This window comes from Clytia hemisphaerica, unplaced genomic scaffold, assembly GCF_902728285.1.
Source record: "Clytia hemisphaerica strain Z4C2 unplaced genomic scaffold, Clytia hemisphaerica genome assembly, whole genome shotgun sequence".
Lineage (NCBI taxonomy): Eukaryota > Metazoa > Cnidaria > Hydrozoa > Leptothecata > Clytiidae > Clytia > Clytia hemisphaerica.
The window spans coordinates 64,985-209,163 of record NW_027103388.1 but is presented as its reverse complement, the minus strand read 5'-3'; the positions used below and the strand labels follow the sequence as shown (position 1 = coordinate 209,163).

At 35.0% G+C, this 144,179-nt stretch overlaps 10 protein-coding genes and 2 long non-coding RNA genes across 12 annotated transcripts in view; 5 read left to right on the top strand and 7 right to left on the bottom strand.

Moving 5' to 3' along the window:
• LOC136824827 (SH3 domain-binding protein 5-like) overlaps positions 1-5,947 on the bottom strand; it is a 10,336-nt gene extending 4,389 nt beyond the window's left edge. The window contains exons 1-2 of the mRNA XM_067080799.1: positions 5,886-5,947; positions 1-47 (exon numbers count right to left, since the gene is read on the bottom strand). The exon at positions 1-47 is cut by the window's left edge and continues 35 nt beyond it. Of these exons, the coding sequence (XP_066936900.1) occupies positions 1-10 (10 nt within the window). The 5' untranslated portion in view covers positions 11-47; positions 5,886-5,947. The remainder of the gene's footprint in view (positions 48-5,885) is intronic.
• A 171-nt stretch (positions 5,948-6,118) lies between these two features.
• Positions 6,119-11,715, top strand: LOC136824828 (synaptosomal-associated protein 47-like). The gene is made up of 3 exons (XM_067080800.1): positions 6,119-6,543; positions 10,362-10,969; positions 11,378-11,715. Exons 1-3 carry the CDS (start codon positions 6,209-6,211, stop codon positions 11,626-11,628), a joined length of 1,194 nt encoding a protein of 397 aa, XP_066936901.1. The 5' UTR covers positions 6,119-6,208; the 3' UTR covers positions 11,629-11,715.
• Positions 11,716-30,204: 18,489 nt separating this feature from the next.
• LOC136824826 (uncharacterized) lies at positions 30,205-32,174 on the bottom strand. Its single transcript, XM_067080798.1, has one exon. The coding sequence runs from the start codon at positions 32,047-32,049 to the stop codon at positions 30,664-30,666; it is 1,386 nt and encodes a 461-aa protein (XP_066936899.1). The 5' UTR covers positions 32,050-32,174; the 3' UTR covers positions 30,205-30,663.
• Positions 32,175-38,306: 6,132 nt separating this feature from the next.
• LOC136824820 (integrin alpha-5-like) lies at positions 38,307-64,221 on the bottom strand. The gene is made up of 31 exons (XM_067080792.1): positions 63,984-64,221; positions 57,444-57,598; positions 57,077-57,141; positions 55,131-55,260; positions 54,798-54,938; positions 53,844-53,924; positions 53,283-53,327; positions 52,568-52,611; positions 52,354-52,425; positions 52,100-52,152; positions 51,533-51,620; positions 51,178-51,283; positions 50,653-50,753; positions 49,887-50,013; positions 48,689-48,734; positions 47,894-48,010; positions 47,434-47,483; positions 46,605-46,774; positions 46,006-46,131; positions 45,627-45,712; positions 44,995-45,142; positions 44,453-44,628; positions 43,901-43,984; positions 43,513-43,597; positions 43,278-43,379; positions 43,027-43,107; positions 42,628-42,684; positions 41,848-41,961; positions 41,443-41,535; positions 40,663-40,794; positions 38,307-40,271 (listed from the first exon to the last, which is right to left on the bottom strand). Exons 1-31 carry the CDS (start codon positions 64,169-64,171, stop codon positions 40,191-40,193), a joined length of 3,144 nt encoding a protein of 1,047 aa, XP_066936893.1. The 5' UTR covers positions 64,172-64,221; the 3' UTR covers positions 38,307-40,190.
• Positions 64,222-67,405: 3,184 nt separating this feature from the next.
• Positions 67,406-92,457, bottom strand: LOC136824821 (integrin alpha-5-like). Its single transcript, XM_067080794.1, has 31 exons — positions 92,201-92,457; positions 84,989-85,143; positions 84,729-84,799; positions 84,281-84,410; positions 84,003-84,119; positions 83,650-83,730; positions 83,483-83,527; positions 83,285-83,328; positions 83,029-83,100; positions 82,884-82,936; positions 82,664-82,751; positions 82,109-82,214; positions 81,849-81,943; positions 81,582-81,708; positions 79,637-79,682; positions 79,339-79,455; positions 79,163-79,209; positions 78,869-79,029; positions 78,596-78,724; positions 78,162-78,247; positions 77,800-77,947; positions 77,314-77,489; positions 76,119-76,202; positions 75,493-75,577; positions 75,178-75,279; positions 74,927-75,007; positions 73,179-73,235; positions 71,234-71,347; positions 70,966-71,058; positions 70,076-70,207; positions 67,406-67,733 (listed from the first exon to the last, which is right to left on the bottom strand). Exons 1-31 carry the CDS (start codon positions 92,374-92,376, stop codon positions 67,653-67,655), a joined length of 3,099 nt encoding a protein of 1,032 aa, XP_066936895.1. The 5' UTR covers positions 92,377-92,457; the 3' UTR covers positions 67,406-67,652.
• A 2,151-nt stretch (positions 92,458-94,608) lies between these two features.
• LOC136824825 (uncharacterized) lies at positions 94,609-101,216 on the bottom strand. The gene is made up of 4 exons (XR_010849175.1): positions 101,148-101,216; positions 100,574-100,688; positions 98,949-99,052; positions 94,609-95,323 (listed from the first exon to the last, which is right to left on the bottom strand). It is a non-coding gene; the product is annotated as an uncharacterized lncRNA (long non-coding RNA).
• LOC136824822 (polypeptide N-acetylgalactosaminyltransferase 1-like) lies at positions 95,258-108,167 on the top strand. Its single transcript, XM_067080795.1, has 10 exons — positions 95,258-95,346; positions 97,167-97,339; positions 97,660-97,910; positions 98,439-98,587; positions 98,969-99,086; positions 100,601-100,773; positions 101,035-101,191; positions 106,163-106,270; positions 107,328-107,474; positions 107,736-108,167. Exons 1-10 carry the CDS (start codon positions 95,258-95,260, stop codon positions 107,886-107,888), a joined length of 1,518 nt encoding a protein of 505 aa, XP_066936896.1. The 3' UTR covers positions 107,889-108,167.
• LOC136824823 (xaa-Pro aminopeptidase 3-like) lies at positions 102,678-104,315 on the bottom strand. The gene has a single exon (XM_067080796.1). It carries the CDS (start codon positions 104,290-104,292, stop codon positions 102,793-102,795), a length of 1,500 nt encoding a protein of 499 aa, XP_066936897.1. The 5' UTR covers positions 104,293-104,315; the 3' UTR covers positions 102,678-102,792.
• LOC136824824 (protein Abitram-like) lies at positions 105,900-111,162 on the bottom strand. The gene is made up of 6 exons (XM_067080797.1): positions 111,076-111,162; positions 110,802-110,844; positions 109,577-109,783; positions 109,019-109,088; positions 108,422-108,715; positions 105,900-106,298 (listed from the first exon to the last, which is right to left on the bottom strand). Exons 1-5 carry the CDS (start codon positions 111,140-111,142, stop codon positions 108,452-108,454), a joined length of 651 nt encoding a protein of 216 aa, XP_066936898.1. The 5' UTR covers positions 111,143-111,162; the 3' UTR covers positions 105,900-106,298; positions 108,422-108,451.
• Positions 111,163-115,932: 4,770 nt separating this feature from the next.
• LOC136824810 (uncharacterized) lies at positions 115,933-116,069 on the top strand. Its single transcript, XR_010849172.1, has 2 exons — positions 115,933-115,968; positions 116,008-116,069. It is a non-coding gene; the product is annotated as an uncharacterized lncRNA (long non-coding RNA).
• A 6,431-nt stretch (positions 116,070-122,500) lies between these two features.
• LOC136824819 (dickkopf-related protein 3-like) lies at positions 122,501-126,911 on the top strand. The gene is made up of 3 exons (XM_067080791.1): positions 122,501-122,934; positions 123,242-123,609; positions 125,961-126,911. Exons 1-3 carry the CDS (start codon positions 122,713-122,715, stop codon positions 126,031-126,033), a joined length of 663 nt encoding a protein of 220 aa, XP_066936892.1. The 5' UTR covers positions 122,501-122,712; the 3' UTR covers positions 126,034-126,911.
• Positions 126,912-129,033: 2,122 nt separating this feature from the next.
• Positions 129,034-143,128, top strand: LOC136824817 (serine-rich adhesin for platelets-like). The gene is made up of 12 exons (XM_067080790.1): positions 129,034-129,157; positions 133,676-133,756; positions 135,090-135,182; positions 135,434-135,466; positions 137,157-137,276; positions 137,537-137,583; positions 137,788-137,987; positions 138,133-138,383; positions 138,580-139,185; positions 139,375-139,630; positions 139,806-142,219; positions 142,605-143,128. The coding sequence occupies exons 2-12, from the start codon at positions 133,733-133,735 to the stop codon at positions 142,644-142,646; spliced, it is 4,086 nt and encodes a 1,361-aa protein (XP_066936891.1). The 5' UTR covers positions 129,034-129,157; positions 133,676-133,732; the 3' UTR covers positions 142,647-143,128.
• The last annotated feature ends 1,051 nt before the right edge of the window (positions 143,129-144,179 follow it).

The following is a 144,179-nucleotide window of genomic DNA, read 5'->3' as shown; positions in this document are numbered from 1 at the left end:
CATTTTCCATCTTTCAAATTATAAATATTTTCTTTTATCTTTTCACTCTGGAATATTGAAATAGAACCATTTCTTTGTCAGAAGCACAATTTATTGTACATGTTACAACCGAGCCAGGTAACCGTTTGCTGTGCCAAATAGTTTCCTTTATTAAAGTACTTGAAAGTTTGGCTCTGCCCCCAAATAATCCAGCTCAATTTTGCCCTTGCTTCGCTCGCATCTTATTGTGACTGTTATGACACAGAAAGTATGATTGATAAACTTGGTGGAGTTATCAAAACAAATTTGTTGTCAAAGAGATTAAACAGTAAGTGAAAATATAGGCCAGATATCTACAAGTCCCATGTTGCGACCACTCGTCCCAAGTTGGAGCAGTTGACGGTAGTGCCTAAGAAGGTGCAACCATCAGTCCGTCACAAAGAGCGATATTTTGATTGCACGAAAGCGCTTCAAAACACCAGCTTTTTTCAAGTTTTGTCTCGTTTACCAAACGCCTCAATCTCGCTTAGGCTTAGGAGTCAAGACTAGAACCCCCAATACGAGACATTTGCCTGACCGAAAAAAAATCACCATCATCAATTTCGTTAATTGTCAGAAAACCCTTACTCACTGGAACTACGCAACTTTTTGAAGCTTCGTTTTTTTTCGGTTGTGCTTCATTTTAAAAATAATGAAGATGAAAAGTTACCATCAATCCTGCGAGTAAAAGAAGGTATTCCGACTAGTCTACAAAAAGTGCACTCGCGCGGCGAATAGAATCTTGCAAATTAATATATGCATAAGACGAAATCCTTTCTTTTTTATGCTTAGGTGACGTCACCATCGATCCTGACTTGACAATGAAGAACCAAATTTGGCAATGCATAATTATTACGAGTGGCCGAGAAAGTTGGTGTGACACAAAATTGCGCAATACAACGAAGCGCTAGAAAAACGCCCGCTGAAAATAACTAGAAATTTATTGAATATTTCACTGATGAAACAGGATGAAGTGTCGAACTTTTTGTTTTTTGTAATTATTATAAATTCATATTTTTTAAATAATATTTTTTGAAAGTCAAAGCACAATTAAAGTGAATGATTGGGTGGATATTGGGTGGACCGGCGTTTTGCACGTCCCGAGATCGGAAATTAGACGTGAGTAAAAGACTGGGGCGCTTTATTATGTAATATTAATTCATTTTTTTATTTTTTTGCAATTGCAAAGTGAATTTTTGATTTTTGAATTAAGGAAATATAATGTAATCTATATATTAATAGCGGTGCTTTGTGTGTCTGTGTGTCACCGCTTTTGTTTTCGCTTTGTTTGTGTTTTAAAATTATGACTTTTAGTCTCTTGTTCCACAAATTTGTTTTATTGGATTTGCGCCATTTGCAAAAGACGGGGCACATTAGACTTTATTCAGCCTTTGTTTTGAAATTTGAAGGCCCATCTACATTTAGTAATTTTAATTTCTGCCCAGCTTTGCCCGATCCAGTTTTTCTCTTTTCTTTTGTTTGAAATGTTTTTGAATGTATTTAACGATCATATATCATATATATCATATATAATCAATATTTCTAGGAGATGACATAATAAATTGGGAAACAGATATCTGTTTCCAAAAAAGATGATATTGCATTGGAAACAGATTGAACTTTCTGGGGGGAAAACAGATATCAATCACAAAAAGCAAGGGAAACAGATGAAAATTTCCAGGAGAGGGAAACAGATATCCTATTCCTTATAAGCTTGGGAGAACATATATCAAAATTTTAATTCTGAAAATTGTGAAAACAGATCAAATTTTTTAGGGAAGATACTACTTTGAGACTAAAAATTTAGGTTTTGAGGAGAAACAGATCTTCATTTCTAGGAATAAGATTTTTGAAACTTTTGGCCAACAGATCAAATTTTCCAGGGAGGCTATGCCTGGGAAACTGATGTTTAAAAAAGGACCTCTCTGGATGCTATCGAGGGATTGTTTTTTTAAGCCAGCTTCAACATCCAAAGGACTTTTAGTGTGTTCAGCTACAGCTTAACCGGCGTGCAATGCCGCGTACCGGCTAGTATATTATATTTGATTGTCAATACAAAAAGATATTTCTTTACTTTACGAATAATCTGCTATGTTGGTTTGCCACTTACCCCTAGATTGTTTTAGTACTTTGTGACGGACTGACCATGGATTGCGCCGACGACAGAACTTTTCAATACACCTTTCCCGTTATTCAAATTTCTCAGAAATGGCCCGGGAAAATGTGCGCTCCACCGTTGTGTATAAAATTGTTTGGGAGGTAAAAAACGCATTTTTGCCTGCGAGGGGTTAGGGAAAGTGGGATTTATTTATTTATTTATTAAAGGATTGAGGTTCAAGGCACGCCGTGGGCCTCTAAGAACCTGTCTTTTTACAACCTCTTGTTGTTACAATTTTCTTTAGGTAAAGTTTTGTTCTGGGGCTTCCCCTGACTTTAAATTGAATGTTTTTGTCTTTCATTTGAGCATTGAGCTCATGTGCTCTCTTGCACAATTCTTTGATTGCCAATCGTTCAATAATTGTGAGGTCTTCTGTTGCTCGATAGGATGAAGGAGGGCCTTTTGTATTTTCGAATACTACCTTGATTGGTCGATACCTCCCTTCCTCCTCTCTCTCTTCCGTGAATACTCCAATCCTCTGTGTGTTTATAATTTTTATATCCTTGATACCCAGTTGTAATGCAAGGATTCTGTACTTGATAAATTTCTCGTCGTAGATTTTCGTTGTATTCTCGGGATCCTCCAGATGTTCTTTGATTCCATGGAAAATTAGGTTACATGCTGTGGATCGTTGTTTTCCGACTGTTTCACATCCTGTCATATCGAGTTATTTTCTCCACCTTATTTGATTTTTGATTCATCTGTTTGGATACAGCTTCAGCATAACTAACATCTTTCGCCTCTTGTTCTTGCTTCTTTTCGATTAAGATGTTCTCGATCTTTGTTTCTATCTTTTTCTCGAGTATGCTCATCTTTGTTTCCAGGCTTTCTTTGATTTCTTTTGTAAGAAAGTTCACATCATTGATCGTGTTCAAAAAAGAATGACATAATTCAACTTTTTTAGTGATGGTTTTAAAAAGCCTATAAAATGTGATATTTTGTGGCTACAGTTTAAAAGATTAATTCCTACGTCCCAAAATGACAAAAATTTCTTTTGCATTTGAAACGAAATTTCTAGGTGATCTTCAGTGGCTAATAATTAGCCTTTAAAGTGTGTGAAAGATTGTGGCTAATTTTTTGAGTGGCTAATTCGACCAACTAATTTCAAAAAGGTGTAGCAACTTCAATTTAAAAGATCAGTCACCCAAATTTTGCACAGGTTATATTGAATAATAAAGTTTTGAGATTATGTGAAAAAATGAGGGCTATTTACCCTTGAAAGTGAAATAATGTGGTTAATAGACTTAAAATGCACCCAGAGACAAAAGTATTGAATAAAAAAGTATAATCGTGGAATTTGAAAGTTTTTTGCTTGAGATGATACTTATTGAATGGTTTTGTTTTCATTTTTCAAGGTTACAGCATCAGAAATGTGAATTTAAAGTGGCTAAATACTCCTTGCCATTGTGATGTTTGACTTGAGAAAAAACGTTTCAACAGGCATTTTACGTACTTACTTACTGACTTTATTCACCATGTAAAAAAGCTGTAGTTATGAAATTTTGGGATATTGTGCTAAATATGTGGCTAATTCCATAGAAACACTTTTTGTAATACTTCCTGTATGATTTTGTGTTAAAATGTGTGGTTATTTGCATACTTAGTAACTAGTAGTTTTTCTTCATTTTAAGCCTAATTTATAGATTTTCCCTGTCATTTATTGCCACAATTAATCACATATCAATTTTAAAGAAAGGCATGCAAGGTATCAAAAGAAAGCCAATGAAATTTTCGAAAGTTTCAACAAGGTTAATTTTTTCACTCATGATGTGAAAAAATGTGGGTAGCACTTTTAACAATCCGGAAATTTTAGTAAGTCTTTTTAGCCACGTAGAATCACATGGCAACTATTAGTTGATACTTTTGAATTCAGAAAGTGAAAATTTGATCATCAAGCTATAATCTCATACAATTCAGGTCTTTGGAATTCTTTTGTGAATGGGTGTGGCTACCATTTAAAATGAGGACCTTTTTTCAAAAAAGTGTGAATATTAGCCGCATGATTTCACAGATTAGTAAGTAAATAGTTCAAATATGTTCTATTTTTTACTAATTTTTCAAGAACACCAGATTCATTATTTTCATCACTAGTATTTATTTGCTATTTTGTTGTTTTTAATTATTGAAAAAATATTAATACAGCGAGTTCGAGCCACAATTTTTCACATTTATCACTTGAAATTCTTTCACATGAGTATATCTTAGAAAAATTCAATCTGTGATCTTCAACTTTGAACCAGTTCTAAATTTGGATATTTAATATGTGCTTAATTGAGGCTATTTCAAAAAATGATAGAAAAAGGGTAATATTAGCCTCAAAACTACACGTTTTGATAAAAAAGAAATTCCAGTGAATTCCTAGAGTCCTAATCCACAATCCTGTATTTTCCCCTCTCTCATGAAACATTTGCTAAGAAGTTACAAGACATTATCCAAAATCAACAAAAATTGCATTTTTCCAATGTGTCATTCTTTTTTGAACAGAATCCATTTGATTTCAGTTGGGAAATTTCTTCATTTTGTACTTTCATGATGTTTTCACATGCTTTAATTTCCTTTTGAAGACCTTTGATTTTGGTGTTTTTGCATGTTTCAACTCGTTCAATCAGCTCTGGCGAGATCTTAACGCAACTTTGGCATTGAAAACTCCGAGATTTAAACGTTAAGCAAATCTGTATTTGGTAGATTGGTAGCTCAGAACAATCATAATGAACATCTCGGTGGCACTTCCTACAGGTCAGAGTGTCTTTTGGTGTTGTTCCTTCTCTAATAATGCATTTTTCTGGGGTGCAAACCTCATTTTAAGCGGCAATTCTTGGTCATTTTTATCGATTTTTTCCTCCATTTTCCTTGCGAGATTCGCCAGCTTAAAAAAGACGTCTTGATGCGAAAAAGTATTTGACGTAATGATATGATTTGAGCCTCTAACTTTTGACAGCAACCTTCTTTTGGCAAAATATTTTCAGGGTGGTATAATATCATGAATAGATTGAACATACTAAAATTTGAGGGGATTTTGTTCGACAGAACTTAAGAAAAGCTCAAAAAACCAACTTTCCCTAAGGGAACGCGGGCAAAAACGGGTTTGTTTACTTCCAGAGACCAAACGGTGGAGAGCATCAAAATAATGCGCGCGCATTAGTTTTACGAATTACGGGAAAGGTGTATTTTGGCCCTCTCATTTGCTTTTAAAAACAGTGTCCTATTTCAGACTGAATTGCCCAAAGAATTGAGACACTTGAAAGTTAGAATCATGAGAATTAAAAATTCCTTTCTCTTTCCAAAGAAATGGAGGATGCCATGTCCCCATGCCCCCTACCCAAGCTGATAGCGTTCAGCCTGGGACCAGTCTACACAGTGCACATTCCTGTGGCTGTGCTGTCCAAGAGAAGGAAAATTTTGAAATCTAAGTCTTGCTGGACTAAAAGTTGCTTGATTCTTCGTGCACTTGCTGCTGCACTTTGTACTCAATGAATTTTGTCTTTGTGTGCACCTAGGGTCTAAAACTGGCTGCACCTGACACTTGGCGAAGGAAGGGACTTTTTGCACTTGCACTTGATTTTCGATGAGTGATGCACTCGTGAGCTTTAGAGAGCCTTCTGCAACTCAACCGGATGATGATAGAAATAGAAAGACTAAAATTTAAAGGTCCAATATCAAATAGTGCAATCAAAGCCAACAAAAAACTAAAAAGTTTAAAAGTTTATACCTTTTCCATTCAATGTGAAGCCATCAGCTCTGACATATCATCAAACAAAACTGGCACTGGAATTGAGTGGCACCGGTGCCGCCGGAGGGGAACTGGGCTTATGTCCGCGACCTTTGGAATTTCCGCGAAAAACATGTAAATAAACATCGTGGTCAAACTCACATAGAAACTTCACATTTATTTCGGTCAAATCTTACTCTAGTACGTGTAACCAAGTATAGTAAAACTGCTTTCGATTTCGCTCGACGTGCAAAAAAACAAAAAACAACAACAAAAAAGGAAAAAAGTCAAGAAGAGCTACTACCTACATAGTACAAGGTACAATGACTTCACTTGAAATACCAATTCTTCAATGGACTTGTACCTTTTATGATGAAAAAGAGCGACGTTGGAAGGAGGGAGAATTACAGCTCAATCAAACTCAAGTTGTCATCGTTTTTGAAGACAAGAGAGACAAAACAAAGAAGGCAAAAGTGATTAAATTTCAAAACATTTCAAAGATTACAAAAGAAAAAAGTTCATACATTTATCCAAGCATTGTTGTGAACCTTTCAAATTGCGTGGTGTGGTTATCATCTTTTAAAATTAGAGATGAAGTATTCAACAATATTGAACATTTTTGGCGTATTTCACTCCTTGATTCAAGAGCAAGCAAAAGGTATATATATCACCAGACGATCTCAATCGAACGGAATCGACGATCGAACCAATCGAACCAAATCGAACGCAATCGACCGATTGAAATTCGATTGTCGAACGCAATCGAATCTCAATCGAATATTACCGCAATTTTCAGATTCGATTGATATTCGATTGCGTTCGATTGATGTTCGATTGCGTTCGATTGTCGATTCATTGACCCCCGGATTGTTCATCGCATAATTTCTACGGGAAATCAAAAGTAATTTCATTTGGCTTGTGATGTTTGAGAGCTTGGATGTTGGAAAGCTGCAAGAATAAAGCCAGACGATCTCAACCGAACTGAATCGACGATCGAACCAGTCGAACAACAATCGAACCAATGGAATATTACCCAGAATTTTGACGTTCGATTGAGATTCGATTGCGTTCGACAATCGAATTTCAATCGGTCGATTTGGTTACTTACTTTACTTTTGGTTACTTTTGGTTGTCTTCGAGCTTCATGCTCTGGCAAGAAACTTTCTGCTTCACACCACAATGCTGCATCCATCAAACCTGAATAAAGGAAGGATGTCGGCAGCTAAACAGTTTTCATGTCAAGAATGGAGTTAGAGTCGGCTCTCCTGCACCCTGTGTAACCATGAATCTGTGGCTCGTCTGGGATCGAACTGAGGTGCCTGTCTAGAGAGTTTTTGAACTTTTCGACTGTAACATTCTTCATATCTCTAATACTCTTGGGCATTGAATTGAATAACTTAGCACCTTGCACAACAAGCGTGCTATCATGTAGTTTTGAACTATGGGTGCGAACACACATCCTTCCCAATCTTGGGAGTTCCTTGAATTGAAATTTATTGTTGATGTTTGGAACCAGATTTTCAGCTATTTTCCATGTATACAGGATCCGATATCTCTCCCTTCTTCTTTGAAGTGAGTAAAGTTTTAGCTTTTTCAGACAATCCCAATAGTTTTTTGGAGTGCCAGTTATTCTTTTGAGAAATGATTTTTGGATTTCTTCTAATCTTTGGGTAGAACTGACAGCACTTGGACTCCATAGGACTGAGCAATATTCAATGACTGGAATAACCAATGATTTGTAAAGAGTAATCATTAGTTGGGGTAAACGCGAAGAGAAAGTCCGCAGAATCCAGGAAATCAAGTTTTTTGCTTTCTCAATGACTGAATTTATTTGATGTGTAAAGACAGCATCATCTGACATTAGTACTCCCAGGTCCTTCACAAATTTCTTCCTTTCGATATTTTCTCCTGAAGGGGATTTGTAGTGAGTTTGGTTTTTTATTTCTTCATCTGGACCATAGCGTAGAAGTTCAAACTTTGTGTCATTTAGTTTCATGTTGTTTTCTTCAGTCCAGTCATAGACTTTTTCTAGTTCTTTTTGAAGAATTTCAACATCCTTTGTGTTTTTGATTGATTTGGTGGCACGTGTATCATCAGCAAATGATTTCATATACAGTACAGTACTTTTTCATCAATGTCACCAATCAATATTAGAAATATAAGAGGTCCCAATACACTGCCTTGAGGGACTCCTGAAATTACTTTCTGGGCTTTGGACTTGACACCATTTACTATTACTGTTTGATATCTTTCAGTAAGGAATGATTCAATCCATCTGTGGATTGGTCCGGATATACCCAATTGCTTTAATTTCCCAAGTACAACTGCATGATCGACTTTGTCGAAAGCCTTTGAGAAATCAAGGTAAACAACATCTGCATTCGACTGGTTCGACTGGTTCGATCGTCGATTCCGTGCGATTGAGATCGTCTGGATATCATTATGATTTTTTTTAAAGTTCACGACCGACGGTACGGCCCGCAAACAAATAGCAAAATATTCTTTTGACCCAAAAATAGTTTCAGGCCAATCTTGGGCCATAAAGTCTTGGATTTTTCCTTTCCTCCCCTTGGAAAACTTGGCCCGAACCATGCCAGTTTACCGTCCTTTTGTATAAGTTTCCCATTTCTGCACTAAGATTCTTGTCACTTTTCTGAAATCCTTTTGCTATTTTTCCCGGGCTAACATAGCTGTCAACTCTCCCGCATTGGACGGGAGACTCCCGCATGCCAACGTCTTCTCACGCAGGAAAAAAATTCAGCCAAATCTCTCGCATTTTTAACATTTTCTCCCGCTTCTCCCGCAAATTCTACGATTTTCTCGATTTCCCCAAAAAAACTTCCAATAAAATTGGACTTCGCAGGAAAATTCCCTCGATTTCCTGATTTTTCGATTCAGAAAAATTGGATTATCAGGGAAAATTTTTCCGACTTAAAGCTCTCCCACATTTTTGCGAGGCAAAGTTGACAGCTATGGCTAACCGGCAGGAGATTGAAATGGGTTTGTCTCTAAAGGTACGGGAAAATCTTGTTCTTACTCATTCAAAATGGCCTAACTTTCCAATTCCGAGGCTTATTTTTCAACTACCCAAAGTTCTGGTCTTTTTCCGCTAGAAAACTGGCAAAATAATTTTAGTGCGGAAATGGGAAACTTATACAAAAGGTCATGTTTGGGACTTATTCAAGCTCAAAATTGACAAGTGTCCTGAAAAAGTTCAGGCCATACTGTTGGTCCCAAAAATTCAGACAAAAACAACGAATAATTAGTGTTACACATAATTACTCCAAAAACATTACACAATCCTATCGTCTTACACGCTTTTTAATAAGGAACACCTTTATAAGGAGCTTGAGGCAGAAAAATAAGGAATTGCTAACTGAGATAGTTATGGCATGTCTCAAAAACTGAAAATTAATGTAATTTTTAGATCGCATTAGTTGACAGAAATAACCAAAAAAATGACTGAACATGAAGTTTTAATGACGTCATCAATTATGACATCATAATCAGTTTTTCCAGGTTTTTCATGTTCCTTATTTGAAAAAACGTGTTTATGTTTTTGGAATCATTACATAATATTTTCACTGCTAGTTTTTGGAGTCAAATGGTATGAAGTCTTACAAAATTGCTTTAATCAATTCTAACTATTAATATATCGGAAGTACTGTTATTGTCTCTCGCCTATTATAGACCTTTTCCTAATGGCGATAGCATGTTGAATTAGTTAATAAGAACTCCATCCCAACTTTACCTTGAATTATAGGTTTGTTACTTAAAACAGTTTTACAATTCTGCAGGCCACCTTGCGATTATTCTATGAAATTATTAATATTAGAAAAATTTATGCTAGAGGAATTATTTATTGTTGTTTGAGTTATTTTTGTTGTTTTGTGTTTCCCTCAAATCCATTCAAACTTGAGTTCTATTGCAAATTACAGTATGTTGAAATTTTTTAATTGTTCAATAGGGCATTGTGACAAGAGTAGATATACACTGAGCATAAGCTTGATCTTTTTTGTTATTTTGTAATATATTTTCTGCTAGCTCATAAGCTCAATGTCTATAAAAAATTGATATTAAAGATAGCTCTTAAACTTTCAAAATAAAAGATTTTAGGTTGTTAAAATATCATTTATCAATAGCAAATTTACTGAAGACTTGCATAATTTTTAATCAATGTTGGTCTCGGAACCAAATCCAGGGGCAGGATTCTGGAGTGGGCAAATTTCCCGAGGTTACTTATAAAACTTCATGAGTGAAACGAGGGAAGTTGCACAAGTTAGAGAAGGATGATCACGTCTGAGGCATTTCTCACTCAACTTATTCTATTCTGGGATATATACTTTACAAATCTAAGCTGGAGCTAGATCCATCACCTTCAAGTGTACGTCAAAATTGATGAACGTGAAAGGCTATAAAATATCAAATATTTTCAATTAAAATTTTCACTTCATTTGAATTACTTCTTATTCTTAGTGAACAGAAGGATAGAGAATTGTTGAGAATCGCTTATGAGACTCAAGAGGTTCTTATTGGTGCGTCCAATCAACTTCAGCAGCAAGGAAGACAACTGAACTCAGCTGCACGCACTATGGAAAACATGCATAATGATATTACTGTAGCAGAACGAATCACAGGTGATATTGAATCTTGGTTTGGTGCTTGGAGAGTTAAAGGAAGATTTGAAAATGAAAATACAATGAATGAAAGAATGGACAGTCCTCTTGGGAGTCAATCAATTGACTACCCAGTATTATACGGCAAGGTTATACAGGAGAGTCACAAATCTGGACAGGTTGTTTTCAAAGATAATAATTTTGAGCTACTCGATGAAAAGCTTGCAGTGGTTTATTCGATACCATTACAACAGATCTCTGAGATTGATGTACATTCACCTTGGGACATAACGATCTTGAAAAGATCCCTTGGTAAACCTTTGATTCGTATTCACCTGACATCTGCAAGAATGCCTTTGATTTTGAAAAATCTTCAACAATCACAAGGGCCAGAACTGGATCTTGAAACGCTTCCTCAAGAAACAAAAGAAGTAGATTTTATTGAAGAGCTTGGAGAAAATAAGAACGGTAAGAATAGACAATTCTCAGTTCGATTTTTTTTCCCGTGGGACAATGGAGGGCTTTTCAAATGGTAGGGAAATCAGATAGCTTAAAAGTATACATTTCTTTTTACTTATTTAAATGTAAATGTTGAGTCTCTTAGGACGTCCATTGTTGTATATATGGACCGTAGTCGTTTCACTTAGAATCAACTTAATGTCTTTAGCAAACTTGAGGGAATACTTAGGAATCAAGGAATGTATTATAAAACAGAAAAATGAAGCGACTGCTTATGTTGAAATTTTCGTCGTGAACGCACAAAAGACGACGAAAATTTCAACATAGCAGTCGCTTTATTTTTCTGTTTTATAAATTTGCTGCTTTCGAATTTTATGTCTTCTAAGAAATGTAATGATGTTATGTTCAACATTTCAGACCATGCAACAACATCATCTTCATCATCGCCTACCTCAACCACATCTGTTTTAACCAAACAAAAGGAACTCGCAATGGATGATGCTGCAGAACTAAGCAAAGTATTAAACAAAATGAAATTTCTTGCTTCAGATATCAATGTAGAGCAAGACGCTCAACTGAAACAACTGGACGATTTAACAGAAGGTGTTGATAGAGCAACATCGCGTTTTAATGCTACGAATCGAAGGATTGAGGATACAATGCGTTAAATAGTCCAATACACGCTTTTTTTTATAAGAATATCTTCTATAAAAATATCAGAATGAAAATTGACCAAATCGTAAGAATACCCTAAGAATACCCTCTAGGGTGAATTTCACAGAATTTGATAAGAATACAGACATTTTGTATTTGGTTAACAGAAAAATACTGCTTCCTTTGTTAGAGATAAATTGAAGCTTTGAGGAAGAAATGTAATTTTAACCCAAATGTTCACTCAAAAGTCCAAAACTCTCAAATCGATCATTTCTCATGTTTGTAAAAAAGTCAAGTCTAAAAAGGTAAGAATACGTTAAGAATATTTCATCCTCAATTTTGGCACTTTCTTAAGAACACTTGACCCTCATCCAAAGTACACTATTCTTATAAAAAAAAGCGTGTATCTTTTATGGGTTTGTTTTGTGATGAAGATGTGGTCATTTGATATTTCTGTTTTCTCCCAAGAGCAAAACTTTAAATAGTGCTACACTATCGATATCAGATGGAAATATGCCTCTGTTTTCAACTATGTTCTGGTATTTCACCGGGTAAAGTCAACAATGTTTGACTTTTATTTTTAAGACTGAATTTTTCAATATTTATATGTCGATATCATTGTGAATATAAGTTTTTAGAATTTGTTAGTATGCATTAGAAAAATATAGACAAGTTTAAGTTTAATAGCGTTAAAATTTTATACAAAGCTAATGTCTATTCTAATCTTCTAACACTTCGAAGCCAACCCTTATCAAAGCCAAAAACCAAATTATCTCCATCTTTCTCAAATTTATTTCAAGTAACCCTACATGACCATGGTTGTTATATAAACAAGCAAAATCATGATGTCATACTTGTAGGAGAGCAAAAATTGTTTTGATTGTGGATTATATCAAGTTATTTTCCTTCTTAACTGTTCCAATGAGATTGCTGACCCAAAAAAAAGTATTAGATCTAGATATTAGAAGACGCCTCATTAATAAGAATATGAGAATTTCCAAGTCTTTCATTGTACCAGTAAGTCACGGTTAAACTTCCAGTATCTCGAAACAAAATCTTCCTTTGAGCAAAAGAAACCAGAAACCTGGGTACAATTATGAAATCTGAAAAGACTTGAAAATATACAAGCGTTACCTACTTCAAAATGTATAACATTTAACTAGCCGACGAGACATCAATCCTTGTCAAAGTTCTCCCACATAACAAACTTTATGATCATTAAAACTGGACTAAGAACTGTTAAATGCAAATATTTAGACTACAAACGACGTAATTTTTTCTTTAAGAAAAGTGAGCATACGTGATAGTAGGTTATGTAACTAGATACATGAAAAATAAATTTTTATGCTTATGGGCTTTTTAACACGTTCACTCTGGAGCATTTTTCAATATTCTTCAAGGCCTAAAGATTACTACATGCAGACTTAAAAAATGCAATTCCCGAATAAAAAAGCAAAATTTTCATGTCACACGCCTCGTAATCTTCCATTTCTCGTCTATGAGTAGTCCCATTTCCTTTAAAACCTTGCAATGAGTTTCAAAATAGGTTCGTGACAACTTTTGGAATAGATTAGATAATTTCGGGGGGCTTGGCTAGGGAAAATAGAAATAAATTATCCGGAAGGTTTCATTTTTGACTTGAAGCAATCACATACATGGTCATCTGAGCAATTCAGGGGGTATAATGGCCCAACTTTGGAGATCTTTATAATATTATAAGCCTTTTCGGTCCTTAAGAGTTGCGATGCATAAAATCTAATTTTAAATCATTGAAATGCTAAAATATTTTGATAATCATAATTGAAAGTCAATTAATCAATTTGATTGTCAGTAAATTGGGATTCACAGGCGAAATAAATCAGGGGTTAATGGCTCTGGTTTTAAGTAAATGCTAACTATATTTTAATCAATTTTAGCCCTTTTGTCGACAGAAATGATTATAAGTGGGTAGGCCGCACAAAGCCATGATTTAGCCCCCCCCCCCAATTAAGCTTATGTTTAACGCCATATCGTGACTAAAAAACTAAAAAATGATAAAAGATATCATATTTTATTATTCCATTCGTCGATGATAATATATCCGATGATCACATTTCCCTGCAAACCTCAAACTTCCGGATCACAGATGTGAAGTTTCGCACCTAAAAGCATGGTTGAAATATATTGAGAATTTTGGTTATTTTAACTTTTTTCAAGATTTAAAGTTCCGGCAAGAAAGTCCATTTTGGGCTATCTCTTTAATTTAATCGAATATTTCAATTTGGGAGGGGTTGGCAGACTTCCAAGCTATATTATGAGCCTTATTGGACTATTTTTGAGTTCCTAAGTGTTAAGTCTCATGTTAAAACTCTACCCTTCCAACTTACTTTAGAGCACTTACAAATCGATTTTGGTTTCCAAACTTTTGAAAATATTGAGTTATTGATTGCTTTAGGAAAACAAACAAACTAAATAACTAAAACCTAAAAACTCAGACTATTAATTTTCCATTTTATAAATCAATTATCTGCTATTCTTGCCTTTTTTTACCTCAAAATACTGTGATATCTTCTGCTTGCCAGGTAAAAAAAACTCCAGGTTTAATGAGGCTCCCCAGCGGACCTTCAATTCACGCAATCACGCAATTTTCTTTCGCAAATTTCACGCAAAGCTTTCCGATTCACGCATTCACGCAATTTTTTTAATTTTCATGTATTCACGCAAGTGAAAAAGCTCATTTACGCATTCACGCAAACCGCTAGGGGTCCCTTGAATGAAGTTGTCATCTGTTCTTCTTTATCATGTTTATAGCCATGTTTTCACAGTGGTAGGCTTGTGTTCAAGAGCTTTTTTGTTTTAGTCCTGATTACCCAATCAACATAATCAAAAAAGATACAGACGTCATTAAACCTCCTATGTTTTGAAAGCCCATATAAAGAAGCGATTTCAAAGCTTGGCTAATTATAGATTTTGTACGAGTTATTTTGAGCATACAGTACTTTTTCTGAAGGATGACTTTGGAGTTTATTTGAACAGTCTTTCAGATAGGAAATTGTAACTTCTCATAGAATGCTGAGAAGGAAGTCAAATGAATATGTTTATGATGAGCAGTCAAAGACGAGTTTGTTTCGAAAGCTAACGAATCTACTTAAACTGAGCTTTGAATTTAATCAACAGATCATTCGACTACTCATGTCATTCTCATCGAACCTTTGCCAAATAATATGGACCCGGATCTTTTGGTTTCGGAAGCCGGACCAAAAAATCTTTAGACAAAGGTGAAACCCTACCGGTGTGTCCCTAAAACACCCCCTTCTCATAAAGAGCCGGTAGGATTTTTTCAGCCAGTAATAATAATAATAATAATAATAATAATAATAATAACATATGTTTTAAGTGGCATGCTCCGAAAAATTCAAAAGCTTTTAGGCAGCTGGAGAATTGTTTCCACGAAGGGCCACTGTGAACAGAACAAGAACGAATACGGAAACTGAAACAAGAACGATAGGCAACAAAGAATGACTTCACGAATATTTAAAAAAAGAAAAAAAAGATATACGTATTATATATTAATCTCTGTATGATTATTGGAAAAAATATGATTTAGCTTTGGATTTGAAAGTGACCAAAGATTTAGTTTGGCGGAGGTCGGTAGGCAAACTATTCCAAATGTTTGTAGCATTGTATAAAAAGGTTTTAGAATCAAATTTATTTCTTGTTCTCTGTATCCGAATTTTCTTTTCTGATCCAGCTCTAGTATTTACACCTTGCGCATCGGGCTCACCACCATTTCCACAGAGAACGAAACGTTTGGATAGATAAGAGGGACATGTCTTTTGGACAGCCTTGAAAGTCATGAGAGCAGTACTGTAATCAGCAATTTTTCCAAAAGGCTTGTTCATTGGAGTGACCCGATCGATTTGTCTAGACAAAGAATCAAATCGCCTACGAACATGCGATAGAGTGTTGCTCCAGGTGTTAACGCAATATCCGAGATGTGGATATACCATTGCATTTACCAATAACCGTTTCGTGCTATCGTTCAATATCGAACTAACCCTTTTGATTTTATTTTATCCAAGATAGGCTCTTTGTCTAACAAGGCTCGCATGTTTTTCCCACGTTAAACTTTCGTCGAAAATTACACCGAGATATTTCACGTCGGATTTAGGTTCAATCGGGAAGTTTTGAAAGGATAGAGGTGGCATTTCCTTACATTCTTTAACCTTTTGTTTCCTACCAAAAAAGATAACTTCAGTCTTGGTTGTATTGACTGATAGTTTGTTGCAATAAAACCAGGCACTTAGATATTCAAGCTGCTTTTCTAAGCCTGATTTGAGAGTTTGTGGATCTTTTGCACTTTGTATAATGACAGTGTCATCAGCGTATAGATGGCAAAAAGTTTTTCGGTGGATGCAATCAAATATATCATTGATGTAAAGTAAAAACAAAAAAGGACCAAGTACAGAACCCTGGGGGACACCGTACTTACCCTCCCACATAAAAGAAGATTTTGAATCACCAACAACCGAACACTGTTCCCTTTCACTCAAATACGACTCAAACCAATCAAAGGGAACATCTCTAATACCGTAACAAAAAAGTTTCTTCATTAAAATAACATGATCTACCGTGTCAAAAGCCTTTTTCAAATCCACTAGAACCGCTCCAACATAATTTTTCTTAGCTACTTCTCCTAAGACAAAGTCAGCAACATAAGACACTGCCGTGTCTGTCGAATGTTTATTCCTGAAACCGGATTGAAACTCGCTGATGATGTTGTTCTTTTCAAGAAATTCAGAAACTTGGAAATGGACTATTTTTTCAAAAACTTTCATTGGGATTGGAAGGATTGAAATTGGTCTATAGTTGTTAACGTCATCAGCATCCCCCTTCTTGAAAAGGGGTGTGACTCGTTTTCTCTTCCAACATTTTGGAACAACGCCCGTTTTAAGAGAGAGATTATAAATGTGGGTTAAATAGTAAGCCAAGATTGGAGAACCTGCTTTGAGTGATTTTACACAGATATCGTCCAACCCCGTTGCTTTTCCATGATTTAACCCATTTATAATCTTAGAAACGGTTGAGAGTGAAACAGAGTGAAAGAAAAATTCATCCTGAATAGGTTTGAGAGAAATATGAGAAGTATCAGAAAAAGGAAAGGCAGCGGCTAGTTTAGAACCAACGGTTGAGAAGAATTTGTTAAAGGTTTCAGCGATTTGTTTTTTGTCACTGATCTCTTTTCCCTCATCAGTGAGAAAATGAGGAGCTGTGTTTGATTTTTTGTCATTGGGAATGAGTGAATTGAGAGTCTTCCAAAGCTTTTTGGAGTCGTCTTTATTCTCATCGATTACGTTCTGAAAATACTGTTTCTTTAACCTATTTTTCAGGTTAATCACAAAATTTCTTTGTTGCTTGAAATTTTGCCAATCATTTTCGCTTTTAGATCTCGAAGCAACTTTTTTTAGATAGTCTCTCCGCTTAATTGATGTAAGGAGCTCCTCGGTGACCCATTGAGGATTGGACTCCCGTATTCTCTTTTTGGTAACAGGCGCGAGAGTGTCCAAGATTTGAAGGACATTTTCATTGAATGCTTCAGCAGCAGCATCGACACTTGTTGCATTCACTACATTTGACCAATCAAGGTTTCCAAGCCTCTCTAAAAACACTTCTTGACTAAAGTTTTTGAAAGATCTACTCTTTATGAACTTAGGATGACGTTCAACTTTAAGTTCACCTCTTTTGATGCTAATGAAACAATGGTCACTGAGACCAATGTCATGAACTTGGCAGTCTAAAGCATGATCGCTATTTGACAGAATCAGATCAATCAAAGTGGATGATGTTTCAGTGATCCTAGTAGGAACTTCAACGAATTGGAAGAGACCCCTGGCTTTACATAGATCATTGATAATACCAGAGAGTCTATTTTTTTGTAACATATTACAATTGAAATCACCAAGGATGAAAATCTCAGAATCTTTTGGTAATTTGTCGATACATGACATTAAAAAAGATTTATATCGTTCAACGACATCAAGATTCTGTCCTCTGACAGGTGGACGATACACGGCACAAACATAAACAGACTTGGACTTTTTCCTTTTAATCTCCACCCAAAGAGTCTCGTTTGATTTCTTTGAGACATGCGAGAGTCTCTTCGTCTCTTCGTCGTAAGGTGGTTACCAGCAAAGATAAGGACCCCTCCGCCATGACTAGTTCGATCTTGCCTGTGGATGGCATATCCAGGTACAGAAATTTCTGAGTCCGGGACCGTGGAATCGATTTTGGTCTCATTAAGACACAGAATGTCAAATTTGTGTTGTCTCAAGAAAATTCTTAGGAAATCTATTTTAGAACGAAGGCCATTAATATTAAGATGACCAATGTTAAGACAAGATTTGTCTGTTAGTATAAGGTCTTCATTCAAATCAAGAGGGAGAACAACTTCTTCATCAAGAACTTCTAAGTTTTCTAGATCATAAAATGGTAACTGAGCGCTAACACAACCTTGGCACATAAAAGGGGGCCCTATGTTTTGATTAAAGCGATCGTATTGAGCTTTTGTAATGTCTGTGTGAATCATATGATATCTACACGAGCATTCAACACACGTTACGAAACGATGGTTTTTAGCTATCGTTCGCAAACATGATTCACAAACTGGTTTGCTAATTGGACCAGGGTTGGTTTCAATGTCACCAGATAATATTAGCAATAAGAAAAAATTCAAACGTAAAGGCTTTCCTTTGGAAGCGTTGTAGAGGGACGACATATTGTCGACAAGTTCAAAGGAATTCGCGGTAACTTCAGAGTGTTCATCATAAAGTGATGTGTCATTAGATCTAATTATGACAAAAATCATAAGGGTAATCAGAGTGTTAATCTTCGATTTATACTTTCGGAAACTCTTTCGCCTAACTAAGACCCTCCTGGGAGTCTCAATTATACGGTAATTGCATAGTTTCACACTTACACTATTGAAGGTGTTAATAAGCGTCGTAATTACACAAACAATCAGTGGGAAACAAGTCCTAATTCTTTCCCCTCTAGTATTTTTGTCGCAAATGACATGTTTCAGAAACTGACTGAATGTTACTATATCAGAGTTGTACCCTTTTGACGACTTCTCCCCATATAATGTTAAATTGCTTAAAAGCCTAGGGAAATTTTCAACACTGAAGTGATTAACATTTCCGCCATGAGATTCAGATTCAAAGGTCTCTCCTATCCTATCACACGCATTATCAACACTGAAGTGATTAACATACGGTGTTTGTTCAAAGTAAGAATATAGGACAGGATTTTCTACACTGAAGTGATTAACATCCTGGTACAGATACGTTTTTGTACAATCCAAAGACATGCTGTTTCGCATACCGAAATGATTAACAATAAAACAAATACAGACAAAACAACAATAACGTACACGGACATCGCATACAAAGGAATGTGCTGACACAAACAAACAACAGAAAAACAAAAAGAAAAGAAAAGAAAAGTAGTTTTGAAAAAAACTGTTGAGAAAAATAAGATCGTACATGATAGAGAAATAGTATTATCACTTTAGACTTCGTAACGAAATAATGAGTAATCACGACAACAAATCAGAGCTCAGAGCATGACCGTCCTCTCTGAAGTCTAAAGTGATAATGAAAGCTGATGCCAGTGGGGATAAAAATAACGGACTGAAACTTGATGGGGATTGATATTCCCATATTTTCTATGGCTGGGGATTTCATTTCTTTTGTTTTCAAGTCAGAAAATTCTGTGGGGATGGGAAAAATAGTAAATATTTTGTAGTGAAGATAGATATTGACTATTTTCAGTGGGGACAGAATTGGCGGATATTTTGGCCAAACTTTTCAGTGGGATAGGGTCCTAGTGGGTCTGTGAGAAGGGGGTGTTCTAAAATGATTCCTTTAGGATCCTAAGTTAAGTCACATGACACGAGTGCCTCTTTGTTCTATAATAAAAATTTTATTTTTAGAAATAAGAGGTTACAAAATAAAAATCATAACTCTCGCACGGATATGTGCAAATTTTATACACGTTGCGCATCGCCTTTATCAAAATAGACCAGAGGGATGTGTGCAGCCTTGTAAACTAAAGAAATTCATGAAATGCAAAATTTCATTTATTATGTTTTGGTCTGGTTCAAAAATGTTTTTAACTTATTCAAAATTTACGAAAAATATACACATTTAAGTTTTCTGTGTTTTTCAGTTTCTTGTCAGTGTTTTTTTGCCACATGTGGACAGAGCTTTCTTAAGGGTCTAGACACATTTTGGAAGTTTTCTTGCATGTCCACTTTGTTCTGGTCTTTGTCCTTTGTTTTGTTCAGCATTTTACACACAATTCAATTTTAAAATAATTTATATAATTTATGCACAAAAAATAATTTATTTATTCATAATTTATTACATATCAACTTTGTTTTTATAATTTTTGTCCACTTTGCTTTTTGATACAAAACCAGCATTTTTCTTTTTGTTATCAGTTGTCAACTAGCTTTTTAGGAATTAACATCTCTCAATTTTCAAATGAATTCAAGATGGCTACCATCATTCAAGTCAGTTAGCTCTTAAGCTAAGGTTGATAGCACTTCAAATCTAATCAATCAATACAATTTCTCAATTAACTTTATTCAACTTCAAGCTCAAGCTCTTTTGTGTTCAGGACCTCACAATATCAATTTCCTGGCATGCTGGTAAATAGAACTTATATATTTTTACATTTTTCTTTCAACTTATACTTTCAATTTATACTTCAACTTACATTTTCAACTTACATTTTCAGCTTAGGTTTTCACTTATACTTAAACTCAGGCATTCAATTTTCTTTCAACATGAGTTTTCTTTTGTATATACTATACATTATCGCTAGAACTTAGATTTTCCACAAATAGGCGTGTCAATTTCACACTTTTGTTTTTGTTCAAGTTAGTTATTTTTCTTTTGTATTTCTATTTTAGTTTTGAATCATTCTTTGAAAGATTACAAAGAGCTTGCCAAAATTGGCGAACACCCGTCTGTTACAAGCTTAGGTTTGCAAGCATTGATTTCAGAGCTCCATCCGAAGGGGCTAGATACAAACTCCTGGATGAGAAATGAAGCTAATTATTTCCCATTCAAAACACTGAAAACACGTGACCCGCACAATTTGTCTTAGTTCGAAAATCGACCCTTGGAAAGACTGGAATTTTGACGTTTTTGTAACCTGGCACGCATCCCCTCTTGATATGTTTTGATATAAAGGGGCTGTGGATGAGTAGTGACTGCTCATTCACTGATCACATCAATAAAATGATAGCAAAAGCTAAGGATATTTCTAGTTGGATTTTGAGAACATTCAACAACAGAAGCAGTGATGTTATGATAACGTTATGGAAATCCTTAGTTCTCCCTCACCTCGACTAATGTTCTCAGCTTTGGTCACCAAACAGCATCCACCAAATTGAACAGATTGAATCCGTACAAAAGAACTTCTTCAATAAAATTAAAGGCCTTAGTGCTTTCGATTATTGGGAACAATTGAAAATGTTGAAAATGTATTCTCTACAAAGGAGGAGGGAGAGATACAGAATTATTTATATTTGGTCGATACTAGAGGGTATAGTACCAAATTTCAGCCACACCGAAGGAGATGGCACTGTAAAAGGTGGTGTCTCGTCTTCAACTACAAGCCGTCATGGTCGAAAATGCCAACTACGAACAATCGAACGAAGTAGCTTTCGCAAATTTATTTGTGAGAGCTTAGCTGTACAGGATCCAAAACTCTTCAACAGTATTCCCTCTGACATACGAAATATCACTGGCTGTTCAAAAGATTCATTCAAGAAACGACTCGATAAATATCTGTGCTCTATACCCGACGAACCTCACACTACGTCACGACAAACATGATTGGTTGAATCAAATGCTCTTTTCGACCAAATTATACGTGTTGGGCTCAACGAGCTGGACAGATGAATATCATCAAATCAAACTGAAGTATACTGAAGTAAGTAAGTATCATGTCATGCATAGAATTCTCGTCCGAGAGCTATCTTGATTAGTTTTATATGAGTGAACCTTAAAAGTTTCATTTGATTTTAATTGAAAATTTTGAATGGTTAGAGGTTCATACAATTATTGGGTTTCTAAAGCTTCTTAAGAAAATTGAAACAGGCTACCCCTTTCTACTCTCGGACGGGCATTTTCGACCGGTTCTAAAACAGTGTAGATATATAAGTAAAATCTCGTTTTTAAATTGAAATAAAATTTTGACTCGCTTATCCAAGCTTATCTCTCTATGAACACATTACTTTCTTTACATTTTGTCTGAATATGAGGAGTATGAGAGTCGTATGAGAGCCTTTAATTCTTGTAATGTAGCCTAACGTCCCTTCCATCCTCTCTCAAAGGAAGAGTGGCATTAAAGACCCGAAAGACGTCCAACCATAGATATAGTCCAACTCTTTAAAGCAATTTTGGGACCCTTTCTTCAGAGGCTCAATTGCTGATTGTAATTTATCGTTTTTGGTGCACCTTTGAGAGACTTTCGGGCTTTGGGGGGGGGGCGTACTTCCCTTGCCGACCGACAGGGGGGTTTGCCACTAACGTCCGAAAAATGGATCCTGCGTGAGACTCGTATTTTTGAAAAAAGTGATCCTAAGGCCTAAATGGGACGGAAATTCCAAAATCCCATTGTATATATTGCCAATACCCGACACCATTGAGTTTTAAGCCTAAAGGGCTAGAGTAGAATCTCTAACCTTTTTCCCAGGCAAGAAAAAGTGAAGCTTTTTATTTTCCCACATCCAAAACGGGAAAACGTATGGGGCGCCAAAGCGGAAATAAATACTATCTCTCATTTCGCGACACTACCTTTCATTTCACGACACTATCTTTCACTTCGCGGCACTATCTTTCATTTCGCGACACTATCTTTCATTTCGCGACACTATCTTTTATTTTGCGATACTATCTTTCATTTCGCAACACTATCTTTTATTTCGCGACACTATCTTTATTAAAACGACACTTTCTTTTTTAAAACGATACTATCTTTCCAAAAAAACATTATCTTGATTGAAACAATACTATCTTTTTTACGGGATACTATCTTTTTTATGGAAGCCGAGAAGTGCCATCGACAAAAAAATATTTAATTTCAGAAAAAAATTATTAATTTTTAGAATAAAAGAATATTTAATTTTAGAAAAATAAATTTGAATTCAGAGAAAAATATTTGATTTTAGAAAAACGATTTAAATTTAGAAACAAAATATTTAATTTTAGAAAAATAAATTTAAATTGGGAAAAAAATATTCAATTTTATTTTAGTAAAAAAAAATAAAACTTACAAAAATTATCAATTTAGAGAGAAAAATTTAATTTTACTTTAGAAAAAAAAATTAAAACCTTAAAACATACCTTATTAATTGGAACTACTTCTCGCGGGTTTTAATTTTAGCGCTTTTCGCGGTTTGTTATGTACATTAATTTTTGTTACCGAAGTCTAACGCAACCGTTACCTACCTATTTATGATACTCTACTTTTATGCAAAAAATCAGAAAATCTTTTACCTACGTTGTTATTATGGGAAAAAATGTCAGCGGAAAGTGACGAAAATTTTGAAGGGGTGACGAAATTTTTCCCCAACAAAATTTATTCCCAACATTTCATCACCTGACCAAAACTTTTTTTAACCGATTTTTTTATTCCCTACCAAAAACTTTTACTCAATTTTCCCCCCAACCAAACTTCAAATCCAAATTTTTTACACCTTTATTAACCGAAACTAGTGTTTTATAAACGTCGAATTACAAGATCTATTTTCGAGCTAAGTGAAGAAAACCATTTCATTTGGACAGTTTAGTCATGTGACTAACTAAATTGTAAATTTGGTCGGGGAAAAGTGACGAATTTGAAATTTTGGTCGGGAGAAAGTGAAGAAAATACCTCTAGGTGACGATTTTTTCCCTGACGAAATAAAACTTCGACATTTTTTCCCCAATAAATAAAAGGTATTAAATATTGAGCATAATATCGGTTCTGTCAACTTGAATTGTTTGTGGATTGACATCTATGTGATGTGCAAAAAAATAATCTGGTCTGAACAAAAGTCAAATCCAAAAACAAATCCAGGAAGTATGAAAACGAAAGTTGTAAGTAAGTGTGTGGCCCGGGAGGAATCAGGCCAAAAAGTTTTTCTTTTTTCAATTTTTTTTCAGACGGTGGACTTTTGGTGTAAGCATGCACGGAATCAGGCTCTCCCAAAAAAAACTTTTTTTCTAAAAACAGTTTTTTCTGAAGTGAACTTAATTTTTTCTCTAAATTGATATTTTTTCTAAATTTAATTTTTCTTACTAAAATTAAATATTTTTTTTTCTAAAATTAAATATTTTTTTCTCGATGGCACTTTTCGGCTTCCATAATAAAGATAGTATTGTTTCAATTAAGATAATGTTTTTTTGGGAAAATAGTGTCGCGAACTGAAAGATAGTTTCGCGAAATGAAAGATAGTGTCGCGAAATGAAAGATAGTGCCGCGAAATGAAAGATAGTGCCGCGAAATGAAAGATAGTGCCGCGAAATGAAAGATAGTGCCGCGAAATGAAAGATAGTGTCGCGAAATGAAAGATAGTATTTATTTCCGCTTTGGCGCACCATAAAAACGTGCCGCCGATTTTCGTTAAAAGCCTATTTATATTTGAAAAATTTTGTTAGAATTGTATTAAAGCTATGTTTACATCTGGCTTACATTTTTTACTCTCAATAATATTTTGATTTTGAGGTCAAAGTCGAGCAGGCGGAGAAACTGAATAAACCAAACTCAACCAAATGCCAAACTGCCAAACTGAACTGCCAAGTCACCTCACAGCAGGAAGAAAGTGAGAAGAAAGAAGATAATAGTGAGGAGTATAGGTAATAGATCTTCAAATTTTTCTTTTATATGCCAAACTTATGTAAAATTTAAACTGTGAGTGTGTGATAAAACTTTCTCTCTATGCTCTGTCTCTGAAAAAAACTCTTGTCACTTGTCTATTTCCTCTCTTTCCAATATTTTAAACTTCTGTGGATTTGAACTTAGTTTATTTTAGTTATAGACCTTTTCGCCTTTCCATCCACCATATTGAATTGTATGCAAAAATTATGGTGGCCGAATTGCCGTGGTGAAATTCATCCCTTAGAAAGTATGCAAAACATATGCAAAAAGAAAGTATTAATATAAAACTTACATGCATAATTGGCATTATATTACCAGACGGTGTCAATCGAACAACTTCGAACAAAAATCGCAATCGAACCAATGGAACGTAATCGAATGCGATCGAATAATTGCGATTCGATTGTCGAACGTAATCGAATCTCAATCGAACGGCCGATTCCTGGGTAATATTCGATTGTGTTCGATTGCGTTCGAGAAAGGTTAGATTGGTTCGATTGATTGTTGACTATGTTCGATTGGTTCGATCGATTGTCAATTACATTGGATTAATCTTCGATTTCGTTCGATTACGATTATGTTCGATGAGTTTGATGATTGCGATTAAATTAAATTGGATCACTCTGTCAGAGCTTCTTAGCGTGGGCGGCCGAGCGCTTAAGTACCATACTAAAGCGAATAAAATCTAATACAATTGAATCAATCGAACGTAATCGAATACAATCGAACGTAATCGAATACAATCGACAGTTACATCAAAATGCCTCGAAAATGTCAATATGAAAATTGCGTAATCAGAGAACATATGTCTTGCTCATTATAAAGAGGCCGAGACAAACTTTCAATAATTGGATTGTAACATCGAGTTAAGTCTCTTTTGTTAAGTCACCAGGGGGTAAATAAAACAGACCTTGATACATTTATCGTTCGTTTCAACTTGACGATTCGTTTAAAACTCAGCCTCCTAAATATTTGAGGTAGGTAAAATATGTACAAAGAAATTCATACTTTTCCAACCCGGCGAATCTTTAAAAAAGAAGCGAACAATAAAATATAATTACCCTTTCCAAATAAACCTCTTCGGTGGCGAGCGTAGTCTACTCTGACGTAATTGTAAAATTTATGTGATGGGAGTTTGAGATAGTAATGTAATGTTGTTTGGGGAATTATGAAGTTCTCTGGAATTTCGATTGCATTTATTCAGGCTGACTTTTTATGACTTCTAATGGTACTTTTTCTAACGAGTTTGATTACTCTGTTCTCACACTTATGTCTTTTTTTTTTCGCGTCCTTTTCCGTAATTACTTTTATTTATATTTTTAAAGACAGGTAAGAAGGCATATTGATGTAACTGATCGAACGTAATCGAATACAATCGAACGTAATCGAAGCAATCGAACATCAAATCCTGGGTAATATTCGACAATCGAATTGCAATTATTCGATTGCGTTCAATTGCGTTCGTTTGATTCGGCGTTCGATTCGTTCGATTGACACCGTCTGGATATTAAAGTGTAATCTTGTAGAAGAAAGATTAAATTTGCTTCTCTTGAAAACTAAAAATAATTATATTCGCTCATCTCTTAGAACGTAAGCACTTCAAAAATCAATAACATTAGACATAACTTCAAACTGAAAAATCATCAGCGAAGGTAAAAACAATCCTTATTCGGCTGACGGTAAATTATTCTCCTGGGAATAGAGCCGCAAAATGATCAAATCAAAACATTGATAATCTGTGACGTCATAATTACTGCTTTTCAGTTTGCATGTTTTGAAAGTTTGATGTGTGTACTCCGTCTTCGTGGAATTTCTTAATGGTATGAAAACAGAATATGCTTTGTCTTTAAGAACAAATTTCTAAAAGGCTTTTGTTGTTCTGTGGATATTTCTTTTTGGATTAAGAAATTCCATCTTTTATTGTTCTAATGATTATAATATTTATTTATAAGATGCTTTGTTGTCTTTTTAATCTTTGTGTAAACTTGTATATGTTTTGCATACTTTCCAACTAAATCCAACCACAACTTTTTCGTTCCTCTATTTTTGCATACAATTCAAGATGGCGGATGGAAAGGCGAAAAGGTCTATTAGACAAGTCATGCAAGTGTGAGGTGAAATTTGGATGCTGGATGTCTTTTTCCCTTTTCTCAGAATACTCATACTCAGTGTCCAAGTGTGCTCATCAGTCAGTCAGTCTAAACTTAAACTCCTATATCAGGATTAGAAACTAGGCTAGTCTTACCTCTTTTATCTTTTCCTTTACAACAATACAATGCTGACAAGTTGACACAACACATGTGTACATGTATTGACATTGACCCCTGAGAGAAGTGGTCTCTTCTACTTATTGCTTCCCAGCGCTCTCCTTTGCAGCTTTTTATCAAATTTCCACCAATGAGGTTGCCGCATTTCAAATGGCCCCTCTTTTTGGCACCAGTGGCCTTTCAGTGCCTTGCACGACGGGCAGCTGTAAAATCCCACCCTCCATATATTTGTTTCAATCCGTGCTTAGGTTTTTTTCTCATATCTTTAATTTACTGAAGAAAGTGGGAATTCAATGCGAGAGTTAGATTTGTCTACAAAGTGCCATAAAAAATCATTGAATAAAAGAAGAACTTTAAATCTTAAATATTTTCATTTTGAAGAATAAAGTGCAAAAAAGTGAAACATAGAAAAGTTTTTGGAATTGCATTTCCACTTAAAACGCGATATTTAGAGTTAAAGTCTGATTTTCTCAGGCTTGTAGGGTCCTGAAATTTTTTGGTGTTGAAAGCATTCTGGATATACTCTAGGAGAACTAAAATGGTTTGGGTTTGAAATTTGCCTAAGTCTGCCAATGTGGTATTGCATTTCCTACTAAAATGTGATAATTAGAGTTTTAAAGTCTAATTTTCTCAGGCTAAATTCTCAAAAATGGTTTCAAATAGGGTCCTGAAATCTTTTGGTGTTGAAAGTATTCTGGGAACACTCAAGGAAAATCACAGTGGTTCACGATGGACCCAGGGGGGGGGGGCACTGGGTTTGCGGACTGACGGTATGTGCGGGCCAGAAATGGGCTTTTAAAATTGCACCCTTACAGTGCAGCAAAACTCAGTGAAAATCATACCCTTAGAGTGCATTTTCCCCCAAATTTTCGATCCCTTTCTGGCCAAAAATGGTCAAAATTCGGGTCAAAATTCTAAGCATTTTTGGTCAAAATATTTTTCAAGAATTTTCTGAAATTTCTACCCTTACAGTGCATCTCTAGTTTTTCCGACCCTTTCAGTGCATTTGAAACATATTGGAAAAGGTACCCTTAGGGCCCGCACATACCCGTCGGTCCTCTTGCCCAGCTGCCCCCCGGGCAATGGACATATGCCAAAGTCTGCTATTATGAATTTTATTTCTTTAGGAAGAAAACTCAAGCTTACTCGAAACATTGTGTTTTTAGAATGAAATACAATTCCATAATGGCAGACTCGAGTTTTTCAGAGAATGAGGAATTACTAGGACGATCATATACGATATCTCCATAATCTAAGTGTGGTCTATAGGTTTTGTATATAGTGACAAGAGAATCCCTGGGTAGAAGCTTGCGAAGTCTGCGAATAAGACCAATACCTTGATTAGCCTTTTTTATTTTTTCATCAAGGTGACGGTCAAAGGCCAGCTTTTGATCAAGTATGAGACCAAGATGTTTTTGATGATCCTGAACTACAATGGCTGCATTATTGAACGTAATTTCTGAGGGGTCAGGTGGATTTAGCCTCCTGGTAAAGTACACTTCAACTGCCTGTTTAAAAGGATCAGGGTTGAAGGACATTTTCCATTGATGAGCCCACTCATCTTCTGCATGTCACATGTCAATGATTTCCAAAACTTCAGATAATAACAGAAGAATGAAGAAACACTATAAAGATTCGAAATCATATGGTAAACATTCGAAAACAATAGAATGTCTTCATTTCTCTCAAAATTAAAGAGAGGGGAAAATGCGCGAAAACTTTTACCCCCCCCCCTTCATAATTTATTTACCAAGCATAGGTAGGGTCAAGCATAAGTCGAGGCTTTACTTAAGCATAGTGAGCTTCAGCCGAAATTTATCGTATGCTTATAAAAAAATGAGTGTATGATGATAGCTTTGCATTGATTGAGTTTTATTTTTTATTCCGAAACTCCATTTAAGGTAAAAGCCAAAGGATGTATTTTTTTCCAACGCCTACGTGACACCTCCGCTCACCTTTTCCGTTTGATACTTTTCCTGTGTGATATTGCTTCAGCCTGACTGGCCTGTTAGTCTAGACCAAAGGATAATTTTTTATCAGGTATTATGATGAGAGCAAAATTATTTGTTTACTGTGTACTTAAACAGCTAAATTGTTAAAAAGGAGGGAACTTTCTTTGATTAAAATCTTTCTTCTTTCCTTCTTGGTAGATTGTTTGGAGGATCATTCATCACGGATGGCCAAACCGAGATCAAGCTCACCAGTGAGCTATATTTCCAGTTCATCTGAGGATGATATTCAGCTCAACGATAAAAACACACCCACACAAGCACAGCAAACATTAAAAAGTCAAATCACCTCAGTAGATCCAATGGTACTGCCTGAGATCGAAGAGCAAGCGAAAATTGCTAGTAAAAGTATTGATAGACTGATGAAGTTTCTTTCTAAGGAACTGACTGAAGGAACGAAAGCTACAACTGATATTGTTTCTGTTTATGATGGAACTATAGACCATGTGCATTCAGAAGTGGAACAAAATATCAAAGCCATGTATGGACTGATTGCTAAGTGTGAAGAACTTGATCGAAAGATGAAGCCTATAAATGAATTAGCCTCGCAAGTGAGGAATATACGAGAAACGCTTGACCAATTAGAAAATATATGCAAATGATTCGGTTTGATTTCATCGTCTTTGGCACTGTTCATGCTTAGTCATCGAGTTTATGATTCAAAAGTCTACGTCATCGAAATTGTATTGAAAAACTTGCCTCAGACTTTTTGAGCTTTTTTAGAGAATGAATTCTAATTTCAACAGGGCGAGTCAAAGATCGTTAAACCAATTGCTAAAGTAGAACTGATCAAATATTATATGCTACTCAGGAATCACCCTAACATTAAAAACTTAACATTGGTCAAGCTTCGGAGACCATCATGCCCTTGGAATGATTTTGAATTATGAAAGGCGCTATTTCAATCATTTTTCAAATCTCTAAGATAAAATGATTCTCAGACCTTCACCAATGGCAATAGGGACTGCTTTAATTATCATTTACAAGGGGGGGCGGAGGTCATTGGACATTTTTGATATGGAAAGTATGATATTGTTTAGGCACACAGCTAACTGTTTGTTTATAAATGAATTTAGAATATAAATTAATAGAGGATTTAAAATAATTATTTTAAAGATTTTAATTTGGCGTTATTCAAGTCAAGAAAATTACTCGATTGATACATTTTAAATTAGTGAATCTATATTTTCATACCAATCAGCTGATTGATTCGAGGCTTGTAAAATCGCTCGAAAAGTAAGAAGGGTGTCCATAAAAAAAGGATATAGGATTTTTATAAAGAAAGATTCTCGAGACTGGCTACACGTTTTTTTTTATAAGGAGCCTTAACTTTGCTCTGAACCTGGAGTTCCTTATTTTTACAGAGAATTTTAGCCTCAAAGTTCCTTATCGAGTACCTTATTTAGATAGCTGCTAAGTTTGGATTCGCAAAAATTGGATTCCTTAAAACTTATTTCTTATTCTCAGCCTGAGCAGTTCCTTAACAATTCCTTAATTTTTGGACCATTTTCAGCCTTGAGTTCCTTACAAACGTGTTCCTTATAAAAAAAAACGTGTATTAGCATCTACATTAGGATCATTTTGATCATCTATTCAATGTTATTTTTAAGAAAATTGAGACCATATTGGTCGAAGAAAGGTATCCTAAATTATGAAAAATTCTTTACATCAAATTCGATCTCATTTTTTAACGACACCCTGTAGCTGAATTTTTTAACTCAATTTTTTTTCATTCATTTTCATCCACAATATTGAAAAATATGAAGTAAACTTTAATTAAGAGGTATGTAGATGTGTCCATGTGTGTGGTTGAATAACAGTCAACACCTTTACTTATTATTTGTCTCGCTTTCTCAGCAGGTTAAATAATAGCAATTCCACTGATGGCAAACCCACCCTTCATTGACAGAATATTCAAGTGATATTTGCCTGGTCTTAAATTGGTTGCAATAATGTCCATCTTAGTTCCCATGCTGTATTTCATTGTATCAACATCAACGGACGCATGCGCATCTATCCAACACTTGGCTGTTCCAGTACCACTATGACTCACTATTACAAGTCTACATATTGGTCTATCGATTGTCACTGCAAACTGAAGTAATTGTTCACTAAACTTGGTTTGTAGACCACCTAATTGATCACCTCTTAATTTGAATTTCTTATAAATATTGTAATGAAAATCACTTTTATCAATGATTTCTACAGGTAGTGTGTTATTTGGCTCCTTCCCATCGTTATAAAAATAAGTTTTGCATTGTGGAGATTTCGCTGATGTTTCGTGGTATATAATTCCTGGTATGGACATATCACCTCGACTCCACATCTCATCTTTGAATTCTGATAACGATGACATTCGAGCAGTGTTTTTAAGAACATTGAGGAATTCTAAACGCAGGTAATTTATAAGAAGGTAAGCCATTTGGGCGTGTCCTTTCAGGCTTGGGTGTAGGTTGTCATCTGCAAATAAGTCTTTCATACGGAACCCTTCTTGGCCAGCATTCAGATTATCACACACAAAATCACGCCAACTTATGGAGGTAAGATGATATATCTCTGCAATCTTTTGACCACCTTCGTCTTCAAAATTTAAACATTTCTTCTGGAGATAATCGTTACCTCTGAAAAAATTAGCAAACATTAAAAGTGGGTTACTTGGTCGCAGCAAAATGTTCCGTGTCAACTGTTCTAGTGGGTAAGCTCTTGGGAACTGTTTATCATCGTAACGCCCTCGATCGTTCGCTGCGAGTTCCCATAAGAAGATGGTTGGGCGTGTGTCTTCAGGTAAATGAGGTGTCAAACAGTAAGAGTAATAATCAGTCCCTATACCGCCTATCGAAATACTTTTCGCTTCTAATTTAGATCCAGAAATTTGACTGAATACACGATTCCACCAGTTGACAATGGCATGAAAATAAATCCGGAAATCAAGTCCTCGCTCAGAGAAAGGTGCACCTCTGGATATTGAACCGCCAAGGATGACCAGATCTAAGGCATCACCTTCTAAAGCTTTGATCAACACTTTCTGTAATCTACGCTTGTTTCCATTGTTTGCAATAGATTTCATAAACAACTCTTCTGTTACTCCTAATTGATTTGGATGGCTATACATGTCTTTATATACCCAAGTTTGTGTGAAATCTTCTTCCAATGATGTGATAAGCTTTTGAAAAATAAGCGCTTTTTCTGATGCATGTACCATGAATTGAGATATGCTTAAGAATATCATTATAACATTTACAAACATTGTAAATCTATGTTTTTTGAGTAATTTACCAAGAAATGAAATATTATATATATCCTTCCATTTCAATATAATCGATTTAGCAATATCTTTTATTTCCTTCTAGAAATGCTGCTTTCAAATCTCAATGCAATTCTTCAGCTCTTTCCTTGGATACTGCCTGAGCTGAAACCATTAGAAAATCACAAATACTCCTTTTGAGCATTAAATTTGATTTGTTTGGGATAATGTTTGTCGCGGTTTTTTTATTCAGTTTTAGACAATCATTAGCTGCAATCTTTCTTCAAGTCTAATACACTATAATATGAACAAAAATTATAAGAGCTATCAAATTTTCTTAAGAATTGCGATATTTTAACTAGGAAGCCTGTAAGAAAGTGGTAATACTTGAGCCAGTATTTTAACCCTTCGAGCATCTTTTTTTGAGGGGTTGGGGGCAAATAACCTCCCCCCCCCCCCCCCCAAAAAAAAAAAAAAAAAAAAAAAAAAAAAAAAAAAAAAAAATCTTTTTATAACTTTTGAAATATATCCGACTCGACTTGAAATTTTGCGAGTATGCACCAAATATGAATTATCTTTCATGAAAATTTTGGCATCATTGATGACGTCAACTTTCTTTGAAGATACCGAAATTTCATTTTTTTGTTTAAATTTTGCGGGGTAACTCTACAAGACATTTTTAGGGCAGACGTGTTGATATCGTGTACTTTACGGACCGGTCCAAAATTACCCTTTTTTGCCTAAAGAGCCCTATGTATGATACTGTATCTAGTGATCGGAGAATGCTATTGACTTGAAATTTTGACAAGTGATACAAAGCTTACATCCAAAATTTCAGCAAAATCGGAAGAGTGGTTATACTGAAAGTGAGCATTTTAGGTAAAAAACGGACCGGTCTATAAAATATCAACTGCTCACGTGACTAAACTGAAATTTTGCAAACTGTCTTAGTTGGTCAATATTACTGGTGAAAATTTCAAGTCAAAAGTAGTCTGAATCGCAGACCTCTAAAGATAACTTCAACTAAACAACTTCACTAAAATTCATCAAATTTCGATAAAAATCACCAATCCTTCTGGTTTACCCGAGCTTGGAAGCCGGCATCATGATGCCATCAAGGCCAGAAGAAGGTGGTGGCCGATTGCTGGTTTGCACACTAAAACAATGCACCGACGATATCGTTGATAAAGACAAAGACCGCTTGACCTGTGTCAAGTGCAAGAGGAGTGTTCACTATAGATGTACGATGCTTCCCGCGTACCAGATACAGCAGTTCATCGACAAGACGAAAAACACTCATTACAGGTACACCTGCCAAAATTGTGTAGAAGTTAAACCTGTACTCTCAGCCCTCATCCCTTCAAGACGAGCCCAATCATCTCTTAAACTTGAACAGGAAGTCGAAAACCTACGAAGAGAGCTAGAAGCCTGTAAGGGGCTTCTCAAGCAAAACGAAGTCGATAGAGTTACTATTGCATCCCAAAAAAGAAAGAACTGGCGAACCTAAAGAGAAATCTCAATGAAGATCCGGGTTTCCACACCATAGAGTACGTTGAGCAAAAGTTTGAAGAGAAACTCGAGTCACTCAAACCGACTATCAAAGAAATGATTGAACAAACAATCAAAACAGAGTGTAAAGCACTCTCAGAAAAAACGTATGCTTCCGTTACCTCCTCCAACACCACTAATCTTGCTACCCCAAATCAAGACTCACTAAAGGAAGTTATCAAAGATGCCTGGCGTGAAGAGGGAGCAGAAGAGGCAGACAAGAGAAGAAACGTGCACCAAATGTCATCGTTCATGGTTTACCAGAGAAAGATGAAGAAAATGACAAAAGTTGGGCATCAGATTTTATCAAGGATACCCATGCCCGAGCTAACATTCAGCGTGTCAGAAGATTAGGCGTAGCAGATGGAAATAAAAAGCGACCCTTGTTGTTATCACTCAAAAATGAACAAGAAAAATGGACCGTTATCGGAAATTTAACAAGTTTAAAGGGATTAGAAAACTACAAAGGTATCAGTATTACAGAGGATCTAACACCTGCACAACGGAAAGTATATAAGGAATTATCGAACGATGCAAAGAAGCTAAACTCTGAGGAAAAATCTCAAACTGAAATTTATCGAGTCAGAGGTGATACAAAAAAACGGTTTTCGCTGTAAAGAAGCTGAAAATCAAAAAACAACAATAGAAACAAACCGCTATAAACAAGCATCAACTAGCAATAAAGCAAACCCTACCCCAAGAACTATACCTGAAATAAGAATCCTATCAACAAATGCCGATCAATTTACGAAAGCAAAGAAAGGAATATTAAATAAGATAAATCAACTCGAGAAACCGCACCTAATCGCAATTTGTGAAGTAAAACCCAAACATGGTGAAAAATGGCAAATCCCACGAATACGAAATGAAAGACTACAAAGTTGTTAACTCCACTAATACCAATAACAACAAAGGTCGAGGAATCGTTATATTGGCACACTCATCAATAGACCATCTAGTTGCTGACATCGACAGTCCTGTTGAATTCGAAGAAACCTGTATTATCGAGATTCGTCTAGCAAAGAAAGACAAACTTGTATTTGCGTGTATATACAGAAGCCCTACGAAGCAAGCTAACTCGCACGAAAACAATTCTATGTTGAACAGCCTGTTGAAGGTCATTGAGTCAAGACAAGAGATATTCACACAAATGTATAGTTGGAGATTTTAATCTACCAACAATAAATTGGGAAAACTGGACAACCCCCCATATTGAGGACAGTAAAGAAGAAAAATTCTTGGATGCACTACGAGATTCATTTCTTTACCAATACGTCAAAGAGCCGACGAGATGTAGAGGAACAGACGATCCGTCTCTAGTAGACCTCATTCTAACCAGTGAATATAACCAAGTCAACAATCTCAAATATCTTAGTCCACTTGGAAAAGGTGACCACAGTGTACTTGTCTTTGACTTCAAGTGTTGTGCTGAGCAGAAGCCAAGTTGCCAAAAGTATTCCTACAATTCAGCTAACTTTCAGGAAATGCGACGCTTTCTTCGAGCGGCTAATTGGACGCAAGACTTTATCGCGACATCAAACGGAAAGACAGTATGTGAGCTCTGGGAACAGTTCAAAACTGATCTAAACGATCTAAAGAGCCGATTCGTCCCGCTAAAAGAAGTTGGAAAATTCCTTCTGGAAGAAAAAAGGAAATATTCCGATAGGGGAAGATATTCGAAATGAAATCAGGATAAAAGATCGCCTACATAGGAAGTGGATTAATTCTTCGGATGCTGACAAGGAGTTCAATAGAGCAAAATATGTTTCGGCGCGAAACCGAGTCAACAGTATAATGAGACGCACGCGTAGAAACCATGAACGAGAAATTAGCAGATCGGCAAAGAACAACCCGAAGCGATTTTGGTCGCATGTAAGAAATCAATTGAAGTCGACAAGCCGAGTTGCATCTCTTCTGGAGTCGGAGGACAACAAAGAATCATTGAAGCATGAAGACATAGAAAAGGCAAATATCCTACAAAAGCAATTTTGTGGTGTATTTACGTATGAGCCAAACGGACAATTACCTTCATTTGATAAAAGAACAGATACGATAATCGATATCCCTGAAATTTCTCTAGAAACAATAACAAGACAGATCAAGCAGCTTGACCCCAGCAAATCATTTGGACCAGATGAGATTCATCCGTTGATGCTGAAGGAACTAGTTGACTTCGTTGCAGAACCGCTGAAGATAATCATGAACAAAACATTAGAAGATAGCGTATTACCTGAGGACTGGAAGATGGCGCATGTCACGCCAATCTACAAGAACAAGGGTGCTCACAACCTAGCCATAAACTACCGTCCAGTCAGTTTAACATCTATAGTATGCAAAATGATGGAGTCAGTGCTACGAAAAGCAATTATGGATCATCTTGTGGAAGAAAATCTTTTATCTGAAAAACAGTACGGTTTTATTGGTAAGCGATCAACAGTCACTCAACTTCTTTACTACATTGACCAATGTTGTGAAACGATGGCAGAAGGCAAAGTTGTCGATTGCATCTATTTTGATTTTGCAAAAGCGTTTGACACCGTCCCTCACAGGAGGTTAAAGAAAAAACTGGAATGTTACGGGGTAGGTGGAAGTCTACTAAACTGGATAACATCGTTTTTGTCAGATCGCAAGCAGCTGGTCAAAGTCAACTCAGCCAAATCAACAACTAACCCTGTCGTAAGTGGGATTCCTCAAGGAAGTGTACTTGGACCTCTGCTATTTGTCATTTACATCAATGATTTGCCAGACAAAGTAGTTTCGGATGCATTTCTCTTTGCTGATGACACGAAAATAGTGAAGACTATAGATTCGGTAGAAGACTCTATCGTTGTACAAAGAGATATCGATGAAATGGAAAAGTGGTCTCAGGATTGGTTACTCACGTTCCATCCTGATAAATGTCATGTCTTAACAATAGGTAAATTCGCCAACATCAAGCATGCACACAGATACCAGCTTGGAGGTAATGAACTTGAACATGTTTTTGAAGAAAAAGACCTCGGCATCTTGATCGATTCGGAACTAACTTTCGAGGAGCATATATCCAAACAGGTTAACAAAGCAAATTCAATCCTTGGAGTTATCAAAAGAAGTTTTAACGACTTGAGTCCTTCGGCACTTTGTACTCTGTACACCACCTTTGTCAGATCTCACTTGGAATATGCACAATCAGTATGGCAGCCAAAATTACGTCGTAGTATAAACTTGATTGAAGGTGTTCAAAGACGGGCGACAAGACTGATTCCTCAATATCGTAATCTCCACTACGAAGAACGTTTAAAAAGACTCAAGCTTCCATCTCTTGAGTTCAGAAGGCTTTTCAGTGATATGGTGCAAATATATAAGCATATTCATTTTTACGACCCACAGACAACTCAGAACAAGTTTGTTAAAAAATCCCGTCCAACCAGATTCCATGATCATGAATTTGTTCCAAACTTTGCTGATGATGGTTTTCGTGGGGCTCAGACGAAATCTTTCTACTAATAGATCGATCCCAACATGGAATGCACTACCGCGATTTGTCATCGAGTCGACCTCAATCAAATTGTTTAAAGAAAGCCTAAACAAAGCGTGGGAAAAACACCAACTAAGATACTTGACATATTAATATTGTAATTAGAAATCGGTTCGTAGAGGTCCACCTCGGGCCTGTGAGCTTGTATACATCATAATAATAATAATAATAATATACTTCCTATATGAGAAACTTTTTTCGCTAGAGGATTAGCAGATAAGCCTAAGTCAAAGGTTCCAGTATTTCCTGAGTCCAGGGAGGTGGCAACGTGTATTTTACAAACCGGTCTGTAAAGTACCAAATGCTTATGGAAATGAATTTTTTTAGTCAAATCGAACAAGTCAATCAGTCAATACATGATTTTGGACAAGTTTACATTCTGGTCTGTAAAATACTAAAGTACCAAAATTTTGCAAATCATCTTCCATTATCAACATCTACCACTGGTCAAAATTTCATGGTCATAGCACTCGACAGACTCAACCTTGAGATGCTTCCCTATTAAAAAGAAGTGTTTACATACTTTTGTAACAGACTTCCGGGTCATAGCACTCGACAGACTCAACCTTGAGATGCTTCCCTATTAAAAAGAAGTGTTTACATACTTTTGTAACAGACTTCCGGGTCATAGCACTCGACAGACTCAACCTTGAGATGCTTCCCTATTAAAAAGATGCGAAGATGCTCGAAGGGTTGATAAAACAGTTTTCAGAGCGGGTGTAATCGGAAGTCTGTTACAAAAGTATGTAAACACTTCAGTTTTTGGATATTTTTTAGCACCTATTCATGCTATGTTAGAAAGTTACAGTTTACACCGTAGGAAAAATATTCCCAAGAAGACTTTTGTGAAGTTCAAAATGAAGATGAAAAATGAAAATAACATAATAATTTTTTTCTTCTGTCTAAAAAATCACGACATTCCTTACAAATCTGTATTCAGATTCTGCTCATCTTTTCTAGATAAAAAAGATACAGCACTGTGAAGAATTTTTCGAGATATCTGTCCGTTTTGGGCTGTAACCTTATATCCAAGAAAGATACGAAAATTTTTGTTGAAAATAGGAAAAAATTTCAAAATTCGACTTTTTAAAGGCTTTTTAAGTCAAAATTTTCCCATCTTCTTCAATGCATCATTGATCTATTATCCCCAGCCTTCCAGCATGGAAAATTCTGAATGAAAGGATCAAAGAAAATATCTAATTTACAGTTAGATTATTCAGGATTTTTGGAAACGTCTTTTTCTAAAATAATTACAATATTTCTAAAAATAATAAAGAAGATTGAACAAACAAAAAATGATTTTAAACACAAAAATAGACGATATCGGCTTACCGAATTCTCCCCGAATGATTACCCATGATGCATTGCGCAAAAAAATTCACGGACAATATTGACTTACTGAATTTTTTGCGCAAAGCATCATGGGTAATCATTCGGGGAGAATTTCGTTAAGCCGATATCGTCTATTGCAACAAAATATTTTTTGTATGTTTGGCTTTGTAAGTATGTCAAGTTAATAAAAATATGGGAAATTTTCAGCAGAAATTTCTTATACTTCATTGTATGTCTTTCAAAGCAACAAGTTCAAAACTGTACAAATCAACTTTAAAAGCCCATTAGACAAGTTCGTTAGTTTAGTAAGAAAAAACAATAACCTTAAATGGCAAATCGAAAAGTGTGGTTAAAAATATGTCAGCAAGATTGGCGAAGGTTGAGTGTATTATTTTAAAATACAGTGGATTAGCTTCAACTCGAAAAACTTTTATGGTCCCTTCAGTTAACAATGCCTTAATTCAAAATTTCCTGATTTTGAGCAGATTTTTACTCCCTGTGCGTGGTCAAGTTATGTAGACTCCACTGTATATTTAAAAGTTCTCTTCAGAGAATTCAACAGCCCATAAAAATGATACACCCATCCTTTACCCAATTCTATTCAATATAATTATAGAATCTCTCTCATAAATAATAATCTATCTACGACAAGCGACACTTTCAAAATATTTCGAAATGATAAAAAAAACAAGCTAAGTAGATTATAAATCAAATTCAAAATCAAACAATATTTTTTAAGCAATAAAATACTTTGGCTACATAAAAAAACCCTAAATATATAATAGCAGTAGAAATAATAACAATTAGAATACTAAGAAAAACAGCTTTTTTGTCGAGAAAAATAATGACAGTTTTATAAAAAGATTACTTTAGTAGGTTTTTTTTAATTATAACAATAATTTTTGTTGATATTTTTTCGCTGAGCTAGAAAAAATTTACAAGCATATTATTTTTTTGAAAGTCAAATTTACATTTTTTTGTAAAATAATGGTTCTGATTGCTTTTATTAAAAAATGTTTGGGTATTTTGAAGAATACATTTGAGGTCAATAGACCTCGCCCAAACTTTAAATAATATACAGTGTACCCGGAAAAAAGCGGCGCAAAGTTTACATGTAGAAAAAGTCCTTACCTTTTAGGAATAAATTGATTAACTAGTTACTTACTCTTTTCAAAAATTTGAGTTGCTAATTAAATACCTCGGGAATCGGATATCTATAAAATTTCAATAAAGAATTTATTATTGTTAACCCTGCAAGATAATCGTTTCTGTGTATTTCTATTTGCATCAATTTCGTTTTTCCGCTTTTTACCAGGCATACTGTACATTATTTTGATAAGCTAAAAGATTCAGTAAGTTGAAGTATAAATATCGAGTAAGGTATATGACGTAGATGAGTGGTTAGTAGGTTTTCAGCAGTAGAAAAAGTTTTCTTGTTTGATTAGTTGAAAGAGGTCTTAGATTGAACATAGGTTGAAATTCTACTCGAATCACATTACAAATAGTATCTCTAACTCGTGAATTTATTCAATGGTCTCAAAAGGTTATTGCTCAAAATAAATAAGGCTAAAGATCTCAATAAAGTGACGGAAAATTCTATATCTACATATACATTCAAATTTTCGCCCATTTTGCAAATGTGTCCATCTAAAATGTCCAAATAAAATGGAGATGTCTTTTTATTTCATTTGGCATATGTATTATGCTTTTGTAACGTAGGGTGGTGCAAGGGTGGTATTTGGGCGGACTAATAATCATCGTCTGGATCTCCCTTACGTAATCCTTCTTCTTCCTCTTCTCCGTGCTTCTTTCGCTTGAAAAATCCTTTCTGTAAATTGAAAATAAACAATTTGTTATGATTAGAAGCGAAACTTAAAGAAAGGAACTCGAAAAGCTTGTCTTAAAATAATCGATCATCTTCCATTTCTTTTAGTAGTGGAGGTATTTGGAAGGTGGCGAGGTGTCCTTAATAACTCAATGTTTTGCAAAAATTGTTTCAGCCACCCGTCTGGTTAGTATTTTACAGACCAGAATATAAACTTGCTTTTTGACAGGTGGCGATGACGTCATCATTGATGGCAAAGATACCAATTCATATTTGATACACACATGCAAAATTTCAATTCAACTTAAAACTATTTCAAAAGTTATCAAACATATAAAAGCTACTCTTTTCCTGGAAATTTGTCACTTTTTAAATACGTGAAATGACAGCTTACCTTATATAAGATGAATACGATAAGACCAATAATGAGAACAGCTCCCAAAATACATAACAAAATAATCCACCATGCGATTGGTTCTCCTTGTTTTTCTACTTTCAAATACGGCGTGTTAACATTCAAAGGCACCTATAATCAGAAAGGAAAATAATCGTTTCAAATACACCACGACTTAGATAAAGAAAGGTGGGATCATGATACAATTTCTTGTTTATTGCTATAACAGAATTCCGTCAGTTCTTTAGGGGCAATCGAAGATCAAGCAACACAATTTCATTTACAATGGGCTCCCTAACTCGAGCCTCTTTTCACGATATGCACCATTGCAATATCTTTCAGATCCTAATAGCTGATTGGTTGCAAGTGATGTATTGACCGATTTTACGTCACTTACAACCAATTTACAAACATTTGGAAAGTAGAGTTTTAACTCTGAGTTTTAACGTGAGAGTTAAGACTTTAGACCTTAGGATCTCAGGATTTAAAAGCTCAAATTTGCTCCAATAAGGCTTGGAATATAGCCTAGAAGCCACCGAACCTCTCAAAAATCGAAATATTCGATGAAAGAAAGTCGAAGTGCTAAAATAGCAATTCGCCCGAACTTTAAATTCTGAAAAACGTTAAAATATTAATATGTCAATATGTTTCGACCATAATTGTAGTCCCTTCAGTTAACAAATCCTTTTAAGCCTTACTCCATAACTCGAAATTTCCTTAAATCGAACAAATTTGTGTTTCCCGCGAGTGTTCGAGTTATGGAGAGTCCACTGTTCTTACGTTCACTTCGTCAGGTTCAGCTCCGCGTGCTCGTTTGACAAATTCTGACGAAAATTTCGCAAAAGCTACAACTTGTCGGCTTTCCTTCAATTTCTAGAAATTAAAAAAAAAAAAAAATTCACTTTTTTGGAATCCTTTTGGAATGAAAAGCGAATGAAAAGCTATACTAATGAGACTTTAAGTCATAGGTTTTTTTTCTCGAAATCCTCGATAAGAGTCTAAAGTATAGAATTTGAATGCCATAGTCAGTTACCAAAGTCATTAAAAAGGGCAAAAGATCTTGAGACCTTGGTAGGGTTTCGCCTTTAAGAGGTTTCTCTTTCGCAGAACTAAACAATTGGTTTTGAATCGAGAAATAAATGCTTTTAAGAGCAGGAAAATTTCTTGAATAATGATAATACATACGTCGAAGGTAGCTTCAACGAGAGTCGATGTGACGGTAACTTGAGCATTTTGTGATTTTCCAAGTCGATTTAATTTACAATTAATGATCATGCATCCCGTATTACTTCCACAATCCTGAAAAATCATTTCAAAAAATAAATAAAGTACTCTTTGGACCCCCTTGTTAATCATTTCTATGCCTCGAGTCTTCTCTCCAAGCATTAAATTCAGTATCCATCCCGCAAGCTTTTTTTTGATCTTTTTTAAAACGTTCCACTTCTGGTTATCTTTCGAAGGGCACAAAACCAATCTTTATACTCTATATTTTTCTACGTCTCCACAGGAGATTATAATGAGATAGGCTTTACTTTTAGGAAATTTTGTTTCATTGATTCTGCGTTTAAAATTAATTGTGTTTTCTATTTAGGTGATCTACTAAGAAGTATTATCAGCATCGATAACCCGAATTCCACCCAGTTGACTAGTGAGCAGTTTATTTGGCACCTGAGAGTAAAGAAAATTCAAGTCTTCAAAACAAGTGTTTTTAATGATGGAGAAAATAATAAACACCAAAGCGTTAGGATTAGAGAATCCTCTTCTGTCGTTACGCCGCTTTTACAATACCTTCAAAGAAGAAATTTTGGCAGAATTTATTTTGGCTATTTAATAAAATCCGCCAAAATTTCTTCCCTTAAGGTAACCGATTGGTTACAAGTGACGTATTAATGATATGCACCAGTGCAACGAGTTCATGGACCTTGATACATATCATGGATACAAAAGGGAACTAAAAGAACCTACAACAATGACTGGAGCGCTCACTTCACGCCTTCTTCTCCGTCGCGTATTGTTCATTTGCTGAAAGAAAACAAGGTGAGATGAAAGGTTTTCACAAGCGAAGGAGAATTTTTATCAAGTCATTTCTTTCTGCTTGGTAAATTGTGAGGAAAAATGTTTGAAAGGTACAAGCTAAAAAGGTAATATCTAGAGGAAGAGGTACGTTACGCCACGCTGGTGTTTGGCTGGCACAAAATGGGATCTAGAAGCGACACAACCCATGAACTTAGTAGAACTCATAAGGGTCGGTTCAACCGGGCGTGGTTGCTTTTCCTTGGAATGTTCCTATAGTGGTTAACAAAAAAAAAAGAGAAAGATTTTATTGTTCCCAAAGTAACGACTACATCGAAGGATAAAGCATACCGATAAATCCAAATTCAAAGGGTTCAAGGTTCCTTGCTCACATTTGCCAATGTCATCTTTGTAACCAATACCTGGTATAAGCTGTGAGAAGAGAAGAGGATGGATGTTAAAATGAAAGCTCTACCGACCTTGGCAAAAGTAAAACTTTGTGAATTTCATCATATCTACTTGACAACAAAGTGATTGTTTATCAGTAACATGATGAACATATGCTACTTTAAGATTTCGAATTTCATTGTATAATCGCTTACGGTAACTTTGACAATATTCAAAATGTAATTTCCGCCCATCTTTTCAGGGATCTTGATCAAAACATCAGATTCTTCAGCAGCTGATGGTCCCATGTTTTGGAACTAAATGGAAAGAAAACGAAAGTTCTTGTTAGAAATGAATAAGGCCCTTGATCTGATTAGAAAATATAGTGAAAATCATTATGGTACTCGTCAATGATTAAAAGTTTTAATGTTCAAATTTCGAGTTACTTACGTAAAAGGTGTGAGTAACGGTAGGTCCAACTTTATTCAAGCTGGCCACGCCTTTTTCCCATTTCACATTCTCTGGCTTCACCGACCTATAAAAGGTCATGAAAGTTTGAAAGATTATTTCAAGATAAAGAGCTGTTCAAAACTTAGAGATTTAAAAAAATGACTGAAAGTTTGTGATGCAACATTGACAATTTAACCCCCCTTAAATATTATAACTCTCTTTCTCTGGAATATGAATTCAGTACTTCTGTTGCGAAAAATAAGTTAGTGAAGATTAATCTTGCATTATTCTTTTTTCGCATCATAACATGATCTGACGAAAATTTGTTCGATATGAAAATAAAACTTTGCGATATTTTTGAGAATGGCCAGAGATATTGCTGACGTACCCTGAAACTGTGAGGTTTGCATTCAAAGTAACTGGCAGATCAACACGCGCCACATTGTCTGCAGGCTTCATCTCTGTACTTTGACTGTAAAAGTAAAAGACTCAGAAAATATAAAATTAAGGTACCTTAAGGGAAGAAAGTTTAGCGTGAAGAAATTTTTGCGGAACAAATTTTAGAGGAATTTAATTTTGCGGTTTTTAATAAATCCACGGAATTAATTTTTGTGAAACACAAATATTATCAGAATTTAAAAAATTACCGCTAGAATTGGTCTTTTATTTTTGGGACAAAATAGGCCATTTTATGAACAAAAAATTCTCTCAACTGCGAAATTCAATTCTGCGAAACTTCCGAACTTCGAGCTGTGAACCGCCAAGTTAAATTCCGCAAATATTTCTTCCCGCGAAAATTTCTTCCCTTCCAAATTTCGAAGATATAAAAAATAAAGAACAAGATATAAGTCAAGGAAGATTTCATTTCTCAGGCAAGTCAACAAGATACGTGATAAATGTTGTCACCAGTTCTTGTAAAAGACACGAAAAAAAACCTTACGTAGTTACGTTAGCGTTGAAAACGACATCTTTTCCTCTACCCACGTTAAGAACACTGAATACGATAGACACTTTGTCGATGCCATTTTGTTTGATGGGTGATGAGAGTGTCACAATAACACTTTTGATGTCCGAATCTTCAGTATCCCCTGGCAACCATTCGACGAGACCAACATACTAAATAAAACAAGTTTGTTTGATCATTTGTATTCCCTCTCTTCTTATGCTGAGGATATTAGAAAGCAAGGCCCCAGCTTTATCGTGAGCATTAAGTTTACCTTCGCAGCTAATCCCTTCCTATAGCACCCAGATAAGTGTGATATATTATAAAGACCGCTCTGGTCTGCATTTTATTCAATTTGTATAGAGCCGTAATCTTATATCGAAAGATCAGTTTTTACGTCAGACTCCGTGCGGTAAGCACGTCACTTTGTTACAATAAGTTTTCCCTATTCTGACAAAAAAGAAACCACCACAGTTAAAACATACAGTAGGTTTCAAAACAAGGGAAATTCACAGAGATAAAATGCAAATTAAACTTACGCTAGCGATGGTCACTTTGTTGGGACTGACTTGTTTCTTAGGGTAGGTAACTTTGAGAGTGTTCAGGAAGGAATTTTCACCGACATTCTTCACGTCCACGACAAGAGTGACGGTTTTTGTAACACCCAATAAAATGTTCTTGCCACCACTGAAAAAAAATTTAGAAGAGCTTTACTGGCGAAGTCTTGCATTTTTGAGTTGAAAGTTCAATAAGAAGGCTACAATCTTGGAGAAGGTAGGTAAATAAATCAAAACAAATTGTTCATTCTGTGATACGGAACCGCTACAATTACTTTAATGGAAATTGAAACTATAAAGTGGAGTCTGCATTTTCAGCCTATAAGAGTCGGCTTTCGTTCCTAATTTTATTTTATATCGGTTCTCCAACAAAGAACATTAGCGAGTTTATGTATTTGCACTTTTGAGGACGGTAGAGTGACTGAAGCGATTTGGAAAAACCCGCAATTCCGCCCCGCAAAATCGAGGACGGTAAAAGTGCTGATTTACCGTCGTCCTCAGCTGGTCAGGATGTACTCAAATTAGAACCTTACCGTCTCCGTCGCTGAAAAACACACATACATAAACTCGCTAATGTGTCTTGTTAAGAAGTAAGAAATGGAGAGAAGACGTACGATGAGACAACACCTTCCATGGTGAGCTGAAGATCAACATTACATTCTTCATTACCATCATCGCTACACCCTTTCAAGTAGGGGAACTAGAAAATAGATGAATCAAAAAATGAAAATGGAGAAAAGGGGGCGTTTTCCGCGCGCAGAATTTTTTAAAGGTCGAAAAAGCATCAAAATAAAATGGTAACTTCTTGCCAAGTTTCATTGGATTCTAAAGACTTCATATTCTCGTGAATACTTGCCACTTCGGCGAATTAAATCGTCCAGGAAAATCAAATCTTTAAAATAATCATCTAATCAAGTTAAATAATCTAGTTGCAAAAGACGCGCTAAATGTTCTATATTTATAGAAACTAGAGTACAGATTTGCATTACTTACATCATAGGGGATTGTGAGGACCTCCATTTTGTTAGAAACAGGACAAATGTCGTTATCTTTACAGGCGGCTTCATATTCCCATTTCAAGGTCACACGGAATGCGTTCAGAACGTTTTTGGTGTTATTCTATAAGAAATATGAAGGTATCAAACCTAGTCTGTTCCAAACTCTTATTTGAAAGTTCTCCGTTGTGGAGCTTTATACAATCAATGCGTAAATTTGACTCTATGAGCTTATCAATAACATATGTTTTTCTCTTATGGTTCATGTAAGAACTTTTCCTACACTTGTCTTTCTAAGTTTTTTGTGCCTTGAAATTTCAAAACCTCTTCAATCTGAGCCTAACGTAGCATAACCGATTGATTTCAAAGCCCCGAAGGAGCTAGATCCGAAACTCCAGGATGGGAAATGAAACTATTTACGCGACCCGTGTGTTTTTCAAACAAAATTTCTAAATGAGGGGCAAATTTAAGGCTTCGCTTTTTCTTGCTTGAGAAAGGTTGAAGATTCATCTCTAGCTCCTCCGAGGCTTCAAATTCAAAGACATAGCCCGACAAATAAGCATATTTTATTAAATGAAAAAGCTTTACACCACTAACCTTAATGAAAATATCGAATGGAGATGTGCACTTTTCAGCTTTTCCAACAGCAGAAACTATTTCGTCGATTTGATAGACCTGATCACCATTTTTATCTGCCAAAAATCCACGCTTTTCACGTTTGACATCTGTTTGGGCGTCGACCTCGATGGAGTATTTGACGTTTTGTGCTGAAGAAAAAAGACACAGTGTAAGATATTAAACGAAGTTTAGTTTAGGGGAAAACACTGATAACCTCCCCTCCAAAAAAAAATCTGCAGGAGCGTTAGATTTCTGGGCCTAAATCGACCAGGTGGAACCTTGACATTCTGGGCTTTGAGGTGGGGGAAGAAGATTTGGGTAGGATTAGATGAATTTAGGTTGGACTAGGAGAGTTTCGGTGGGACTAGATGAGTTTAGGTAGGACTAGGAGAGTTTCGGTGGGACTTCTGGAAAATTTCTCAACATTACCGACTCTGTATCATAAACTTAAATCTATAGTTCATTGTAGACGAGTTTAGGTGAGACTAGGAAAGTTTAGGTGGGACTTCTGGAAATTTCTCAACATTACCAACTCTGTATCAAAAACCTAAATCTATAGTTTATTGTTTCATAGTTTGTAGTTTGAAAATGCTTTGCTAAGAACGAAAACAAGTTGACATGAAAGAAGGGAAGGTCTATGAACAAAAAGTTTTTTTGACATCCTCTTTAAGGTGGGACTTGGCAAGTCAACAATCAAATGGGAGTGACCTAAGACCTGCAATTTTAGGCGGGAGCTTGAACCGCTCTTCTGCACACTATGATTATATCAGAACAATGAAAAAAATCATTTTTAAACAACATTTCTTACGATCATCCTCCTGTTGTTCAACTTGGAAGCATACTTTTGCTCCTTTAATGCTAAATAGAAAACATAATGCGTATTACCATATGACGTGGTGGTAGGGGGAGGCGCTATTTCAAGAGGGCGCCAAAAAGGTGGGAGGCGCTAACAAGGAAAATTGTAACTATTTCGTTAACCCAGCTGAGTCAGGGCTCATTGAAACATGAAAAGCCCCTCATTTATTACAAAAATGGCGCCCTTCCACAAGTATCAACAATATTGATTTTTCTTCTGCTCGTATCGCGTGCAATTCAATAAAGGGGTTAAAGGACAGAAGATAAAATATATTTTGAAGGGTGCAAAATTTTGAGTTAGCTATCCAATACGCGGATGATCTTTAACATTACAAAATTTTGTTAGATAATACAGCAGTAGGAGATATGATAGCAAAGAGAAATCTGTTTGGAAGGTTAAGTAAAAGACATACCACTTGAAATCCGTACCCTTGAATTTACAAATGGTATTTGGATCTTTACTGGAGAGGTCGATTTTTGGCTTTCCATCCGTTTTCAACTCCCCCTTGATGGTAACCACTGGTCGAGCTCTAAAATAAAGAGACACTTTCTTTATTAAGTGAATCCTTTTTCTTCAGCTTAATACTAAGAGCTCTTTAGTTTGAAGTTGACATTATGAACCTATTTGTTTCATATCGCTATTTTTGTTATCTTTACTATAAGTGCACTTATTTCCGAATTTTTCTGCCTAAATCTGTAGCACTTCTTGTCAGTAAACTTGCCATACTTGCAAACTCCACCATCAGCAGAAATAGTAAAAAACAAAGTTTGCAATTTCTTCTAAGTAAAATTACATCTAAAAATCAGACTTGGGTTATGTTTTCTTAGCCGGATTTCTGATTTTAGACCATTAAGACTAGAGAACTGAAGAGCATTACACACGAGTCTATATGTTAATTTATATCTTATTTAACATTTTGAGAAGCTTTTGCAATCTACCACAAAATTAACCCTGTTATTTATAGAAAAAGAAGGCAAGCCTAAAATTTAAGGAGAATGACGCTTTTGCCTTGATGGCAGCGATATTAAACATTAGTAGCGTAGACAGGAGGGGCGCAAAATTTGTGTAGGAGAGTAGATTTTTATGGCACTAATCAGAGTGTCATAAAAATCTGCTCTCCTACACAAATTTTGCACCCCTCCTGTCTACGCTACTGAACATTATACAATCTTGCGATTGTAAAAAGACCTCTCACAAGATTACTTACCTTAATAAAGCAACGTGACCTGATTTGAAAGCACCAATAGCAAGATCTAAAAGAAAGAAAAATGCCAATTACTTTAAGTCCTGGAAAATGCGGGGCTTTGATTCTTCGAATACACCTTTCCCGAATTTATAAGTAATTTTCGAAGGTCTTCAAACCATGTTGAAAACTATATATTTGTATTCCTCCTATAAAGACAAGTGCATGCTGAAAATTTGAGTTTTATGATTGTTTTTTTTCACGGTGAAATCCCTTATAAAAATTAAAACATACAGCCCGGCCTCGTTTCCATGTAATTCTATTGTTTATATAGAAACTTCAAATCAAAATAACTCAAGAACCGGAAGTGCTTTTTCATATTTTTTTATTTGTTTAGTTTTGTGACATACAATTTTATGAAACTAAATAGAAACATCCAAACATTAAAATAAAAAACTCAAAATAGCGTATTCATATTTTCTAGTGTCTTTTACTATTGAGTAAGTACTGGTCTGTACTGGTCTGTATTACTTACTAGGTCAGAGTGTGGATCTAAACCACACTGAAACGACCACCTTCCATCACGTATCACGCTTGCGAAAGAGTGCACGCACATTATTAACGCCTACATGTCATCTCCAGTACATTTTAGATTATTCATTGAAAACAGATTACAATATAGTCATTTTTCATGTCTCGATTATTCAATTCCGAATAAAAGACATTCAGGGAAAAAAAAGAGAAACACCTGGGTAATCTAGTTAAAAAAACCGAAAGTAAATGGCAGACAAAGTAATGAGCAAAGGCAAAACGAGATTAGCGTACCACTATGAAAGAAACCGCCTCCGGCGGTCGATAAAAAGACTGCAACAGAGCTTAAGAACCAACAAGACGTACCCTTAGATGCCTAATAAATGCCTCCTGTTTTTTTAGTTTGTAGATTTTTTCCAACTCCCTCCTATTTAGGAAAACCTTATTAGGAAAACATTTCCAGCTGTCTTAGTCTATAATTACCTTATTCTGGGAGTATAGGGGTACAATTTCCAAACCCCTGGCAACTAGGTCCCCCTGGTTCCTCTTTCTTAGAATTTGATGATTTTTTAAACAACCGTGTATTATGTACCTGATAATTAGCAACTGAGTTAACAAGAGTATATCCAACGCTCACGTTAACTCTGACATCAAGTTTCCAGCTCACAGACTGGTAACATTTAACTCTTACCATTGTATTTATTTTCATCAAGGTCGTTGTGATGACCAGGATCAGTGGAATACTGATAAAAATCGGCGAATGAAAAACCGAAGCCAAGGAACGAAGCACCACCTTTGATATCTTTTGGCATGATGATCTGTCAAATAAAGAATATGATGATTAAGTCTGATTAAGTAAGTAATTTGCGATCGCAGTTGAGTGCAACCCGAAGACTCCCTTTTTTCTAGCCATCTACACCAAGGTAGGAGAGGGTGCCACTCCTTTACCTGGCTTTCTCACTTACTCTTGATTCCTATCTTGATTGTTGAGCATCAAGCAGAAAGGTATCAAGTACCATTTTTGTACCAAGAACAAAGTATTTGAAATGACCCGTCCGGGATTGAACCCACCTCCTTGCGCACTGCTGCTGGATGCTCTACAATTGCACTGCGGTCGCAATGGTTATTGATAAACCCTCACACGAAGCTTAAAGGCTTTGTTTTTAAATAGGGGTAATATCATTTGCTTACTCATCAATCTTAATTTACAAGCTTTTTCATATTGAATTGACACCTATGTGGAGCGAGATTGGTCGGAAAGAGAAAAAGAAAAAATATTCTTTGTTTATTCAGCAAATTGACTACTGAACCGAACAAATTAGAACAAAAGGAGACACCAGCTTGATCTAAACATGTGTCTGGTATGAAACAGGAACACTTACAATTAACTAAAAACTTTAACGTTCATTAATTAAAATCAATCAAATGTTTTGTTTTCAAAAATGAATGTTGCAAACCTGTTTTTGTGCAAGTGGTTGGCCATCCTTTCCAGTACCGTAATAAAGGTAGACGACTCCTTCGTTGTTATCACCAGCCCATGGTGCACCTACTGCTATGTCTAAATAAAAACAAAAGAAGATTCGATTCAACTGGATCATTTAAGACAGCTATCGATTACCAAGCTTGATCTAGTTTCTTGTTAGTTTCGACTTTAGGTACTAATAAAACAGTATCTCAAACATTTAAAAACAAGACTGAAATCACCAAGTTGTTTTCAGATATTATAGCTCTGCTATACATGTAAAACAATTAATAGTTTTTGTTTCATTAGACAAACAAAACATTCAACAAAACGGGAGATTGTGTTAATTTCATTTGTATGAATTTATTTCAAGAATTTGCACACACACCAGGCCAAAGCTAAACATGTCATTAACAAAGAAAATTAAAACTCTGAATGAAATAAGTCACAATTCTCTTAAAAGAACCAGACTGTTTTCAGCAACCTGAAGCCATTATCACTGATTTAAAATGCATCTTACCATCTTTGCCATCTTTATTCAAATCACCGACAGATCCAATGGAGTAACCAAAGAAGCCGTCCTCATAAGTCCCATAGAATTGTTGATCAGTGAATTTCAATCCATCCTGAAGTAAGGAGGATGAAAGGAGTTGAATCTTTTAACCTGTTTATCATTTCAGAGAATGGCAGATTAATCTTAATCATAATCTTAATCAACAAGGATGATTGGTTAAAAACTTTGCAAGGAACTCGAATATCCAAACAAGTCAATGAGCTCGTCTTTGCAAAAAGTAATTTTCAAAAAAGAAAGTAAGTTTCATTCCAAATTCTGACATGAATGCTGATGTCTGACAGACAATGCTGTTAACACGTACGTTTTGATCGTTCAGGTAAACAAAGATAGCTCCTTGGTTAGGTCTCGTGTTTGCATAGTGTGGAGCACCAACTACCAAGTCTGAAAACCTACAATAAACAAAAAAAATAAACTTACACCAGTTTTTATACACTGACAATTTATAGATAATCTTTCACTTTAAAAAAAATTGAGAAATTGTCAGGAAAAGTATGCAGGCATCTACATTTTCTGCAAATCAATCAATCATATGAAGGTCTTAAAAAATCATCTTTCTATATAGATTTCATATAAAAAGATTGTGTGATAAATTGTATCAGGCATTTTCCATCTGCAAGTGCAAATATCATAAAGTTGCATCTCTATAACCGGGACTTGCACGAAGACACAAATTTATTCGAAGTTTAAAAGGAATTTTGAGTTATGGAGTAAGGTTTATAAAGCGTTGTTAAACTGAACGGGCGAGAGAACTTCTTCAAGTTAGGGAGACATTCCAGTAATAAAGGTTTGAGTTAAAAGAGTCTCACTGTATAACATTACGTCAGCAAGAAAATAAAAATTGTAAGAATGTGTAAGAAGCATTTTATACCCATCTCCATTAATATCTGCAGCTCCTAGAGAAGCACCAAAATATGATCCAACCTAAAATAAGACACATGCTACACAAACTTCGGTAAATATTGTCTAGAACATAATAGAAAGTAAATACAGCAAGATGACGCTATTTTATGTGGATAGCTGGAACATTGGAAGAAGCAGGATTCGGAGGATTGATTTACATAAATAGTGCTAAGTTTGAATAACAGTGAAATTTTAGAATTTGTTGCATATCATATACAATACCTGTTCAGAAGGGCTGAGGATTTGCGATGAGAATTTGATCAGGTTTGGATTAGCAGAGTCATACATTATAACCTTAAAATAAGTAACATTTAAAAAAAGTTTAAAAAAACCTAGACCGGCCCGAATAGACCAAATTCTTCACATTATTATACATCAAAACATGGTCAAAAAAAATAAAATGTTCATATTTTATAACCATATTCAAGTAACGTACTTTTCCTTTGAGTTGGTTTCCTCTAGGTGCTCCACCAACAATGACTAATTATTTAAACAATAAAAAGAAATTACAGCTGATTTAATGATACACATTCACAAACATAGAGTTATTAATCTACTTCATAGTATTTAAATGAAGGGTGAACCACAAAAATGTGTAAAGATTTTCTTGCTACGTGATGATGTGAACTTAAAGTTGGTTCAGGAGTTTAAAAGTTATATAAGCTTTTGGAAGTTAGATTTCACTTTTGAAGTCAAAAAACACGTCAAAAAATATTAATCAGTAGTAAACATAAGGGAAGAATGGGCAATCTTGTAACAAACAACCAGTAAAAATGTTTTAATACTTATATTAATACAACATTTTTGATGATTACATCAATTACAACAATTCTTCAGAGTGAATTTATTTGCCATAGTTTTATTAAAGAATATAAATTTATTTTCATAGTAAAAGCTTTTTGGTTTTACGCCATATTTGTAGATAATTAGGCAATTTTTTCAACATTTTGGATAGAAAATTTGTGATTTTTAACCATTCTATGTTTGTACTGACGATGACGTAAAGCTTTTTTTATTTAATTATTTAATTATTTTATTTTTTTATTTTTCAATTTCATCTAATTTACATCATTACAAAAAATCACTAATAATTTATCAATGGGTCACCAAGTATTAATTTCTACTAATGAAAGAAAAACTTTTGGACTTACAAATGCCTTTATCTTTTTTGAATTTTCCAGTTGTAATAGCGTAACCTAGAGAAAAAAAAAAGAAATAAAACTTTAAGAACGCATTCTAATTGAGAAGAAGCACCCCCGTCAATTAAAATTTACAAAAGAGGGAAAGTGTATCAAGTATATAAAGAATATTGTTAGATTCAAGTTAAGCGGCAAATTTTACAGCTATGGAAAGTTCAAAAACTGCAAGCTTTCAATTTTTGTTGTTACAAAGGGAAAGGGTCTATGTTTAGGGTATTTTAGAAATAGTCGTTCATCATCATCATCATCCTTCGACCGCTAGGTCGGAAATACCGAGTATCTCTCTCCACAGCTCACGGTCTGACATAACTGTTTTCAGTTCTTCTAACTCGAGCCCTGTTTCCACCTCAAATTGTTGAAGAAACTTCGCTTCCTTGAGTGTCTAGGACCAGTAGGGCACCACAATAAGTTATCAGAAATGATTTCAGATTTTGCTCTGAAACAATGGCCGGAGAAAGTTAGCCTCCTGGAAAAAATTGTAATAGTCTTGAACAGTTGTAAGAGTAAGTGTACCCATATAATCAAAGAACCCAAGATCCGTAGTTGGAGCAATTTTTTTCTTTTTCCCGTCGTCATCTGACATAGCAACTTTTTCTGAAATGACAAAAAAAGTAAAATTTTAACCAATTGAGGGACAAGATGAAAGTAAATAATTCATATAAATTAAATATTATATATAATATATAATTTAATGATTTTAGTTTGATTTTAATTACAGGACAAGTTAACATTCTTTTCCAACAAATATAAGGAATTCATAAACCAATATCCTCTTATTTTCAAGGAATCCAAGGGAGACAAACTATTAAATTTTAAGGCTTTCATAAATTTGCAAGTCTATTACTGCTGGTAATTAAGTTTGAAATATTACACTCCCAGGGTGCCCAAAATTATCAGTTACTTAAGGTTTTAAAAAGGAATGTTTGAAAAAAAGCAAAAAATCTCGTTTTACAATGGTTTTATAGTTTTCAAGGAAGGTTGGCCAACTTATTGTCTTTACACAGCTTGAAAAGAAATGTAAACTTGCTGATCAAATAAATGGAGAATTCATGTTAAAATGGATTTTAGTCTTAACAGGTCAAAACAAAAATATATTCCTTGTAAAATTGAAGATAGCTTTTTCTTTATTTTGAGGAAGAAAAGGTTTTACAATTATGACTCTAGTTGAACTGGAGTAGAAAATTCTCTTTTTTTACTGCTAATTTGTATATTTGGCACAATATATTTTCATTTATTATAGAAACTCTATTTCTCATATAGTTTTACTTTAACATTATCGACTTAACAAATAAGGCACACTGGAATAGCTGAGAAAGATTAAAAATCTTTCTAATGAGAACATCTTTAGTGAGCTTACAATATAAAAACTTTAAAAAATGAATTAAATGTGTGGGCCTTAGGGCATTTTTTGAGCGTCTTTGAAAGAATAAATAGGATAAAAAATGTCTTTAATTTTAAAATACTTACCAAAGATTTCACCCTTATCGTTGTGGGTGGTGAACAAGCCTGTACCAACATTCATGTCGTTTCCAACAGGGATAATGTTTGCAGAAAACCCTGCTTCACACATTCCATGTGATTTTGCACCATTTTCGCCACTTCTTGCCACTAAAAAGGAAATATCAAGTTAAACCAATTAGGAATTTTGGCTGCTTACAATACTTTTTAACTTTTTAGCAAGTCAGACAAGATTTTCACTCCTATTGGTCAAAATTAGCCTATGCCAAAAAGAGTTTCTTTGAGGTAATTTCAAATTACAAAAGTTGACTTTTTTGAATTTCTCTGCATTTTTGAACTTACCTTGTTCACAGGGCTTGAATTCATAATCTTTGAAATTTGATTTTGAGATGGCATTGAAGAAATCACATTTCCCCGTGTAGTAAATTTCATTGTTTATTGTGTTAGGAATATTGAACCTCGGTGCACAACTCTGAGGAGAGAAAACATTAGACATTAGTTTTTATCTTGCTATAACATAAACTGTATGAAAAATCTGCAGCAAATTAATTAAATGAAAAATCTATCAGCAAAAATTTGCTTTCAAGAAGAAGTATTAACTAAAACATTTCCATTCTTCGAATAGGTTGGTTGATGATCTTCCAGAATATTTTATTAAATGTGATATCAAACACTGACGTGATTGCATTGAATTAAGAGCTCATTTTTTAAGAATTAGGCAGTATGGGGCAGGTCCAATAGTTTCAAATTTAGATTTTTTTTCATTTTTGGATATGTTTTCCAGTATAATGAACTGAGTAAAATCCTTAAATATTTAGGTCTGAAAATCCATAATGGCGGATTTATGCCAATTTGAAGTTTGTGAGAATTTTTGGGAATATTAGATTACAAGTTTTTGATATAGAACCATGCTTTCTCAAAATTAATAATTGGTTTTTGGTGATTATGAGACTATTGCCAGTAGACTATATAATTTTCAAAAAAATCAGTTTTCAAAATGGTAGCTAGAGTTAAAAAAGTAACAACTTTAGCCCAATTTTCCTAGAAATATCAACATTGTCTGGCCTCCAACTCTTCTGTTCCTGAAAGACAGCTGCCTTGCCTCTCACGAACAAAAGAGAAACCTATGTGACCTACCATTAAGTTCTAATCTTGATCTAAAAATCTTCTTAACATTGCTCACAAAATGACTAAAAGTTGGGAATTTAAAGGGGTCTAGGTCACTGAATTTTGTTTTAATATAAGGGCTATGATGAATCTTTCATATGAAAACCATGAAACTAGGTAAAGTTCTATATGAAAAAACTTTTTAAGTGCAATCTGGTGCAATGCCCAAAAATGTGAAAAACTCCAAATCAAATTGGCATAAATCTGCCATTATGGATTGACAGGCCAAAATATTTTGGGATCTTACTCAGTTCATTGTGCGTTAAAAACATATCCAAGAATGTAAAAAATCTAAGTTTCAAACTATTGAACCACTTAAAAAAAACTGGCTCTTAAAAGTATTCTTTAGAATGTTTTGGGTATAAGATAAAGCATGAAGGTAATAAAGATATAGATGGAGAGAAAACGTCTCGGTAATGACCTAAATGTTCGTTGAAATCTTTTATAAATCTATTCAAAGCGGCTTTTCTTTGATGTACCATCATTGGAAGCAAAAAAATCAGAAATGTAAATTTATAAGAACAAAAAGAGGCTGGTCCAATGATTTTGAAAAACTTAATTTTGCGAGAAATCTTAGTTAAAATGCGATGCGAAATAGTTTCAACTGATTTAAGGATAAAAGAATATATTAATTTCATAAGGATATATTTTTGGGCTGGCATTTTGAAAACATTGAGAGTCGCATCACATTATCATTGAAAGTTTCTTATCTTAAAATCTTCACATCTAAGTGAGCAGCGGTTTTCATACTCTGAAAAAAAAATTATTGATACAAGGTTCCTAATCATAACATGTAATTCTTTTTAAAATCTGCCTTATGGGCAGCTTCCTCTAGAAGGTTAGAGTATTGTGCTTATTATGTGAAGTTTTTTTCAATTTTTCATGACAAGGCTATTATATTTCAATATACTTGTTAAAAATGGAATGTCTTTTCATTCATCTTAAATATTCCCACGAGTATACCCAAAATTAATCTTCTTATTCCCAAAGCAACCAAACAGCTGTTTGCTTCCAATGATAAATCAGAATAGAACAAAAGGCATTGACTCTCCATCTATCTTTATTACCTTCATGGATAAAGTTTTTCCTGAGGAAGTGATTAAAAAAAGATTTCAACACACCAGAACATTTTTGTGATCTGAATAAACAGTAGCACCCATCCATTGATCTTTCTTTCCAGGATTATCTAGAGAATATAAAATATAAAATATAAACTGTATAAGTATATAAGTGTAAGTAGTGTAAAAATGCTTTAAAAACTTTTAAAATGTCCTTGTAAATCATTTTTATGGAAAATAAAAAAAATCAATTTTATTTAAAATACAAGATAGCCTATTTCTTAAAAAATCTCCTATCAAAAACATAGGAAAATTTGAAAAGTTTTGAATTTTCTTTTTGCTATTGGCTCATTGGCTATAAAAGTTAGTCAGAAATGAAGTTTAATAAACAAATTAAAAAAAAGTGTTAAATAAAAAAAAAAGTTCTTACTTTGTACTTTTGTTATGTCATCAACTTTATTGAGTAGTTCACAATCTGTCGAGCCTGGTGTCACTACACAACTATAGACAGACCCCCAATTATCATTTTGGGTGACAACTTCACTTTTCTTGTATTCATTGCCTTTAGGGGCTCCAACAATAATTCTAAAGGTATATAAAAACATTGTTTTAGACTTCACACGTGGTATTTTTTTGCAAATTTCAAAAAGCTGATGTTTGTCCCGCTTTTGCGAGACTTGAGCTTTATAAGTGCTCGCATACAGCCCAGACCGCGTTAAGACCTCCAAACCGCGTTAAGACCTCCAAAAAAATAAAAAGACCAAACGAATGTTGTTACTGGTTCTGCACTGGCTCAACTAGAAGAAGTTGCCATGGACCTTCATAATTGGAAAGCCCTGGTCATGAGGAGCAAGGGGCCTGTTCATGCAGTCAAGAACAAGTGCAAATGAGGATACCTTCGGCAATCTCTCCTACTTAGGAGAGTATCTTAAATTGGATACAAAAAAGTATCCAAAATAGCAATCAACATCCTAATTGGGATACTAAAAACCAAAAAAAACTGTATTTTTTCACCAACCAGAGACATCCGCGTCATCACACCAATTCCAAGATGTAAATAATAAGCAAATGAGATTGTGTACTGAATTTCATCGAGTTCGGCTGGCGGAATGCAAAACTATAGCCCAAAACACCACTGAAATGTGCTAACTAGCATACACGAACACTTTTTTCACGCAAAAATCGGACCGTAGCGGGCTGTTCCGTAAAAAACAACAAATATTTAGCTCGTGTTCCCAAAATTTTAGGCTCTGAACGGCAGATTATTTAGGATGTTAATTTTCGAGGAACCCGCTATAGAAATTACTTGGAATTTTGGTCAGTGGTGCAAATATCAATAAAGAAAATGTTAGCATAGTTTTCCAAACGCGAATAGAAACAGTAACCCCAAAATTGTCTGCTCTCCTACAGTGGGGCTTTCGCATGTCTTTACAAGTACGCGAACCTTGCGTGTCAGAGACTCGCAAGCGGCCTCTTTCACTATTGAAAACCTATTTATTGGTGACTCGTAGCCTCAAATTAATATGGATACTCAAGCTATTTAAAACAGGTCAAAAGCCTATTATAATTTGCGAGCTATTATGTAGTGCAAACAGAAAACAATAGTCTGCGTGTTGAGTGTCACAAGTCTTATGTGCGAGTGCTCCTATTGTTGGACGCTTAACAGTTGCTTAAATTGTTTTATAAAAATGTATTGTGCTTAAGATGGAACTAAAAGGCTTGAAATGAAAGAAAGTAAACTTTCTTCTTTTCTCCTTTTTAATTCAATTTCTTTCAGTCTAAAATTTCATAATGTAATAAGGAAACAACGGAAACAAATGTTGTTGCTATTATGTATTAAAAGAATTGAATATAGAAAATTAAATGAAATTAAATGAAACAACTAGAAATTTAATAAAAGTATTGAATTAAGACTTCCTTATCTGAATTTTAACTTGTCTCCCCTGTCCAGAAATTTATTCTGGAAGATTCGTTTTGGAAAAAAAAGTTTTAACTCTTATTTTTTCACTCTGACAACGTTAACAAAAAACACTGATGAAACGTCAATGAAAATAGCTATCATTTTTTAGTGTCCTGAAGCTTTACCTCCTTGTTTAACCACTATTGGCAATACTTTGTTTATATGGTTACCGTCCATGGGTTAATATATCGGCATTTCGCTTGGCCAACCAACGATGTAAAAATAATAGATAACCAACTTGCCTTGATTCTCAAAAAACATCCGTGTTACGGTTGTAAAAATATTAATGACATTTTGCATCGTAAAAAGTGCAATTAAATAAAAAGTGCAATTAAATAAAAACTTGCTTCATTTGCAAACTTCTATTGGACAGAATCGATCACGTGATGTATATTTTTCCCAAATTTGGGTTAGAAAAAGTGTATTTTCCTATAGGCAGCCTCACAGAAGGAATTTTTTAATTAGATATTATTGTTCTATAAACATTCATCTGTTTATTTTGTATCAGGCAACCTTCATGCACTTTTCATTCGTGAGATATCGCACTTCAAATCACACATATATTTTTCAGATAACATCATTTTATGAGCGTTTATTTATCCAGATGAAGATTAAGTGGTATCAGGCCGATCCGTAGTCAATTTGTCTAAAGATTGGTACCTTTATCTTTTGAAAAAAATTCCAAAATTTGCAGTAAATAACAATTCAAATTTTCTATCAATTCAGTGGATGTCAAAAAGTGTGTCAAAATCTAGCTAAAAGCATAACACGCACTGCGCACAGAGCTATTTAAAGGAGTGCTCATTTCAATAGGAAAACAATGGTTGTTCTCTTGGGAGAAGTGCCTTCTAGAGGTAGTTGGTTATCTATTATTTTTACATCGTTGGCCAACCATGTCCCAAAAGATCGTGTTCAAAAATAAAGGCCTGTTTTGTGACATTTTCAAAGTGGCTGACAATTTTGTTAATAAAATGAGTATTTTTGGTGGCTAACAGTTTATTTTTTCACCAAGCATAAGTAGAACGATTAACCTTTCCAATTGTTTTGGAGCGAAATTAAGTGGCTCACTAGGTTACAAGATATTTCAAGATAAGCTATGAGTCGTTTATGTGGCTGACAACACTGGTGGCTTTTTGAAACCAACCAGTTTCAAAATGTTGCTCCTTTATCTGTTTTGAGATAATATGATACCTCTAGTTACCGATTCAAGTGTCATTTTCAAACAAACCATTTCCTCCTTTGAGGTGGCTGACAAAACACATATTTGGACATATTTGGACCTGGAGCCACACATTTTACTCATTTTACCATTTTTTTCATCAAAATATGTTCTTTGTGTAAATACCGATCATCATATAAAATTTCAACGTTTTATTTGAAATATTTCCCAAGATATTCAAGAAATACTCAATTTTTGAGTTCCCTAAATGTCACACTATTTTTGAACATGATCAAAAGCTTTTAATACCATCAACTAGTTGATCTTATGTCATCGGTAATGTTATTTCTGAGATGATATTTCATTTCAACCCATAGCATAGGTTTTTTAGATTTAATTTTTTTCTGAGTTCTTCTAATTTCATTTACTTATCAGCTTATTATTACCCTTTATATACTATTACAGTGTTAGTCTGATATCAGGGCTTGAATTATAAATTTTAGGAGCTTCCCTATTTTTTTGAGCGAAGCGAGATAAAGGAGCAAAGTAAGACTTGAAGACAGAGATTATAGACAAAGCAAAGTATAGTGATGAAGTAACGAGTAGATAAAGCAATATAAACAAATGAATAAAGTTGCGAGTTTATAAAGCAATAGATAAACGAATGAAGAAATAGCCGAGTAGATAAAGCATTAGATAAACGAGTGAATAAAGTAGCGAAGTGGCAAGTAGATAAAGCAAAAGATAAACGAATGAAGAAAGTAGCAAAGTGGCAAGTTGATAAAGCAATGGATAAACGAGTGAATAAATTAGCGAAGTAGCGAGTTTATAAAGCAATAGATAAACGAATAAAGAAAGTAGCGAACTCGCAAGTCGATAAAGCAATAGATAAACAAGTGAATAAAGTAGCCGAGTAGATAAAGCAATAGATAAACGAGTGAATAAAGTAGCCGAGTTTATAAAGCAATAGATAAACGAATGAAGAAAGTAGCAAAGTGGCAAGTTGATAAAGCAATGGATAAATGAGTGAATAAATTAGCAAAGTAGCAAGTTTATAAAGCAATAGATAAACGAATAAAGAAAGTAGAAAACTCGCAAGTCGATAAAGCAATAGATAAACGAGTGAATAAAGTAGCCGAGTAGATAAAGCAATAGATAAACGAGTGAATAAAGTAGCAAAGTGGCACCTATTTTGCTACTTCTTTCATTTGTTTATCTATTGCTTTATAAACACGCTACTTCGCTAATTTATTCACTCGTTTATCTATTGCTTTATCAACTTGCCACTTCGCTACTTTATTCACTGAATTTTCATTCAAAATTTCATTCAGTGAATAAAGTAGCGAAGTGGCAAGTTGATGAAGCAATAGATAAACGAGTGAATAAATTAGCGAAGTAGCGTGTTTATAAAGCAATAGATAAACAAATGAAAGAAGTAGCAAAATAGGTGTTTTCTTATAGTTTTTTAATTTTGCATTTTTAGTTAGGAAATCTTTTTGGATCGCTAAAAAATTAACTTTGTATTTTGTGAAGTGTGAAGCTATAAATTGGAACCCTGATATTGTTTATATTATCTCGTCTTTTGGACGCTCTTATTATTCAATAAATACATTGAAAGACTTTTCACAAATGTTTCAGCTGTATCTTCTTTACTTAAAATAGGAGGCCTTTAAATATGAAACGTCAGTAAATACTCAATCGCTTCCCCATTAATTCAAAATAAATAGCTTTGCTTTCCTATTAATCAGCGGTTGAATAGCACGTACCTATTATACTAAACTAAATAGGCCTTTTAAAAAAGGTACGAGTTGTGTGTTGGGAGGGAAATCAAAAGCACTCGCATTGAACGAGTCTGAATAAATTGGATTTCTAACACCTATACATTATGTACTCGCAACAAGCGAGCCTCGCGCACACGTAAAGACATGCGAAACCCCCACTGTATCTAGGATACCTAAATCTACAACTCTCCTAGTTAGGAGAGATTGGCTGAACTTGTTCTTGACTGTCAGGCCTGAGCATGTAAGCATGCAGCGTTGGAGACAAACATGCGTTCCCTGTAAACTTTGTTGGCCGATTAATGTTCGACTAAGTTTGGTTGTCGAACTTTAATTGAATACTCACAAATTTCTCAAAATACAAAGTTCGATTAAGTTTGATTACTGAAATTGAACTTAATCGAACTTTTTTTAAAGAGACCATTTTTTCCAATTTTCACCAATTTTCACCAATTTTCAAGCCTTTCTTAACCTATTAAAGGCTTCGGAAGCAAGGCAGAGGGTATCCGAAGCGGTCCGAAGGGCTGCGTTAGGCTGTGGTAGGCTGTGGGGGGCTGTAGAGGCCTCGATTGGTCCCACCGGGGCTTGTACCCAAAGGAGGTCATTTTTTGCAATTTTTGCCGGTCTTTGACAACACTTTGAAGGACCCCCAACGGTGCAGACGTGTACCCTCAGTACCCTCACATCCCCTGACCAGTGGGCACCAATCGGACCCCCCGGGACCTCGGCCAGGACCCCTAGGGGCCGTCCACGGTAGTACCCAAAGGAGGTCATTTTTTGTTGTCAAATTTTTTCGAACGGAGTTTTTTTGTCAAATTTGTTGAACCTTTCTTGTTGTCGAACTTTATCGAACAGAGTTTTTTGTCGAATTTGTCGAACATTTCTCGTTGTTGAACTTTGTCGAACTTAATCGAATACTCACAATTTTAGCGACTTTTGAAAAGTTTGATTAAAGAATTTAATCGAACATTTGTTGTTCGTTTAAGTTCGACAAAGGTCGATTAGTTCGGTAATCGAACTGTTCGATTAATTACGTCTGGTTAGAAATTTATTTTGGGTCTGATTTCGCACCTTTTTTGGATTCTCTATATCATTCTTCTTTAGCAGATCAAATTTAGTTTTGGTGTCCTTTCAATCAGAATACTTATTCTAGTTGTTTGGGAGAACACACAACAGTCTTTTGAATAAATTAATCACTCCAGCAGAAATTTTTAGAATATGATAACGTCACATTATAATTTATTTGTCTTTTTATACAACACAGCGCTGTTACTAAAAGGTAAAAGATAATTAATCCTGTTTTTACAGGTTTTTACATTTGCAGGGCTCGAAATAACAATATTTAGGTGGTCGGACACATTTTCCAATCAAAAATTGATTTGGGTCGGACATGTCCTAAGGCTTTTAAAGTAAAATGGGTCGGACATGTCCGATTGATTTTTATGTGGGGTACATTTCAAGTATAATACAAGCTTCTGATAGAATTTTACATTGATCACGAAGAAGCTAAACAAATGCCAATTAATGGTCAGAAGCCCATGATTTTTACTTGAAGCATGCTTTCATTTGTTGAGAAAACATTTTTTGTGTGTAAATAAAGAAGTAACTAATTCTATGTAAATTATAATTCCTTTTGGAAATTTCACAACGCATCTGACAAATTTTTTGAAGGCACCAAAAGTAATTGGGTCGGACATGATGTCCGACTAGAATCGGTTTGGGTCGGACATTTCAACAATTGGGTCAGACAATGTCCGATGTCCGACCGTTATTTCGAGCCCTGCATTTGTTATTCAATGGACCGTTGCATTCTCCCAAATGACTATTATTTGGCGCTCTATCTTGTCTACCAAATCATTTCTGGGGTATTTATTTTTCAAAAATTTTGAGCCTGGTTTCCATTCCTCTAGTGATTTGTACCAAGCCCTAAAAAAATAATCCAACTTTGACAACTGCAGAAGAAGGGCTGGATTATTTGCCTAAAGAGTGCTCTAGTGGGAAGATCTAAAGAACTGCTTCATCTTCATTTTATTGAGAAAAAAAAAGAATTCTAGAATTAAAAAAAAAACTTACGCATTTAGCTCCTTGCTGATTGCCAGTGAATATCCGAAGAATGATCCAGGTTGTTTGCCAGAATAAATAAAACTATTATTCAAATCAATGTTAAAACATGTAACGACAGATAAATTACCCAGTAGGGCAAGAAAAACTAGTGTAAACAGTGGTAACTTCATCGTCCTCCTCCTGTCTTCGTCCGCCATTTTGAAAAACAATCTGTGAATCCGACTTTGAAAACGCCTTCCCGCGTCAAACTAGCCAGTATTAGACTCAAACTTTTTATCACGATTTCAAATTAAAGTCTAAATTCTGAAGAAAGCTTTGTACTGGCTAAATTGAACAAACGAAACCGAACAGTTACCGCCCTTTTCCTGTTGGGCGCCCTGCCAAGAAGACTCTTTTTTTATCTCAGCAGAAAAAAAATCACGGAAATTTCTACCAAGCAAGAATGTGATTCATTAAGTATATTATCCCTGACGTATCATTTTCGTCACTGACGACACTTACGTCGACGAACTTTGGTTGGAGAAACTACAAGTCTTGCTCTTAATTCGGTGAATAGTTCGCGCATTTCTTCTTACGGGGAAGCAAGGACATGGAATGAACATGGTTCTTTAGGCTTCCATCAGCAAACAATTATGACGTATGCGTTGCGGAGCGCTATTGATATCTACGTGAGCGTGACCGTTAAAACAATTATTCAGAACACAAATAGTGACGAATCATTAAATTTCGTCATTCGTTTTCATATTGATTGTCCCTCGTGTCTATCAGGGTGGTATTAACGAGGGGTTAGAAGGGAGAGAATATCTATCTCATCTAAAAATTGAGTAATTTCATTAAAATTGAGTAACTTCATTAGGAACATATTGGTCTAAGCTTATAAATAGTGGACAAAGATTTAAATTTTCGAGGCAAAAAATGTTTTTATGGAAATGCTTCAGCCATCTTTTACCAATAATGGTACCCTACTTTCATACAAAAAATTAGGAAAGGAACATTGACAGAGAAGAAAATGTTTTTTACAGTCAGAAGTCTTTTTTTCTAAAATAATTACAATATTTCTAAAAAATAAGAAAATTAAGGAAAAGCAGCACAGAAATAACTAAATATGTGTAATAAAGGAATATAAGTATGTATGCAAGGTTTTAAAAAAAAGTTAGATGATCTATCTAAGAATCTAATGTTGAAATTAAGGCTAAGCATATAAAAATCAATGGTTGACATATAAAGGAATTTTCTAGCTGAAAACTGCAAATTAATTTCGCGATCTGATGTTATGTGACATGTTAAAGAGCAAACGAAGTTTTTTTCGTAAGTTTTAAGGATATCTCACCATATGAATCATCAAAATTCAGTTTGTGAAGGGAATAGTTAAATCAAGTAATTCAGATGAAATGATCGAACAATTAACAAATTACGGGAACCTTGTAAGAAATGTTTTAAGAAATATAATGATTTATAATGAACACATAAAAAACCCTAAATAATGATTATATGTGATTGAATACTACAAAAGAAAACGCTAAATTATTCAACAAAAATAATAATTTTCATAATGTCCATCAATAACAAAAATTTAGATGGGTTCCTTATTCAAAAAAGAAGGGAAAAATTTACAAGCATATTATTTTGAGAGAAATATTTAAAATAATATTTTACACTTTTCAGAATATTCTTAAAAATAAAATTACCTTTTACTTAATTTCAATAAAAGGCCTCAAACTTATTGGAAATACTGAAAGTAGCACGCTACAATGCAAAAGAGTCGTATCTTGAGCACATCCAAGTTCTTAGTAATTTCTCTAAAATGTTATAGCGAATCTCTAGACTTTTATTTAAGAGCCGACTTTGCCAAAATAGTGGAAGATTACAGCGATCCTAATATCAAAAAAATAATAAACTTTATGTGTGGCTCAATTTAAAGAATCGATTGAATAATTGCTTTATAATTTTCAACAAATCGAAAAAAGTATTCGAATAGATTTTCGTGACTTCAACCAGTTCACGAAAGGTCTAATTAAATCAACCAGATTGAACTCGAAAAAACCTCACGAGACGACCGAAAAAGCTATCAATTGGTAATACTATTTTCTCTATTGTTCTCTTCAAAAGTCGTGTTATCCCAACCGTCTTTGAAGACCCTTTCTTGGGCAGTACTTGAGGGTGGCGCGAGGGTGGTAATTGGGCGAGCTAATAGTCATCGTCTGGATCCCCCTTACGTAATTCTTCTTCTTCCTCTTCTCCATGCTTCTTTCGCTTGAAAAATCCTTTCTGTAGATTGAAGAGAGGAAAAGAAATCAAATAATTGTCATTATAGGATTAGCGACGTGTGTCAAAAACGTTTTTCAAATTGTAGACATCAGTCTGAAAGGTAACAGTAGATACCGATCAGCTAAAGCGTCTTAAAGAGGATTATAGGTTTTTGTGGAAATGCTTCAGCCATCTTTTACCAATGATGGTACCCTACTTTCATACAAAAAATTAGGAAAGGAGCAATGACAGAGAAGAAAATGTTTTTTACAGTCAGAAGTCTTTTTTTCTAAAATAATTACAATATTTCTAAAAAATAAGAAAATTAAGGAAAAGCAGCACAAAAATAACTAAATATGTGTAATAAAGGAATATAAGTATGTATGCAAGGTTTTTAAAAAAAGTTAGAGAATCTATCTAAGAATCTAAGGTTGAAATTAAGGCTAAGCATATAAAAATCAATGGTTGACATATAAAGGAATTTTCTAGCTGAAAACTGCAAATTAATTTCGCGATCTGATGTTATGTGACATGTTAAAGAGCAAAAGAAGTTTTTTTCGTAAGTTTTAAGGATATCTCACCATATGAATCATCAAAATTCAGTTTGTGAAGGGAATAGTCAAATCAAGTAATTCAGATGAAATGATCGAACAATTAACAAATTACGGGAACCTTGTAAGAAATACTTTAAGAAATATAATGATTTATAATGAACACATAAAAAACCCTAAATAATGATTATATGTGATTGAATACTACAAAAGAAAACGCTAAATTATTCAACAAAAATAATAATTTTCATGATGTCCATCGATAACAAAAATTTAGATGGGTTCCTTATTCAAAAAAAAAGAAGGGAAAAATTTACAAGCATATTATTTTGAGAGAAATATTTAAAATAATATCTTACACTTTTCAGAATATTCTTAAAAATAAAATTACCTTTCAATAAAAGGCCTCAAACTTATTGGAAATACTGAAAGTAGCACGCTACAATGCAAAAGAGTCGTATCTTGAGCACATCCAAGTTCTTAGTAATTTCTCTAAAATGTTATAGCGAATCTCTAGACTTTTATTTAAGAGCCGACTTTGCCAAAATAGTTGGAGATTACGGCGATCCTAATATCAAAAAAATGATCAACTTTATGTGTGGTTCAATTTTAAAAATCGATTGAATAATTGCTTTATAATTTTCAAAAAATCGAAAAAAGTATTCGAATAGATTTTCGTGACTTCAACCAGTTCACGAAAGGTCTAATTAAATCAACCAGATTGAACTCGAAAAAACCTCACGAGACGACCGAAAAAGCTATCAATTGGTAATACTATTTTCTCTATTGTTCTCTTCAAACGTCGTGTTTTCCCAACCGTCTTTGAAGACCCTTTCTTGGGCAGTACTTGAGGGTGGTGCGAGGGTGGTATTTGGGCGAGCTAATAGTCATCGTCTGGATCCCCCTTACGTAATTCTTCTTCTTCCTCTTCTCCATGCTTCTTTCGCTTGAAAAATCCTTTCTGTAGATTGAAGAGAGGAAAAGAAATCAAATAATCGTCATAGGATTAGCGACGTGTGTCAATATTTATTTACCCTTTGCGCAAATTATTTACATAATGACAGAGCTAGTTTAGTAGCACATTAAAAGACTAACAAAAACGTTTTTCAAATTGTAGACATCAGTCTGAATGGTAACAGTAGATAACGATCAGCTAAAGCGTCTTAAAGAGGATTATAGGATTTCAGAGTTTGATTTTTAATATAGAAGATAAGTAAAAAATGCTACGAGAATTCGGCTTTAGAACAATATTATAGAAACGAAACAATAAAAATACTTTGTATATAAAAGGAAAGTTTTTATTGTTGATCGAAACTACTTTCACTTCCTTTAAGGGCTGGATGTTTGATTTAAAAAAATTAATGACATCGCAGAAAAAAGGCTCTCATAAACAGCACCTTCAGCTAACCATATAATTAAAAAGACATTGGAAAAGACAGAGTGTGATTTTTTTCGTGCCTTGCGTGCCTTCGTGCCCTTCGTGCCTTTTGAAAAAAAGTTCGTGCCTTTCGAAAAAAAGTTCGTGCCTTTCGAAAAAAAGTTCGTGCCTTTGAAAAAAAAGTTCGTGCCTTTCGAAAAAAAGTTCGTGCCTTTCGAAAAAAAGTTCGTGCCTTTGAAAAAAAAGTTCGTGCCTTTCGAAAAAAGTTCGTGCCTTTTGAAAAAAAGTTCGTGCCTTTTAAAAAAAGTTCGTGCCTTTTAAAAAAAGTTAGTGCCTTTTGAAAAAAGTTCGTGCCTTTGAAAAAAAGTTCGTGCCTTTGAAAAAAAAGTTCGTCCCTTTTGCAAAAAAGTTTGTGCCTTTCGGAAAAAAATTTCTAACTCTTCTTTAAGTTCTTTTCATAGACTATGCTAAAGTCTAAGACGAGTTTCATCTAGAACAAACGTGAAGACGGGAATTTTTTTCGGGGTAGCTGTAGTCTAGCAAGCTAGACGACTAATTTATACATAGTAGAAATAAAGCAAAAAGTAATGAATGGAAAAATTTTAGTCGTCTAGAAACCTTTGTGCACTAACTCCAAACAAAATAAAAGTGTCAATATTGCAATTATAATTTTTTCCTGCTCAAAATAATTCTTGAGAGAAAAAATATGTGTGGATTTGTGTATTGAAAGTTTTTCATTTGAGTTGATTTCGTTTTGAGAGTTTGTTGTTGCTTGATAAATTGTTTTCTCGCTACGCAAGTTTCTGCGTAGCTAGCCCCTGTATCTATAAAGCTGGAACACCGGATTCTTCCAGTCGTTTATACAAACTAAATCCCGTATTATTATTATTAGTAGTATTGGTATTATTAGTATTACACGCATTATAAACGACTCCAGTCTAGGGTAGCTGTTGTCTTAAACACAGACTCTATCCGCCGCGCAACATATTACTTTTTATAATATACAAACTATGTTATATTATTGTATCATAATAATATATTATACGGTACGGACGATCCTTTTTTGTCTTTCCTGTCTTTTCAAAACAAAACATTCGATTCTTGAACTAAACATTCGAAAGCGCATTTGTTAATATGCAATGTCTTCTTTTTTTTCTCATTTGTGTAATTCCTGTAATTATTTTTCTAATAATCAAAAGTTAGTTATGAATTTTATGATGATTCAAATGAATGCAGCTGAATTTCAAAGACAAAATGCAGCTGTATACCCTGCTCGCCAAAACTACTTATATTTGTTAAAAAATAACTAACCTTAATATGTTAATATGATTAAAGGCGTTCTAATAAAAAAGTGTATGTAGTTTAAATTACCACACTTATAGTTCTAAGTTTTTTAACCTAATGAAGCTTCTGGTTATTTTTGTCATTAACTATTTTCAAAAGGCACGAACTTTTTTCGTAAGGCACGAACTTTTATTCGAAAGGCACGAACTTTTTTTCGAAAGGCACGAACTTTTTTTTCAAAGGCACGAACTTTTTTTCGAAAGGCACGAACTTTTCTTTCAAAGGCACGAACTTTTTTTTCAAAGGCACGAACTTTTTTTTCAAAGGCACGAACTTTTTTTTCAAAGGCACAAACTTTTTGTTCAAAGGCACGAACTTTTTTTCGAAAGACACGAACTTTTTTTCAAAAGGCACGAACTTTTTTTCGAAAGGCACGAACTTTTTTTTCAAAGGCACGAACGAACTCACGAACTTTTTTTCGAAAGGCACGAACTTTTTTTCGAAAGGCACGAACTTTTTTTCGAAAGGCACGAACTTTTTATCAAAAGGCACGAAGGGCACGAAGGCACGCAAGGCACGAAAAAAATCACACTCGAAAAGACATTATATGAGTCAAAATTTTTGCTATTTGATGATCTTACCTTATATAAGATGAATACGATAAGACCAATAATGAGAACAGCTCCCAAAATACATAACAAAATAATCCACCATGCGATTGGTTCTCCTTGTTTTTCTACTTTCAAATACGGTGAATTGACATTCAAAGGTACCTTAAAAGTAAATTGAAATGGTTAATTAAATATTCAATAGTAGTAAGTAAGTATATTCATCTGGTGGCTGTCGGCGGAGCCGGGAGTGAGGGAGTCTATCCCCTTTTCTATTTGCGCTAGACCTGGGAGATCGAATGCTGAGGTGGAGCGCCACACCTACTCTCAGCTCCCAGTAACTTACCCCCTAGATCAGATTACCCAATCTAAGCTACTCATCCGCTGAGTCGGCGGTGACCGGGGATCGAACCCACAACCCTTGGATTGTAAGGCGAATGCTCTACCGACTGAGCTACCCGGCCTAATAATTATTCAATAATGTGTAGTAATTTAATAAAAAAAAAAAAAATACTCGAAATAATCGAAAATTCTTTTTTTTATCCAACAATTCGCAAAAGTTTATGTTCGCTAAAAAAATTTTTTTCTCAAATCCGCGAAAGTAAATGTCATAAATTTCGCAATTTTTCTTCCTCACGAAAGTTTGTAGGCCTAAGCTAAAGTAATTTTTGCTACTTCACAATAGGGTAGGTAAGATTTCACGTCACCAGGACCTTCACCAGGCGTATTGGCGATACGAGAGCTAACCCGAACTAACTCGAATACAAAGCCTTCCGATCAGGGAGCAAGATATGTTCATGTTACTAATCAACCAATGCTCTCCTTGTTTCTTTGGATGCGTACATTTTATTGAGAATTGGATGCATTCTCAGCTCTAAAATCAAACTGCTTTAAAATACGACAGCGATATAAACTGAACTTACGTTGACTTGATCAGGTTCCGCACCTCCGGGTCTTTTCACATAGTCTGACGAGAACTTGGCGAAAGCAATAACTTGTCTACTTTCCTTCAATTTCTAAAAAAGAAAAAAAAAACATCCTTAATTTGATAAAATGATATCCAATTGGTAACCGAAATTCGAGGCAATCGTATAAAATGAAATATTCGTATTTTTCTTAGTATTTCAATATATGCTTGTAAAATCATTCTTAAAGCGTATGAAATATTTTCAAAGCGAACAGACGACTTACATCAAAGGTAGCCTCGACAAGAGTAGATTCAATCTTGACGACAGCATTCTGTGATTTTTTGAGCATATTTAAATGACATTTGATCACCATACATTGAGTTTCATCTCCGCAATCCTTTTAGGAAAAATCACAACATATTAAGAGCAAACTTGAAATCAATGGTGCTGATATTTAGAACAATTTCATTCAGTAATTGCGATTTATCAAGAATAGAAAACATGACTGTCTGACTTTCTCCCCAAATTGAAGTAACTCCCCTAAAAATTAACCTCCTCTATTCAGAAATTCTTCTATCCTGTTCACAATTACTTATTCGTAATAAGGCCAAACTAATTTATTGTTCTACGGGCCCGAATGACCCTATTTTTTCCAGAATTGAGAAAAAAAACATGTTGAATTAGCAAGAAGATGGAGGATGGACTTTATACAAGATATTCTTAGATGAATAAGATGAAGGAATGTTAATTCATCCCAGAACTTAGATGAATTGAAAATATCACTATGAGAATGGCACGAAATTCGCCCATCGATAAATAAAAGGGAAACAAGCAACATGCTGAATGGACCTACCTAATGATTAACATCAGATGAAAATAAGAAAAAAGTGACAATAATTGTACAAAAATTCAGAATGGAAAAATAAAGCTTGTGTGTTGAATAATGTAAAATGGTAAAAAGGAATTTGCCCAAAATACGAAAATCACTTAAACCATTTAGGCCCAAAAAACCTTTTAAGCTGTTTTTGGCCCAAATTTGCCCAAACTAATTTTCCTTAAAAATCTGGCTCCGTCACATTTTGGGCATTGCCATTTTGCATCATTGTGCAAAAAATCAGAAAAAATTATGAGTCAACATTGAGAAAAGCTATATTTTCTTATTTGGTTAAAGGGAATTTCCCCAAAAAACGAAAATCCGTTTTTTAGGGCGAAAAAGAATTTTCCAGGAAAAGCCACTTCAGCCATTCTTTAGAGAATCTTGCCCTCCATCTTTGTACAAAAAATCAGAAAAAAGTAATGACAGGATTTTGCAAAAAGTCCAAAAAACCCTATTTTTAGGCAGTTTTTGGCCCAAATTTGCCCAAATATATTTTTTTTTCTAAAATCGGGCTCCAACACATTTTAGGCATTGCCATTTTGCATCATTGTGCAAAAAATCAGAAAAAAATAATGAGTCAACATTGTTACAAGCTATATTTTCTTATTTGGTTAAATGGAATTTCCCCCAAAAATACGAAAATCCGTTTTTTAAGGCGAATAAGAATTTTCCGGGAAAAACCACTTCAGCCATTCTTTAGAGAATCTTGCCCTCCATCTTTGTACAAAAAATCAGAAAAAAGTAATGACAGGATTTTGCACAAAGTCCAAAAAACCCCATTTTTAGGTAGTTTTTGGCCCAAATTTGCCCAAATAAATTTTTTCTTAAAAATCGGGCTCCGTCACGTTCTGGGCATTGCCGTTTTGCATCATTGTGCAAAAAATCAGAAAAAACTAATGAGCCAATCCTGAGAAAAGCTGGTAACAGACGGACGAACGAACGGACGAACGGACATGGGTTAATTTATAGAACCTCCACCGGGGCACCCGGAGGTAGGTCCAAAAATCAAGTGCTTCAAAACGTCACAAATTTTTCAGACCTTCATTTTCCGATCCTAGATTTTAAGAAATCTATTATTTATTGTACCGACCGTTAGACCCATATTCTTAATAATAATAATAACATATGTTTTTAAAGTGGCATGCTCCGAAAAATTCAAAAGCTTTTAGGCAGCTGGAGAATTGTTTCCACGAAGGGCCACTGAGGTAAGGTCTTCCCGGAGAACAATGAATTAAATTGGTCTATCCTAATACCCTTTAATAACAAAGAGCAGGGTAATACTGTGGAAAACAAAGGGATTACATTTTAATGACAGAAAGAAACCATTTTTAATCTGACAATAACAACTTACAACAGTGGTGGATAGTTCAACTTCTCTCCTGCGTCTCTTTAGTGTTTTGTTTCGTTTCTGAAAGTAAACCAATATAATGAATGTAACTCTCATTCATAATCCTACAAAAATTAAGTCAAAAGAGGTACTTTTAGGTTCCAATTAAAGGGAAGGGGACTAATTGTCGGGGGGGGGGGGGGGTTGGAAATTGTAATAACGAAAACCCAAAAATAAGGTAAATATAGGCTAAAATCAGGCTTTTTACAGAGCAGAGTAAGGGACCTTCTCTTTGAAAGCTGAAAAAATTCTTAACAAGCTACATGCTGAATGGACCTACCTGAAGAGGGATGTAATAAGACAATTGACAATTGAAAAATGACAACAATAGTATGAAAATGCAGAATAATACAATAACAACTCGAGAAATTCAAGTAATCCGGCGATTCTCGGCTGTTCTGGCGATTTTTAGAAAGTTCCTGTACCAAAATCAGTTTCATTGAAAATTGAACCATGCTTAATCGTTTTAAGACTTCAAAAAAATCTGCAAAAAAAATTTCTCAAAAATTGAACTCGGCCATATTTTAAGCAAACAAGAAAAAACTATGAATGAAAATTCGAGAAAATGTCGAAAATCCGATTTTTCCGGCATATTTCCGGCATTTTCGGCCGGAAAAAAATGTTTTTCGAAAATCGGGCTCCGTTACATTTTAGGTAGTGTCATTTTGCATCAGTGTGCAAAATTTCATAAAAAAAAAAAAGTACAGCTCGAGAAATTCAAAAGATACTGTCTTCCCGGCGAAAATAGGTTGTTCCGGCGATTTTTAATTAGTTCCGGCTTCAAAAATCAATTTTATTGAAAATTGAAACATGCTTGATGGTGGGCATTGCTATTAATAATGCTTTAGAATGAAAAACAACAAATTATGAGGAAAAAGTCCAATGAAAATCAAGAAAAACGGCGATTTCCGGCAAAAATTTTTCTCAAAAATCTGACTCGACCATGTTTTGGACATTGTTAATACGCATATTTGAGCAAAAAATCAGTAAAAACTAATGATAAAATCACGAGAAAATGCCAAAAAAACATATTCATATTCATTCGGCATATTTCCGGCATTTTCGCCCGGAAATTTTTTTTTTCTCGAAAATCGGGCTCCGTCACATTTTGGGCATTGCCATTTTGCATCATTGTGCCAAAAATCAGAAAAAACTAATAAGCCAATCCTGAGAAAAGCTGGCAACAGACGGACGAACGAACGGACATCGGTTAATTTATAGGACCTCCACCGGGGTACCCTGAGGTAGGTCCAAAAATTAATAAACGCGGGATCCTAATAAGGTCGGGGGGGGGGAGGGTTGGAAGACTTTCGAAAAATTAACAAGCGGGGGCAGTTTATTTGGAACCTAAGAGTAACCTTCTAGATGCCTAATTAATGCTTGTTAAAGGACCTTAAATTTATTCCGGTTTTAAAGTTGTCAACAGAAAACCCATTTGTTTCTACAATTGCCACACTATTTCGACCCTGGAAGTACCCTATAAATCTCAGTGCGATAAATAAAAGAAAAACAGAAGGTTTAAGCAATCGCAAGATCAATAGCATTCTTATCGATCTCAATTATGTTGAACGGTGAAAAAGAATGCGGTTATTATATTTTGATTTTTCCAAACATGTTTTGGACACGGTCCGTTCTCAAGGGAATGATCAATTATCTATCTCAATTAAGTGGTTCAGCCCTTTGAAAAAAAAACTTAGATATCAGAAACGTACCGTGAGATCTAGATTCAGAGGGTTGAGTTTGGTGTCTTCACATCTCCCAATGTTGTCTGTGTAACCAATTCCTGGAGTGAGCTATTGGATAAAATCAAAAATGACCATACTTATAGGAATAGGAAATTAACTTCTTAACCTTCTTAAGCTTTTGATGATAACTCATGAAGTGAAATAAGATAGAAATTGACAGTTTTTATTGACAAATAAAATTTAGCAGTTGGATGGGCATGAACAAATGACGCACTTACAGTGACTTTCATGATATTCAAGATGTATTCTCCGCCCATCTTTTCAGGGACTTTGATCAAAACCTCAGATTTTTCAGCAGCTGATGGTCCCATGTTTTGGAACTAAAATGATGAAAATATGAATACTTAAGGAAATTCCTTTTAAGCAATTACTGGTCAATACAATAAAAAATAAAATGCATTTTTTTATATATTAGGAATTTGGAACTATGGTAAATGCAATGGTAAATGTACGGACAATAGATTGAGAGAAATCAGATAAGAAGTTAGGAGGAGCAAAGTCACACAAGAGAGACCCTATATAATAATACATACATAGAATGTGTGGATGATGGTTGGTCCGACAACCGAAGTACTGCTCACTTCTTTCGTCCACTTAATGTTCTCTGGCGTAACTGATCTATAAAATTGAATAACTTCTATGATAAGAGGACATTGGGATACTAGAGAACAGTCGTTTATCTAACAAACTTTTGGATTGAAAACACAACTTGTTACATTCATAATTGATAATTGAAAAAAACTGTACTGAGCAGAATATATATTTAGTGGTGCATATATACCTTGATTTTCCACGTAAAAATACCCAGCGCACGAAGGCTGGAGAAAGCCGTTCGTCGTCGCCGATGCTAGTCCCACTATCAAGACTACTCTTTAGTCCTATTGTGTATTGTTTTATAAATTCAATTTTCCAATATAGCTCATGCAGTTATATGTGAACACTATGAGAACTTATTACGTGATTGTTTGACAACCTGAAAGTCGCGAAAACAGTTACTCCAAAGTGAAGTGTTTTTCACTGTTTTGAAAATTTTCCCAAATTAACACAAATAAATATTTATACATTTTCCAAAGTTCAAATAAAATGTTTGCATTCCAACCTTCTTAAATACAAAATCAAACAAAAATTTCAAGTAGTATAAATTATATAATTATCATACCCTGATACCGTTAGATTGGCACTCAATGTCACTGGAATACTTAAAGTATCTACATTGTCCGCAGGCTTCATTTCTTTACTTCGGCTGCAAGAAAAAAGAAGACAGCACTCATCATATAGATATAATAAGTATATCTTCAAAACAATAATACCTCCAAAATAAAATGTATATCATGATAAGTAGTAAAAGCATTGTATTATTCAGACGAAGTTCATCAGTAACTGTTTGAATAAATGAGGGGCATACGAAACAATATTCTATCATAACACTGCTTGGCCTACCTACACAACCCTATTTCCATCATATAGGAGGATATTTTCGTAAAAGGCCGAAATCCTGTGTAGGTCGAAAACTGAGGAACAGATAATGTGTTTTCTTGAAATATATTTTTTGACTCATATTGAGTTACTTCATTCCATCTTAACTCATATTGAGTTACTTTCTTCCTTAAAGTCATTTTAGATCACTAGTTTTACATTGATGGATTTCTATGTCATCATATTTTCCTTTTCTACTCCAACCTGATTGATTTTCTGTGAATGTTCATTCTAGATTTTTGTTGTATTTGTATTGTCTTTTTGTTTTGTGGGTTTTTGTCTTTATTGTTTCCATTTTGAGTAGTTGAAGGTTTTATACTTCTAGACTATATATATAGTATGAAAATATAAAATGTTTTCTCCTGTCAGACCTACAAACAACAAAGAGTGGCCGAATTCTTTTTCCTCTTAGAGAGACGATGTATATATATGTGAAGAAATAAGAATTTCTGTCCAACTATATTCACTCAGGAGATGTGGGTGGCAGAGCAGCATATGCATTTCGTCCTTATTAGGACTGTCAGCACTGCATACTGCACCCTGGCTGGCTAGATTGATTTACACAGCATCTCTAAACCACAAAATCACTTGTGGTTCAAACTGAGAGAAATAGTGGACTGAAGGGAAATTCCCTACGGAGTTCTTTATTGACGCCAAGCATTACCGTCTCAAGAGGGAGGAAAGCCTCAACGCTGCATGAAAGGAGATAAAGAATACATATGTGAAGAAATAAGAATTTCTGCCCAACTATATTCACTCAGGAGATGTGGGTGGCAGAGCAGCATATGCATATTATATATATTAGTGAGCTGATGTTCTTTTTAAACACCGAGTAGCTCAAATTAATCAAATTTCATGGAAAAAATAACGGAGCTCACGTTATTGCCGTAGCTTTGAAGTCAACGTTGCTACCTTTGCCAACATTCAGAACACTGAAATCAATGCTGACTTTTTCAATGCCATTCTGTTTAATAGGTGAGGAGAGAACCACACCAACAGTCTTAACATCAGAATCTCCACTGACATTGGGCAGCCATTCAACTGTACCAGGAAACTAAAAATGAACAACAAAAAAGACCAGGTTATTAAAGTAAAAAATAACATAAGTCGATTATTGAGAAACGCAGATTGAGATACTAAATTGTGTGAATTGACCTCTTTTCAATTTTCCAAAGTTTTCTTAGGAGTTTTGGCTTCTAAAGCAAAGACTAATTTCCTCAAAAAGGCCACAATTCTTAAATAAAAATAAGATTTTATATACTTAAGGGAGATCACCAAATTGCAAACAAAGACAAAGTGAATCACGTTTGAATATTTTTGGGAAATCATTAGTGGATATTAACAATGTATGCTTTTAAACTTACGTTTTCTATTTGAACTTTGGTGGGGCTGACTTGACTTTGTGGATAAATAACTTCAAGTTTGTTGATGAATGCGTTTTCACCTTCATTTGTGATTTCAACAACAACAGTGACTTTCTTAGTGATACCAAGTGCGATATCTTTACCACCACTGCAAAATAAGGTTGATTTTTGATTATGTTTGTTTTGCTATTCGACCAAACACCAATCATGCAAGAAATAATACTACATTTTGAGCTGTAAAGTCGTATACATTACATTAGTATACATTGATTTTACTGGAATGGAATATTCATAATTCAGAAAAACTATTTCACCAACCCTTGATCAGAAAAATCCATTCATAAGGCTCAAAATCTCCTTACCCAGGGATGACTCCAGTCATTTCAACTTTCAAATCACAATTACATTCATCATTGCCATCACTGCTACACCCTTTCACGTATGGGAACTAGAAAAGATAAATTTCTTAAACATACTGATTGATCAACTATCGTAATTATGCAGCTGCCTTTAGTGAGGTACCAAGATTACATTGGAAATTCTTTCTTAGAATCCTTGCCGTGGTCATAGAGTGAAAACTATTTCTAGCATCCAATAAGCACAATAAATATTGACGTTGCATTTTGCGTTTTGTCTACGTTTGTTTTTTCAATACTTCGCAGAATGTGAAACTAGGTTAAAAATTTACAATAATATTTACAATACACTTCTTACTAAAAAGTCCAGGTATGTAGGTTAATGTTATAATGTGTTCACAGAGCTGTATTACTTATGTGATAACCTTTAAATAACTTACAACAGCAGTCGTTGATAATTCCAACATTTTGTTAGCAATGGGACAAATCTTTTTGTCTGGACAAACGATCTCTTCATATTCCCATTTCAAGGAAACAGCAAATGCTCTCAGAATGTCTTTGGTATTATTCTATTAAAAAGAAAATGACATTTTACATCAAATGTAATTTTGCAACATTAAGAAAACCAAAATAGGGAGAACACCATAATGAAATGGTATTTTCAAAGCTGGTATTTTCAAAGCGACTTTCTTCATGCAAGACAATATGCAAACCTTTAGAAAGATATTGAATGGAGCAGAACATTTCTCTGTGCTTCCAACACCAGTGAGTGTTTTGGTTAGTGTGCTTGCTCGAGCACCATTACTGTCCAATAAAAATCCACGTTTGATTTCATTCTGAGCGTCAAGTTCAACAGTATACTTGACGTTTTGATCTGTCGAAGAAAAAACACTAAAGCTTTATAAAAAAATTCACATATTTCAGGGGCAAAAAATATTTTCATTTCAAAAGTTTTGTTACAAAACTATAATCATTAAAGAATAAGACTTCTGCCTGCTTCTACTTACTTTCTGATGCTGCTGGAATATTGAAGCATGTTTTCACATTTTTTATGCTACAAAACAAAGTATAGAAAATCATTATCATTGATGTATTTACCCACAAGCTAAAACACAAAGTTATAATGTTAAAAAATTCTTTATTATTATACTATCTGAAGAGTTTAATTAAAAGTTTATCATACCATTTGAAAGATTCTCCATTGTTCTGGCAAATTGTTTCTGCACTTAAGTCCAAAAGATCAATTTTTGTGTCTTTATCAATAAGTAATTCTCCAACTATGGTGATAACTGGGCGAGATCTAAGAAAAAGTTTACTCTAAGTTAAAAAAATATTGATAGTTGCAGAGTTTGGCCAGATGACAGTGTAAACAAAGCATGATAATGGCCAACAAGATCAATAAGGCAAATGATCTTAAAACTAAACATAGATATTACCAGTCACAAAGAAGAGCAAAATAGCATATAATTTTAATTCCTTACCTTAATACAACAACATTCCCAGATTTGAACGAACCAATGGCAAGATCTAAAGCAAAAAATATTGAATTTGATTAAATTTGTTGCTACCTATCTTATACATTCAACTTCAATAAAGAAAATATGGTATCTTATTAAACCTACTTGGAAACAAGACTTCTTTTTCGCAGCTCTCTTCATGCAAAACTTCAATGTTTTGGATCAAAACAAAAATAAAACTGCTTTTGTTCTTTATATCTTTTCAAATATTGTGGGTAAAAGCAAAACAGTATTATAAGATTGATGTCAATGAAGCTTGAAGTGCAGGAGCCTGCATTGGTTTGTCAGGTTAATAATCATTATCAATTATAATGTTAATAATTGTTATCTATATAGTAATAGCCGTAGTCTGTATGTCTGTTTGTTTCTTGTGTGTCACTTTCGTTTTCGCAAGCAATGTTTTTTTTGTTCTCGATAGGTTTGTTTTGATTGACAGATCAGATAGAGCCTGGTTTAGACTTTATTCAGCCTTTGTTTTGAAATTTAAGGCCCTTCTACATTTAGTAATTTAAATTTCTGCCCGGGCTTGCCTACCAAAGGTTTTTATACGATCGTATTTATTAATGACATTCGAATTCTTTTCAAAACAAAACAAATTCATTTTATAGAAAATAACATTTCAAATGTAAATCAAAACATAAAAATAAAATTTGTCGAACAACAACAGCATTCAAAGGGCGATAAAAAGCAAGAGAAAAAAATAGTCCACCTCTTGCTTCATATAAAAACATTCGAGTCGTCGTTACTGTTAAAAGTGTGTACGACACTTTTGCATATCTAAATTCGAAAAGTTAGATATGAAAAGGGTTAAAAATAAGCAATTCAGTATTGTTGTCTTATTCACAGAGTTGCACTATTCTTTGTGGTTTTCTTTCCCGCTTTTTCCTGGACGGCATATTTAACGCGAGCAAAGCAAGACAAAAATCTACTTGCAGATTTAAAAACAAAGAATTAAGTCACGGGGACAGTACACAATCCAAATATGGTTAAAAGATAAGCCACCCACACTGGGCCCAGAGGACAAAAGTTTGGAAATAGGGAGTGGGAGAACAACAAGATAGTATTTCTTACATTTTTTGTATTATAAAGGCATTAGTAGAGCTCTAGGGTCACATTACATGAGTTAGAAAATAGTAAACTTCAAATTTTGACTTTCTTTTGAGATTTTTCATGAAAATTGAGATTTGTAGCTTGGAAAATGCAGGCAAAATTTGAACTTTTAAACCGCTAAGTGTCACATCGAAACTCCAGCATTTTTGGAAAGGTTAGTGTCTGTAGTTTTCAAAACATATATGGTTTGATATGTGACACTTAGCGGTTTTTGAGATATTTGGACATTTGTGGTTACCTTAAGCATTTTCGTGATGAGAATTTTGACTGAAAATTTGAATTTTTTCTCGTTCTTGGATATTTATACTTACTTTTAAGCAATTTCCCTTTAGAATATAATGTCTCTAAAGGTTATCACACAAAAGAACTGATTTACAAGCTAAATTTAGATCAGAATCTTCAAAAGTATGCATTTTTCACTTTTTTTGATTTTTCATCAAAATGTGGTTTTCAGTCAACTTTGGAGCCACATAACTTGAGTGACAGATCAGATACAGACTTGAAACTTTGGCATCTTATCAGAAATTATTCAAGATTCCATAAATCGTATTATTAAAGCAAAATTTTAACTTTCGTTTTTTCCCTATTTCCACCTCTTGGCCCACTGTGCCACCCACGGGAGGACTAGAGTCAAACTTTAAAGATTTTGTATGCAGACTTTGAGATTATTTCTTTTATATTTGATCGTGCTTTTAAGCCACCTTCAACATCCAAAGGACTTTTAGTGCAACGCCGGATTATGATTAGTTCAAATAAAGGGTATTATTTCACATAGAAGACATGTTCTACAATATCTTACCATTATATGCTTCATCATCCAAGTTGTTTGTATCTTCTTCTTTTTGAGGGTAAGGAAAGAAATCAGCAAAAGAAAAACCAAAACCATCAAATGCAGCCCCACCTTTGATGTCGCTAGGAGTGATAGTCTAAGGCATAACAATTTCAGAAAATTTTATTCATGGCAGGTCAATAATTGTTGATAAAATGAAATGCTAGCCACACTTGGTTAAAACAATTTTCAGCCCATCCATATGAGATAAAATATGATTGAAATAAATTAATTTACCTGTTTCAATATGAGAGGGGTATCTTTACTTTTTGTTCCGTAATATAAGTAAACAATGCCTTTGTCTCCTGCCCATGGCGCACCAACAGCAATATCTAAAGTAACAGGTAAACAAATTTTAATAAAATCATTTTTAGAATGGAAGAGGACATTCAAAACTTTATGTAGTTCAATAAAGCAAGAATTTGACTTAAATATCTATTACATCACAAACTATTCAAACAAGAAGAATCTCTGGAAAGAATAATAAAAAAAAGTACCTTGCATTGCATCACCGTTTAAATCACCAACAGATCCAATTGAATAGCCAAAAAATCCGTCCTCATGAGTCCCGACAAACTCTTGATTGGTATACACAAGTCCACCCTTATAATAAAAAGTTGTGGCTCATGTAACTATATTTAGAAGCAACATTTTAGAAAAGAAAGACATGACCATAGTGTGACCCCCTCCACTAAGTGGGAATCTAAATTTTCAAAGAAAGTTTTAGAAACGGATAAAAACTTTTTCCGATTAGAATAGGGGGTGGTTTGAGCATTTAGGGGGATCAAATGAAGGTAATAATTGGGGTTAAAAATATTTTGGTAAAATATGTTTAATATCTCATTGCTGAAAGAATTTGGTATTTTTTAACAAAATGACAATACAAATAACAAAATTTTCCCAACCAGAAACTATAGAAATGTTAAACCTTTTGAGCATTTAAATGACTGGTCAACCACAACAGTAAATAATTCAAGTTTGAAAGATTTCAAAAATAGGGGACATGATATTTTAGATATATATCAGATTTTAGGCATGAAACATTCTTTTACCTCTTGGTTATTCAAATAGACATAGACAGCACCTTGGTTGGGTTTAGTGTTGGCATATTGGGGTGCACCAACAATTAGATCAGCAAATCTGTAACATTGAATAGGGAATTATTTGAAGAGTAAACCCAATTTTACTAGTAAAATAAAAAAGAACTAACTTGAGAGTGATAGTAGTAGAGTAATAAGACAATTAAATTAGGATGTAAAAATCATTTTATACCCATCTCCATTGATATCTGCAGCTCCTAGAGAAGCACCAAAATATGATCCAGCCTAAAATAATACAAAGAAAAACAAAGTTTACGATACTTGACCTGGGCAGGACAACAAATTGAAAATTTTCGAAAAAAACTAACAATACTTACTTGTTGTGAGGGGCTTCGAATTTGTGAAGAAAACATGGCAAAGTCTGGGCTTGCAGAATCATACATAAGAACCTAGGGGAAAGAAAAAATATAATAGTAAAACTTTCTTCCCACATTCAGCATTTCATTGTCCTAGCTTTTTAGTGCTAAAGTAAATACAAAGAAATTAAGAAATAAAAAAACTGTACAATTTCTGAGGCTATAACTGACGAGAATAGAGGAAAAATAAGATATAAAATTGAACTGTTACACTCACTTTTCCTTTCAATTCATCTCCTCTTGGTGCTCCACCAACAATAACTAGAAACATTTCAAAAATAATTCGTATCTACTTTAAGGAAACTTATAAAAATTAATAATTAAATTTCTCATCTTGAATAAAAGATTTTCAGAGATTTTCTGAAAGTCCATACTGTATTCATCATAGAGAATATTTATCATAGAAGATATTTACCTATCCCTCCATCTTTCTTGAATTTTCCAGTTGTGATAGCATAACCTAGTTGAAAATGAAAATACTCAATAATAAAAGATTAAACTTTCAAAGAGTCACAAAGGTTTCCTTGTTTTTTGGAAGAAATATTTATTATTTCTAATGATTTAAAAACTAGTTAGTCTTACCCATATAATCACTAAAATCTGTATCTGTGCCTGGTGTGAATTGAGTTTGTCTACCACCACTCTTTGAGATAGCAATCTTCCCTGTAATAAAAATAAATCCATTTAAAGATGGAAAGTTTTTAAAATAACCATATTGCACAAGCATAATTCGAGCTTGATTCCAAAATAGAATAATGCTTATAAAATAATAACAGGAAAACTTTATAACATTAGGAATTCTGTAACTTATCAATTTCATGAACTCTACCCAAGATTTGGTTGGATGAATTAATAAGTGCTAATCATTCCAGAAATATTAAAAACAGTAAAAATCCACAATGCAAGGATTTAAAAAAAGATTCCCTGTTCTTTACCTGTGCCCAATACAGCAGCTGGCACACCCGCAAAAACTTCAGTGCTGTCACGAGTGCTTGTAATGGCAGAAGATAAGCCAGTACCACACATTTCAAATTCTGTTAGCCTTGATGCAACTAAACACAAAATGAACTTTAAGCATTTTCACACAGTATGAAAATTACAAGAAAATAGTTTAGCTTTAATCACAAATGAATGTCAAGAGAATTATACCATCAAGGAGTTTTCAATTGAAGAAAAAGGAAAAAGTGATATGCCAAAAACAATCATTACTTACTAGTCTCACAGGGTTTGAATTCATAATCGAAAATTTTGGAAGGGTTAATTGCATTGAAAAAGTCACATTTGCCTGTCAGATATACAGCCTGGTTGATTGAATTTTTTGTTGTATACCTGGGTGCACAACTCTAAAACATAACATTTTCAAAGAATGACTTATTAAACTGAAATGTTTGCAGAAAATGTTGCGTCTAACACAGACCTTACTAACTAACAACAAAGACTGAGGGACTTTTGAACAGGTTTTAGTCTGTTCATTGCAAAATACATAAACACACCCTTTTCATAATCAAACAAAAACAATTTTATTCATCTAGGCCAACAATTTGGAGGGAAATCTGTGTGAAAGGTCTCATCAGGATCAGGTCTACATACAGAAAAGAATTGATCCCTAAAAATCTTTGTCATGAACGCAATCAAAAAGATATTGAAAGTCTTTTATTTACCAGGACATTTTTGTGATCTGAATAAACTGATGCACCCATCCACTGATTTCTTTTTCCAGCTGGATTATTTACTAAACAAGAAAAACAGGTAAATGTGCAGTCCATTCTGTGCCTTAAAAGAATCTTGAATTGATTTGAAAAATGTGATAAAATAATCAGCATTAGATTTGATAACTTGTTTATGCTTGATTTCTCTTTTCAAATATCTAATAAAACCATTGTGTAATAAGCAAAGAGAAGATGGAAAGTGAAAATCATACCAGCAGACTGTGTGATGTCGTCAACTTTGTTAAGTAGCTCACAATTTGAGGAGCCTTCTGACACTGGACAATTGTAGACTGAGCCCCATTCTTCATTTTGAGTAATAACTTCACCTTTCTTGTATTCATTGCCTTTTGGGGCTCCAACAATAACTCTAGAAGTTACAAGTTGCAAAAAACTTTGTTTTACTCTGAGGTAGAAGTTATAATCATAGTGTGAACCCCTCTTTTTCAAAAGTGCTTTATAGGGAGGATAGTAGATTTTCTGAATAAAATGGGGGTTTGAGATTAGGAATGAGGCAGTAATTACTTTTGGCATATTGGCGTAAGACGCGGATATAAAGTATGATATTGGCATAAGTTAAAGACAAGAGAAGAATGGCCATTCTAACACCCATTTTAATTACAACGCCAGGTCTAAGCGCACCCACCTTGCATCCACCCTGCTCTCCGCCTCTCCCTCAACGTAGAGTGTAAATAGAATATAAAGCTTATTTTGAGCAACTTCTAGGCGTGAGAAAATCAAATATCCTAGTGCTTACAACACCCCCTAAAAACTCCCTCTGATTTTCGCAAGCCGAACCTTTTTTGGCATAGACATAGACCTCAGTTTAAACAAATAACCTTAGACCAAGTTACGGCATTATAGTGGCAAACCGGTAATGGAGCATTTGATGTCACTCGCACGGCAAGTTACACACTCGTTATTTGTCAACCCCATCGGGTGATAGGCAGTTAGCACAAGTGTTTCAACCGGTATTCCAACGAAGCCATACTTTGGTTTGTACAGAAATTTCGCCCGCTCAAATCTAAACAACAAAATGGTCAATCTCACTAAAGCAAAACATTGCGGCCACGGCATTTCCCTGGATAAAAATTCTGGTCACGTGACCATCCGTGATTTTAGACCAATGAAAACGCTTCATTTCCCCGGATTAAAGTTGTGTCTACACTAACACGCAGGAAATGGCTAGAAAACGAGAGAAAAAACCGGGGGTCAAATTAAATTTTTTTTCCTTCTTGCGGCAAACATAAAAGACTTTAAGAGGCCATTTATTTAAGAAAGGGGTGTTATATCATAAATGAATTATGTAAGTAAGTGATATTTTAAGTAACAAGCTCATTAACAATTTTATTTTGAAGTTTGTTTTTAAAAACAGAACCCCCTTGCTATAAGATAATCTCATTTTCTTAACTTATGGACCCAATTGGAAGTCTTTGTAATACAGATCATTTGGCAGTGTAGTTGCAGCCTATACAAGAATTGGAATCTAAAGTCTGAAGTCGTAACTCCTTGTCAGTGACCCCGCAGAAAAGTTTTTAGTTGGCAGACATTGGCTTTAGGTTGGTTTGGAAATCGTTTTATTTTGAAATGTAATCTTCACTTTAGATGAATACTTTTATTTACTGTATTTGGATTCATGAAAGGTTCAAGGTTTGTTTACTTTTTATTTCAAATTATTTCATTGATTTATTGAGCTGCAATAGCTGAATGAAAAACGAAGATTTTTGATACCGTAGAGTCGTTTAATATCGACATACGTCTTGTAATCTCGACATAGCTGTAGGCTGGTCTTCGAAATAAAAAATCAAACATAAACAAATACATACCAAAGTTATCAATCAATCACTAAACTGTACTCTCTCTCTATCACGTCACAGATTGTTAATATAATACGAGAAATGTGAACTGTTATTACTTATATTTGAAAAGAACACTTTAACGATGTAGTAATCACTAAAAAACTAATTAGCATGCTTTCAACGAAGATGCCCAAATCACAACAACATTTTGCACGCGAGGAATTTTTTAGTAGACCTTTTTACCGTGAACCGAAAATAATTAAAAGAACCCGGTTTCCTTATGAATTTGAAAAGGGACCGGGTGTGCTAGGTGCGGCGCCTAGAAGTTTAACGCGGCCTCCTAGCGCCTAGAGCGTGTGCTTGCAATTAAAGAAATGGAAACCAGGTCGACTAAGCGCGCGTATTATTTTTATCACGTGACTTGAAGCGTAATAAAGTTGTAAAATTTTAATGATGGACACGAGAAAGTTACGAGGAAGTTTGCATGCGTTTTGTGTGTTGTGTAAAACTGCTTATTATTTGGCTGTTTTTTTTAATTGAAAGGATTGCAATGTTTACTGAACTTCTAGTTTGATGGATGAACTTGTTCGATAAGAATGATACTGTAACAGGTAGGTTAATACTTGTTACTGATAAATTAATTTCCAAGCTTTCCAAACAATAAATTGACAACGAATATTTAAGGGGTTCGCTTTTAACTTTAATCTTTTCCCTTAGATTCTTTTCTTTATCTTTAAATTCACACTCTTAGTTACAATATAATTTTTATTCTTCAATTTCTCCAACTTCCAATTTCTTCTTGTGACTTTTCCTTGTGTCCTTCCTCTCTCTTCTCCAATCTCGACCTGCTTTTCTTCTTTAATTTAATTTCCGTCAAATTCCCATGTTGCTCCTCTATTTCAGGTCTGCCTTCTTTTTGATTTCTTCTGCCATTTATACCTTTTTGATGTTGTCCTTTTTGCTTAGGTTTCAAAACGTTTTTCCCATGTTGGTTCAAAGTCCAATTTAGAAAAGCTTCTAGAAAGAGCTTTCTGCTGATTCTTCAAAACGTTCCTCCCGCGTTGGTTCAAAGGTCAATTTAGAAAGCTTCTAGAAAGAGTTTTCTGCTGATTCTTCAAAACGTGTAGAAGTCGTACTTTAGTTAAAGAAATGTTTTTTCTTGATGGAGGTTTACTTTTTTGTCTTTGTTTGAAGTCTAAAACTTTCTTTTTACGACATACGGGTTAATGTTTTTTTACATGTTTATTTCTACTGATTTTTGTATCTATTACATACCATCCCTCTTAGACTGACGGTCCCCGTCAGAAGAGAAAATGAAAAACAAAAAATATGTCAGAAATATGTCGTCACAAGTACAAACGTTACGTTAAATTAAATATTAAATGATTATATAATCACATCTAATAAACAGCTTTTCTAATTCTATAATACATCAGCTTTCTTTCCATTGATTTCTTCTTGTCTATCCCATTTTTGTTCGAGCAGTAATTCTTTGAGTTGAGGGATTAAAGCATTCACTTCATGAACTTGGCTATCATGAATTGTCTTCAAGGCAAAAGATTTGCTTTCTGCCGCTTCTTGAGCTTCCTGCATTGTAGCCGGGTTCTGCAATAGGACATATTCTTTTAGGCTTGGTGATAATCCTTGAATGAAAATTTGCATAGTTTCACTAGCTGATAAACCAAGTCGCCTTGCTTCATTGGTGACTGCAAGCGTATAATCTTGAAGTGACTCAGTATGTTGCATCTTTCTAGCATGTAGTTTAGTTGTACGGAAGACTCTCATTCTTTCTGGGTCAAATCTTCCCTTAAAAGATTGTTCAACCTGATCGAAGTCCTTCTTGATTTCATCAGATAAGCTTTCATAGTATTGCAAAGCTGGTCCGTCTAGACAAGACGGAAAAGCCAGTAACCTTTGCTTGTCGCCCAAGTTGTTAAACTTGACATATCTTTCATACTGGTTGAAGAAATCTGTTACATGTGTTTCGTCTGTTCCTTTGAAGTTCTTTGGTGGTTTTAAAGAAGCGCCTCTGTTTTCGTCATTGCCTTTATTGGTGTTTCGCTTTTCCATTTCCGTCAAAAACTTTTCAAATCGAGTCTCATGTCGTTGGGTGTTCTCTGCGAGCTGCAGAGTGAAGTCCTGCAGGGTCCGGTAGGTTTGTTCTGTTGTCATACTTGTGCCCTTCTTTGTAGATGTTGACCTGTTCTTGAGGTCTTCCAAAAATAATTCTTCTGTTGTTGGTGCCCCCAAGTATCTATGTACTGGACACTTATTGTTATTTCCTGATTTACTTCTTGTATTAGGCCCAAAACAGGTACAGTTTTCAATCATCAATCAAAATTTGACTTAAAATATTTCTCCTAGAAGGGGATATGGCCCACAGTAATGATTAAGCCTGATGTAAGTTTGAAATAAAAAATAGTAAGAGACCACTATAAATGTCTGGTTATTTATTAGTAGCCTACCAATTATAAAAGAATGAGGAGGAAACAATAATAAACTTAACAACATTTATTTTAATGTTTCATGTGCTTTATTTTTTTTTGTTGTGCAATAGTAATAGTATTATAAGATTAATAACAATATTTTGTTAGTTTTCAGTAGCTTTCAAATTTTATATTTCCTTACTTCCTTCTTTCCGATATTAACGAATATATATGAGAAGTCAGGGACCGTTATTTTAATGCGATTGTACTTACAGAGGTTTAATGAGGAATCTCTTCTCTCTGCTATTTCTTCAATCGTATCAAATCGTTTTTGTGTCGTTTGATGGTTTTATTCTCTCTCTATTTTTACAGTTATTTTTATAAAGTCCTGGTCCAACAGGGCCTTGTTTTTGACTATGTTCTGCTTGAGGCACTCTATAATATTGTTGTGCTTAGTGTTTTGGTGATACCAGATGACACCGTTGATTTCTATCGTATCTTTCAACAAAATTATTCCTCTTTTGACTTCAGCTTTTCTTGTCTCGAGTGCGTCTTGATACCAATGACTTGTGTTACTTATGTCCTCACTTTTAAGTATCCTTAGTTTAGCAATTTCTTTTCTTCTCTCTTCTCCTGCAACTCTCATAAATTCTTCCCTTGACTTCACCACTGTTTTGTCAAATGTTTTGTCTGTTTCTCTTGTAACCGTTCTCCTTGTTATTCCTGAATTTGATTCCTTTATATTGTATGTTCTCGAGCACGTTGATAATTCTTCTTGTTCTTCTTAAATTTCTTGTATTCTTTACTGACTTCTTGTATTCTTCTTCGATTCTTTATATTCCTCTATGATTCCTTGTATTCTTTTATGATTCCTTCCAATTTCCAGTTGAGGGCGGGACGTATCTGAGTCGGGCGCCAATTGTAACAGGTAGGTTAATACTTGTTACTGATAAATTAATTTCCAAGCTTTCCAAACAATAAATTGACAACGAATATTTAAGGGGTTCGCTTTTAACTTTAATCTTTTCCCTTAGATTCTTTTCTTTATCTTTAAATTCACACTCTTAGTTACAATATAATTTTTATTCTTCAATTTCTCCAACTTCCAATTTCTTCTTGTGACTTTTCCTTGTGTCCTTCCTCTCTCTTCTCCAATCTCGACCTGCTTTTCTTCTTTAATTTAATTTCCGTCAAATTCCCATGTTGCTCCTCTATTTCAGGTCTGCCTTCTTTTTGATTTCTTCTGCCATTTATACCTTTTTGATGTTGTCCTTTTTGCTTAGGTTTCAAAACGTTTTTCCCATGTTGGTTCAAAGTCCAATTTAGAAAAGCTTCTAGAAAGAGCTTTCTGCTGATTCTTCAAAACGTTCCTCCCGCGTTGGTTCAAAGGTCAATTTAGAAAGCTTCTAGAAAGAGTTTTCTGCTGATTCTTCAAAACGTGTAGAAGTCGTACTTTAGTTAAAGAAATGTTTTTTCTTGATGGAGGTTTACTTTTTTGTCTTTGTTTGAAGTCTAAAACTTTCTTTTTACGACATACGGGTTAATGTTTTTTTACATGTTTATTTCTACTGATTTTTGTATCTATTACAATACCAAGAATTTCATTCAAGGTTTGTTTTGATTATTTTACAGATCCGGTGTCGAGATTGAAAGACGTATGTCGAGATTAGACCAACTTACGGTAGTTATAATTGTGGGCTTGGCCGTCATTTTGAATTTCGATTTTTTTTCTCCTGTACTTGGCAATTTAGAGGTTGTTCGTAATACGCGATTTGGCTTACGCGTATCACTTGTGTTGACGGTATAGACCTTTATTCAAAGAGGAATTCCTGTTGAATAATTATGTAGTCCAGCCATAAAAACAATGATAGAGCCATGCATAATTACTGCATCATGCATATTGTATTAATTATGCAAGGGTTGTGTTTTACTTACTTTGAGATAAAGGTAGGCCAGCCTTAAACTTGAAATGAACAAAACTTTGAGGATATGAATTCTCAAGGGTGGGTACCATACCAAAAAGCAGTGTAGCTGGAACCTCGATATTCCAGGATTAGAAAAAGCTATACCTGTTATCTTTTTTCTTTAAAGAATCAACAAGCCATCAACATCGATAAATTACACACATTTACTTTACTCAGAGAAACTTTTAAAATTATCTGCCATTATGACTTTCTTGAAGCCGTTCCGAAATGAACCAATCCGGTTATGAATCAGAATTCCTATGGGAGTTCTTTTCCGAAATTTGTAAAATAGCTAAGTCGGCAAAAAAACTTTTCCCGGGGGTTTGAAGAAAAACAGAACTGCTGTCATTTGTTTTTATTTAACCAGATATTTAAATTTGGGCTCAAAAATATTTAAATAAATAAGTTGATAATATTCAATATACTATTTGTATCTATCAGAAAATAAACACTTACAGTACAGAACGACATCGTTTATCATTTGGAATACCCCCGTATTTGGACCATTCTATCGTGGGCGCAAAAAGGGCGGAAACTAAGTAGCACCCTCAGTGCAAGATTGCCGCCTCATCTTTATTTGCCCGCGCGAGAATGCGAGCTAATCATTTTTTTCTCGCGCGCTCAAGGGGAAAAGGAAAGTGATAAATATTCTTTGAAGGAAAAACGTCAGAAACAAACCCAAAGACCAAAAGATGTATTTTGTTGTTGACAATATCGATTCTGTGAAGATGAAAAAATTTCTGCTTTGCGTTTTTTTCGGAACCCTGAAAAACTCTAATTTCGATCATCCTTTAAGGTAAAGAGGTTGCGAGATTTGAGTTAGCGAGGCAAAAATCGCTAAAAAGCTGGTAAAATCGTAATCCTCAAAAATCGCAGTTCCAGCCTCACTGAAAAGGGGGAGCAGGCATCTCCCTAGTCTATTCTATTTCTATTTCTATTTGGTTGAGTTGCAGGAGGCTTTAGAGGCCTATTCTCGCAACTATAGACGCTTTCTAATGAGCGTCCCATCAGCACCTTGAACTGACTACCCAATTCCCCTCACATGGCATGGGTTAACCCGGGCGAAGGAACCTTCACTTGCCAAGTGAACTGCCGTGAGTGGGAATCGAACCCTGGCCTCCTGCACAGAAGCCAAGGTTGACTACCACTATACCACGGCACCTAGTCATTGGTGTGGGGATCAAGAGATCAAAAAATATTCTCAGAAAAAAACTTTGCATTTGAAAATCAAAACTTACGAGTTTAACTCCCTGTTGATAGCAATTGAATAGCCAAAAAATGATCCTGGTTTATTGTTGCTGAATATAAAGCCACTATTCAAATCAATATTAAAACATTTAATAAAATCTACATTTAAAATGATAAGCAAAAGTGCAAGCGAAATCAGCGAACCCATCCTCTCTTCAGCTGCCATCTTGAATTTTTTTCTGAAAGTGCGGCCTTCAGTCAAGGTCTTTTACTTTACTACGTCTTCGATTAGCCAATCATAAGTCCAGAATTTATTTGTCATAATTTTGGAAAGTCGTTTGTTTATATTTGGATAGGCGACACAAAAAAACACGTCAATCTTTTTGCTGACGGATTAATTTCTAAGAACAATAGAAAATCGTGACTGAATGAATGTATTCTCCCTGTGACGTTTCAAGGTTTTCTTATGATTCATTAGCATTGTAATTGATGTGAAAAGAGGAATTTTAATCGACATCTCATAAATGATGTTATCTGATACATTTCATCTGTCATCATTTCATTGACAATTCGTCCCCCATATCATCGCTGCCGATCGCTGCCTGTTTAAAACTTTTAACTTTTTTTCTGTGACCGTTCAACGGAATTACCAGTCCCTTACTTCGTTTTTTTTTTAAATTCTGTTGGCAGTGTATCAAAAGTAACTATGTTAGTTTAAGTTAGTCTAAGACGAATCCCCGGACGAATCACTATCTAAGAAAAAAGCCCAAAGCCGAAGAAAATTCGCCAACGCGTTCTTTTTGCCGAAAAGAGTTTACAGTCGGTAGAGTTGCCAGTTCTTCGAAACTCTTTTTTTTTGACTCGCGTTCACCAGGAATCACAAAGTGTTTCAAAGGCTGGTACACAGAAGGTTAATGGCCCGCTAAAAAATAGCATAAAAACTAAACACTGTACCGTTGTTAAATCTAAATGTTAAAACTTTGACAGAAATAATGGCTTTTTAAAGGCATCCTCGCGTCCACGCGGACAGACTTTATTTACATCACTGATTAACGCCAGAGAGAATTTATCTATAGCAACTATCGGTAAGCATCAAAAAGCTGATCAGCGAGGTGTTGGTACAGTTGTATTCATTCAACTGGTGGCTGAAAATGGTCAAAACGAATTTTTATAGGGAATTGCTCAGGCTGAGAAAGCAAGTTAAGGAGGATTCAATAAACTTCTTTTTCTGTATTGTTTAGTCAATTGTACACACAAACTTCATCCACAGTTAAATCCAAAGTTCCAAAGTTGACAGCTAAGTAAAATAAGGAACTCGATAAGGGACTTTGTGGCTGGAAAAAATAAGGCTTTGGAGCCAAGTTAAGGTAAAAAAAGCATGCAAATAAGAAACTTTTAGATTAAAAAAATTGCCGTAATTTTTTTTATTTGTAAAAGTATGCTGTATGTGAAAACTTATGCTGACAGTGAGCTAGAGACAAGGCATCTTTCTGAAGAATTCAACGAATCTTTAAAATGCACAAAGGTTTTGAAGAGAAGAACAGTGAAGTTGTGTTTCTACTTGAAAAGTTTGAACTGAATTTTTTGCTAAAGGGAGAGCTACCGGGTGCGCCACAAAAAAGTTTCTCTCTTTGAAAGTAATTTTCTCGAAATCTAAAAATTTTAAAAGAACCATTTCTGTTTCGTTGGAAAGAAGAAAGGTAAACTTAAATTTTGATGGGTCATTTATTAAATTCGATTCGTTAGATTAAAAGTTATGCTCAATTAAATAAAAAAGTTACTTTCACAAAGTGCTCGAAAACGTTAAAAATCGACCTATCAAATTTTTATTTTAAATTTGGCAATCGCAATAGCCTTTACATGATTAAGAGCATTTTTCAGTAACTAAACACATAAATTTTAAAAATGAAGGGTCGAAAGGGTTTAAAATCTTCATCAAAATCAATTTAATTTATTTTTACCGAAATTTTCCTCAGGTTTTTGGTGCTAGACTGGATAAAGTCTATGTAAGACTGGATCTACCTCGAAACCCATATTTGATGTATTTTAATGAATTTTACCAGATTTTTTGGCCTTTTTCGACGATTTTTCTTCTTTTCATTGAAATTTCAATCTTCCTTTATATAACAAAAAGTCATTTAGACAGCTAATTATCATTTTTAACGACTGAAACAAAAATACTGATGTATCATGTAATTATGCTTCTGTTTAATTTGATAGGTCGATTTTTAACGTTTTTGAGCACTTTCGGAAAGTAACTTTTTTATTCAATTGAGCATAACTTTTGATCTAATGACTCGAATTTGATAAATGACCCATCAAAATTTAAGTTTATCTTTCTTCTTTCCAATGAAAGAGGAATGGTTCTTTTAAAATTCTTAGCTTTCAAGAAAATTAGTTTCAAAGAGAGAAACTTTTTTGTGGCGCACCCGGTATAATGTATTTTATGATATGAAAGTACGGTTAAACTTTGAATTTAGACTGTGCTAATCTTTAATCCACCGGTATAATGTAAAAAATGGAATTGTTATTAAAGTAAAAATTTGTCATAATAAAATATCAAAGGAATGTTCGTAAGATTATTACAACGTTTCAATGAATTGTATGAATATCCAATTCACAGTGCTTGGCCATGGAATAGGCGTGGACGAACGAGATACATAACTTTTAAGAAGCATCGTGTGAAATCAAAACAAACCATTCTTCTCGTATTATTTCTGACAAGTCTATGGTGGCTCTCCTTCAATGTACTTTATCTATTGCATAGCAGAGGCTCTGCTTTGCTAATCTTTGAACACGAGAATACTGCACACGTCAATAAACGGGCAGATTTGTTAGGAAGATTTACACCTCCCGTTCTTCGACATTCCCGAATCGGAATTCCAGCTCCTACAAATTTTCCAACGAAACCATCTTCTCTTGATCCTGTATACGCGAACACACAAGCGTCGTCAAAATTCTCCGACAATCCCAACGAGCAAGATGCTAAATTAAAGGACAGTGAGCAATCCATTCTGTCATTAGAGGTTTATCCAGAGCTTGTAATCCCATCACTCGGTTATAACGGAGAGCCAGCTGTGTTACCGCAACATTTGAAGTCGGAATCCATGAAACTGTTTGGAGAGCATTCTTTCAATTCCGTTTTAAGCAATCGGATATCCTTGAATCGTCATCTAAAAGATAACAGAGGAGAGAAGTAAGCCTAGAAATCCATATAAGGGTGTGTATATGAACATCAAGTAGCAATTTATGGCATCTTTACTTTCATTTAAATGCTTTCATAAAGGCCTCACTTTTGACAAAGTGTATTACGAGTTACGAGAATTGCCTCGTTTTGAAACAAAAAGACAATTTCATTTGAGACTTTGAAAAACTAAATTAAAAAGAAGCGCTATTTCGAAAACGAGACAAATTTCTTGAGATGATCGTTGAAAAGGCCTTTTCGCGATCAAAATCTTTAAATAAGGATAATACTCAGCAAAGTTTTTCGAAGAGTAGAGTCGCCGATCAAGCACTTTATTTTGACTGTTTTTCAGTTGTTTTTTTTTGTTAACGGTTTTTAGGAGACATATGAACTTGAGGAGACTAAATCAACCAACAATAACAATCTTCTTTAGTTCGTAGTCTCGATGATAAAAAAACCAACTCACTAATCTTTTAAACGGATTTCAAGAGGGTTATCGAGAAAAAATTGAAAATGATAAATGGTTAAGCTTTGTTTGGTTAACGGAAGAAAATTTAAATCAATCAAAAATTCGTGGCTTGCGTTTAAAAGAGAATACATAGCAACGGTTATACGTGTTTTCATAGATAAAATAGCCATCTAAAGTGCTGACGTCAAGGTTATGTCGCTTATGACAACGCAAATTTAAAATCACGTAAAACTTACGAAATAGCTCTAAAGGTTTTTTGTCGATAGGTTAAAAGATCTTGTGGAAAACAATTACCGCTAAAAAGCCAAAAATTTTTTAGCAGAATTGACAAAAATTCATCAGGTAAGTATACAAATATTATTTGAATGCCAAAACATATGCTAATGGGTTTTCTCAGAAGTAATCAGGTTACGGTAATGCAGAATAAATAAAATTAGCAGACCAAGCTAATTTTCTCTAACTGAATTAATTGTTATTGCAAATAAATCCAGTCAATTTCCGGACTAACTTAAAATTCATAATTGTTTCCATTGATACATCCGCAGCATCATTATAGCATTCAAATAGGCATTGCGTAAATTCTTTGACAAAATATGAAGGATCTCTAGCTAAGAGTAAAGGCTACCATTAAATGCCATTACCACATACAATAGAATTATCCCCAACTATGAAAGCTTTTACCATGGTATCAGCCCCCCCCCCCAGAAATCTGAAGGGCACCTAGGCCAGGTTAGTGGGGCTAATGCCTTGCAATTCTTTGGGGTTACCTATTCATTAAGGGTACCTAGCTGTCTTGATGGAGGCTCTGGGGGCTGGTTATATTTTCCAAATCTAATATTTCAAAATATTTCAAATTATTGAATTTTTTTACCCCAGCACCTAGTTTCCCATCACGCCATCTTTTGCTATATTTTTATAATGTGATTGTTTTGATTTACAGCCGCCATCTTTATAGCATAACAACAAAGCTTATTAGCAGGCGTTCATGCGTGAGCATGATTTTAGGAATGACAAAAGAACAAAAAGTGTCAATTCAAAGAAATTATCTGTTGAATAGGGGTACCTAACTCAAAGCAATTTTTCAAGGGGACCTAGATTGCTGGGGGCACCATGCTCAATGGGGGCACCTGAAAAGTGGGCTGAAACCATGTTTTACTCGTTCCTGAACATCATCTTAACTGACAATTTGGTAAGACACACCTCTAATCATGATATAGGAGAAGCCAAAAAACTAAGAGTGACGTCATTGTGAAAAGCTGCAATCTATTGAAAAATTAATGAAAGTTGCAGTTTTTCCATCGAAAAAGTCACGGTCTTTAACCCCCCCTTGTCACCAATACACATCTCCTTCCTCTCTTTGCAGATGCAGAGCCAAAGTATCCACATATTCACCAAACCTTCCTGACATGAGTATCATCATATGTTTCCATAATGAAGCACTCTCTACCCTCCTTCGCACTGTTCACAGTATCATCAGAAACACTCTACCACATTTGGTCACAAACATTATTCTCATTGATGACGCTTCTACCAAAGGTGAGACTAGTAGTTTTTGTACTAACTTACACCCCTGTATCGAAGGCTAATCAGTTCTAACTCCTTTGAACCTGAATTCAGCAAGAATTTGGGAACTAGAACTCTGTTCTGAGTGGCCATCCACTACTTTAAGTCGATCACTTATCGATACGGTCGTACTTTTAATGTTGCTTTATTCAGATTTAGCAAAGTTATCAATTTACAATTTTGTAGCAATCTTTATCTTAAAAAATGTATCATACTAAGCCTTTGATAAAATGATAGCGCAACCGTTATTGATAGATTTAAAAGGCGTTCAACTTCTTCTTTGTTTTTGATAGGGAACTTACTATTTCACATCAAGCGACACAAACTAAGACTCAGAAAGACAGTGTGGCACAACAAAATAATACTGTTACAAAACAAACAGCGTCAAGGGATTGTTCGGTCACGGCTGAATGGTGCTTCGTTAGCCCGTGGAAAAGTGTTGACTTTTCTCGATTCGCATTGTGAAATGAATAAAGGCTGGGCTGAACCATTGTTACATCGAATCAAAGAGGACAGAAAAAATGTTGTTTGCCCGGTAATTGAGGTAAGTGAAAAGATCAAGCTGCCATTGAGAAAATCTTTCCAACGTTCATCTATTTTAGATGTACGTTGAAGAGATGTATGTCAATGTCAAGAGGCAGCAAGAATTCACACATTTTTCCAGAAGAATAAGGTCCCATACGGATTCAAATACAGCCAATGAATTTCTAGCCATTCAAACATTCAGTTATCGTATTACTTCGAATAATTATTAAATTTTTTGGATTTATTTTAGGAGGGGCGTTTAAAATAAGGGGGCGTTAATAATTTATAAGGTTTTTCAAATATGTCATTTTGGGATGTAGGAATGGGTAAAACTTAATTCGAAAAGAATACAATTACTATCATACAATTACTATCATATATATAATTTTTCTTTATGTGATACTTCTCGTTTATTTGAAGGGGGGGGGGGTGTTCATCGAAAATTTTACCTTGAAGGAGGGATGTTTATTCGAGGGGGCGTGTACAAGAAGGGGGCGTTTATTCGAAATAACATAGTGTGACCAGGCGTGTTCTACATCACATTTAGATTATAGATGCGAATGATTTCTCATACAAAGCCACACCAACAAAGGAGATTAAACAGGTCGGCAGCTTCACTTGGAATTTGTTTTTCGATTGGAAAGCTATTTCTCCGGAAGAAGACAAGAAAAGACTGGACGAAACCTATCCTCTAAAGTAAGTTATCAACCGTTCAGATTCACAAAACGAATAAAACAAAGACAGCCAAAAACATAATAAATTGCATTTTTATGGACAATATATCGCAAGTTTTTCTTCATTTACAAGCATAACACTTTCTAGATTGAAAATCTTAAACACAAGCCATTTTCTACGCATATACAGCACCTCAATTTCAAGGCATTTCAGCTCAAAAATACTTCAACCCCAAGCGCAACAAAAGGCCTAGGTCGAGATATCAAAAGGTTATGTCATCGAGAGTATCAATACGACTATTTGACGTCGATCATTCTTGTTGAACCCAATTTCCTCACGCTTTTGAGGGTCTGATAGGTACATCATAGTATGCACAACTAACCTTCGCAATCACTCCTTCAGGTCACCAACGATGGCAGGTGGTTTATTCAGCATGGATCGATCATACTTCTTCGAGCTTGGCACGTACGATGATCAAATGGATATCTGGGGTGGTGAAAATTTAGAATTGTCTTTTAGGGTACGTATGTACATTTTAATTCTTATCAAGCAACACTTAAACTAGAACGACAGCTTAAAAAACTTAGCTTTAGTATTCATACTGTAAACTTTTTTTACTTAGATGTTAGTATTCTCAACTTCAGTTGAGTTAGAATCTGAGAATGTGTGTCTGTGTGTGTGTCTGTGTGTGTGTATGTCCCAAAACTTTGGGGCAGCCTGGAGACTTCAAAAATTGTTCGATTTGGCTGAAATTTGGCACACTTGTTCCTTGGGTGAATATCTGGGGGTGTTTTTTTCTTTTTTCAAAAATTTTGATTTTTGGGGCCTGGGGACGAGTTTTTCGCCAAAACGAGGCTAAAACTTTGGGGCAGCCTGGAAACTTCAAAAATGGTCGGATTTGGTTGAAATTTTGCACACTCGTTCCTTAGAGGTGAATATCTGGGGGTGTTTTTTCCATTTTTTGAAAATTTTGATTTTTGGGGACTGGGGACGAGTTTTTCGCCAAAACGAGGCTAAAACTTTGGGGCAGCCTGGAGACTTCAAAAATGGTCGGATTTGGCTGAAATTTTGCACACTTGTTCCTTGGGTGAATATCTGGGGTTGCTTTTTGCATTTTTCAAAAATTTTGATTTTTGAGGCCTGGGAACGAGTTTTTTTGCCAAAACGAGGCTAAAGCTTTGGAGCAGTCTACAGGCCTCCAAAATGATCGGATTTGGTTGAAATTTGGCACACTTGTTCATTGGGTGAATATCTGGAGGTCTACAATTGGGCCTATGAATGATTTGAAGCCACTGAAGTTGAGCCCAGTGCGTTGCGCACGTTCGACTATTTTACAGTATGGTTTACTTAGATTTGAATTTGGGACTCAAAGATAGTACTGTGCAACTATGAATTAGTTATCCCTATGTTTAACAATCTCTAAGTATACCTAGCATAGCCTCTAGAAATATTAGATTTTGGCTGATGTAGTTTCGCTTTTTTTTAAACTAGGTAAATACTTAGAATTATCGGCGATCCAAAAGATATCGGTAATCTGATTGGTTAAAAAGAGTACAAAATATATCTTGTATATACATGTGCAAAATATAAATTGACGAAAGGAAAAGATGTTGTTACATTGTAGCGGTAGAAGCAATCTAACGTCACTTTGATACAAAACTGCCCTGCGCTTTTTTTCCAACACAAAAAGTGCATTTTTTGGGTCACCGATAAACCAGTTATCAGATATTTGCTCGTACAAAATGGAAATATTTCACTCGTTCCGGATTTTCTGTATATTTTCTTCGCTTAAAGGCTTGGAAAATATTGTACAGAAAATTATAGCTATTACGTATTTTTTGAGATAAAAAAATTATATTCCAGCCTGAATTGATTGGGCGAGACAGAATATCCTAGCTCTTCAACCTTCCTCGTAAGATTGCGGTTCTCAACCTCACTTTAAATGTAGAGTTTGAAGTTTCGGCGGACGCTCCAGAAGAAATAAATTATGAAGTATTATCCGCTTACACGATTCTTGGTTTTCTTTTCCTTTAGATCTGGATGTGTGGTGGCAATCTTGAAATCATTCCATGCTCACGTGTTGGTCACGTGTTTCGAAGTAAAGATTCACCTTATTCCTTCCCTGGTGGTGTACAAAAAACATTGAATAAGAATTTCAATCGATTAGCTGAAGTATGGATGGACGAATACAAAGAAAATTATTACAAGTGAGGGGAAAACTTATATTCGTCAAATGCACCAACGTCTACCAGTAAAATCAAAAGTGGGTGCAAGTGGCTGTGATTGAATATCTTGTTTAAGTTAATGTGTTTTGAGTGGTGGTAAGCAAAGAAACACTATGAAGTATTTTCAAAATCCTACATTTTATAGTTTTCTATGCGTGAGAATACAGACGCACGTAACGACCTAATCGGTACCTATCTAAGCCAAAAAGCACGAACGAAATTGTTGTAATTTTTTTCAACTAGAAACAAATTAGAGGAAGAAAGATATACAGACATTGGTGATTTATCTTCAAGAAAGGCATTACGTCATCGTTTAGGATGTAAATCATTTGATTGGTTCGTTAAGAATATCGTACCGGGCATGCTGGGAACTGACCAGAACCCACCAGCAAGCGGACAGGTATGGATAAGTCTTCGGACAAATAAATCTTCTCCTCTATGTAACAGTGCCAATTTCAATTCAATACAAACTAACATTTCTTTGGCCTAAAATTGAAAAGTAAAGGTTGATGAATTATAGTCCCTGCCCATAACTCGAACACGCAAGGGAAGTTAAAATTCGTTCGGCTTATTTATAAAGGTATTGGGCTTTTCCAGAAAAAATACGTACACCCCCTGTTGAGGAACTCCAATCTTTTGTGAGCTACCCCCTTGGAATCCCAGGCAATTTTAGGATCATACCCCTCTGGAATTCCGAATTTTTACAGATTTTCAATCATTACCCCCATGGAAATCCACTTATTTTTGACAGATTTTTGTCCACTGCTATGGAATTCCACTGCATTTCAAACCATACCCCTTGGAATGGAAATGAACCTCCTCAACAGGGGGTGCATTGTTTTTTTCTGGAAAAGCTCATTCTAGTCATGAAGGGATAAAAAACTTGTTCGAGTCAGCGAGGTATTCGAGTTATAGAGAATACATTATACTTTTCCTAAAAAACGACTTTCACAATATTTGTATTGAGATTGCGCCATTTTCGTGTATTTTAAATGTTCAAAAGAATTCCAAGGGATTGATTAAGCAAACAGCCTCCTACTTCCTCTAAGACCTAGTAAGACAAAGTATAAACATACCCATAGAAAAAGGTGCAACATTATTCATTTTTCATTAAAGTGTTAAAAATGACATGAAAGAGTTAATTTGTCAACTGGTTTGCGTGCTAAGTTTTAATAAAAAAGTGTCTAATATGCAAAAATTCTATCAAAAAGACAACGACGACGACGACGACGGACGTCTAAAGTCGGAATTAATAAGTGACTGAGAGAGAAACATGAAAATCAGTACCTTAACTTAATTTTCAGCTGATCTTTAAAAGCTTGTCCAAAATTTATACCTATTTTTAATGTTTTAAAGGTTAAAGGGTGATCATAACATTATTCTGAATATCTTTCAGCAAAATCAATCTTAAATGGTTAAATAAAGTGATGGAAGGATTCATTCTAATACATGCAGGGTGAACTTAATAAATAGCTTGGGGATCTGATGAGGTGTGGTGAACAAAATTCTCACCGGCTAAGGTTTACCTTAAGTGGATAAATTTTGGCGTGGATTTAATTTGGCGAATGACCAAAATACGATTTGTGGCGGGGATTTAGTTTGGCGAATGCTCAATTATGTAAAATTTGGCGGGGATTTAATTTGGCGAGTGGTAAGGAGGTAGTCTCTGGTAAACTAAAAAATACGTGGTATTTTACTAAGAAATACATATTCTCCATAGAATTTCTATCTCAAAAAGATTTCATTAAATTTGGCGGGGATTTAATTTGGCGAATGGTCGTTTTTTGAAATTTTGGCGAGGATTTAATTTGGCGAATTTTGGGCCAAATTTAATCACCGCCAAAATCTATCCACCTGTCTGATTCTTACAGACAATGGCTCTTAAGGTATAATGCTTTATCTTGAGAAAGTATTCCAAAAATGTGAATGTGACATTAAAAAAAACTAGCTAAACCATACTAAAATAATTTTTTGTAAATAACTAAAACGCAATCCATTTATTCATCTGCCGCTAGCAATTAAGTTTTCAATATCTTCAATTTCTTTTGGTAAATCTCTGGTCAACACCAAAGGTCCATCTTCAGTCATCAAGACATCATCCTCAATTCGAATTCCGATACCACGATATTCTCTTGGAACATCGGTTGCACTTTCCGGTATGTAAACCCCCGGTTCCAATGTGAAGACCATACCGGAAGTAAGCGCAAGTCCACGATGGATAAGCGGACAATCGTGTGTATCCATCCCGAGATAGTGTCCTAGATGGTGTGGACAAAAGTTACCGGCAGCCCGTTGGAGCTCAGCGTCTTTGGTTATCTTAGAGTCAATGAGACCAATTTGTTGAAGTTCTTGGCCCAAGAGTTTCAACATGATTCCGTGCAAGGAGTTCATTGACGTTTTACCGTCGCAGCGAGTGGTGCATTCTTTCAAAACGCGTAAAACGATATCGTATAGTCTGGCTTGCGGTTTTGAAAAATGACCATTAACAGGCCATGTGCGAGTGATGTCACTTGCGTAACCATGGTAAACACATCCACCGTCCATGAGTACTAAATCACCATCGTTGAGTATTTGATCATTATTGATGTAATGCAGAGTATTTGCCCTATTCCCGCCTGCAACAACGGGTGGAAAAGATAAATATTGGGCACCTAACGCCCTGCATTGGGATTCCAACACTGCATGTGGTAACGCCTCTGAATCACCGGGGCGTGTTTGCCGTATCACTTCTTGAAAAGCTCTACTTCCAATAGCAGCACTAGCCTGCAACATTTTAGCCTCTGCAAATGATTTTTGAACACGCATGCGCTGTACATGCATTCGGACATCTTCAATGGAGCACGAAGAGAAACGATTGGATTGGAAAGTCTTGGAGATTTCATTTGCGTTCTTTTTGTTGGTATCTTTACCCTTTTTAATCCAAATACATGATTTACGGTCTTTGAATCGATCACGGAAAACAGACGTAAAAGAACTCAATGGGAATGCTTCATCCGCGTTGAAATAATCAACAGCCGCTCGCTCGCCAGCGACCGCGCCGTCCCATAATTCACGTTTAGGATCTTTGGGCTGTACGAATAGTAAAAAGTCCATTTCATTTGGAGGAGCGAGTTCAAGAACAGCTATAGCGTTTGGTTCGTTGAGACCAGTCAAATAAAGGAAATCTACATCTTGGTGAAAAGGGTATGGGATATCGTTAGACATGATTTTCAACTCATTTGCTGTTAGCACAACGATATGACGATCGAAATCTCTCAGAGAATGTTGCTCACTTAACCTTTGCATCAATTTTGAACGTCGTGTTTTATATTCTTCATGTGTAATACAAGGAGTGCATTCTGTTTGACCACCAAATAAATGAGGATGTGTGTGAGGTGTTGGCTGACCAATATTGAGCTCTTCAGACTGGTTTTTGGGCTGGTAACTGGTACAAAAACATCGTGATAACCGAGTGTTTGATTTAACTGATGGAAAACTTTGTTGCAAAATTCTTCTAATCATGTTTTTTATTTCTTTTTTTATGTCTGAAAGATAGAAATAAACGAAAATATGTCAAAATTATAGTCAAGTTCCACTTTTCGCCACATAGTCGCGCGGCTGAGGTCGAAAAACGTTTCATTTCGTGATACATCTTTTAGATTCCAAAAAAAACAACGGAAACTCGCGAATTAGTATGTGTAGATTACAAATCAAAAAAGTTTCCACGATATTATCGTGCAAGTAACGAGTAATTGGCGATTTTTTGCGTTTCCAGGCAAAATTGCAAGGCCTGGAAATTCATGATTTTTGGGGGGTCTTCAAATTTAAAAAAAACCTATATCACATGATAGAGCTCTTCAAACTGAGCAAAAAAGTGTATTACACCAAAGTCCCAACTTCTCTAGATCAAAAGTTATGGGCCTATTTGTGGTCAAAAAGGTGTTTAATTTTGCATAAATTAATGCCGATTGTGGGGAAATTCCCTGTTTTCCATCAGTTTTTCACCACAAATAGGCCAATAAATTTTGATCTAGAGAAGTTGGGACTTTGGTGTAATACACTTTTTTGCTCAGTTTGAAGAGCTCTATCGTGTGATATAGGTCTTTTTTTAATTTGAAGACCCCCCAAAAATCATGAATTTCCAGGCCTTGCAATTTTGCCTGGAAACGCAAAAAATCGCCATTTACTCGTTACTTGCACGATAATATCGTGGAAACTTTTTGATTTTGGAATCTACATATACTAATTCGAGAGTCTCCATCGAAAAAAGTGGAATCTAAGAGGTGTATCACGAAAATCATTTTCTAGCCACTTTTTTCGACCTCAGCCGCGCGACTAACATTTTGGTCAAAATTTACCATAAATAGCATCTTCTGCGTGAATTATCTTGAGTTAGGTAATGAAACCGGCTATACCCGTTTAAAAGTCTTCTATATAGTTTTTCGAGAGCTTTCGAATGGTATACTTGATAATGTCTGGAAATGAGTTTGAAATTTTCAAAAAATTTCGCCCTTAGGATTTTGCCTGGGGAAAAAAGAAATGTCCCAAAAAAGGGATGTTCCACCAATGGGATTTCAGGGGAATTTTTCCTGAGGTATAAGCATCCTATAGAGAAGGTCTGGAGAAAGTTTCAGCTAGATCTTATTGTTTTCCCGTAAATTATGCTAAACGACCCCACTAAAAACCTCTCTTGGAGATTTCCAAAACTGTTTTTCAGCTTTTCCGAAAATATTGTCCCACATGGATATAGCTTGTTTTACCATATTTTTAAATTCTGTAAAGAGTTTTGATGAACACAGTTGCATTTTTTGGTATTTTCCTGTGTAAAGAAGTTAAGTGTCAAGAAAAAAGTTTGCTCTTGCTTTTGACGAGTTTTTGAAATTTCGACACGAAAAAAAGTCAGTTTTTTAAAAATAATTTTCGAACTACTTTTTCAAACCTAATGTATGATAGCTCAAAATTCAAGTTAGAGCATCCTCTATACCATTAAAAAAGAATGAACGAAAAAAATAAATCCTGAAGCTCACATTATCTCGACAAACCTGCATACTTTTTTTGGTGCACTCGGTAAATAAATTAACCGGTTAAATGCAAAGCGATTAATTTAGCCAGAAGACTAAACAAAAATGTAAGTCGTGAATAAATTGTTTGGCATATGTTAAAAAATCTTATAGAAAAATTCATAAAAATTATAAACTGTATTAAAAGATAAACAATGCCCAAACATTCAATCTTTGTGAAAATGAATATGAAGATACATATTTGCGGTGAACCAAAATAAACGCATTTTAAATGTTTTTAAAGAATTAATAGATGACAATCCGCATCATCCAACATCATTCACCAAACGCGAAGTCATCTTTTATTTACATTTCATCCATTCTCATTACAGATTCGTAACCTTGGATCAGACTTCTGTATACACGCATCAAGAAGACCTGGTGTTCACCATAAAGCTGTTGGGGTTGCGCCATGTTCTTCGAAGGGTGAAAGAAACCAGGTCAGTTTCCTTGATTGGATGAACTGTCCTAAAATGAAAAGCAAAAATATCCAAAAATGTCGTACACTTTTCTTCCTCATTAAGGGTGAAGGGCGTGAAAGCAGGGAGCATGGTTGACTTGAGTCATAATCACTCCTCCCCCTTCCCCCAAAACAATGCTGTTCAAGGAAACGAGCTGCTATTGCACCCGACATTGTTTTTGGGGATGGGAGTCTGAATTTTTGTAGATTTTTTGTCTCCCGATATTTTCCAAAAGATTGTAGTTTAACAAACTTTTAAATCCGAAAATTTAGCTTGTGAATAACAGACTTGTGGTTAATTAGTATTGTTTCAATTATTCCGATGCAGAAAAATTGAAGATTTTCTTACTCTTAAATAGAAAATGCAACTTGCCAGAACTTTATACGTAATCCACAAATACGATGCTCCGAACGATTGAGGATGAAACAAAACACATTACTATGAATTCTCTGAGTTATTTGAAATAACTCAATGGGCATATCCGATTTCATCCTTCTGAAAGAGTTCCATCAAGATGTAATACCCTAACAAAAGGAAAAATTTCTCTGAAGGATGTAAGAAGTGAGAAAATCGAACTTTTCAGGACAAAGTTTCTGGAAAACCTGACCTTTTATACCTTAAAATTGACAAAAAATTTCAAAACAATGCACCTTCAGGGCCACACAACACAATAAAACAAAGCATTCTTTAACCTTCTTCAGGTTATTCAATGTCATGAAATTCATATACAAATATTGGAAACATATAGCATATTGGGCTCTTCCAGAAAAAATCCGATCATGGGGGGTGGAGGATGAATTGTCCAGGGGTATTGAAAAAATACCAAAAAATTGTAATGTCCAGGGGGTAAATTCCAATGTCCAGGGGTAATTTTTTGTGTCCACGGGGTTGATTTGATGTTTGTCCAGGGGTATAACCCGTGTCCAGGGGGTTAAAAATCGAAATGTCCAGGGGTAATTCATGAAAAAAATAATATATCCTCCACCCCCCATGAACGGATTTTTTCTAGAAGAGCCCATTCTTCTCTTCTCTTCAGAATTTCGTTTGGACGAAAAATGACGAAATGGTATATGACGATCAAAAGTGTCTCGACTTTTCCTTCTCAAACACAAAAAGACACGTTGAATTATGGGGGTGTCATGGTCTAGGTGGTAACCAAATATGGAAACACCATAAGGAATCGGTCAGTAAAATTGAAAAATTAAAGTAGAGGTTTCAATTGTGCAGAAAAGTCAAGGACCAAATGGTTGCCGGATATGTGCGAACCATAAGAAACAATACAGTCTTTCTAAAAATTCCAAAATTCCAAAATCGAAATATGACACACTCAAAGTGTCCAAAAAATTGGACCTTTAAATTCTTAGAAAGATAATTTAAATGAAAGACTTTTGATCTTAACGTACATGATTGATGAATTTCTCTCATTTTTTTCAATTCATTTCAGGGTTTGATAATCCATCAAGTCTCAAGCATGTGTCTGGCAATTACTGGTCAAAATAGTAAAAGTGGAAGAAGCGATCTTCTAACCGTGGAGAAGTGCAATGAAAAGAAAAATTCACAACGATGGAGATTTACACGTTATGCTAATGGTGGATGATTGATGGCAATATTACAATGTGTGGGTTGATAAGTTTGAGACACTCGAAAATATGGATATTTCAAAACAGATCTGGATTATTATTAGCATGGAAAATGTAAATCGTTTAAATGGTCGGCGCCGAGGGAATGATGGATAAAATCTGAAGAAAAATGATCTAACATGAACAGCTGGAAACACTGTTCTATTGCTAAAGACTTATTTGGAGCTTGTTTATCCAGTACTTTATAATGGGATAAACTTTCTCGGGGATTAAATTTCGCGGATTTCGCGGATTTGGAAGGGCCTCATCCGCGAAATATTTCTAAACAAAACTCAAAATATGTCAAATAAATACTTTTTGAATGGTTACTTGCATCAAAGAGGCGCAAATAATGTGTATTTCAACAACCAACATGCATGATTTGACAGTGAAAGTCACAAAATCGTGGAAATTAAGTCCCCGCGAAAGTTTATCCCATTAAAGTAGCTATTTATTCTCATCCAGTCTTTAAAATTTCAAACTATTTTGCATTAAGTATCAATTCACATACCTTTCAAAGAAAAGAAGAACAACATCCCATTCATTCCTCGACTTTCACTCTTTTCAGTTCTGGTTCGTTAGAATCGTTTAATCCTTCAGATCCATCTATACTTTCTTTCACATCACTATCCTGGTCAATTCCCAGATTCTCTTCTTTGATATTTTTATTTTCATTCTGATGACCATCTTCGTCTTCTTTCAGGTTAATTTCATCATATTGTTGTTGGGTGAGAAGTTCTTTTGCAGATCCTACTTCTTTGTTATTGCTGTGAAGAACAATTCCTATGTAACCTTCACTACCATGCTGCCGAATACAAAAAGTGTAAATTGAACGGTTTTTAGTAGCTTCGTTTCCCACCCCCAAATAAACGAAAGGAACCTTTAGGAACCTATTTCTATTTTGCAATTTTTGGATCAAATCTGTAAAATTATGTTGAGGAAGGTTTTTCTAATGTGAAAATAAGAGCTAGATATTATCTAATAACACAATAATTTTTATAACAGTTGAAATTCATTCGAACAAAACAGTTTCAAATTGATGTACCAGAGAAACTAATTTTAATTAAATTATACTTTTAAGGCGTATAATCTTGATTATGTTATTTACCTTTGTATTGAGAATCGTTGGATTTTTAAGCAAATTTTCGTTGACTTCTAACAGCTTCCCTTGGATGCCACTATTGCAAAGATAATTTTAGTCAGCTTATAATAAATTGAGAGTCAAATGTAAAAAATATTCCTGTAATTTTGATGACGTTCATTTTTTATAGATTTATGTACCCCTTTAATAACAAATTATTAATGACACCCAATATACAACTATTGAACCTTGCACAAAAAGCTACACGGTAGGGGGTTAGGTTTGAGCTCTACAAGGACAAATGAGTTTAAAGTGGGGGCTCAATTTGGTGAATGAAAGATTTTGTAAAATTTGGCAGCCAAGTTTTGCCAAATTTTAACCTCAACGATCTTTACACACCTATTGACCCTGAAAGTGTGAGGAGATGTTGGAGTTTCCGGGGAGGGGACAACGTTTTTCGTCAAATTTCCTTGTTTTTATAAAGTCAATGCAATAATTTCAGACATTCTGACGAATTATTTTTCTTATAAACTTCTATCCTAAATCCTATCCTCTCAAATTGGTGTTTAAAAATAATAACAATACCATCTTATTTTGTACGTTGTGTTATTCCCTGAGACTATATGACATATGATTCTGTATGGATGAGTTTTGATAGAGTCCAATTTCTTTTTGCCATGAACACTTTTAACATCTTCCACTAAATTTCTGCCATTGAATTCATAACTAACACTCTTTATTGGACCTTCTGATAGTGCTTTGTGCATTGGTGAAAGGGTTAGAAGACAGATTCTATAAAATAAAAATGTAGGTGTGGAATGTAGTGTAAAAATATGGTATCATCATTTTTTCAGTCAGTAAAAAATGAAAGATTTTGTACTCTATAATTGTTATCCATATACAGGGTGCACCAAAAAAAAGTATACAGGTTTGTCGAGATATTGTGAGCTTCAGGATCTATATTTTTTGTTCATTCTTTTTTTATTGTATAGAGGATGCTCTAACTTGAATTTTGAGCTATTATACATTAAATTTGAAAAAGTAGTTCGAAAGTTATTTCCAAAAAACTGACTTTTTTTCCATGTCGAAATTTCAAGAAATCATTAAAAACAGCAATCACGCTATAAATAAGACAAAATGACAAAAACACAATTTAATTGTCTTTTTGATTCTTTTTTCTCCTATCTTATATTTTGCTAACGGTTTGTCCATCTTATTTACACGTCATGAATATTTCCAACACCAGCAAACTCAATGCAGACCCAAGTTCTTTGAGCAAATAGTTGAGGAATGGTGATTCAAAAATTTTCTCACGTGGCACACCACACCTCTCCTGGAGATTTCCAAAAAACTTTTTCAGCTTTACCAAAAATGGTAATGGTAATGGTAATTCCACATGGGAATTGCTTGTTTTACCATATTCTTAAATTCCGTAACGAGTTTTGATGAACACAGTTGCATTTTTTGGTATTTTTATGTGTAAAGAAGGTAAGTGCCAAGAGAAAAGTTTGCTCGCTGTTTTTGATGATTTTTTGAAATTTCGACATTAAAAAAAAGTCAGTTTTTTTTAAATAATTTTCGAATTACTTTTTCAAACCTAATGTATGATAGCTCAAAATTCAAGTTAGAGCATCCTCTATGCGATAAAAAAAGAATGAACAAAAAATTTAAATCCTGGAGCTCACAATATCTCGACAAAGTTGTATACTTTTTTCCGGTACATCAATCAATCAGGTAATCAGCATTACCCCTAATGACCGAGAATGACTGAGACTAAATTAAAATATCCCACAATTAAACAAAACCTTACTTGTTAGAATGGGCTAATATACAAAGATCTTCATCTTTTGCTTCTAAGAATACAATCAATTTTTAAGTCATTATACGGTATAACTAAGAAAATATAGAGAATTAACATAAAAGTTTTCAAACTGCAAAGGGTACCTAAGCCTGCTAGAGTCTGCTTACAAAAGTATAGTTTTAACCTAAAAAAATAGAGCTGGACTCTAACTTAATTTATATCCTGAAAATATTATTCATAAAAAGATATGAGAACATGTGAATAATAATAAAATAATTGGCACCTTTATTCCTGAAGTAATACTTTGTAAAATAGCGATCGACGAATGATGGATATTTTAATTTTGTCATAATCTATGAATACAAGAAGTAAGAGATTAACTTCTTTATCATGTTTGAAATCTTCGCAGAGAATTACTGGACTAAATAAGATTTTGTTTGCAGCATCACACAATCACACATTGAAGTATCTCTAACTACCAAATTAGAGACTGGGCTGGAAATATCTCCAATTATTTTGTGATAGCAAAAGTACTAGCATGTAGATACCATTTGAGACACAACGCACTCTCTTCCATGCAAAAAAATCTTGGTTCACTTTTAAATTTGCAAAATTTTGAGGGCAACCCCTTAAGTTCAGTAACATTTCTCCCTTTAAGGTAGTGCAACTCATCCAAAAGAAAATATCTCATATCTTTCAGTAAAAATCAAAATATACAGATAAAATAAACAAAAGAAATAAGTAAGATCTTTATAATCAAGATAAAATATTTTTACTTAGTTACAGTCTTTGCAGAAAAAAACATTTCCGTGAAGAATTAAGTGTAATCATTCGGCAAAAATAAAAATAAAAATAATTAAAATAAATATGTACACAATATTTCTTTGCTGATTGAGGATATCAAACTTTGCTGATGGGAGAATTGAACAACAATAATTCTCTCAGCATAATGAAAAAATCCAAGGTTTCTAGATAAATAAGAAAAATTCCTGGTTCATCTTTTGAGCACACCAGTAATTACTTGTTACAATCTTACAATGAACAAAGAAAGTCCTTTAAAAAAAACTTCAGTAAAAAGACAAGAAAGACAAAGACAAAGAAGCTTAGAGAAAATTTTGAATTCTTGCTAGTGAGGCCAACCCTAAAATATAAATTTGTTTTGCGGTCCACTGGGGGACGATAAAAAAAGTCACGCGAGACGCTGAAAATGAAAAAATATCGCAAACAAAATTACAAAAAGGTTGAAATGTTTAAAAAAAGACAAATAGAACATTTACATGCGGCAGGTGGACTAGAAATCTTTTTTTAGGGTCAGCCTGAAACATAATGCAAACAGCACACAAAATAAGAACTTGAAATTCTTCAAATTATCCTTCAATGAAACTCCTATTCCTATGAAGTTTGTTTTTAAATTCATGAGTTGCAAACAAGTACCATTTACTTTACATGCAGATCATCCCAGCCAAGCCACATCTTCCACACTATTCAAACCAATTCACAAATCCTCTTGCTACATGTTGCTACTTGAATTTCGTATTACTTTTCTCAATTTCATTTCGTAAATTTTGTACAAAGCGTTGAAAGAAACGACTCATCATAAAAGAATCATTTGAGAGTTGATTTTTCTGCTGCTGTTTGGCAGTGATATTATCTATGGATTTTTGACCTAAAACATGAAATGAAAATCATGAAGCTAAAAAGCAGGTAATACAAATCTTTTAGACTGAAGATTAAAGATTTAAAATGATAACTTCATTGTGTCAAGGAGAAGGGGTGGATTCAATTTAGGCAATTCCTCATGTATTGTTTTCAATAGTGGAAATTTGAAATTGCCGTAAACTCCAGAGTTTTGGTCAAAATGAAAATTTTTTTTCAGGATTTGCTCAGAACCATAATATCTTCCCCTGATTTGAATTTGAACAAAATCTGAGGATATTACCGCCTAAATTTTCAGAAACTGCCTGATTCTTACAGACAATGGCTCTTAAGTCCTAATTTTCAATCTCAGAGTAGGTTAGCTTGGGTTACTATGAATGACAAACACTTGTGTAGTAAGGATTGTTATAGAAAGGAAATTGCAACTCAGTAGTGATATTATACAAAAACCTGCTTCAGATGCTCTAATATAAGTAAAATGTGTCATTTGAGCGAGTCTTCTGATTACTGGAGTGTTAGCAAGCTGAAATAGAAAAAATATTGAAAAACATTTCTTAAAATGACTGTTATCATGTATTCATTGAGAGTTTGCTCAAAAAGTTTTGAAACATTTGATGTCTCTTGAAAAGTAAAAACTAAGATTTCTAACCCCTGTGAAAGATACATTATACTTACTCTGTCCACCACCTCTTGCGTTGAGAGGAATCTAAAAATCCAAATACAAAACATGTGAGTCATAAATTTCTATTGGTATGAAATTCAAGAATTTTTAGAGTTTCATGGAGAAAATTGATCAACCATCTCTTAAAATGAAGAAATTTTAATAAAATCATAGATGTACAGTACTGAAATTTTATCAAGTGAGAGCTGAACATATTATAAGGAACACTTACTTCAGTAAATGACGTAAATTCATTTTCCAATTAATGTTTTTTTAATGTTTTTCTAGCTTAAAAATAAGAAAAACACAAAGACTACTAATTAGATTAATGTATGCTATGCATCTTGAAATATCTTTAAAACTCAAAACTTTTAAGAGTCATTAGAGATTTGAGACTGTTTGAGAGGCAATCTACTTAGTCTATCTACCGTCATTTTGCATAAATTTTTCTTTTCAACATTAAGATTCTCCTGACTTTTCCGGGATTTTTCTGTTATTTTTCTCCGGATATGGAACATGAGATTAGAAAGGGTTTTTTTAAGGAAAAGTTTGTGTTTTCTAATGAAACAGCCTAATTTTCGGAAGCTCACTTTTCAAATACCCCAAGTTTTGGTCTTTTTCTGCAGAAAAGTGGTAGTAGAATCTTGCAGGAAAGGGAATCTTATATGCAAAACAACAGTAGCATTAGATAAGTCGATTGATTAGTCGGTATATTTAGTCAGGTTTTAATAATCTCAAAATCCCATTAAACCCAGTCGCTGTAATCATTAATTTTCAGCCATTGTGTTAAGTGGCTCTACCATCTCACCAAATTTCATTTAGAAGGCTTTTGTGTGACAATATCTCATACCATCTCCCACATCTTATAAAAAAACGCAACTAAAAATCTCATCCAGCTTATTAGCGACTAAATTCCGTTGTCGAACTTTAATCGAATACTCACAAATTTCTCAAAATACAAAGTTCGATTATTAAGTTCGATTACTGAAATCGAACTTAATCGAACTTTTTTTAAAGGGACCTCGACAGTTCGATTAGTTCGATTACATTAATCGAAATAATCGAACTTAATTGAACTTTGTCAAGTTTAATCGAACAAAAATTTGAGAAAACCTGAGCAACTGAAGGCCACTCCACTTTGTGCGTAATTCGATCGCACTTTTTGCCGGCCTTTGACGACACTTTGAGGAACTTTGAAAGACCCCCACTGGTACAGGCGTGTACTCTCATACCCCCTGACCAGTGGGCACCAATCGAACTCCCCGGCACCCTGGCCGGGACCTCCAGGGGCTGTCCACGGTGGTACCCAAAGGAGGTCATTTTTTCCAATTTTGAACAATTTTCGCCAATTTTCAAGCCTTTCCAAGCCTTTTGAAGGCTTCGGAGCACTGATGGAGGGTGCTGTCTTTGAGGGAGAGCAAGGCAGAGGGTATCCTAAGCGGTCTGAAGGGCTATGGGGGGTTGCAGAGGCCTTAATTGGTCTCACTGGCGATTTTCCTGGTGAGAAAGGGGTGTAGCAGCCTCAATTGAGGAGGTCGTTTTTGGCAATTTTTGCCAGCTTTTGACAACACTTTGAGGAACTTTGAAGGACCCCAACGGTGCAGGCGTGTACTCTCACATCCCTTCTGACCAGTGAGCACCGATCAGACCCCCAGCACACCCGCCGGGACCCCCAGGGGCCGTCCGGGGTGGTACCCAAAGGAGATCATTTTTTCCAATTTTGACCAATTTTCAAGCTTTTCCGCCTTTCCAAGCCTTTTAAAAGCTTTGGATGACTGATGGAGGGTGCTGTCTTTGAGGGAAAGCAAGGCAGAGGGTATCCTAAGCGGTCCGAAGGGCTGTGGCAGGCTGTGGGGGAGGCTGTAGAGGCCTCGATTGGTCCCACCTGGGCTGGTACCTAAAGGAGGTCATTTGTCGCAATTTTTGCCGGCTTTTGACAACACTCTGAGGAACTTTGAAGGACCCCCAACGGTGTAGACGTGTACCCTCACATTCCTCTGACCAGTGGGCACCAATCGGACCCCCTGGGACCTCGGCCTGGACCCCCAGGGGCCATCCATGGTAGTACCCAAATGAGGTCATTTTTTGTTGTCGAACTTTTTAGAACGGAGTTTTTTGTTGAATTTGTCGAACATGTCTCGTTGTCGAACTTTGTCGAACTTAATATGTTTTGTCGAACTTAATCGAATACTCACAATTTTAGAGAGTTTAATCGAACTTTTGTTGTTCGATTAAGTTCGATAAAGCTTGATTAGTTCGGTAATCGAACTGTTCGATTAATTCTTAATAACTAAAACGTGAAATGTCAAAGAAACGGGTGGAAACGATATGGAAACAGGGGGAATTGCCCTGGAAACGGGGAGAACCAACAGGGAAACTGGTGGAAACGGGGAGAAACGATTGGAAACGGGTAAACGACCAACAGTGAACAAAGCTTCTGTTGTATCATTAGTCGGTTCCTGTCGTCGCAAGCGCCGGTTTAGCAAAGCCCTTAGGATGATAAAGTTGGTATTGTTGCTCTCAAACTTTATTTTTAAGGGGAATTCGAATAAGTTTTCATCAATCACGGGAGTGCATATCATATATATTGTAAATATCTTTTTATGCTTCAAATGGAATAAGAAATAATATGGGACTTCTTCACCAGAAATAGTAAATAAAAAGTAAATAAAAGCTTAGTAAATAATAAATCTTCAATTTAATTTTAATCGAAAACGGGAACTTATTGACTTGAGCAGTAAAAAGTAAAATTGAGAGCGTCAATATATCATCAGCAGCCCTGTGAATTCAGACAAAATCATCTCGGCACTTAAGTACTTAATTTTGCCGACCTAGAGGTCATTTTAGGTCGGCAAAGCCGTCCTAATTGGCTTGTTTAGGTCGGCAAAGACAAAATAGGAAGAAAATTAACGAACTAACAAATTCAGCTGCTCTATAATTGTGTTATTAAGTTTTATGTTTTACAAAGAGAATGGAATGAGGCTCGATTATCATGTGTTATCAAATGATAACACAATTAGATTAACCTAACAAATAATATTTTTCCTCTTTAGGTCGGCTTTGCCGACCCAAAACATTTATTTTGTCGGCACGCCGACCTAGAGTGTAAATTACGTCGGCAAATAAAAGCCGACTTCAGCTCAAGTTACGTCGGCTTTCAAGTCGGCATTGCCGAATGCCGACCTGGATTCACAGGGCTGCATCAGTGTATAAGAATGGAAAATATATAAAAAAAGGTTGCTTGCTGTATTTACGAATTTGAGTTCGACATGACGCGCCTTAGAAGACCAAATAATAACTGCATTTTCAAAAACAACAAGATTTCTTGTTTTAAAACTGCACGAAATCCCTCTTTCATACTTGAATCAACCCTTGACAAAATTTGAGAAATTTTTCATAAACTCGCCGAGGAGTAGATAAGCTGAACGCATCATAAGCCCTTTTGATAGTAAAGGGTAAACTATAGACTGAATTAATCCCAAAGAGCGAAAAATTACCACTTAAAATGGTTTAAAACTAAAGATATGACAAATTTTATGTTTTGTTACGTCATTTGGGCTCTAAATGATGTCATCGAATGTGTAATAAACACTCTCTACTGTAACTATTTCTTCATTGACCAAATATATGCTCATTATGATTTCTGATCCAATGAGGGGTCAATCATTGCTTGAAATCCTTCTCAAACTCTAGATATTTTGATTTTTTCCAGTTTTTGATGACGTCATTGGACCTAAGATACCTCAATTTGAATATATTTAATTTCGAAAGTCTCTATATACCCACTCTTACCCCTCCTAACTTATTTTCCATTAAATTTCCGATCCAATGAGGGGTCAACCATCTCCTAAATCCTTTCTGATCTCGAGATATCGCATTTTTCCTGTTTTGATGACGTCATCAAGTGAAAACACCTGAAAAATCAGCCAAATTTCCAAGCCTCTTTCAAGCCTACTAATAACCCCTCCCATCTTATTCCCAATAGAATTCTCGATCCAATGAGGGGTCAATGACCTCCCAACTCCTTTTCAAACTCGAGATATTGCATTTTGAAGTTTTTTCCCAAACTTGTGACGTCATTGGGTCCCGTTCTAATGTTGTCAATGGTAAATGCAAGAATTTTGGAATTTTTGTGCTCAACGGGTAGCTTATGCCCCAAGGGTCCCAAAAAAACAAAAAAACGTCAATTATTTCAACAGGAAAGTGGGTTTTTAAATTTGCGAAAGATTTGCACTGCAACGCCTTCTTCACAAAAGTTTTCATTGATTACCTATATCCGTATACTCTTACGGTTAGGCGAAGCCCGTGATAGACGGAGATGTATAAAATATAACAATATAAGTAACAGTAATTGCACATATAAAACCCTTTTGTGTTTACGTTTTATTTTTGTTATGTAGTTACTAGTTTTTGTTAATAATATACATAGTGTGTGTATAATTAAAAAAAAAGAGTGACAAGATGTACCTTAATTCTGGGCTAGCGTTACATAAATTTCCGTATCGTTTCCACTGGTTTCCACCCGTTTCTATATCGTTTCCGTGTCTTCTGCACCCGTTTCCATGTCGTTTCTACCCGTTTCTGTATCGTTTCCACCCGTTTCTCTGACGTTTCACCTTTTAGTTACTACGCGATTAATTACGTCTGGAGGATGCAAGTATGCAAGTTGGAAAAAACTCTTGTCTATTGCTCATTCCGACATCAACTTTTTATTTCTGCCTATCTTCTCTGAGGCTTCTTTCTGACCCCCTGGTGACTTTCTAACTTCTTCACTATGTTTTCTGACTATTCTAACGTGTATTAACTGACCTTGAATTATTGATCTGACTGGGGTTCGAACCCACCACCCAAATGAAACCCAGCGCGCTATCCGTTGAGCCACACTCGCACAGCAGAACACAACATTTGGAAATACTTATAGAATGACAAAAAAGACGGGGGTAATGTTTTTATAATATGAGTAAAATTGCCCCTTTTTTAACCTGACTGAAATTCGAGCCGTTACTAGCAACCCTGCGGGGCCCAAGGCGCTGAGTATGCACCCGGCACAGTGACAAGCCGTTACTAGCAATCCTGACCTAAGCAATTCCAAACAACAAAACCCCCGGAAAATTTAATATGTCGGAATGAGCATTTATAGGACCCTGCCGACGCACCGGACTTAACGAACACCGGACACGCGAAAGTCCGGTGTAAAATGAGAATTTTTTTTACCACCGGACAATCTCTACACCGGACTTGAGGAAGTCGGATGTTCGGTGTCGGAGAAGGATATTTTTTCCACCCGGACAATCAAAACACCGGACATGACCAGTCCGGTGCGTCCGGTGCTTCTTAATTTTTTGTTTCATAAACGTCTGGCGTCCAAAATTCCCTGTATGCAACACCGGACTGACTCCGGTGTAACGAAAGGATACTTTTTGCCACCGGACAAATACACCGGACAGTCCGGTGCGTCGGCAGGGTCCTGCATTTATAGACAAGAGTTTTTTCCATGCAAGTTACCCGATCTCGTTCTGAAGCCTGCAAAACCTATATTTGTGTTAATATAGCTTACCCAGATAGAAAAACGTAATTAAAACAAAGAAAGTAACTTTTACCTGATCCCATTGGATAGAAATTTTTTAAGTTACAAAATTTCCTTCCTAAAAAGTTGGTAGCCATTTTGATCTCATGCTGACGAAATTCAAATCTAAGGGGCGCTATTTACCAAAGAATCTTTTCCCGCGTGATTTGTCTTTTACGGTATACGATAACCAAAAATGTCTAATCTACTCCATTTAACAACGTAGAGAGATGATGAGCGCGCGAAATTTCAAAACACGTGTAGTGGTGTAATTGTTTTTTTTTGTCACAAACTGACAGAAGAAGATCAGAAGAAGGCAAAAGGAAGCACAAACCAGAATGAGACTAATCTAGCTATTGCTAAAACCTGAAACAGGAAATGAAAATAGGTATGTTTTTTCAGATCTGGTTATTTGTTCGTCTTTAATCTGTATATCATATAGATATATCATATGGGCTTCTTTCTCAAAACACTGTTCTGTTAACAACTCATTAACTTAAATTTTTTTAAACAAAATTTAAAATAGGTAGGTACATATATATTATAGACCTTTTTCTAATGACAGTCAAGCACACTGTCATATTAAATAATTTAAAAAATCATTGCAACCATTCTATTTAACGTCAGCATTTGGCCTGACATAAATTTGAAATTAGGTTTTTGTCTACACAAAATTGCTTACTCTGCTGCTGTAAAGTAAAGTTGGTCTTATGTAATGTTAACACCCCTCTTCTAATTTCAACACACTTCTTTAGAGATAGGAATATTAGAAAGGTTGGAATCACTGATAGACTCAGGATTGCTGAGCAAAGAAAATAAGTTTCAATCAGCAAATTTTGACCTTACCATTATTTCTACCTCTAAAAAGGGTGTCGAAATTAAAAGAGGGATGTCTGCATTAGACCAACTTACGGTACCTAGAAAGGCTGCATTAAACCAACGACACATGATTATTTTATGTGTGCATTAACCATTTCTAATTATCTGATTATTGTTTTTGATACTGGAGTTTTTAATTATTCAACCATGACATCCGAGCTAGCAAAAGGTCCATTAATTTTTCTTCTTTTTTTGAAAAACAAGGGAAAATCTTTTGACAGATGGTCATAATTTTCTTATGCTGTAGTAAAACTTTGAAGGTGCTTGAACCATCCAAGGAAAATAGCCACTTTTATAACAAGAATGTAAAAAATTGATTTCAGGTTGGAAAAGCTGCTCCATGACGTAATAAATTTGATGACATCATAAAACTTAAAAATTTAAATTTATTTCTCAAAGAGTACTAATCAAAAGATTATGAAATTTGCTGTCTAAGGAGAGGTATGCCATAAGTTACACAAGCACAAATCAAATTCAAAAGGAGGAGAAAGGAAGTTTTCTCATTTTTATTTGGATGTTACATGATTCTGGATGATATATATACTGTTTTCAAATAAAACTACTCAAAAGAATTGGCATAAAATAAAAGTAAAAATATTTCTTATATTCATTATTTTGTTGTTACTGTTGATATTATAATAATCGGTTATTATTTTTTATTTTTATTTCTGTAACAATTTTTCAGTTTCTTCTAGGTTCCCCATTGTATTAGAGTAATCTAATTTTTTTGTAAGGGGTTATCCTGCTGCGATGCAGTGAAAATATATTCAATTCAAGTTTACACATGCATCCTTTGTAGATGACCAATTTATTGTTATATTAACTAGGCTGCTTGATTCAGCTTGTTGCATGAGTGATTCTTGAAGGTTACACTTGACTTTTCCTTAAATAAAGTCTCTAAAAGTCTAAAAAGCATGTGTTTATGATGACCTCAGAATGGTGATTGTTCTGTCACACATCCTGTAAAATTCCTCAAAGTCAGGGACTGTATTGAACAGTCTTAGGCTTTGCATTTTGAAACTTTTAAGCTGCCTTTTGCAAGAGGGTCCCATAGTTTCTGGACTAAATTCTTCATAATACATCACATTTTACAATATCATTTATTTTCATCTTCCTACTTTTTTGCTGTTCGCAATAATCTTTGTTTTGAAGATTTCTTATTCTTGTGCTGGCTAATAATTTCTGGACATCATCGATTTAATGGTTTTGTTGGGTGTGACAGAGCAGTTATCTTGAATACATCTGACCAGAATTTGAGATTTTTCAACAATATTTGTGATGTGTTGCTTTTATGATTTTTTAGCCCTGACCGTAGAATATTACCAACTGAACAATGGTCGAAATAAGGTTTTTTCTTCTGGTAATTGGTAAAGCTATTTTTGTGAATCAGTCATGTGAAATGTCAAGGCTGACCATGATTTGGCCTGTGAGGCAGGACATTTGGAATCTGTCTTTGGAGTCGACTATTTTCACAAATTCTGAAAATTTTTGTGTCAGTTATTAATTTTTCTGGTCAGTTTCAACCTAGTTATTGGTTAATCAATAACCGCTTTTTCGATGTCTTAAAGTATTTTCATGGCATATTTATTATCATTGCATTCACTTTACAAACACATACATTGTTTGCCAGTAAAAACTGTTTAAAACCAACAAGCAATAACTTTTTTATCTTAAAATGTATTAAAATTCAGAGATTCCAGGCTCAACTTTGTTCCTAGATTTATCTTATTTTTCGGCGTTTTGAGCGCCATCGTTCTTATAAAATCGTTCTTATAAAATTGATCTTATAAAATTGTTCTTATGAAATTGTTCTTATAAAATTGTTCTTATAAATTTAAATAGACCATGAAGATGACAAGGAGCTAGTCCTGAAACAGCTTGTATTTTTACTTTGTGTTTGAGTGATTGAGGGAGTTGTTTTGCTGCATTTCTTCAGATTTTGAAGAAGAAGAAGAGGCCTCAAAATGATAATCCATTGCATTTCAGTGTTCAAGTGAGATTATTTACCATATTAATAGGTTCTGTTTTCTTGTCGTGTTTTTGTACTGTTTGGTTACTTTTTCTCATGTGTCTTTTCAACTGGGTGATGCTGTTGATCTTATTCCAAGTGTAATACCTCTAACCTTTCTTAGATTAACTTTGGGAACGATTGTATTTGATTCTCGGGGGAAAAGATTTTGGTTTTACTTTATTTAACTAATATAAGATTTCGAAAGAAAAGACGTTTTTGCAATAGTGGTATAGTGATTAAAATGATATTTATTTTTTGAAAATGTTTCCATGTAAAGTATTTCTGACTTAGTATCACTATAACTACATAATAGGTAGCCAACATTACGTGAGTTTTCTTTTTCTACTTTTATCACTTTTCAAGAATTTTTCGCGTAATTATAGATAACAATTATTCAAGATAACAATAAATTCAATAAATTCTATTTCTTCATATTGAGAAAAATAAATGTCAATTTATGATTGGTCGAATTGCCCGCCCTCAAACATGCAAAAATGCATTCAACAACATATCCAGCCGATTTTCTTTCTTTCATATAGACAAAAATAAAAGCATTGCTTAAAAAAATTCATAGTTAATGACGGCTCACAGCCAAATCCTCCTTGACAGAGTGTTTTTAGCCACGATAATATTATGATGGACTGAAAGACAAAAAGGATTCTCCTTGCTTTATCCTTATTCTTTTTATTTATGTTTTCTTACTGACTGACTGACACAAAAAAACGGTTGATTGAATTAGGCTTAACGCTCAGCTATAGAGGTAGTAGTTAGACCGCCTCTTATAAAGAAATTCTCCTCCCATTTTTATTCAATCTACGTAAAGTTAATTGTTCATCACCTTTCCTGATTGGCTCGCAAACGAAAAGCATTTCTTTTCACAAAAAAAAAACTTGATAATAATTAGACATAGAGTTTTTTTTTAAAGATGTTTTACAACCGTGCAATTATAATAATTTTCTGCTAGTCGACATTAGTCCTCGACACAAATTTTTTTTTTGATTGGAAAATCTTTTTTGTAAATTTTAAGTCGTGTTATTGACGTGTTATTGGTGAGAGCTTATATATCGCAGGACATTGACTTCCTTGGAACTTAAATAAACGCAAATGAAAGATATGAGAATTTAATGACGCGAATTTTGGTACCCTTATGAGCGACATATTACTGTATTACATTCACTTCTACAAAGAGTCTTCGGAACCAGCGTATGCTATGGTGTATAGTACAACGTCAATTTTAAGGATTTTATTGATTTTAACATATTTGAGTTCTACCATGGCATGGATAGGGCTTGTTCGTACTTTTCCAATAGCGGAGAAGCCAAATAAACGTGTTCAAAATGCTACCGCTATAGACTCTAAATTCAAACAGGTGAGGCTTGTTGTAATGGAATATCCCAGCTAGCTCACAACGTCGTTTCAACGTTAACGTTATATGGACGTTAGATAGACGTTGTTTCGACGTTTTGTACCCGCTGGGATGACAAGTTTGAATTCATATCTTGGCTGATGGACGAATATTTTGCTTACAAGACTAGCGCTGAACACAATCAGATACCAGTCTTTGTCAATTAATTAGACTTTTACTTTTTATAATTTGAAAATAATTACTCGAGTGTAATTAGCTGTCAGGTAAATATCAAACAATTTGTTATGATTTTCCCTTTGTTCTGTTTTAGAAATCTGGATGTCGTAAAGATAAACATTGCCAGCCAAGCGAGTATTGTAATCGTTACGAAAAGACTTGTTTAAATTGTCGTAAAGAAGGCGAAACGTGTCGTCGCAACAAAATGTGTTGTCGTGGGATGGAATGCGCCGGAGGTGTTTGCCGTCGTAAAATAAGACTGGGAACTGAAGGTGCTTTATGTACAAAAGACAGAGAATGTAATTATGGATTTTGTTGTGCTCGTGAAAAAGGACAAAACATTTGTAAACGAATGTTACAAGAAGGGGATAGATGTAGTAAACCAAATCGTTTGTATTTATGGTCTCATCAGTGTCCTTGTGCTTATGGAATGAAATGTAGAAGGAGGAAGAGGACAAATAAGTAAGTATTCTTCTTTTTTATGATTCTTTTGTATATTATATATTAACGTAGTTTGAGTAGATCGCGCATGCTAGCTTGGATGTGTTTTTACTTGGATGTCAAAAGTGCTTTGTACATTTTTCAGCAGTTAATCAGCACTTGTGCCAAAAGCTGGGATACAGTCCCAAGTAGTTACGCGGCTAAGATTCGTGGATACATTTATGAATTACAAATTACAAATTACGTATTACAAATTAAGTACTTATTATTATAAACAGCCTATTTTTCAAACTTACTTGAAGTTCAAGGTATTCTTGGTAATGATAGCCTAACTTTTAAAAGAAATTTCGATACACATTTTGGATACATGTTAAAAGTGAGTGGTTTGCGGTTAGTGATTTCTTCCTGTCGAAAGGCGGAAAGAAAGTTGAGAAGGCGTAGAAAAGAGGAGGAGAAGCTCAAACTTAATAACAACTTAATTGAAATCAAATTACATGACATTTGAACTGAAAACCACATGATATTGTTACTATTTCTCTCAAAATACTTTTATCTTATTTCTTGGTAATTATGCAAGAGTTAAATCAAAGTCTACCCACTTAGAGTTCAATCTTTAGGGGTGTGAGAAAATCGATTTGTAGGAGTTTTTGTTTATATGTCTCGAACTTTTGAATTCAATATCTCAAACATAGGTTTGTCAAAACATATAATTTCTGAAGAAAAGGGGGAGGTAGGGGCGTCAGTTTGTTATGTACAATTTCTTTAACAGCAATATAAAAAGTGTTAGAAAATTATTAGATGTCTCTTTACAAAATTAGACTTTTTGAACATGTCACCTCCTCCTTTCCAACTCCTCCTATCTTTCAATGGATGATGTTTGGAGAGGCGTTTAACACCTCATCTGTATATCGTTTCATCAAAAGAACACGAACCATCAACGTCCAGACATTTTATTCACAAATGTTTTAAAGTTTGAATTCGCACCTCATTATTTCGCGTTCTTCAAAAATTCACGGGTGGTCAAATATTGAAAAAATTCGAATCTCGTAAACTTTATAACAACCATCATGATTAACATCATGATATGTCGAACCCTTAAGTCGCTAAAGCTTAAACTTTCCTGAGAGAAATCTTTAGTGAATATTCATTTAAGTATAATATAAGGATACCAGTTGTGAAAATGTTTTCAAAACCAGGATATTTTTGGAACTATTTTGAAAATAAAGCTTTTAAATATAGCTATAAATGAATGAACGGAAAAAATAAGTGGTATGGCTTTAAAAAATACAATAAGATTTAAAAGTTAAAGAAAAGCAATCATGCAAAGACGCACTTTAATCACATTAAACAAAAGAATAGCATGTTAATTGATTGCCTATTTGTCTATCTTTATTACTCTTTTCCTTTTTTTCTTTATCTATGCTTCTTGTTTCATACGGTATGCTATAAAATGTCATGGCAACAGGAACGGCCAACTTTGTGAGAGGGCGGAGTACGAAGGAAGTTAGGGTTGTCTTTAAATTTCATTACAACCGTTCATCTACCCCTCCTCTAAATACCGGTACAAATCTCTTTGTCTCTGTTAGCTATTTTTCCTCTCCTCCTTTCCACATCCTTCGCATACATATGAAAATTTGAATAATAGAGTCAAGCCTTAAGGATTTACTTTCAACGAATATCCAACATCTATTTTCGTAATGTTTTTTGAATTAAAAACTACGCGAAAACTTTACGATAAATTTATGATCGAAATAAATTACAAAGAGTGGGTACCCAGTTGGCGTGAGTTTATAAAGATTCCCGTTTAATTATATCGGCATTAAATTTTGCTGGGACTTCTCATTCAAATGGTCATTACCGAATTCACGCCAACTGGGTAGATCACTCTAAACATGCTAATTTTTTATAAGAATATCCAAATTTTTTGAACTCTTCTGATCTGATGCTCTTTAACTTTTTGAATGACAAACTTAAAGATATTCTTAATATCACCATTCTTTAAATATTTTTGCGCAATTTCCTAAGAAAATGGCTGTTTTAGAGTCCAAAAAGTCTCAAAATATTCTTACAATGGCTATAATATAGTTTGTTCTTATTAAAGCTTTTTTTGTGTTCTGTGCGTGTTTGCTGAAATGGTTCCTTTCTTTTCTGGGTTTAAATCATTTTAAATTTGGACAGTGCTATCTTTAAAAGTTTGAGATATTGATGATGGAAAACCATTTCCTTAGTTTTAAAGTAAAGAACAGTTATAGTAGTACGCTCACCCTCGGTATCTTTGTTTTTTATGAAAGCTTCGTGTCTCCTCTCAATTTTTTATGATTATCCTGTACCATGCCTGAATTTTAATCAATTTTCATTTTCTGTACTTTCAGATTGTTAGATTTGATCAAAGATTGGAACGACGAAAGTGAGAGACGATGCGTTCGAACTAATTATAATACTTGAAAAAATGTTCATGTAGTTTAGTCAATAAGTTGGAGTTAAAGAACAGGAGATTTATAGATCGGAAAGAACTGAACCTCACAATGAATCAACGGGTGAAAGCGTCACCGTTCGTTGCATCCTAAAAGGCTGGACCTTCACTTTATCAACAATACAAACGTACGAAGCCATAATATTGCGCAATACCGTTCAACGCTGTTTTATTTATTGTCAACCACGCCTTATCAGTACTTTGCCTCTGTATGACGCCAGTTAGGAAGCATGTACTAGCATCTTGGTATATTATACGTCAAGGATTTATGGTACAAGATGCACTGAAAGATCCCATTTCCAAGATTGTTTTTGGGTGGATCTATGGAAAAATGCATTGTATTGTAAACATTGAAATCTATTTAACGATCATGGTGTTGTTTTTTTGAGATACTCAGATATCTACACGTGAACACTTTTAGACAATGGAATGGTTTCATTGTTGTTAGTTATCATGTTTTTAAACAATACTATGATGACGTCGCACATTTGTGGACCAATAGATTTGCAGCATTACTACTCCCTTGCAATTATCATCGCCTGCTTTCGATTCAACGACCATCTAAGGTGTGTCATTAATATCGATGAATGAAATATGAATTTTGATGCGACAGGAAATATGTATATCCCTTATGGGGGTCTTTTTTCCCTTTTAAAAGAACTTTCCGTTTGTTAAACTATTGTAACTTTACCAAAGGGGAGTACGAAGCCCCTTGTGAATCACGAAACCCTCACTTAATGGGTATTGATTTTTTTGCTTTTATGAAAACGAGAATACTTTGTAAATACGTCAGATCTGTACATATTTTGGAATCAAATTAAAGAATTTTATATTTATTGTTTTACTACAATTCTTTTCTCATTGTTTTTTTTTTTGACCACATCGAAAGTAGCTAACTTCCTATCCTAAGCATATTATTACAATCCAGCGGAAATACAAGAAAATATATAGCGATAATTCGCTCTGGTTATAAGGTCAAGCCAAATTCCTTTTTCGAAATGAGATCATTTACGGCATCCAAGCTGAAGCAATGAAGAGTAGTTTCTACCCCCCCCCCCGAATATCAAATAAAACCCTTTCTCACAGACCCGGTGGGATTTTATCAGCCAGTGGAGGTAAAATAAACGACGGACGGAAACTCGATGGAGATTGATATTCCCATGTTTTTATGGCTGGGGATTTGGATTCCATTGTTACTAGTCAGAATGGGAAAAATACCACAATATTTTGCAGGTAGGAATTTGCTTATCTGATTATTTTCAGCGGGTACAAAAATAAGAGTATAATTTTCCACTAGGGATATTTTGGTCAATTTTTCCAGTGGGTCTGTGAAAAAGGGATGTCAAAATCGTTTTTCTTTGCTGAAAATAAGGTCTTCAAAGTTGAATTACTCTTCTCCGCCAAACTCTTCAATTTCTTGCTCATCAAAATTTTTCATTTTGATTTTTAAATTCTCAGATTCGAGGATAATTGGCCTAACACAAAATGTAAAACAGGTCAAGGTTTTGTGGGCTACATCATATCAGGCAAAATTCGCATTTCGTACGTGCCAAATATGAAAAATTCATAATGTAGATTGCACTTAAAACTGGCCGCCGTAATGAGTATCAGATCTAAAATAAATATCTTTCATCAGCAGATCCTCCATTCTGCACAGACCACGGAGGACCGGGCGGCCTTACTTTTTGTCCATACGTGTAGTGCTAGCAGCGCACGCGGAGTAATCAGAATCTGCTTGGAAAATTAACAATACCCATACCTAATTAATACCGTGAGTATCCTCCCCGGGGGAGGGACTCATATGATCTGGCCTACGTCATGTGCCGTGCTTAAGGATGGGGTTTTTCAGCATCCCAAAACGCACTGTAAGGGTGTGTTTCTGTGAGATTGCACTGCATGCAAGGGTCGAATTTTAAAACAAATTCAAAATAATTGTTAAAAAGAAAGGGTAAATCAAGAGAGAAAGCACCGAAAGGGTACCGTGAGTATCACAGCGCGAATAAAAAGTTAATATTTTCTCTTTGAAAAATTGACCTCTGATACTCAGGGTACTGAAAGGGTACCTTTTCAGCCATATTGAACTGCACTGTAAGGGTAAGTACGATTTTGAAAAGCAGATTTTTCGCGGCACATACCGTCGTTTCAAAATCGAGTGCCCCCCACCCCGGGGTATCCTCGAATAAATATCGACGTGTAAGGTTTTTTAAATACAATTGCAATACAGCGTCTGATTGAAAAACCCAACCTTGTCGCCAGGCAGAGGTCAATATTTTCTCTGATGAAAACTTGGCCTCTGAACATTTGAACATTTTGAATATATTTACTACCCAGGTGAGGTAGAAGGGACACCCCTTTTAGAAACTTAATTCTAATAAAAAATACAGAGGTCGACCTAAGAAAAAATATACATATATAACCGTAAAAACTATAAACTTTGTTTGATATTTACATTTAAAAAATAGCCTTATTAGCTACAGGATTTATAAATATAAAACCAGTTACATCTGAGAAAAAAAAAAAAAATAATAATTAAATAATAATAATAATAATAATAATAACAATATTTCTAAATCTCGTACAAGCTCATGCAGATGGTACCCAGGGTGTAGTAGATATTTATTCGAGCTGTGATAACTGATAATCACGGTAAGAAGAGTAGACAGCAAAAAAAAAAAAAAGAGAAAAAAAAGAGAAACGAAGCAAAAAAAAATTCCTGAGTTAAAAAAAATGAAAAACAACTCGGGATGCTAAGAGATGCGATCAAAATAAACCGAGTAGTTATGGATGGGATGCGAAACTGAAAATAAGTCGTCATAACTCGAAATAGCTCGGTTTTTTGTGGTAACTTGAGTTTTTCAACTCGGAAAAATAACTCGGGAATTCCATGTCTTAACGAAATCGGGTGAAGAAAACCGATTAGGGTTACCGGAATTCGAAATGAATCTTTTCAGCCAATCAAATTTGATTTCTGAAAATCCGTTAGAATTCAAATTTTCAAAACAAACCAGGAAAAAGATGGCGGCGAAAAAAGACGTATTCTGAAACCAACTAAAGATCTTGTTTTTTTAGACTAGACTGTTAGCCAGGGACTGTTAGGTATGTATTTATACTTAATTTCATTTTTTCAAGTTTGGAATCAAAGAGAGCTTTTCCATTAGGTAACCCCTTGTTAAGTTGCCAAATGTGTGAACTATCAGCCAATTCGATTGACTTCAAAATATGCCATTTTTGCCCTGATTGCCAATTATTTTGCATTCGATTGACAAAAATTTGGCAAATGTGGCAAAGTTTGAGTGCCATAAATGCCAAATAAAAAAGATGTGGTGAATCTGGCATTCTTGGCATTTTTGGAACTTACCTCCATACGTCTCCATACAAAACACTGTTCCCACAAGACCTGTGTTCTTTTCGCTCCAATTTTGCCACTTTTGCCAAAGATTTTAAAAAATAGAAGACCTTCCAATGCTAAAGCAAAACAATGCCGATCGGCAATTTGATTGGTTAAAAAATCGTTCGCTTTACAAAACGCTGACAGAAAACTGCTGACTAAGCATCAAAAAAGGGAAATCATAATGGCAGGCGTAGCGATGTACAAATTTGCCATGAAGCTGTGATCTTTTGACATTGAAATTGTAAATTTGGCAAAGTTGGTGAGTACGGCAAATTTGGAAGTCAATCGAATTGGCTGTATATGTTTCATGCAGTGTAGCTCTAAAGCTCTAAAACAGCATCTAATAACCAGACGATCTCAATCGAACGGAATCGACGATCGAACCAGTCGAACCAAATCGAACGCAAGCCAATCGAATTTCAATCGAATATTTCCGCAATTTTCAGATTCGATTGATGTTCGATTGCGTTCGATTGATGTTCGATTGCGTTCGATTGCGTTCGATAGTCGATTCATTGACCCCCGGATTGTTCATCGCACAATTTCTACAGGAAATCGAAAGTAGTTTCATTCGGCTTGTGATGTTTGAGAGTTTGGATGTTGGGAAGCTGCAAGATTAAAGCCAGATGATCTCAATCGAACGGAATCCACGATCGAACCAGTCGAACAACAATCGAACCAATCGAATATTACCCAGAATTTTGACGTTCGATTGAGATTCGATTGCGTTCAACAATCGAATTTCAATCGGTCAATTGCGTTCGATTTCGTTCGATTGGTTTGATCGTCGATTCTGTTCGATTGAGATCGTCTGGTAACATGAAAACCAGATATGATTCTTCAATGGGAATCAAAACTATAAAGTGCACTTACAAACATCAATTTGTCAGATCTAACAAAATTTATAACGGCACTGTCATCATTGACAATAAAACAAACAATATTCTGTCAAGAGCCTTGTAAACATTCCAACAACTTCCATCGAAATGATCTATCACTCACAGCTCAGTCTACCATTTTTGCGCGGTCCAAGGATTGAGCCGAGAACGCACGCAGAGCGCCCGAGCTCCCGCGCGGCGCGCACTGCGGGGATGAAAAACTTCAATCTGTCAATCATTTTCTCAAGCGAAGACTACGCAAAGCGATTCTAGCGTTACGATAGTGCCGCGGATTATCAATGGATAGTATTCAATTATCATTATCCCTTTATTTTCATTCCTAGAACTTTTGCAAAAAAAAGGAAAAATAGAAAAGTTGTATTTTTTACTGCTCTATTCACATACTGAATTTGAAAGATCTTCTATGTGGCGTTTTTTTGCAAAATTCAAAAAACTGATTTTTGTCCCGCCTTTGCGGGATTTTGGCTCAAGTGCTTGAGTGCAGCATAGGGTACAAAGTCCAAATATGCGTTTCCCGTAATTTTTGTATGAAGAGTTAGGTCTATACTGTCATGCACCAAACACAGGTGAAATGACAAAATTTACCTCAACCTCGTCCCCCCTGGCCTGCATATGAACAGCTTTTTAATGCTGACTGATAGTGCTAGATAATACCCTGGCATTGGCTGGTTTTCGAGCGCGTATGATTATGTAATTCAAAAACAAAACGTCAGTTTTCAAGAGTTTTCATTTGTTCCTGGGTTTGAAACACCATTGCATTGGGCCATTCCAGCCAGAAAATTTTTGTTACCCCCGTCGCGGCGTCGGCGTCAATTTTTTTTAGCCTCAGAAATTTTTTTTTTTCCAGTGGTGGTCAGAAATTCTGATGAAAATCCATACACTTTCGCAATTTCAGAAATTCTAATTCAATTCTCTAACTTGATACTATCTGACAAAACATGGGATGGAAATTCAGCCAACATTTCACCAAACCTCCAAAGTCATTTGATTTGAGTTAATAAACGGCATATTAAAAAATATATGATTTCTCCTTCGCACCAAGTAGGCTTTTAAATCGAAATATAAAAAAGATCTGTTTATGTAGTGGAATACACCTATGTGAACTCTAAGAGGAACAAAGAAGTATGATTGATAAACTTGGTGGAGTTATCGAAACAAATTTGTTGTCAAAGAGAACTTAACAGTAAGTGAAAATACAGGCCAGATATCAACCAGTCCCACCCACCAACAGAAATGAAATCCTGTTGGTCAAACTCAAAATCCTGTCGGTCATTCAGTTACATAGAAAGCGAGTAGGAAAAATAAAAGTTACCTTTGAACAGTTTGTTACTGTATATAACAGAGAAATGGATTCGATAAAAGTGATCTTAGAAACACCCTTGGAAGTTACGAAGAAAGCAAATTGATAAAAGTTAACTTAGAAACACTCTTGAAAGTTATGAAGTAAGCGAGTTGATAAAAGTGATCTTAGAAACACTCTTGAAAGTTATGGAGTAAGCAAGTTGATGAAAATTGTCTTTAAAAAACTCTTGAAAGTTACGAAGAAAGCGAGTCGATAAAAGTTTAACTTTGAAACACCCTTGAAAGTTACGAAGAAAGCGAATTGATAAAAGTGATCTTAGAAACACTCTTGAAAGTTACGAAGAAAGCGAGTCGATAAAAGTTTAACTTTGAAACACCCTTGGAAGTTACAAAGAAAGCAAATTGATAAAAGTGATCTTAGAAACAAAGAAGGATACAAAGAAAGCAAGTTGACAAAAGTAATTTAGAAACACCCTTAAAAGAGTTACAAAGAAAGCGGGTTGATAAAAGTGATCTTAGAAACAAAGAAAGTAACGAAGAAAGCAAGTCAATAAAAGTTAACTTAGAAACATCCTGAAAGCTACAAAGGAAGCGAGTATTAAAAGAATAGGCTAAGTAAGAGACAGGGGTGTAAGAGATTTATTTTCAACTCTCAAGTTAATGGTTTATTCCTTTTTTCATTCGGACATCATGACCAACACAAAAGATTTTCAGTCGGTCAAATAGCTTTTTCAGTCGGACATTGACCGATGACCGACGCTTATTTTCAGCCCTGCCTTTCTTTACTGTACACACAAAATCTCATAATGAAACTAACGAAGAATGTGAAAATCTGAAAAAATTTGCCTATTCGCGAAATTTTTAATCCTTGCAAAATAACTCCACAAGTTTATCAATCATATTTCTGTCATAATATGGCACTGATAGCGCACCCTTTTTAACTTTTTTGTTTTCATTCAAAATGACCGGACACTGATTGGACACTTGCCGCATGCGTGGTCAGGCGTGGTGTCAAACGCTCCATCGTTTTGCCACTAATTTGGTCTTCTTCATTCCAGACATTCGCGTGTGTTCCACTACGTTTTTTTTTCATATTTCAATATAAAAGAGAAAATAGAAATTGTGTATTTTTTAATATATGGTTCATTAACTCAAATCAAATGACTTTGGAGGTTCGGTGAAATGGTGGCCAAATTGCCGTCCCATGTTTTGTCAGATAGTCCAAAGGAAGAATGTCAGAAAAAAACCCATTGACCAAAAGATGTATTTTGTGGTTGAGAATCAATCCTGCGAAGATGAAAAAAATTTGGCTTGTGTTTTTTCGGAAAGCTAAAAAGCTCTTATTTCGATCTTCCTTAAGGTAAAAAAGGTTGCGAGATTTGGGTTAGCAAGGTAAAAATTGCCTAAAATCTAGTAAAATCATAATCCTGGAATATCGAAGTTCCACCTACACTGATAATACAGTAATTTTCTTTGAATTTACCTTATCTTAATTCACTAATTATCTTCAAAGGATAAGGGAATTTTTTTTGAAACATTTCTTATTACTAAAACATGTGTTTGAAATTTTTTATTTATTTGTGACTGTTGAAAGGATTAGAGTGAAAGCAGAATATTGGGGGGGGGCAACAAATTTGAACGAACGTACAAATTGGGGATCTTTAAAATGAGCGCTGACAAACAAGGGGGAGGGGGTCTGAAAAAAGGGAAATTTGGAAGAACATACTTTTTGAATGCTCCCTTTTACAGTATCATATTAAAAAGCACTTTGTTTTTTAAATAACCTTTCTCGCATAGCCCATGAGTACTGGATGTCAATATAACGCTCAATGATGTAACATGAATGGGCATCATCCCTTATACCATTAATTTTTGTGCGCTTTTTATTTCTGTACACTTGCTGAAAAACAGTTTAGTGAAACCTTTATTAAAGTTTCAAGACTGTCATAGCCGACTCCCTTCAGCAGATTCTGGACTAGTGAAGATGAACATTAAGCAATGATCTTTTTCTTTTTATTATAGAATGACAAATGAGTGAAAGAAAGAAAAGGCTAGAAAAACAATTGAAGTAGGAAAAAAATGGTTATCTCAAGAAAAACACAGGTAGGATTATTTTGATTTTTTTATTAGTATATGGCAATTTTCGGTCGGCAAAACATCCCCCGCTCTCATAAAATCTTGAAAAATGATTGAAAAGTCATGAAACTTGGCAGGATTGCACAGGGATTGTTCATATTCATGCAAAGTTTGGTTTAACACTCAGAAAATTTGCCACTGTACATTATTTGATGACATCAGCAGTTTTTTATAAGCAATTTATTAAAAAATATAAAAAATATGACATACTTTGAAATGGCTGTAGCTCTTGGTGTGAAAAAGGTTTTTAAATTCAGTTTCAACATTATTAATGCCAATCGAATTCTCTTTCGACAATATTCAATCAGATTTTCAATATTTTCAAATTCTGTTGCGGTACAGAGTGCCAAAACTGTTAAAATCTTCTTTTTTTTCGAAATTTGGACCTACTTTGAGGTTCTATTAAAATTAACCATTGTCTGTTCGCCCGTTCGTCTGTTACAAGCTTTTCTCAAGAATGGCTCATTTTCCGGAGATTTCATCATTAGATTTTTTGCACAAAGATGCGTATTAGCAATGGTCAAAACATGGCCAAGTTGGATTTTTGAGAAAAATTCTTTTTTGGCCGAAAGTGTGGGAAATATACTGGAAATCGCTGTTTTTCCAGATTTTCTTTAGAAAATGAAGATGTACAAAAGTTAGAAAACTTGTAAAATTTCAAGAGAATAGCTTGAAGTCATAAACCTCCAGAAAAACAATTTGTCAGGGGGGATGTTTTGTCCCTACCCCCACCACCCCCCTCAGGCTAGATAGGGGTAAGATAAAAACAGGCTATTTTGGTCAAATGGTCACAAAAGCAAAGATTGGTTTTGAGTTTCGTCCAGACGCATAAAACCTAGTTGCAACAGACACTGTTTTATTCTTCCTAAATCATAACTGAAAATATTAATGAGACAGCTTTAATATGCAGCTTGGATACCAATAATACTATCAGTCTAGTATATACATGTTTTTTTTATAAGCATTGCACTTATAAGCGTATGTAGGCTCAGATATGGGGAAAATTAAGCATATGGCAAGCATTACTTGAGCCTACGAAAAATGTTTTTTTCATGATTTTGGCTTTTTTTGGCCTCAAGCATTTTTCAGCCTTATTAAAGCTTTCGACCTAAGCATCTCTGAGCCTGTTTTCGGATTTTTGTACGCTTATAAACATGTAACCCACCAATAATAATAGACATGGCCATGTCAGACGGAGAATGATAAACTTCACTTTGTTTTATTCTATTTGATATGAGGTAAGCTTTTCCAAGTTCGTCATCATCCTGTTATTATTAACAGATTTCTTCTCATGTTTCAGGACAAAGAGAACAATGTGGAGGGAGTGCGAAAAGCAAAAGCTGCCCCCGATTTCTCAAAACTTCACAAACAATGGGATGCTAAACTCCAAAAGGTTAGCTTATTTTATTGAATAGGTAGTCATACGGAAAATCCGGAACGAGTAAAACATTTGCCTAAAAATCTGGGTTAGGGATGGGAATATTTCTCATATTGTACTCGCAACTGTCCGATAACTATTACTTTAATAACTAGCAAATCACCTGGAATATAAAGAAAAATCTAATTTACCCATAATTTACCTTTGACCTTCGTTGAGTGTGTTTTTTCAGTTATCCTACCATAATTTTATTTTTGAAATTTCAGGGAAAAGCTGTAGGTAAAAAGCCATTAACTTCGGTAAGTAAAGATCAACCTTTACATAAATGTTAGATATTTAAACTTGTTTTTTAAAAGTTATTTTGAGTTGTTTATGAAAATTCATGAAAAACTTTTTCATAAATCAAATTTTTTGACTGTTACATGTAGTATCGAAAGCGAATACCTAAATAAAAGGAGAATAAGTTTTTAATTTAATGCTCTAAAAGCCATTCTTTCGATTAAAACCAATTAGGGAAATGGCTCATTTTGGTTCCAAAATAACTCGTGTATATTAATACTTCTTCAACATATTATGTCAATCGACTTTATCTTTTTTGTACCTACCTTGGAGGTCCTATAAATTAACCGATGTCCGTTCGTCCGTTCGTCCGTCTGTTACCAGCTTTTCTCAGGATTGGCTCATTAGTTTTTTTATGAAATTTTGCACACTGATGCAAAAGGACAATACCTAAAATGCAACGGAGCCCGATTTTCGAAAAACATTTTTTCCGGCCGAAGATGCCGGAAATATGCCGGAAAAACTGTTTTTTTGGCATTTTCTCGAGATTTCATCATTAGTTTTTTCGGATTTTATGCACAAAGATGCGTAATAGCAATGCCCAAAACATGGCCGAGTTCGATTTTTGAGAAAAATTCTTTTCTGGCCGAAAATGCCAGAAATATACCGGAAATCGCCGTTTTTCTAGATTTTCATTGGACTTTTTCCTTATAATTGGTTGTTTTTTCATTCAAAAACATTATTGATAACAATGCCAACCATCAAGTATGGTTCGTTTGTCAATAAAACTGATTTTTGATGCCGGGACCTTCTAAAAATCGCCGGAACAGCCGAATATCGCCGGAAAAACGGTTTTTTCTTGAATCTCTCGAGCTGTACTTCATATTTTTTTCATGAAATTTAATACCTAAAATGTGACGGAACCTGATTTTTGAAGAAATAAAATTTCAGCCAAAAATGCTGATAATATGCCCGGGGGGGGGGGCAGTAGGTTTACCAACTGACGGTATGTGCGGGGAAAATTTGACTTTTAGAATCGCACCCTTACATACAGTGCAGAAAAAAATCGGTGAAATTCATACCCTTACAGTGCATTTTTTCAAATTTTAAACTCTTTAGAGCAAAAAAATCAACATTTTCGAGCAAAAATTTGCAATTTTTCCCAGATTTGCTGAAATTTCCACCCTTACACACGCTTTTTTTTTTATAAGAATAACTTATATATAAGGGGGTGAGATTTCGGGTTTAAAACAATAGGCCTATTGTTTAGAACAATAGAAAAATAAGAATAATGCTTACCCTCAACCAAAGTACACTATTCTTATAAAAAAAAGCGTGTAAGTGTGGCCGATTCGGATTTTTGAGAATCATGTTTTCCCGGCCGAAAATGCCGGAAGTATGCCGGAAATCGCCGTTTTTGCAGCTTTGAATTGGGCTTTTTCCATATATTTCTTTCTTTTTTCACTTAAAAAAATTATTGATAACAATGCCACTATTAAGCATGATTCAATTGTCAATAAAACTTTTGCAATTTTGCAAATGGAACTTTCTATTTCTTTTTTCCCTAAACCCCGCCCCCCCATCAACAATCAATGATTAAATTTAGTGCATTTTCGCTAACCGCTATATTTTCTTGATTGTTTTTCTCCTTATTACTATCTAAGTTTCATCATCAGGTAGGTCCATTCAGCATGTTGCTTGTTACTCTAGGTGCAACCTTTCGACTTAACGCACGGCAAACCATTGGCCATTGGTCAAATAGCTGACGATGACTTCATTACAAGTGATGCTGCTAAAGAAAAATTGTTCGAATGCAATGAAATGCTAAGTGTTAGTTAATTTCTTTTCACCTGTTTTTACCATAACACTCGTTTGAAATTAGTACTCGCCTGATGCCAAAATGGTTTGAGAAAATGCCTACTCGAAGCCCTCCTCTTTTTAGCCAATTAACCAATAATCAGTGTAGTTTGAAGGTGCGGGTAGGTGAGTTTTTTATTGAACATCAGAAAAAAAAATTTAAGTCTAAAAATTTATGAAAAAATGATTTCTTGTCTTTTCAGTACGAAAACTCTTCACTTTTTCTTTTATAGATGCAAGTTTCCAAACCCAAGAGAGCCACAATTGGGGTTGTCAGCCGGTGAGATGTATTTTCAAATATAAATCTGATAATAATAAAATTTCCTCTACATACGTAAGACTAAACAGCTCAAAAATCATAACAAAGAAACGAATCAATTTTTATAAAAACCCATCCGAAAAAGTAATATTCTGAAAACCTGTTCGACTTTTGTATTCATATCATTTGTGTTTTACTTCTTTACTTTTAATTCAAAATTTTTAGATATCAAAATCCGAACAAGGAGAAATCAGGAATCCCTCGTCCTTCTTTTGGGGTAACATCTTCAACGACAAAGAGAACTATAATCCATGGTCCGATCCGACCTGCCGCCACTCCTAAGAAAACCAGCGCCATGACGTCAAATAACAAGAAGTTGTCAGCCAGTGTGAGCAGTGCTACAAAAAATGCCCAAAATATACAAGGTGTGCTATACTTGTCATAGTTTTTGTTTTCTTTCATGAATTCAAATGTATGTTTATTTTGCTTGATAACAATAAGCCTCTCCAAATTTCGAATAATGACTTTTTAAAGATATTATGAAAAGTGTACATATATATTCTTTTTTAGGTTTTGCTGTTGACTTCCAGGCCGATTCAAATGCTCTTGATAGCATTATGAATGAGAAAGGCATCGAAAGATTGCCAAACACACCAAGTTATCAACAAGCATCCAGATTATCAAGTCAATTTGGACCCGTTCGTGATACACGTCTCAATCCAAAGAAACAAAATCGAATGGCTCCTTTTGGCCGACAGTCTGTTATCGTTGGGAACCGAGAACGACAAGAATTTCAAAGCCAAAACAGAAGCTCATTTAATGTGAGTATAAGTTAAGTTAAGACCATTACCTCCATTATGAAATTTTTACCCCCTGTTAATTTCTCAGAGGCATTCAAATCTCTTTAATGAGTATGAATTATTTACCGAGAAATTCGGATTGAAGAATCTACACTCTATGTAGCACATTTTCAGGCTGCAAATGTATATGTTTTGTTAATTATCTTTCTTCATCTAGGCTACAAATCAAAGATGGTCTGTGTTTTCACGTCGTGATAGCTATTCATCAAAACCTTTCCTCATGGAATGGCTTCAAAATCTAGCGGAAGAATCAAAAACCAAACGTCTTGCAGCCAAACAGAAAGAGCAAGAGCAAGAGGAGATAAATAAACTTCAAACAGCCGAAAATTCAACGATAGATGTCTCAGGCAATGTTCATCGAGGCTCTTTTCTTTTTCGGAAAACTCTGGTCGGTTACCAAGGTGATCAACATAAACAATCTGAGAAAAGTGATATCGTCCCATCCACCATTACTGAAGATGACGAAGGATCCTCTACAGCTCCAGCAACTCCTCATCGCCCCATTCCCACTACAAGTAGTAAAGATACCATGTCAACAGTCAAATCTATTCTTAAGAAACGTACCACAATTTTGTCTCAAGCGACTGTGGATTCGGAACGACCTAGGGCAATGCGCTCTTTGACAATGAAAGGCGTTGGGACACCGGCGCGACAAAATACAATGTCTAAACTGCCGTTACCAAAGCAACAAAGAGATCAAATGACAGTACAGTATGATAAAGAAAAGAAGAAGTCTGTCAAATGGGTTGATGAACAAGAAAAGGTAAGGTTTTGAAAAATATCTAGTCTAGTCATTTTGCATTTGACAGATTATAAGAACTGAAAATAGACATTTTTCAGTTTTTGCACTTTCCTCTTTTTTAATTCTTCTGTAAGGTCCTTCCTTGAATCCTTTTTATTGGTTGTTATTGAAGGTTCGTCTTTCTATCTAACTTATTTCTTGTCTTTACAGAGCACAATAGAAGAGCCAGCTATAGCCACAACACGTAACAACAAATCCAATCATAATGCGACACCACGACGTTCACCAATCAAGACACGGTCAAGCACTAAAACGCCACCTTCTGGAATAAAATCACAGTACCGTTTGACAGAAAGCGTGTCAGTGACCCCAACCAGATCTCCAGCTGCTTCTGATCACAAATATTTCACGCGATCCAAACCGAATGTAGTCAGTGAAAGTATTGACCTATCAACGTCAAACACAGGTAAAACTTTGTCACTTGCTTATTTGACGTCAAATTAACCTCATTAAATATTAAATCCGTACCCAATTTCTAGCAAAGTATGTTTGATAGGTGTTATTTTACTCTTACGAGATTGGAAGCATTTTTAGCATTTGTGTCAAAGTTGTTGTTTGAAAATAATTTTTTGTCTTTCCAGATAAAATGACTCACACCCCAACAAAAAGTCGTGAATTGTCGGCAAGCCCTGTTACTTCATCACCCTCACGACATTCACCGACATCATCACGATCACATCAAATCAAATACGTTATGCCAGCCGAGCAACCAATGGAACAACGAACTTTACCCATTGGTAATTTGTTAGACCAAAGCAATCGTACGAATAACTCGAATAAAAGTATTTTGAATCCCAATAAAATGCAGGAATCTGAATCAGTCATCCCACGAAAGGGAGACGATTCTTCAAAGAAAAGTTGGGCCCAGGTGTTGGGCGAAGAACTTGATCCTTATGGCAACAAAGAAAACCGTACTGAAGAACCAGCTAAAACAAAGAAAAAGAAAAAACGAAACTTTAAACGATGTTCCGCTCTTGAACAAATATACGGCAAGAATATCTATCTCAATAACGAAGTTGACAGTCCTGAGGCTCCTTCCACAAACATGACTGTTGACAGCCCTGGTTGGGCATCGAAATTACACGATAGTAGTCGCCCTCTTCCTGCGTTGGACAACAAAGTGATTGGAGATTTGATGAGTTTCAATAACGATGATGCAAACACCGACCTTATGGATTTGGAAGATTCTCGCTTTTTATCCATCATCAAAGCATCACAATCACAATCGATGATGGAGAACACTGGAAAACTACATCAAGAGAACCCTCCAATGCAGAGCACTCTTTTACAAACACCAGCTCGAGATGAGTATCGTGAAAAGATCGAAATCTTGACGCCCGTCGTAGATGCTGGACAAAAACAACCAGACGCACCTGGTCGCCGACAGTCCACGAAAGCCAGAACACCTTACAAACAGGCTATGTTGGATATTTTGTATCGCACTCTAGCCGAAGCAAACAAGAAGAGGAAAGATGGAGATGAGACGATCGTTGATGCCACCATTGTTGGTGATATTGAAGAAACACTTCTAAATGACACCAGGGAAGATCACGATGTAATTGAATCTCAGATCAATACTAAAGAAACTGAAACCAGTCGCCAAGGAATGACTCAACTGCATCAAAATCAACGATATTCTCCAAAATCAAATTCGTCCATTTCTGACACTATGTTACAACATGTTGGCAACGACCGAAAACCATTGAACGTACCGAATCCTCGATCACCGAGTCTAAAACTATTTGAACAATCTGCTACAGCCAACGGAATATTGATGGAATCATCCATACAAGACATGTCCTTAGAAATGGCTAACGATTCTCCAATGCCACTTAGAGGAGACTTAACACCAACATCCGAATTGATCAACAAAATGCATCCAAAAGATACCAACAATGAATGCGATAGGGTAAAATTGGAGTCGAAGCCTGGGTTCTCTGCTCCTGTCCCTTTTCGTGTGGTGAGCGATCCGAACACGCATATTCTGAAAAATAAAGACGAAACCAAAGCTTTAACGAGACCTTCATTCTCCTTAAATGCACCATCTTTGTTCCCAGCGCCCCCTCTATTCAACAATCTGGAGAAATCCAGCAAATTTTCTGCCGTGCCAAATGCAGGCTCTTCAACATCACAAAGATCCTTTTCGACGTCTTCAAAACCTACAGAGCATTCAGCAAGGTCCTCTTTCTTGAAGCCATCACAATTTTCAACTTCACTAAACAACCACAGATCCATTATCACTAGCATGGACGAACTCACCTTAACAATACCACAATTAGCTGTCACAAAAAGCTTAGATGTGTTCCCTGCGCCACAATTATTCAGCAGTCTTGGTCACGGACAAAAAAGTAAATTTTCAAGCACCTTATCGCAGCAAAAGAACAACAAAAATTTGACCCAAGATACAAATTCAACTTTGTCTTTCGCCTTGAAACCGTCGACAATTTCCGTACAACGTGAGCAACAGCCATTGACCAATCAGCTCCCTTCTTTTCAAGCAACAACCAATCAGCTTTTTTCCTCTAAACCATTCTTCGGTTCATCGCTTTTTGCAGCTCAACCGTTATTCTCCGGTCTTGGTGGGGACAAGAAAAACAAATTCTCAAAACTACGAGACACAAAAACCATCGCAGAAAGCATGCCGAACATTAATAACACATTAACTTCCTATCAACAACCAAATAATTCGTTACCAACCTACTCAAGCCCGTTAAAAGACTCTGCAACCAAGGTCACATCATCTACCATATTAAAACCATCGCTTATCTCCTTATCCAAAGACTGCAGTGCATTTCGCCCCATCAAGCAAATACCACAATCTAATGACCACCAACAGTCACCAGATTCTCCACAAGATATCCAACTGAATACTGAAATCCAAGTTTACACAAAGATGGGGGAGGAATACAAGGATTTGTTGCATTCAATGTCGCGTGAACGAATAGATGGTGCTTTCAACCCGCTCGCTAAACTATTGATGCACGGAGATGAACAGGTTTCTAAAGATTTTTGATTTCGTTGTTACACTTCTCTTTAGACTCAATGTTAAAAATTCTTCCGTCTCAGCGAAGTATATAAATAGGCTTTCTAATTATATGAATATGTACAGATTTGCTGTGTAGAATCCGTTTCGCGTCTGAGAAAATAAGCTCTTTTGACCAATGCAATCTGAACGCACACTATTGACCTTCAAGTTATTCTATCCCCCTACATTTTCACTTTAAAGGTTTTGTTTTACATAAGTGTTTCCGTTTCATATCAGGACAGTGTCTCGCAATTGTTATATTATGCTTATATAAGTAAAAAAATGTCTCGGTCTACTCAAATTATCTTTTCAACTCGGTTTTTTACTCCATTAAATGTTCGTTTTCTGTTTCCAGCACTTCATTCCAATCGAAGGGTCTTATTGTGTTGCTCGTTGACGAGATGAAGATCGGCTTCAGAAGCATTACATGGCGATGTACGGCTCATATGCGTCAATACCTACCACTGGTATTGGCTTCGTAAAGATCTAGGTCGATCCTGATAGGGCTTACAGAGCTATGACCAAATCTACTCAGCGTTCCCTACTGATGAACATTTTGATTTGATCTAATGAACAGATTTGGACTTAAGCCTGAAACTTTGACGAAAGAGAAAAATCTACTCTCTGATTGGGTGATGGTTTCATCCTGGAGAACGCCTTAAAAAATGGACAAAAGAAAATATTTATCCTATTCGTAGTGTTGATAGTAAATTATTTCTTTATTTTTTGTACATTAGACAATAATAAGTACATCATGATACTGTATACTTTAGAAATTTATTATTCATCAGAGTGTACAGTATTTATTGTAAATATTGTGTACCTTCTACAATCGGTGTCATAAAATATTGGCACTTTTGGCTAATTTACCATTTTTCGAAAATTGAAGTTCGAGCGAGAATGTCAATTTCGGGCCTTCAACTTGATTTCATCGGTTATTTCGATCTGGGAGGGATTTATTGGTTTCTAGGCTATATGTCAAGCCCTACTGGACCATTTTTGAACTTTTGTTCAAGTCTTAAGTCTAGCGTTAAAACTCTACCCTTCGAACCTACTTTAGAGCACTTACAAATCGATTGTGGTTTCAAAACTTCCCTGTGGATTTCCCTTTTGTGCCAAGTATTTCGTCACCGATTGTAGATCGCTTATAAGATTCTTCTGATTAAAGAATCCGAATATCCATAAGAGTCTTAGCACAGTACATATTATCCATTGGGGGGTTTTCTCAATCAAAATGCTTAAAATGACATCCATGGAAAGTGAATATAATATTACATGATATACAATCATTGATAAAATTTAGTTTTGCTTTTCTTCTTAATTTTTCAAATTTTACTTTCCCTCTCAGAAAAGCGAATAATTTGAATGTCATAGCGTTAGAATGTAAATTTGTAATATTTCTTCTAAGATTTCAATTTGTATCCTTTTCAAGTATTATAAATCACTAATTGATGGAACCTAGAAGAAGCATAGAATTATAGCAGTGAAAAAATATTATGACTCGTTCATTGTTTTTGCTTCTCTTGAATTGTTTTTGCATGAAGATCAGGGGGGAGGTCAAAAATTATAATACCAACCCAAAAACCTGACTTTTGACCTTTTGAGCTAAGTTAACACCACCACCCCAAAATTGGTATCGATACCAACTTGAAAATCATATTTTTCAGAAAAAGGGGGGACCCACCCCCTTATTTTGGTATCGATACCAACTTGAAAATCATAATTTTCAGAAAAAAGGGGGACCCACCCCCTTAATTTGGTATCGATACCAATAGTAGAGGGCATTTTGTAAAATCGCTCGACTGTTTTGTTAGAAGCACTTGTTATACATTTTTGGAAAGCTAAGGGGTAGGGGAATCGAAATTACTATGTTTCCAATTTTTTTTCGGACACTTTGGTGTGATTTTCGGACAAATATGACGGTCTCAGG

Coding starts and splice junctions, on each gene's coding strand:
- LOC136824828 (XM_067080800.1), top strand. CDS start 6,209: ATGACTTCACTTGAAATACCAATTCTTCAATGGACTTGTACCTTTTAT. Junction 6,544..10,361: donor GATTCAAGAGCAAGCAAAAG/GTATATATATCA, acceptor TCTTATTCTTAG/TGAACAGAAGGATAGAGAAT. Junction 10,970..11,377: donor GCTTGGAGAAAATAAGAACG/GTAAGAATAGAC, acceptor TCAACATTTCAG/ACCATGCAACAACATCATCT.
- LOC136824823 (XM_067080796.1), bottom strand. CDS start 104,292: ATGATTAGAAGAATTTTGCAACAAAGTTTTCCATCAGTTAAATCAAAC.
- LOC136824821 (XM_067080794.1), bottom strand. CDS start 92,376: ATGGCAGCTGAAGAGAGGATGGGTTCGCTGATTTCGCTTGCACTTTTG. Junction 83,528..83,649: donor AGATTTTAGTGATTATATGG/GTAAGACTAACT, acceptor ATTTTCAACTAG/GTTATGCTATCACAACTGGA. Junction 79,456..79,636: donor GGGAATGTTGTTGTATTAAG/GTAAGGAATTAA, acceptor ACTTTTTCTTAG/ATCTCGCCCAGTTATCACCA.
- LOC136824817 (XM_067080790.1), top strand. CDS start 133,733: ATGGTTATCTCAAGAAAAACACAG. Junction 135,183..135,433: donor GGGATGCTAAACTCCAAAAG/GTTAGCTTATTT, acceptor TTGAAATTTCAG/GGAAAAGCTGTAGGTAAAAA. Junction 139,631..139,805: donor CCTATCAACGTCAAACACAG/GTAAAACTTTGT, acceptor TTGTCTTTCCAG/ATAAAATGACTCACACCCCA.
- LOC136824826 (XM_067080798.1), bottom strand. CDS start 32,049: ATGTTTGTAAATGTTATAATGATATTCTTAAGCATATCTCAATTCATG.
- LOC136824822 (XM_067080795.1), top strand. CDS start 95,258: ATGAAACTGTTTGGAGAGCATTCTTTCAATTCCGTTTTAAGCAATCGG. Junction 97,340..97,659: donor TGATGACGCTTCTACCAAAG/GTGAGACTAGTA, acceptor TGTTTTTGATAG/GGAACTTACTATTTCACATC. Junction 97,911..98,438: donor TTGTTTGCCCGGTAATTGAG/GTAAGTGAAAAG, acceptor CATCACATTTAG/ATTATAGATGCGAATGATTT.
- LOC136824820 (XM_067080792.1), bottom strand. CDS start 64,171: ATGGCGGACGAAGACAGGAGGAGGACGATGAAGTTACCACTGTTTACA. Junction 52,426..52,567: donor GAAACCAACTCAAAGGAAAA/GTACGTTACTTG, acceptor ACTTATTTTAAG/GTTATAATGTATGACTCTGC. Junction 50,754..51,177: donor GAATAAAGATGGCAAAGATG/GTAAGATGCATT, acceptor GTTTTTATTTAG/ACATAGCAGTAGGTGCACCA.
- LOC136824824 (XM_067080797.1), bottom strand. CDS start 111,142: ATGACAAAATTAAAATATCCATCATTCGTCGATCGCTATTTTACAAAG. Junction 109,089..109,576: donor ACAACGTACAAAATAAGATG/GTATTGTTATTA, acceptor TCTTTGCAATAG/TGGCATCCAAGGGAAGCTGT. Junction 108,716..109,018: donor CAACGATTCTCAATACAAAG/GTAAATAACATA, acceptor TGTATTCGGCAG/CATGGTAGTGAAGGTTACAT.
- LOC136824819 (XM_067080791.1), top strand. CDS start 122,713: ATGAGCGACATATTACTGTATTACATTCACTTCTACAAAGAGTCTTCG. Junction 122,935..123,241: donor TAGACTCTAAATTCAAACAG/GTGAGGCTTGTT, acceptor GTTCTGTTTTAG/AAATCTGGATGTCGTAAAGA. Junction 123,610..125,960: donor AGGAGGAAGAGGACAAATAA/GTAAGTATTCTT, acceptor CTGTACTTTCAG/ATTGTTAGATTTGATCAAAG.